At 45.3% G+C, this 143445-nt stretch overlaps 4 protein-coding genes, 1 non-coding gene and 1 pseudogene across 7 annotated transcripts in view; 5 read left to right on the forward strand and 1 right to left on the reverse strand.

The window, feature by feature from the left end:
• Positions 1-2401, forward strand: part of ZCCHC7 (zinc finger CCHC-type containing 7) — a 247885-nt gene extending 245484 nt beyond the window's left edge. Inside the window, exon 9 of the mRNA XM_052645215.1 lies at positions 1910-2401. Coding sequence (XP_052501175.1) covers positions 1910-2349 — 440 coding nt within the window. The 3' untranslated portion in view covers positions 2350-2401. The remainder of the gene's footprint in view (positions 1-1909) is intronic.
• A 20620-nt stretch (positions 2402-23021) lies between these two features.
• LOC128052068 (60S ribosomal protein L23a-like) lies at positions 23022-55523 on the forward strand (annotated as a pseudogene).
• An 11601-nt stretch (positions 55524-67124) lies between these two features.
• GRHPR (glyoxylate and hydroxypyruvate reductase) lies at positions 67125-77087 on the forward strand. 2 transcript variants are annotated; one of them, XM_052644735.1, is made up of 9 exons: positions 67125-67248; positions 69135-69265; positions 69630-69702; positions 70250-70366; positions 71449-71537; positions 72586-72690; positions 73485-73620; positions 74142-74272; positions 75814-77086. In XM_052644735.1, exons 1-9 carry the CDS (start codon positions 67166-67168, stop codon positions 75933-75935), a joined length of 987 nt encoding a protein of 328 aa, XP_052500695.1. In that variant the 5' UTR covers positions 67125-67165; the 3' UTR covers positions 75936-77086. The 2 variants fall into 2 exon arrangements, with proteins under 2 accessions (XP_052500695.1, XP_052500696.1); XM_052644736.1 differs by lacking the exon at positions 67125-67248 and adding an exon at positions 67260-67376 and having other exon boundaries at positions 75814-77087.
• A 1258-nt stretch (positions 77088-78345) lies between these two features.
• ZBTB5 (zinc finger and BTB domain containing 5) lies at positions 78346-108554 on the reverse strand. Of its 2 annotated transcripts, XR_008199814.1 has the most exons (3): positions 108356-108554; positions 79923-82008; positions 78346-79081 (listed from the first exon to the last, which is right to left on the reverse strand). XR_008199814.1 is itself a non-coding variant. In XM_052644734.1 (2 exons), exon 2 carries the CDS (start codon positions 82002-82004, stop codon positions 79977-79979), a length of 2028 nt encoding a protein of 675 aa, XP_052500694.1. In that variant the 5' UTR covers positions 82005-82008; positions 108356-108554; the 3' UTR covers positions 79675-79976. The 2 variants fall into 2 exon arrangements, 1 of the variants encoding a protein (XP_052500694.1); XM_052644734.1 differs by lacking the exon at positions 78346-79081 and having other exon boundaries at positions 79675-82008.
• Positions 94915-95021, forward strand: LOC128052932 (U6 spliceosomal RNA). The gene has a single exon (XR_008199883.1). It is a non-coding gene; the product is annotated as a U6 spliceosomal RNA (small nuclear RNA).
• A 17123-nt stretch (positions 108555-125677) lies between the features above and the next one.
• On the forward strand, positions 125678-142297 carry POLR1E (RNA polymerase I subunit E). Its single transcript, XM_052644966.1, has 12 exons — positions 125678-125810; positions 126406-126509; positions 127908-127984; positions 129273-129358; positions 132090-132148; positions 132964-133108; positions 134563-134670; positions 135259-135355; positions 137292-137425; positions 139775-139856; positions 140604-140735; positions 141846-142297. The coding sequence occupies exons 1-12, from the start codon at positions 125738-125740 to the stop codon at positions 142003-142005; spliced, it is 1257 nt and encodes a 418-aa protein (XP_052500926.1). The 5' UTR covers positions 125678-125737; the 3' UTR covers positions 142006-142297.
• The last annotated feature ends 1148 nt before the right edge of the window (positions 142298-143445 follow it).

Below are 143445 nucleotides of genomic sequence, written 5' to 3' on the forward strand. Positions count from 1 at the left end.
CCTGCTTTATAATCTGTTCACAATGAACATTTTTCTCACACTGTGATTATTTTAGAAAATGTCCAGAAAAACACTTCTGTCCATTTATGCATGCAGAATTTTTAAAGGCTCCTTTGAGATTTTTCTTTTCAACAAGTAATTATGTTTTCCCTCTAGTATTTTTCAAGCAAGGAAAAAGCTTTCTCTGCTCGGTGATTCCTGGAGCTTCCCTGAAGAAGTCATTGGCCACCATTATGAGCAGAGCTCCAGATCCACAGTTACCCTCCATTTCTTATTTGCCATTGCTAACATAATGCTCTTTCTCACCAAATTGTTTTATAATTTACATCTATTCTCTCTACCTCTCTTCTTTCTTGCTATATACTTCAAGATGGTTTACAAAGTTACTTTTTTTACCTTCAGGACCAAATAGTTCTGTATTTTTCATGTTTGCTCATACATTGTTGACCCTTGGCCTTTTCATTATTCTTTTCCTGACTGGCTCTGAGTTCAGATCCTTTCAAAATGAAGACACTAATTCTGGAGAAAAGTAGATGAATCACTTCAACTTCTGCATATTTTGCATATTTTATTTTGTATAAAGTTTATCTCAACTATATGTAGAGAAATTACAGTATAAGAAGATAATGATTAGCAGCTGAATTTTAAAAGATTACAAAGAAATGCACCAAAATGTCATCTCTGAATTAAAGGGTTGTGTGTGCTTTCTCTTTTATTTTCTCTATACTTTTTCTGTATTTCCCATGTTTGAGTTATTGACAACTCTGTGGTACAGATCCACTTTGAGGCTCGCCATAGTGGACTTTGTGTTTTATACTGAAGTCTGTAAGTAATTTGGAGACAGCAATGGTGCCCCACTCCAGTACTATTGCCTGGAAAATCCATGGATGGAGGAGCCTGGTGGGCTGCAGTCCATGGGGTCACTAAGAGTCGGACATGACTTCACTTTCACTTTTCACCTCCATGCATTGGAGAAGGAAATGGCAACCCACTCCAGTGTTCTTGCCTGGAGAATCTCAGGGATGGGGGAGCCTGGTGGGCTGCCATCTGTGGGGTCGCACAGAGTCGGACACGACTGACGTGGTGCAGCAGCAGCAGCTATAAGTAATTACTTATTTTTGCTTTGTATTCTAGAATTCATTTTTGTTCCCTAAATATACTACTTCATACTCTACCTCATTTTTTTTGTTGGTGAATTCTGTAATCTTTCAAGGTTCTGTTGATGTAATTTTTCATCCCTCACTGTACCCTCACCTCCCACTTATCCCTTCAGAATCACTACATCAGATATTTGCAGTAAGAGTGCCAAGTCCTGACAAAACATAACGTCAGATCTGGCACTTAAACCTCTTGGATATACAAGTGCATGCACATGTGCACATTCGGTCTCCAAGCTAGGGATCTTTACTCTGAGGAATAATCTGCTGTCCACTGTGGCATTCACCTGTAAGTACTGTGGCCAGACTTTATCTTCAGAGGATAGTTGAAATGTCATATGAAACTGTCAGAAAGCCATTTTCTACATCTTGCTTCACCTTATCATCAAGGACTCTATCACTGCAGGAACTTGAGTTGGTCAGACATGACTTTTCTTCACAAAGTTAAAATGATTACTTCTCTCACTGATCTCTGTCTCCATTGTTTAACCTAGCTAGTTAAACTGTGTTGAACAAAATAAATATCATTGGCTATCTGGATGTTTTTCATGTTTGGAAATATAGAACTACAACCACAGGGTTTTCAGTGAGTGAGTTTAACCTTAGTAAGGGCTCTTTAGAATATCATATCATTAATGCATTTAAGTATCTGGCTTTCCTCTCTGCTGAGTTTTTTACAGACCAGTGAAAGCTCTGAATATGCTATGCCAGTCTAACTGCTGAATATGCAGAAATACTTTGATGTTTTCCAGAACTCCAGAAAAATGGGGATTTGCCAAGAAAGTTCAAGAGGCCTCATATGGAAGCAGCAGATAAGAGGCCCCGTGATATAAGAACAAGCCATGCCTCATGGAAAAACAACAGGTGGCCTCAAGAAAAGAAAGAAACCCAAAAAGAAACCATGAGCAGGAACATGAGAGAACGTGAGAAGCACAGAAAGGCTGCCAGGTGTCATGAAGACGATGAGGACTTCCCCAGGGGCCCCAAAGTCCACTCTACTCCTGGCACTTCCAAAACCCAGAAGCCTCACAAGCCCTTTCACCACTCGTCACATTACCTCAAGCCGAGAGAAGACAGGCTATCCAAAGAGGGCAAGCGGGGCAAGCATAAGAAAAAGGAGAGCTGCTTGGAGGAGGATAGCAATGATAATTTGTTTCTCATTAAGCAGAGGAAAAAAAAGTCTAAGCTGTGAGTCAGCTTCTGATTGGGCTTCCCAGTGTTTGTCTGTTCTTCATGTCTACAACATCCTGTCCATATTTTTATTATCTGTGATTAAATAAAACGAGATTTTTGTTTCTGTAATCTCAGCCATATCTAGAGCTATTGAACAAACTCCTTGAAGATCTCAGTTCTATGTTCAGCAGGTTCCTAGGTAAGAAAACAGATAAATTTGGACTTCCCCTGTTACCAGACGTCATTTTTATTCACTCAGTATCCTAGGGATAGGAAAACTTAATCTTTTCACAAAAAAGTTTTTGAAATATTTGGAAAAAAATAAAAACTCATTAAATGTAATTCATCTGCAGTGTATGAAAATTAAGTCCTTATAAGGAGAAATTAGCACTAATATGGAAAATCCATCCCTTTTTTTTAGCATTCCTTTTAATATTGGAAAGGATAATAACTATATATCTAAATCTGGCTTTTCTTGCTTCTGAAGCTGGTATCAGAATCTTACTTTGATCAGAGCATCACAGGCTGAAAATGAAGATGTCCTCCTTGAAAGCCCTGGAGAGATGGGGAATTGGATTTTATAACAGAAGTAAGGAATCCATCCAGAATAAATGTTGAGAGACAGATTTCCTGAACCAAGTGAAAAGAGTCATCAAAAATTTTGACATAATTGCAGTGAAATTGTTTTTTACTATTTTTATACCATACCTGAGGAATACTGTCCCTCAGATATTTAAGATGTATGTTACCCAACTTAAAAAATTGTTTTCTTCTCTTGGGTTTTTTAACTACCACAGAGTTATACAGAAGTTTTTGTATTTGTGACCTTTTGTACTTACCAGAGCCTAATGTTAGAATAAGAAAAATAAAATGTCTGAAATGTACATTTGTCTACTATATAAAAAGACAATGAGAGTTTGAGTGACAAAGGGCATACTTGGGTTGGACAAATGACTGAAGTTATAGAATCTCTATAAACTGGGGTCAAATGCCCTTACTTCCTGAGCACTAGGTCTATGCCAGAATAAAATGAGATGGAGAAACATGTTCCTCCATGGTCTCCAACAACTGGAGTCTTAAATTTGTGGTTCCCTCTTGGGAACCATGTGTCTGATAGCATCAGCTCTCTTTTGAGGGGAAGGGGGAGTCCCTGCTCTGGAATCAGACTTAAGTCTTTAGTCCATCACCTCCCCTTTGGCTGCCTAGCTTTCAGCTAAGTGTCAGCCTCTGTTACGTGTTGGTGCTTGGCTTCCTAACATCTACTGGGATTGTTTTACTTGTTTTGACCCTAAGGTAAGTGGACAGTCTTTTTAATAACCCTGCTAAAAGTGGCAGCCATAAAAAACGACTTCATAACATGCTGAGCCTTGAACTAATCGGCATTGTTTCTCAGTAGGACTTGGGACAAGCATGGCTTATTATTGACATGATGTGACTAGCATTCCTGCATATCTGAGGACCTCTAATTTCAGGACAGAAATGGGATTGCCTTTCATACTCAGAAAACTGGAGGCAGGAAGAAAGGAAGCACTTTTCTGTTTGTTTCTGAACATTATCTTACTTTTCCTCCCCAATTTTTTTTTTTTTAACATTTTGTTCAGGCATTTAATTTGCCCTTCAGGTCCATGTTTTTAGATGAAGTTAGGAAACACAGCTGCATTTCTTCACTTTGGGGCAGTAGGGAATGGTAAGGAAAGAGCAGAAACATAAGACGAGCTTTTGCTGTATTTCCTCTTTGTTAGCCTTGTCACCTGGCTCTTATACCAAGTGTTGGGTTAAAGTCAGTAAGTCTACTAACATGCTAAGTTTCCATACAAGAATAAGGAGTTTACCAATCTGACAATGAAGTAAGATTTTAAATGGATAAATGTGATTAAGAGAAAAGCAAATGTCCCGAACAGTAAGGATCTACATAGTTGCTAAGATTTTGTGTGTGTGCGTGTGTTGTGTGTGTGTGTGTGTGTGTGCGCGCGCGCGCTTGTGCGTGCATGTGTCCACGCAGTTGCTCAGTTGTGTCCAACTCTTCATGGCCCCATGGACTTTAGCCTACCAGGCTCCTCTGTCCCTGGAATTTTCCAGTCTAGAATACTGGAGCAGCTTGCCATTTCCTACTCCAGGGGATCTTCCTGACCCAAGAGTTAAACCTTGGTCTCTTGCACTGGCAGGCAGATTCTTTACTACTGCGTCACCTGGGCTTCCTAGTATGTAGTTATACCATACTTTATTTAAATCATTCCTCTGTTGTTGAAGTTTTTGGTTGCTTCTGAATTTCATTATTTTTTTTTTAATTTCTCACGTTGTATCTTCTCCAATTATTCCATCTAAAACCAAATTTATGGGTCAAAGAACATGCATATATTTCATGCAGGTTTTAGTACATGTTGGAAATTATATTCCTAGCAGTATATGAGAATGTTCATCTCCTCATTCCCACAATAACATGGAATATTTTCATTCCTTTTTCTCTTTGCCACTCTGATGGGCAAAGAAACATTATTTGTTAGTGCTGCGGTGAAAAAATTAATGTGGGCTGTGTTTATTGAAGGAGAGACAGGGTTAACAGTGTATCAACAACCTGTTAATAAAAGATACAGAAGCAGCTCCTCATAGGAAACAACTGAAAATTCTCTGACAACAAAAGATTGCATATGAAGTAGTAGAACCTTTCATTCCTTCATTGCTGTCTTGATCCCTTGATCTTATCATTTTTTGTTTTCACGGTTTAGAAGGTGCTGCTGGCATCCAGTGAGTAGAGGCCAGGAATGTTGCTAAAATGCTACAGTGCACAAGACGGTCTCCTGCAACAGAAAGTTGAGCAGCCCAAAATGTCAGTAGTGCTGAGGTTGAGAAACCCTAATTAAACCCCCAACACATTTCTCAAAAGGAATTCTCACCAGAAGGAGTCAGTGTAGGTTGCCTTCCACATCTTATAAAGCTTATATTAATATTATATTAATATTTTCATCAGACTGGTGTTTGAGAGTTTGACGGGACATGTCGTGCTCATCTGAAATAAGGGCCACTAGTTTCATGGCATGAATGTCTATAGACCATGTGGACCCCTTTGAGGAAGGACAAGGCCACTGGCAACTCAGCCAGCTTAGGGGAATTACCAGCATAACCAGAAAACATGGATGCAAATTTTAGAGCACCAGGCTAGGGTGTTAGCTCTGTCAAGAGAACAGTGGTGTGAGAACAAAGGGAGTCAGCTGAGGCAGGGGGCGGTGCAATGAGGAGGGTTGGGCGACTATCTAGCGGGACACTTGATTGGTTAAGAACATCAGTAGGTTGTAGATGCCATCACCAGGACCCTAGTCCAGCACAGGCACTTAGGGTTTGGGCTTATCAGCATGGCAGAGAAGTACCAACCTTTGGAAGACAGGCAGTGCATGCCATGCAAAGAATCGCTTCACATGATGAAACCATTTCAGAGTTGCTCTATCCGGAGGAAAGTCTCTGGTGCATTTAATGTATATCTAACTTACATTCTACTACCATCCTAACAATTGTGAAATAAATGAGTTTTTCAAGTGATTTACTAGGAAGTATTTCCAATAAAACCCAGTGAGAGAGTGGGGAAGTGGGACAGAGAAGAGAACGTATCCAAACTGGATGCCTATCAAGTCAGGGTCCCACAGAAGGCAGCTCTTAGACTCCCAGAGGAGTGCTAGAGAGCATGGGCCACCTCAAAGTCTCCCTGATCAGGGCTAAAGGAGTATGTGTTCCTGTATCATTTTTTGTTTCATGTTAAATAAATCAGTCATTGTTTAAGAGCTGCTTCAGGAGCCTTTTTCAGTCAACTCTGGCTTTCTGTGCACCCAGGCAAAGTGGGTTTGGGCAGTGAGAAGGCAGCCCCCTGACAGTGACACAGGGATATGAAAGAAACACATCACCTGCTACAACCATCAACTCAGAAGTCCTTCCCACTAAATATTTGGCAGTCATACTGCCAAAATGTGGGTGTTTTTTTTTTTAATGCAAAAAAAAACAAACTTCATTTTGATGAACTGTATGTAATCATTTTTTCAGACTTTTATCAGCTTATTGTATTCATATAACAGTGTAACATGAAAGAGTCCAAAATACCAAATTTATTGCAGCATATATCATAGCCATTATCAAAAGTTCCAGGGAGTTCTACTTCCAACCAAGACTGGAGTAACGGACCAGATTTACCATCCCTCCTGACACAGTAAAATATGTGAAGCAGTTTTCAAGACATTAAACATAGACAAAGAAGGACAGTGAACTTTTGAGAGATGACTCCTAACTGCCCCAGCAGACTGCTAAAAGGGTTTTCCAATTGTGGAGGGGAACCTAGGAAGGGCCTCATTAAGGAAACAGCTGGGATCCTAGAAAAGCCAAAGTGTCTAGTCTGCAGATTGGATTACCAGAAAGCAGAGAGCCAAATAGCCCAGAGATCTACCTGCAGAGGGTTCCAGCTAAGTACTGGTTGGTGCATATGTGTGAGGAAGCTGCTGGAAAGGATTAGAGGGAACTGTTTGTGGAGCTCACAGAGGGCCAAGAATAGTGTCTGTCCTCACCAGAGTGGAACACTTCATAGTTCATGCAGCATTGACTACAATACTCAGAAGATTGTTTGCCTTGATAATGGGGGGAAATTAGTCCTGGTCTAAACCTCTCTGGTTCTAACTAGCTCAAAACCAAGACATGAAAGAGCCAAAGTGTTTCCAAATAACCCGTTCTAAGAACAAAACTCAAGATCATTTATAGGAATACAAAAATATGCAGCACCCAATAAGGTCAGGTTGTCAATGGAATACTACCAAAAGTGCAAATTAATCTATAGGAGCAGAAGATCCATGGTGGCTTGCGGGTGGGGATGGTTGGGTAGGGTAGGAAGATTAGGAAGGGGCCGGCACAGGGAGACCTGGGGATGGTGAATACCTTAATTATCTTGATTGTGGGGATGGTTTCACAGATGTGTGTATATGTGTGTGTGTGTGTGTGTGTGTAAAAAGTCAATTTCATTCATAATTTACTGGAAACATTTAGATTTTTTTTCGCTGAGTTGGGAATATTCTGGAAAAAAGAGAGGGCAAGACCAAGGATCAATAGTCCAAGGGCCATCCTCAGAGGTTTTTTGTTTTTTAATTATTTATTTATTTGGCTGTACTGGGTCTTAGTTACAGCACATAGGATCTTCATCACTGCATGCAGGATCTTTAGTTGTAGCATGCAGACTCATAGTTGTGGCATGTGGGACTAGTTCCTTGACCAGGTATTGACCCCAGGCCACCTGCATTGGCAGTGCAGAGTCTTAACCCCTGGATCACCAGGGAAGACACCATCCTCAGTTTTGCTCCCTGCTTTGCCCATGGCAGGCCAAGAAGGAGACTGATCACAAAACAAGTGTCTAAATTTTGGGGTCTGGGGGAGGGCAGTAGCTGACCTCTCGGGCCCAAGTGGTAGGAAATGTGTCTAAGAGGCATGCTGTGAAAATCTGCACCACCACTGGGGGACCTTGGCCCATAGGTTGGTGTCTGACTTCGTGGCCTAACATTCAGAGCTTTCCCAGTTCATCTTCTGCCTCCTTCACCCTTCCAAACCCATTGGATAAATGACTAGTCCCTGAACAAGTCATGTTTTACCTATGCTGTTGCCTCCTTCCAGAATATCCTATTCCACTTTTATGAACACCCCAGACAATGTAAATCCTTCTCTCTTTGGTATTCCTGTTTGAGTTATTTAGTCAACAGATCTTCACCGTGAATCCTTTTGTGCCAGGTAGTAGTATTTGCTTAAGGTTGACTTTACTAAGAAATCTCAAGGCTCAAAGACTTAAGCAATTAAAAAGCAAACACAAAAATGACTGTCATACATGTGAGGAGTGCAAGGACGAATATGGATCACGCTGTCAAAAAGAGTCAAGGAGATGGCAGGACCTCTCTTGCCCAAGACTTCCACTGGGTCTTCATAACAGAATGCAAAATTTCCAGGATAACAATAGGAAAGAGCCCTTCAGGAAGAAGGAATCTGGAGATATGAAACAGCAAGGCTGTTTGCCCACCCTCATTTCCTGGGGCCCAAACTAGATGATATGAAGCTGTAGAATTTGTTCTTTCACAGTTCTGGAGGCCAGAAGTCTAACATCAAAATGTCAACATAAATTTCCTTTTAAAAATTTTTAAAAATTGAAGTATAATTGATTTACAATACTATATTAGTTTCTGGCATACAACATAGTGATTCAAAATTTTTATAGATTGTACTCCATTTAAAGTTACAAAGAAAAGACTATATGCTCAGTCGTGTCCAACTTTTTGCAGCCTTGTGATCTGTAGCCCGCCAAGCTCCTCTGTCCATGAAATTTTCCAGTCAAGAATACTGGAGTGGGTTGCCATTTCCTACTCCAGGGGGCCTTCCTGGCCCAGGGATAGAACTCATGACTCTAGCATCTCCTGCATTGGCAGGCAGATTCTTTACCACTAGCGCTACCTGGGAAGCCCACAGCTGGGCTGTATTCCCTGTGCTGTACAGGATATCCTTGTAACTTCTTTATTTCATGCATAGTAGTTTACACCTCTTAATTCCTCTACCTCTATTTTGCCCCTCCGCCTTCCCTCTCCCCACTGGTAGCCCTAGTTTGTTCTCTCTATCTGTGAGTCTGCTCCTTTTTCATTATATTCACTAGTTTGTTGTATTTTTCAGATTTCACATGTAAGTGATATCATTTGGTATTTGTCTTTCTCTGACTTATTTCGCTTAGCATAGTGCACTCCAGGTTCATCCATGTTGCTGCAAATGGCAAAATTTCATTCTTTTTTAATGACTGAGTACTGTACCACATCTTTATCCATTCAGCTGTTGATGGATACCTAGGTTACTTTCAAATCTTGGCTATTGGGAATAATGCTGCTATGAACTTCAAAGTGCATGTATCTTTTTGAGTTAGCATTTTCATTTTCCTGGATATATACCCAGGAGTAGAACTGCTGGATCATGTGGTAATTCTTTTTTTTTTTTTTTCAGGAACTTCCACAGTGTTTTCCATCATGGCTGCCCTAAGTTACATTCCCAGCAACAGTGTACAAAGGCTCCCTTTTTTCCACATCCTTGCCGAAGTTTTTTTATTTGTAATCTTTTTAAAGATAGCGATTCTGACAGGTGTGAGGTGATATCTCATTGTGGTTTTTAAATTTATATTTCTCTGATGACTAGTAATGTTGAACATCTTTTACTGTGTGTGTTAACTATCTGTAGGTCTTCTTTGGAAAACTGCCTATTGAGGTCTTCTGCCCATTTTTAAATTGGGTTGACTTTTTTATATTGCTTTGTATGAGCTGTTTATATATTTTGGATATTAACCCCTTATTGGTGATGCCACTATATAAGTGCCATGATAGTTGGTTAGACACCACACTCGTGGTCCTTTTTAGGAAAATTTGGGTATCCATCCCTTGATAATGAATGTAAGCCCTCCAGTTTCAGTGTGAGTTGTGTTCCCTCACAGCACCTTTTTGAGCATACAATTTGCATTAAGTGCTTATAACTGGCTATTCTATGGCAGTGTCATGGAGATGGGGCTATATTTTTAGCTTTCACACTATAGTTCAATACCCAAATCCACACATAAGGAGCAGAAGTCGCAAAAGAAAGTAAGACCACAGTTCCCATAGCAAGGCAGATGGGAACCCATGAAGAATTCAGAATTCACACCCCAACCCATGCCCTGGTCAGGCGTGGCCCACACTGGACCTCCACACTGGGTCATCCAGCCAACTCAATAAACACGTCTTGAGTATCTTACCTGAGCCAGGTTCTGTACTGACATCAAGGGCTACCCTACCCTTGAGGAGCTCTCGTTTTCTCTAGTGGATGAGACAGATTCAAACTCCATTCAGTTCTACCACAGGTATTTATAGAATACCTACTCTGAAGTCATGGCACAGTGATGAGCCAGGTAAATAAGATCCATGCCCTCACGGGGCTCATGGCTCATAGGAAAGATAGACTGTGTGCGAGTGAGTTGAGTGCTACAAAAAGTTCCTGGTGTAGAGTAGGGGCTCAAACATATGTTGATAAAAGACTATGTCTTCTTTATCCTCTTTCAGAGGGTCCTGAGAGACGAGGACATAGGTTTCAGTAAATGAATGTACCTCACTGCTCCCTAATACCATCCTGTGCCTGAGAGTACCAAAATAGGGACAACTAAGCTTTAGTCCACTGGACTGGGATGTTGACCTTCCAAATGGAAAGGTCCACAGTGGTTCCTTTGGGAAGGTGGCCTAAGGCTAAAGAGTATGAATCTGGGGCCCATTGTAGGGTTTGAGGGTTACTGAGCTTGCTGGTGTTGCTCTGTCAAGCCTCAGGCAGACCAAACAGGACAAAGCCTTCTAAAATTATCAATGTGAGGTCTGTTGTTCAAATGCAAGAACAAAGAAAATTCAAGTCCACTGACATGATGCCGGAGCAGAAGTAGCCCTCATCTTTCAAAAAACAACCACACAGACACCTTATACTAAGAGAAGTAACTCAAAACTTCCCTGTTTTAGAAAGAAATCCCCTGGGTTTCAGGACTGTCCTCAGTTGTAATCCATCAGACTTGTTTTCCTGCCTTCAGAGAGCTTTCGTTTTGATTGGAGGAGAGAGAAACCCTGAAACAGACAGCAGTAACTCAAGTTGGAAAGAAGCCCAGATGTGAGACTGTGCAGGAAGGAGTCAATTCCAGGATCAATGATGGTAGGGGCCCAGGAAGACTTCACAGAGGAAATGACCTTAGGACTGGCCCTTGGAGCAGAGAGAAGACTTTGACATGTAGGATAAAAGGAAATAACGTTTCAGAAGAATTCTAGGTATAGGCAATAGCTGGTATATAGGAAAATCCAGAGCACACTTAAAAGGGTCTATTTCACTTGCCTTGACCATGGCAGGAGGAGAAGGGGACGACAGAGGATGATGGCTGGATGGCATCACTGACTCGATGGATGTGAGTTTGAGTGAACTCCGGGAGTTGGTGATGGACAGGGAGGCCTGGCGTGCTGCAGTTCATGGGGTCACAGAGTCAGACATGACTGAGCGACTGAACTGAACTGAATGGACAATACGAAAGGGAGTAGAGGGAGGTAATTGGATCAAGGTCACTAAAGGCTCCACATTTCAGGCCAAGAAGTGTGGTCCTCTGTGTTTCATTTTCCTCATCCATAAAAATGGAAAGAATACCCTTTCTATTGTAAGAATTAAAGTATCTAATGGATGGCACCCTCAGACATGGATTTAGATTAACACAGCACCACACAAGTTAGCACTTTTATAATATTAGTCCTTTCAGACATTGCTCTTCTGTGGAGTTAAGTATTCTTTATCTGCCTTTACACAGAAAGGCAATGGGTGGTTGCATCAGGGTTCTTCAGAGAAATAAAACTGATTTTTTTTTCAATGTAAGACCACACAGTTGTTGGGACCAGCAAGTATAAAATATGTAGGGCAGGCCAGCAGGCTGGAAACTCAGGCAGGATTTCTATCTTAGAGTTTGGAAGCAGAATTCCTTCTTCTTCAGGAAACCTCAATTTTTGCCCTTAAGATCTTCAGCTAATTAGATGAGTCCTTCCCACACTGTAGAGAGTCATCTCCTTTACTGAAAGTCCATTTGTTGTAGATGTTAATCACATCTATAGATCACCTTCCCAGCAACATGTAGACTGGTATTTGACCAAATAACTGGCTGCCCCATCTCCTAGCTAAGTGGACATACAGAATTAACCAGCTTAGTGGTCTTGTAAAACCTTTGTCCCTAGAACATGGTACTAGACCTGCCAGATGACTTCTGTACCTTGGTAATAATTTTACATTATTTATTCCTGCTTCTTGCATAAAACTTTCTACGTACCAGAACCAAGCTGAATGTCTATGGAATATATTGTGCCAAATGCTGATCCTGCCAGATATGCAGACTTCGACTTGGTGCCAAGAAACCCTTCCTGACTGGAGTTTCCAACAGTGAGACAGACCACCTGGGATGAAGTGGGCTTGCGAGGTAAGCAACCAGAGGAGATTTAAGCATTTCCTGAGAGTGGGCCCAGGTGCTAGGAGAAAGCCCCCGTGGAGGGTCAACAGATTCTGATAACTCTAGATTCTAAAAATGTTGCTCAGAAAAGTCCCTGCTTCTTCCTCCTCTCTATACCCCTCCCCTACCCCAAAGTGAGGCATCAGAGGCTGGGGCAGAACATGGAACCTCCCCTAAATGGAAACCATCTGCATATCTTTCTCACCCTTCCTCCACCAGCCCCCTCTCCCCAGTCAGCTTCGCCTGGTTGATCTTTCTGGGAGGGGAGCTTGTCAAATTCGCCTCTGCCTCAGCCTCCTCTCACACCCCACCTTATCCTCCACGCCTATCCCCCATGGAGCCTTAAGGGGCCCAGGGGATCCACCTTCATCCTGGACAAGTCATGGGTCACCAACCACCTCTCCTCTGTGCCCACACCCAATTAATCATCACTTCCTGGTGATTTGCATGGCAACCCTCTTGTGCTTAGCTGCTCAGGGGAGTTTTCTGGTTTCATTGCCTCAATTAACATGGCCTCCTGGGTCACTGTGGATTCCCCTGGCCACCACAGACCTGGCCTCTGTAGCCTGCCTGTCTGTGTTCCAGAAGGTCCTTGTGTTCTCAGAAGGCTTCCCTTACCATCAACAAGCCAGGCTGTGTATGCAGCACCATCTTGCAAGGGATGGGGAGGTCTTGGACAGGGCTGGATTCTTGAAGTTCTGCTCAGAGCTTCAAAGGCCTAAAAGATGGTCTAGTCCACTCTGGCCCACTCGATTTCACCCCCACTTTACAGATGGGGAATCCAAGACCAGACAGGGAAGAGGTGTGTCCATGGTCATACCTCAAGTCAGAGGTAGAGCTGAGCCTAGGCTTTGGGACCCTTTCCCTCAGCCTCCCTGTCTTTCTGTGCCACACCTTGTCAACAGAAAACAGAAAACATCTGAAAACATCAGCATATTAGGCATGAGTGAAAAACATGTTTAGTGTTTAAATTTTGAAACTCACTGACCTCCAGGCGCCCTCTGCTCAGATGGCAGCAGTTTGCAAGATGTTCTGGGACGGCCATGGGCTGGGCTGTGGCATGGAGCCGAGGGTGGGTGGGAAAAAAGACCTTCCTCCCAGGCAGGAACTCTTTTAGCACAGTAATCTGGGTATCTCCTAAGAGTCATTATCACAAAGCCATGGAACAAATGAACATGAGGATACAGGAACTAGACCAAAGGACAGGGAGAAAATTATAAAGGAGGGGGAAACAGCAGCAGATCAGGGATTACAAGGGAGACACCGGAAAGACCTCAAGTTCCCAGACCATCACGGGCCAGCAGAAGTCGAGACACTTGCTATAAAAGATCATCTCAGGGTTTCCATGACAAGGATACTGTCAAGATCAAAAAGTCACCATTCTACAAGTTGGATGACCTTCAGAAGTTATTAAGTCTAAAACCTGCTGCAGTACATAAGGGGAAACCCACAGAGTGCTTCATATCCTGCACTGAGTTAGGAGCAGAGCCAGGACTGGAGCCCAGCCCCTGCCTCCCCGTGTGGGACTGTCTCCAGGAGCCAGGATGGGCCACGGGGCCAGGGTTTGGGGGAGGCTTAGAGCAGGGGACCTCAAAGACAATGTAGAGCTTTCTGGAGCCCTGGAGCCTGGTGAGGCAAAAACACCGCACAGAAAAGCTGGAGTGTCTTTGTGACAATAGACTCCTGAGGTGCTGAGGAGAAACCAGTGCGGTTGTCATGAGGAAAGAAGGGCTATGAAAGTGAAATTTGCGATTTGTGAGAGAGGGAAACTGAAAATGTGCTCTCTATCCCATGCAAATTGTCTGTGGCTTTTTGTCCCACACCTGCAGCAGCTCATGGCATGTACAACAGCAGGATCCCTGGGTCTGGTTCCCACGGTCCTGTTCCAGGAAAATGGAAACAGAGATGGCCGCTGTTGTTCAGGGAGGGATGTGCTGGGGTGCCCGGGCTCCACATGGAGGTGTCCACTGGGCTGAGAGCCAGTCTCCTTTGTGCCTGACTGAGGTAAATCTGGTAGGGACTAGCTGCTAGGGACAGCATTCCCAGGGGCCCCTGCCTCCCCTGCCCTCAGCTCCCGGCTCCCTGCCCTGCTCACCTCCTGTCACTCCCCCTTTTGTTCTGCCCCCAGATACCCCCATATTTTCATTCTTGTGAGAATTTGCTCATGCTACATCTCCTGCTGGAAATGCCCACCTTCCTTTACTTCTTTAGTCCTGTCAGCCCTGTCAGAAATTCCACGAGGAAACCTCCCATTTGGCTCGAGGCACTAGCAATGTCCCTCCCAACCGTGGCTCTCAACCTCACGTAGCCCATATCTACTTTCAGTTGTCTATTTATTCTTTCAGTCTCCCTCAGAAGACTGGGAGCCCCAGGAGGACAGTTACTGTGTCAGGTTCATCTTTGTACTCCAAAGCCAAGCCCTTCGCTTGGCGCCATTGGAGGCCAGGGTACAGGCTGCCACCATCCCAGTCAGAGCCAGGGCTGTCATTGCCAATCACTCAGGGTCACCTTTCCCTTGGAGTCTCAAGAGGCTTCAGTCTTCCACATAGGGTTCCAAAACATGGTGCACTCGAGAAGGGAATGCCAAACCACTTCAGCATTCTTGCCTTGAGAACCCCATGAACAGTATGAAAATGACACTGAAAGATGAACTTCCCAGGTTGGTAGGTGCCCAATATGCTACTGGAGAAGAGCAGAGAAATAGCTCCAGAAAGAATGAAGAGGCTGAGCCAAAGTGGAAACAACCAGTTCTGGATGTGTCTGGTGGTGAAAGTATTGTCTGATACTGTTAAGAACAATATTGCATAGGAACCTGGAAAGTTAGGTCCATGAATCAAGGTAAATTGGAAGTGGTCAAACAGGAGATATCAAGAGTGACATTCGACATATTTAGGAATCAGTTCAGTTCAGTTGTTCAGTCGTATCCAACTTTTTGTGACCCCATGGACTGCAGCACGCCAGGCCTCCCTGTCCATCACCAACTCCCAGAGTTTACTCAAACTCATGTCCATTGAGTTGATGATGCTATCCAACCATCTCGTCCTCTGTCATCCCCTTCTCCTCCTGCCTTCAATCTTTCCCAGCATCAGGGTCTTTTCCAATGAGTCAGTTCTTTGCATCAGGGGGCCAAAGTATTGCAGTTGCAGTTTCAACATCAGTCCTTCCAATGAATATTCAGGATTGATTTCCTTTCGGATGGACTGTTTGGATCTCTTTGCTGTCCAAGGGACTCTCAAAAGCATCAATTCTTTGGCACTGAGCCTTCTCTATAGTCCAACTCTCACATCCATATGTGACTACTAGAAAAGCCATAGCTTTGACTAGACAGACCTTTGTTGCAAAGTAATGTCTCTGCTTTTGAATATGCTGTCTAGGTTGGTCATAATTTCTCTTCCAAGGAGCGAGTGTCTTTTAATTTCATGGCTGCAGTCACCATCTGCAGTGATTTTGGAGCCCCAAGAAAATAAAGTCTGTCGCTGTTTCCATTGTTTCCCCATCTATTTGCCATGAAGTGATGGGGCCAGATGCCATGATCTTTGTTTTCTGAATCTTGCGTTTTAAGCCAATTTTTCACTCTTTCAGTTTCATCAAGAGGCTCTTTAGTTCTTCGTTTTCTGCTATAAGGGTGGTGTCATCTGCATATCTGAGGTTATTGATATTTCTCCCAGCAATCTTGATTCCAGCTTGTGCTTCTTCCAGCCCAGCATTTCTCATGATGTACTCTGCATATAAGTTAAATAAGCAGGGTGAAAATATACAGCCTTGACGTACTCCTTTCCCGATCTGGAACCAATCTGTTCCATGTCCAGTTATAACTGTTGCTTCTTGTCCTACATACAGGTTTCTTAGGAGGCAGGTCAGGTGGTCTGGTAACCCCATCACTTGAGGAATTTTCCACAGTTTGTTGTGATCCACACAGTCAAAGGCTTTGGTGTAGTCAATAAAGCAGAAGTAGATGTTTTTCCAGAACTCTCACTTTTTCGATGATCCAGCGGATGTTGGCAATTTGATCTCTGGTTCCTCTGCCTTTTCTAAATCCAGCTTGAACATCTGGAAGTTCACAGTTCATATACTATTGAAGCCTGGCTTGGAGAATTTTGAGCACCACTGTGCTAGCATGTGAGATAAGCGCAACTGTGCGGTAGTTTGAGCATTCTTTATCATTGCCTTTCTTTGGGATTGCAGTGAAAACTGACCTTTTCCAGTCCTGTGGCCACTGCTGAGTTTTCAAATTTTGCTGGCATATTGAGTGCAGCACTTTCACAGCATCATCTTTTATGATTTTTTTTTTTTACTTTCTTTTATTTTACAATACTATATTGGTTTTGCCATACATCAACATGAATCCGCCATGGGTGTACATGAGTTCCCAATCCTGAACCCCCCCTCCCACCTGCCTCCCCATTCCATCTCTCTGGGTCATCCCAGTGCACCAGCCCCAAGCATCCTGTATCCTGCATCAGACTTAGACTGGCGATTCGTTTCTTACATGATATTATACATGTTTCAATGCCATTCTCCCAAATCATCCCACCCTCTCCCTCTCCCATAGAGTCCAAAAGTGTTCTATACATCTGTGTCTCTTTTGCTGTCTCGCATACAATAGCTCAACTGGAATTCCATCACCTCCACTAGCTTTGTTCGTAGTGATGCTTCCTAAGGCCCACTTGACTTTGCACTCTAGGATGCCTGGCTCTAGGTGAGTGATCACACCATCATGATTATCTGGGTCATTAAGATCTCTTTTGCAAAGTTCTGTGTATTCTTGCCACCTCTTCTTAATATCTTCTGCTTCTGTTAGGTCCATACCATTTCTGTCCTTTATTGAACCCATCTTTTCATGAAATATTCCCTTGGTATCTCTAATTTTTTAAAAGAGATCTCTAGTCTTTCCCATTCTATTGTTTTCCTCTATTTCTTTGCACTGATCACTAAGGAAGGTTTTCTTATCTCTCCTTGCTATTCTTTGGAACTCTGGATTCAAATGGATATATCGTTCCTTTTCTCCTTTGCCTTTCGCTTCTCTTCTTTTTCTCAGCTCTTTGTAAGGCCTCCCCAGACAGCCATTTTACCTTTTTCATTTCTTTTTCTTGGGGGTGGTTTTCATTACTGCCTCTTGTATAATGTTATAAACCTCTGTCCATAGTTCTTCAGGTACTCTATCAGATCTAATCCCTTGAATCTATTTGTCATTTCCACTATATAATCATAAGGGATTTGATTTAGGTCATATCTGAATGGCCTAGTGGTTTTCCCTACTTTTTTCAATTTAAGTCTAAATTTGGCAATAAGGAGTTCATGATCTGAGACACAGTCAGCTCCCAGTCTTGGTTTTGCTAACTGTATAGAGCTTCTCCATCTTTGGCTGCAAAGAATATAATCAGTCTGATTTTCTATTGACCATCTGGTGATGTTCATGTGTAGAGTCTTCTCTTGTGTTGTTGGAACAGGGTGTTTGCTATGACCAGTGCATTCTCTTAGCAAAATGCTATTAGCCTTTGCTCTTCTTCAGTCTGTACTCCAAGGCCAAATTTGCCTGTTACTCCAGGTATCTCTTGACTTCCTACTTTTGCATTCCAATATCCTATAATGAAAAGGACATCTTTTGGGGGTGTTAGTTCTAGAAAGTCTTGTAGGTGTTCATAGAACCATTCAACTTCAACTTCTTCAGCATTACTGGTCAGGGGATACACTTGAATTACTGTGATATTGAATGGTTTGCCTTGGAAATGAACAAAGATCATTCTGTCATTTTTGAGATTGCACCCAAGTACTGTATTGTAGACTCTTTTGTTGACTATGATGGCACTTCATTTCTTCTTAGGGAATCAGTGAACTAAAATGGGCCAGAATGGGTGAATTTAATTCAAATGACCATTATATGTACTACTGTGGGCAAGAATCCCTTAGAAGAAATGGAGTAGCCCTCCTAGTCAACGAGAGAGTCCACAATACTTGGGTGCAGTCTCAAAAATGACAGACTGATCTCTGTTTGTTTCCAAGGCAAGGCATTCCAAGTAATCCAAGTCTATGCCCCAACCACCAATACCAAAGAAGCTGAAGTTGAACAGTTCTGTGAAGACCTACATGACGTTATAGAACTAACACCCAAAAAAAGATGTCCTTTTCATCATAGGGGACTGGAATGCAAAAGTAGTAAGTCAAGAGATACCTAGAGTAACAGGCAAATTTGGCCTTGGAGTACAGAATGAAGCAGAGCAAAATCTAATAGAGTTTTGCCAAGAGAACACACTAGTCATAGCAAACACCTCTTCCAACAACATGAGAAGGCTCTACACATGAACATCACCAGATGGTCAATACAAAATCAGATTGATTATATTCTTTGCAGCTGAAGATGGAGAAGCTCTATACAGTCAGCAAAAACAAGACCAGAAGCTGACTGTGGCTCAGATCATGAACTCCTTATTGCCAAATTCAATTCATTCATTCAGTCATGTACAACTCTTTGCAACCCCATGGACTGCAGCATGCCAGACCTCCCTGTCCATCACCAACTCCCAGAGTTTACTGAAACTCATGTCCACTGAGTCGGCGATACCATCCAACCGTCTCATCCTCTGTTGTCCCCTTCTCCTCTCGCCTTCAATCTTTCCCGGCATCAGGTCTTTTCAAATGAGTCAATTCTTCACATCAGGTGGCCAAAGTATTGGACCTTCAGCTTCAGCATCAGTCCTTCCAATGAATATTCAGGACTGATTTCCTTTAGAATGGGCTGTTTGGATCTCCTTGCTATTCAAGGGACTCTTAAGGGTCTTCTCCAACACCACAGTTCAAAAGCATCAATTCTTCAGCGCTTAGCTTTCTTTATAGTCCAACTCTCACATCCATACATGACTACTGGAAAAACCATAGCCTTGGCTAGATGCACCTTTGTTGGCAAAGTAATGTCTCTGCTTTTTAATATGCTGTCTAGGTTGGTCATAATTTTTCTTCCAAGGAGCAAGTGTCTTTTAATGTCATGGCTGCAGTCACCATCTGCAGTGATTTTGGAGCCCAAGAAAATAAAATCTGTCACTGTTTCCATTGTTTCTCCATCTATTTGCCATGGAGTGATGGGGCCAGATGGCATGATCTTTCTTTTTTGAATGCTGAGTTGTAAGCCAGCTTTTTCGCTCTCCTTATTGCCAAATTCAGACTTAAATTGAGAAAGTAGGGAAAGACACCAGGGCATTCAGATATGACCTAAATCAAATCCCTTATGATTATACAGTAGAAGTGACAAATAGATTCAAGGGATTAGATCTGATAGACAGAGTGCCTGAAAAACACAAGGATGGAGGTTCATAACATTGTACAAGAGGCAGTAATGAAAACCATCCCCAAGAAAAAGAAATGCAAAAGGCAAGATGGCTGTCTGGGGAGGCCTTACAAAGAGCTGAGAAAAAGAAGAGAAGTGAAAGGCAAAGGAGAAAAGGAACGATATATCCATTTGAATCCAGAGTTCCAAAGAATAGCAAGGAAAGATAAGAAAGCCTTCCTTAGTGATCAGTGCAAAGAAATAGAGGAAAACAATAGAATGGGAAAGACTAGAGATCTCTTTTAAAAAATTAGAGATACCAAGGGAATATTTCATGAAAAGATGGGTTCAATAAAGGACAGAAATGGTATGGACCTAACAGAAGCAGAAGATATTAAGAAGAGGTGGCAAGAATACACAGAACTTTGCAAAAGAGATCTTAATGACCCAGATAATCATGATGGTGTGATCACTCACCTAGAGCCAGGCATCCTAGAGTGCAAAGTCAAGTGGGCCTTAGGAAGCATCACTACGAACAAAGCTAGTGGAGGTGATGGAATTCCAGTTGAGCTATTTCAAATCCTAAAAGATGATGCTGTGAAAGTGCTGCACTGAATATGCCAGCAAATTTTGAAAACTCAGCACTGCCTACATGACTGGAATTGGTCAATTTTCATTCCAATATGAAAGAAAAGCAATGCCAAAAATGTTCAAACTACCACACAATTGGACTCATCTCATATGCTAGCAAAGTGACGCTCAAAATTCTCCAAGCTAGGCTTCAACAACAGGTGAACCGAGAACCTCCACATGTTCAAGCTGGATTTAGAAAAGGCAGAAGAACCAGGGATCAAATTGCCAACATTCATTGGCTCATAAAAAAAGCAAGAGAATTCCTGTAAAACATCTACTTCTGCTTCATTGACTACGCTAAATAAAGCCTTTGACTGTGTGGATCACAAAAAACTGTGGAAAATTCTTAAAGAGATGGGAATACCAAACCACCTTACCTGCCTCCTGAGAGACCTGTATGCAGGTCAAGAAACAACAGTTAGAACCAGACATGGAGCAATGGGTTCATTCCAAATTGGGAAGGGAGTATGTCAAGGCTGCATATTGTCACCCTGCTTATTTAACTTATATGCAGAGTACATCATGAGAAATGCTGAGCTGGAAGAAGCACAAGCTGGAATCAAGATTGCTGGGAGAAATATCAATAACTTCAGGTATGCAGATGACACTACCCTTATGGCAGAAAGCAAAGAGAAACTAAAAAGCCTTTTGCTGCTGCTGCTGCTGCTAAGTCACTTCAGTTGTGTCCGACTCTGTGCGACCCCATAGATGGCAGCCCACCAGGCTCCTCTGTCCCTGGGATTCTCCAGGCAAGAACACTGGAGTGGGTTGCTATTTCCTTCTCCAATGCAGGAAAGTGAAAAGTAAAAGTGAAGTTGCTCAGTCATGTCCGACTCTTCGCGACCCCATGGACTGCAGCCTACCAGGCTCCTCTGCCCATGGGGTTTCCAGGCAAGAGTACTGGAGTGGGTTGCCATTTCCTTCTCAAAAAAATCCTCTTGATGAAGATGAAAGAGGAGAGTGAAAAAGCTGGCAGAAGCTCAACGTTCTAAAACCTAAGATCATGGCATCTGGTCCCATCATTTCATGGCAAGTTGGGGAAACAATGGAAACAGTGAAAGACTTTATTTTCTTGGGCTCCAAAATCACTGCAGATGGTGACTGCAGCCATGAAATTAAAAGACACTTGCTCCTTAGCAGAAAAGTTATGACCAACCTAGACAACATGTTAAAAGGCAGAGACATTATTTTGCAAACAAAGGTCTGTCTAGTCAAAGCTATGGCTTTTCCAGCTGAGAGTCCCTTGGACTGCAAAGAGATCAAACCAGTCAATCCAAAAGGAAATCAGCCTTGAATATTCATTGGAAGAACTGATGCTGAAGCTGAAGCTCCAGTACTTTGGCCATCTGATGCAAAAAGCTGACTCATTAGAAAAGCCCCTGATACTGGGAAAGATTGAAGGTAGGAGGAGAAGGAGATGACAGAGGACCGGATGGTTGGATGGCATTACTGATTCAATGGACATGAGTTTGAGCAAGCTCCAGGAGATTGTGAAGGCCAGGGGAGCCCATCATGCTGCAGTCATAGGGTTGCAAAGAGTCGGCAAGACTGAGTGACTGAACAACAACAACTGCCCAGGAACCAAGATGAGCTTTCTTGACGGCAACTAGTGACTCATTAAATACTTGACTCAGATCTCTCAGCTGGGGGCTGCTGGCCCCTCAGATATTCGGCTCCAGGGCCATGCTCTGGGCTTATCGTGATTGCTGAGAGATGCAGAGTGGACTTCCTCATGTTGCCTCAGCCTCACTCCCGAAGAAATCCCAGCAGGAAACCCACAGCTCTTCTCAGCACATGCACACACTCCCACATTTTCTCACTCTTGTACATTTACACACGCATTTCCCCTCATGCATGCACACATCCACACATGCTCAGATATGCATACCCCCACACATGCAAGCTGACACACACATGCTCTCACACATATATACATATTCACACATATGCACACACTTGTGTCACATGCACATATTCCCACACTCACAAATACACTCCTATGAAGCATTTCGTTAGTTTGCTTACGAACCCTCAGTGAGGGTTTCAGGGCTGCAGGGAGGTGTCACTTGACACAGTGCATAGTTCCCACTGTCTTGCAGTTCCTTCTCCCCACTTTCACCATCTTTCCCCACCTCTTCCCTCCATTTCTCCAGCAGTACCCCACCCCAACGTCAAATCCTTGTCTCTCTGTTTTGCAGGAGCTTTCTGCCGTGCACCCTGGAGTTGGGGGCAGCTCATACCTCTGTCTGTGGATCTCCACCCCCCAGGTATTGACTTTCCCAGAGTTATTTGAATCATGTTTCTCTACCTGGTTTCAAATATTGTTATGACTAGATGGATGGCTTTATCAAAAGACTTTTGTCTAATACTCTCTGCTTCTCCTTTTAAACTAACACAGTTCAGTGACAAACACTGTTTAAAGCCTCTACTAGTGCCTGGCACCATGCCCAGCATTACCAACAGAGGCAGTACTGCCCCTAAAGGAGTACCCAGTCTAATGGCAAAAACAATTAGTGGCAAGTGAAGGGTGCGATTAATGACATCCCTGGAGGCGGACAAATGACTTCCCTGCTGTGTGATGACCAAATTCCAGGTGAACAGAATCGGGAGGGTCATCTTAGGCAGGAAGGACATACACAAAAGTGGTGGAGGGAAGGAGCCCAGCTGATGACCTGTGAGGGTGGAGCTGAGGGTGCAGGAGCAGAGCGAGCAAGCAGAAGCCAGACTGCACCGGGGTGGGCCTTTTGGCTGTGACTCCGTCCTGCCAACGATGGGCCCCGGTCCACTTGTGAAAACCATGATTCGAAAGGGAGCCGGTATTTCCGATGTCTTCCCCAAAACTGTCTGAGCCATATGCCCATCTGTCCGTCACCAAGGCCTTGGAAAAGTGTTCAGTGTCTGACTGTCCTCCAAGAAACACACACATCAGCAGCAACCCATGTCTGATTCCTGTCACTGTCATCAGTTTCACCTGTACTTGAACCTCATCTAAATGGAATCATCCAATATGGACTCGTTTACCTTTGGCTTCTTTAGCTCACTGTGTCTGTGAGATTCACCCCTGAGTAGAATCCTTTTAAAACCTTTGTTTCCAACATTGAGGGTTGGGGTATGAAACTTGAGGGAGCCCAGACTTAACAGTTTTCTAATCACCCCACCACAGAAGCAGGGCTCTCATGAAAATTAGCTTTTATCCTCTTCTTTTAAAAGCTTACACAGAACATAAGCCTCAAGGACCATGATATATAGTGAGCTGCCCCAGCCATACTGAGCAGCAAGAGTCTCACTACGGTCCACGACTTAAGAGACTCTATTAAATTCAGGGTGGATTTTCTATGCCCAGTGGTTTTCCATTTTTGTCTTTTAATTTTTGCTCTAAGGACTTAATTTTAACAAAAGAGCCAAATTACCACCATGCTTTAAAATGAAGTTGTTTAGGGAAGTTTAAAACAGGCTTTAAGAATATGGAGCTTTAATTAACTCTGGAAGATGGTAATTAAACAGCCCCTGTGCCCTGTCTCATGCTTTGCAAAAGCAAAGAAGAGAGACCAGCAACTGGAGGTTGGCAAAACACTGAGCCACCTAAAGAGCTTTAATGCTTCTCGTATCTCAGCTGTACCCTCAGACCAGCGACGTGGGAATCTGTTAGGTTGGGACCTAGACACCAGAATAGTTTTTTAAGCTCTCAGATTCCCATGTCCACCAGAAGTTGAGAATCTCTACTTTAGGCTGATTGACAGCTGTGGACAGTGATGGGGTGAGAGACAAAAAAGGGGAACGGGTGAGGCTGAGAGACAAGGAGAGGGCGTTGCACAAAAATACATCTCAGCTTAGGAAGGAACCGAGGGAACCTCAGCCAAGCCACAAGTCACCAAAGGACATTTCCAGCCTCTCAGGAAGAATTCTGTTGTGGGGTGAACTGTGTTCCCCAGATATTGAAGCCCTACTCCTAGTACTTCAGAATGTGACTCTGCCTTTAAAAAGGTAATAAGGTTAAAATGAGGCCACTAGGATGGTCCTTATAAAAAGAGGAAATTAGGGCAGGCAAAATACCAGAGCCACATGCATGGAGGGATGACCCTGTGAAGAGGCAGCGAGAGAGCCACCATCTATAAGCTGAGGAAAGAAGCCTCAGGAGAATCCAACCCTACCAGCACCCTGATCTTGGACTTCCATCCTCCAGAACTGTGAAAAAATGAATTTCTGTTGTTTTAAGGCACCCAGTCTGTGCCATTTTGTTATGGCGGCTCAAACAGACTAACACATTCCATGTCAGCTCTTTGGCCATATGTGTAAAGAGTCTTACAAGGGTTATTCTCTGGCCCAGTGTCTCCACTTCTAGGACTCTATCCTATACATTAATCAGGAATGACCTTAAAAAATTATCGGCTAAGATGGCCATAGAATATTCTTTATAGTTGTAGTTATTGGCAATGTTTGATAGTGGGTGAATGAAGGAATAAATGATAGCAATCAGATCAACTGAGCAAGAAGTTATTAAGTTACCGAGATTTTTTAAGTTGCATATTCAGCATGATCTCTCACCTATGTGAAAACTAATTGTTCTTAATCTAGATCAAGGATCTCATCCTGAGATCTCTTAACCCCATCCCAGGATGCTGGCTGTGTGTCTACTTTCTTTGGCCTCCAGCATCTAAGTTACCTACAGGTAGCACCCCCTCCTCACCACACATGGACCCACAGGGAGTCTTCTAGCTTTCTAGCTTGTACCCCTCTATCCCAAACCCATACACAAGTGTGTATATATGAGAAATGTATTGAGCTGTAACTGCACTTTACTGCATATAAATTATGCATCAATTTTTAAAAGTATTTTGTAATGCAAATGGAAAAATGCTGGAATTTAATAGATACCTACACAGGTTGACTGATACAGAGTCTGTGGATCTGGGAAAGGCAGGGACAGGAGGCTCAGTTTCTCTTAAGTTGGCAGTGTGGAATCAGGGAAGGTTCTGCTGAGAGGTGGCTCCTGTACTAAGACTTACAGGCTCAAAGAATGAATAGTGGAGATTGAATGTCTCAGATATTCTCATTCACAGGCTCAGAGGCCAGTGGGGGTGCGTTCAGGTGGGAAGGTGGGGCTGGTAAAGGATGAGGGATGTGACAGGTCACCAGAGGGAGTGGTCTGTTGTGCTGAGTCCAGGAAGGATCCTAGCATGGCAGGTCAAGTGATCTGCTTTGTCAGTGATCTCTGCTGGGGGGTGGAGGTGGGGACTGGGCAGCTGTCCCAGCTGTGGGGCGCAGGGGAGAGTGGGGGGATGTGGAGGTGGAGGAAAGGGTCTACATGATGTGGCTGAGCTCCCAAGTCACTGTACTTTGGGATACAAATGAGTGGGCCCAGGCTGGAGGGCTAGGCTTTGTAGGTCTGTGAGTGTGAAGGGGAGCAGGGAACTGATTGGGAGCTTAAACTTTGGGAACCAAAGAATATAGACAGAAGGATAGGGCGAGAAGATCTCAGGAAAAGGTCTTGGTTGTGGCCTTGAACCCATACTGGGTCAGGCTCTTGGGTGATCTGTTTTCTCCTTGTTTGGGTTTTTTTTTTTTTTAATATTTATTTATTTTTGGCTGCACTGGGTCTTTCTTGCTACACATTGGCTTTTTACTCTTTAGTTGCAGGGCATGGGCTTCTCATTGTGGTGGCTTCTCTTGTTGCAGAGCATGGGCTCTAGGACCAGGTTCAGTAGTTGTGGCTTGTGGGCTCAGTAGTTAAGGCACACAAGCTTAGTCACCCCATGGCATGTAGAATCTTCCTCGACTAGGGATCAAACCCATGTCCCCTGCACTGACAGGCAGATTCTTAACCACTGAATCACCAAAGCAGTCTCTCCTACTCATTTTATTTTGTAATGACCTTTTTGTCCCCTCACCCCTTACCTCAATTTATAGAGGACAACACTAAGGCCCAGGAAAGGGTAGAGAGTTGACAAGGAAGGGGCATGCAGGTGGGTTAAGCAATGTGAAGCAACCATGTAAGGGACCTGCTGGTGTCCTGGCCTTGGCCTGGGGCCAGCAAGCCCACTCAAGCTCACTTCAGAGCAGCCTGGTCCAGGAGGACCTCAGAAGAAACCCTCCCCCTGTCACCTAGTGAAGCCCGAGCCAGTCATTTCAGGAGTGTGAACCAAATATGATGCAGAAATGTGCCTGACCTATCTGTACAAGTTAGCAGCAGTTCCTTCTGAATTTCTGTTGGGTATTTTGCTTGGGTTTTTTGTTTTTGTATTTGTTTTAATTATCTAGATTAGCATTAGGTGAATTCCCATGATTAAAGGGTCCCCATTTTGTAAGACCAGCTGTCAAAGTGGAAGTAAGCACATGCTGGGTTTGCCCACCAGCTGGTGTTTAGTGGACAGAGGACAGTGGGACCTCTCCAAACCCCACTGTCCACCTTGTCATGAATTAATATCTCCTCACCATGTAAACAACACGGACTTTGTAAATGCAACTCTTTCCTTAATGTTTTAGTACAACATTTGCTCTTGTAATGAGTTGAGACCCCAGTATCACTATTCCAATGCAAACTAACCTCTTTTCCCAGCAAGGCCACTCCCTGGTTTCTGGTGCTGGAGGGACTGAAGGGGCAGGTTTGGGATTGCTGGGTTGGGAGTTATGAAAGGAAGACAGAAAAAAGAGATCACCATAAGTGAAGACCTACCTGGGTCTGGGCATATACTCACAATTGTTTGATGAGGGTCTGCACCACAGAGGCGCCACCTCATCTCCCTCTAGGCCTTTACTTCTGCCATTCCTTCCTCCCAGCATCCCTTCCTTCCACCTCTCTGTCCAGCAAAATCCTACCACATCCAGGGCCGGCTTAGTGAAGCTGGGCTGGACAAGCAGGCAGCAGAGAGCTCAGGCTTCAGGGAGGGAAGACCTCTCAGGATGGCTGTGAAGATCTCACGCTCACAGCCACTATCAGGGCCACCTTGCTCTGGCACCAGGAGCTCGTCCTCTGCGATCTCCCAGCCCTTGCACATTTGTAAGCTTTGTTTCTGCCAGTGAAGAAGACGTGGGTTCAGTCCCTGGGTCGGGAAGATCCCCTGGAGGAGGAAATGTCAACCCAGTCCAGTATTCTTGCCTGGGAAAGCCCATGGACAGAGGAGCTTGGCAGGCTGCAAGCCGTGAGGTCACAAAGAGTCAGTCACGACTCAGCAACTGAACGACAACAACAATGCTTTGTTTCAGAAAAATAAGCACTGAACTTGCAGGACTGAATATATTCTAATATCCATTTTTTTGAAAAAAAAAATAAAATAAAATGACTATTTATGTAGACATGAATATAGAACATTTGGGAATGTATGCACATATATAAGAGATATGTCTTTTTAATACACTTTAAAATTTATTTTATTTATTATTTATTTTTTATTTATTTATCTTTGGCTGTGCTGGGTCTTGCTGTGCACGGGTTTTCTCTAGTTGCGGCGACCAGAGGCTACTCTCTAGCTCTGGTGCACGGGCTTCTCATTGCAGTGGCTTATCTTGCTGTGGAGCACGGGCTCTAGAGTGTGCAGGCTTCAGTAGTTGTAGCACAGGGGCTCAGTTGCCCTGAAGCATGTGGGATTTTCCCCAACTAGGGATCAAACCCATGTCTCTTTTCCCCTGGCTGAATTTGCCTCTATCCCCAACATGCCAGCCCAGGCCAGGGCACAGTGCAAAGTGGGCAAGTGTTTGTTAAGCGAATCATGGAGAGTGCAAGGGGAGAGTGCACCCCCCTTGAGACAGGGACATGATGTTATTGCATCACAGTGCTGGAAGGGCACTCAGGAGTCCTCAGAAAATATTTGTTGAATGAGTGAACAAATGAACAAGAATCCAGTCTCAATGACCATAAATTCTGAGTTTATATTTCTGAACCAAACGAGTTTTTCCATATTTTTATTTACTTATTTGGCTGTGCTGCATCTTAGTGGCGGCATCAGGATCTTTAGTTGTGGCATGTGGGATCTAGCTCCCTGACCAGGAATCTAACCAGGCCCCCTGCATTGGGACCATGGGGTCTTAGGCACTAGACCACCAAGGAAGACACTGGGCAAAAGGTTGTAATTAAAAAATTAATACAGTGCTTTAGTAAAAAAGGGACTCTACTTCAATATAACAACAGATGGTTGCCTAAATAAATTATATATGCTCCCTTAATGAAGTCAACTGCATTCATAATAATTTGGGGAATTTCTAACAGGATGAAAAAGGCTGAGAATCTAACAGTAAGTTTTTTTAAAAGCATGACACAAAATGGTGTGACTGGACCACCAAGGAAGGAATTAATGGTTTTGTAATATATTAATATTAGAAACCAAAGACACAATGAAAGAAGGTACCAACCGAAGAGGTCTTAGAAATGTGTATTCAACAGGTGTAAATTTTTTTTCATTATAAAGTAACAGAATTATACTTCAGAAATTTGAAAAAAGAAAGAAGAAAAGGGTATACTCACACCACGCTAACATATCCACTCTCTGTGTTTTCATGCACTTCCTTCAGGTTATGTGAATGTGTGCACATTTACCGAATCTACATGTTACCTAGTAGACTGCTCACACCATTTTGTATCATGCTTTTAAAAAACTACTCAGCTTTTTTCATCCTGTTAGAAATTCCCCAAACTGTGAGTGCAGTTGACTTCATTAAGGGAGCATATATAATTTATTTAGGCAACCATCTGTTGTTATATTAAAGTAGAGTCCCTTTTTTATTACAGCACTGTATTAATTTTTTAATTACTAGCTTTTGCCCAGTGTCTTATAATTTTACTCTGGGGTGCCATTCAAAGACGTTTTAGCACCTCAGATCCTTGTCTCTGGAAGCAAAGAAGAGCTGGGCCATATCAAAGTGAAAGTGAAAGTCACTCAGTCGTGTCTGACTCTTTGCGACCTCACGGACTATACAGTCCATGGAATTCTTCAGCCCAGAATACTGGAGTGGGTAGCCTTTCCCTTCTCTAGGGGATCTTCCCAACCCAGGGATCAAACCCAGGTCTCCCACATTGTAGGCAGATTCTTTACCAGCTAAGCCACAGAGGAAGCCCAAGAATCTCCAGCAGATCTTCCTGACCCAGGAATCAAACGAGGGTCTTCTGCATTACAGGTGGATTCGTTACAACTGAGCTATCAGGTGTCAAAGTGGCCGGGCCACACATTATTAGTTTACCAGTCCACGCTAGATAAGGAGCTTCCGTCAGAGTTAATCACTGCTTCCTTCCTGGAGAAAGTCTTGCTACAAAGAAAAGTCAGCTGAACTAAACAGTGAGCCTGGTGTCACAGTGATGTACATTCTGGTGCAAGCTCCTTACTCCTTCTTGGACATTTAACCAAAAATTCAGACCAGTGCTGGTCTGAGGTCACATCTTGAGTAGTACTTGTCTAGACAGCTTCATTGAGCATGAGTGGATTCAACGGGAAATCCACCCTCTGGGGGGATTTGTGCTTGGGTTTGGAAGGAGAGTAATAACCTCCCTGCCTCCAAGCCGGAGTTGTGTTGTGGCCTTCCTGGGCAGCCACACACAAGGGTACTCCATCCCGCAGCTGCTGCTCCCACGCTCTTGGGAGTCTGCGTTATATTCCTGCAGGGTGCACTGGTACACACAGGTGGTCGGTCACCTGCACGCTGCTGCACACACGTGTGCACAGCCAGGGCTGCCCCTGGAAGAGAGAAGAGCCAGGGAAGCTCAGTCTGAAGGGCCTCCATGACAGTTGTGCTGTTGACGCATTTCATAGGACCCTTAGGCTAGCCTTAAGGACAGAACGTTTTCAACTGAGTTTTAATTATTCTCAGAAAAACAAAAGGAAGGATTTTTAGGATTTTAAGCTGAAAAGTGACGTAGTCAGGTTTGCATTGTAGAAGGAGCAACTGTTCTGTGCAGAATAGACTAGAGGGGGTGAGACCAGAAGTGAGGATTCTAGCAGGAAGGTGAGAACTAGACTGGTAGGTTCCCCCTCCTCCCAGGCTCCAGCCACAGCTTCATCATGGCAGGAGTATACTCTGTTAGTCCTGGACTGTGGGCTTGGTCTGTGACTTATTCTGGTCAATGGATGGAATGGGGCAGGAGTGACTGGATACCAGTTCTGAGACTTGACCTTAATTAAGAGACTTCACATGTTTCTACCTGCTCATCACCAGGAGAAGGATGTGCCCAGCTAGCCTGTGATCCTGGAGGGTAAGAGGCATACATGCCGCACATCCACCCCTCCTGCTTGTGGATTCGCGGGTCAATGCAGCGGAGGTCAGTGAAGGTACAGAGCTGGGAGGGAGAGCTACCTGTTACTGTAGGCCACAGAGGCTCATGGCTGTGTGTTAGGCAGCAGTGCTGCAGCAGCAATAACTGATACAGCGAGGATGGGAGGACGTGAACAAAGCCAGAGAGGGCCTAGGCAAGCAGATGGAGTTGGTGGTCATCAGGGCGGGTGGGTGAGACAGATGGAGCATCTCTGAGGGCTTGGATATTGGGCTCAGGTTTCCGGGCGGCTGGAGGGGCAGTCCCTGTGCTGGAGGGCTTGGGGAAGAAGGACAGAAGTGACCTCCTGCATTAGAGTTACGTCAGCAACTCCCTCTCCTTGCCCCGACTCTGTTTCTTTGATTCTGAAGGAGTCTGGGGCCTGTCTGTGAGGAAAACCCCTTGGGGGCTAAACCACTGAATGGGATCACCTGCATCCCTGCCACCACACTCAGTGATACTCTGGCTCTGTCAGAACCCCTCACCACTACAGACTCATTGGAACAAGTCCTGACTTGGACAGGGGGTGAATTAGTCTTCCCAGGCATGGGAGCCACTCAAGGGAGGTCCTGAGATTTCCTAAGGCTTCCTGCTGAGAATGCAGTCTGTTCTCATTACTTTCATTTTCTTAAAATATCTGCCTTTGCATCAGTGAAACTGGCCAAAATGTTCACTTCTTTATTTCCAGCGAGACAAGTGGAGCTCAGTTTTCATTGGATAATTATTTTCAATTAAGTGATAACAATCCTGTTTTGTGCAAAAATAATCTTGTCCAAAGACCAAACGGTTTATCCCACCCAAGAAACAAGGAGGCAATGGCAGGGAGACCCATCAGCATGTTTTCCATGAGGTGCAGGGCTGTCCCTCCTGGGGCACCTCTCACCTCGTGGGCCACGTGGCACCAGTGGCCTGGTCTGCCTGCTGATTCCCTGCACTGCAGCTGCCTTGTTCTGCCTTGAACCGAGAAGGAAGCACCTCTTGGCAACTGCCAGGTACTGGAAAAGCAACTGGTGCTGAGAAGGGCCCTGAACAGAGGCAGGAGACCTGAGTTCCAGACTAGCTATATATCCCCATGCAAGCCTTCCTGCCTCCCGAGGACACATGTGCCTTGGAGTACTCCTGAATGGTCTGGTCACCCTGCTGACCTCAGCCACTGCCCTGTCAGGCCTTGATATCAGGTTTGAAGAAGCCATAAGGCTGTTCACTTGGCTGTAAAGGCAGCACACCCAGCCAGACCCATCCCTTGCCACACCTTCTGATACCCTATGTTGTGTGTACAAGTTATTTTGAGTCGCTTTACTTGCTCACCACTCTTTGGTCCATCTTACAGAGGTCTTCACAGAGTCACGTGGGCCTGCAAGTCTCATTACTTTATGGTGATGTCATACTCCCACTTCAGACTAGAACTCTTCACTTCCGCTTTCAGTTCTTCTCTACTGTTGTGATTCTGGGTAACACCCCTCTCTACCGATTCAGCTGCCGAGAACATCTCCCACCAATGTCTTCCTTCTTCCTAATGCTATATTTTCATTATGAATCCAAAAGAAGATGAAGTTATAATTGTGCACTGAGAAAGACTCTTAAGTTCATACATTCCTTATTGAACTTGAACATGATCACATTTATCAAGAACAGCCAAATACACAGTCCAGAAACCTTTTCCCCTCACTGAGGCAGATCAGCTGAGCTCCAGCTCTGTGCAGGTGGTGGTAGAGCCCTGTGGCCCCTACTGGCCTCCTAACTTCCACTCCCCACCCCACATCCTCCCTAGGGGACCTCAAGGAGGCCTGGGGAACAATTTGGGAGAAATATGAGGAAGCCACGATAACACGTGCAAGCCTATTTTTAAACAATCAACTCTGCCCTTGAGGAAAGAGATCAGTGTTTGTGTGGGATGGGTAGGGGGTGGATAATGTGGTTGATATATTAAGTAATATGAATTATTTGTTCTATATTTATTTATGTGGAAAGATGTTTATAAATATTTGTGTGAAAAGAGTACATATTGCTAAGTGAAAATGAAATGAAAATGAAAATCTGACAATACATATGATCCCATTATTGGGGGAAAAAAGAAAAACTGCCTTCCTGCTCACCCTCCTATTATTACTTACATAGAAAGAAATGAGGATTAAGGTGATCCAAACAAAAAGCTGATGTGAATTTTTGTGTCCAGTATTTCCAATATTTGATGCTTCAGGAAAGATGCTACCAGAAACCAAGGCGGGGAGGAAAAAACCCTCCAAAGCTCTTGTTGTTCAGTCGCTCAGTTTTGTCCAACTCTTTGCAACCCCACAGACTGCAGCACTCCAGGCTTTCCTGTCCTTCACTGTCTCCTGGAGCTTGCTCAAACTCATGTCCATTGAGTTAGTGATGCTATCCAACTTGCTAACCATCTTGTCCTCTGTCACCCCCTTCTCCTCTTGCCGTCAATCTTTCCCAGCATCAGAGTCTTTTCCAGTGAGTTGGCTCTTTGCATCAGGTGGCTGAAGTATTGGAGCTCTAGGTCTATGAAATTCACCACCCACCCCAAAAGCCTGAAACTCAGGAGGCCTTTGGACATCAACTTCATGCCATCAGCAGTGGATCAAAGGAATACTGATCAGAAAAGCCAGCTTTTCCCTCCTCCATCCTCCCCTAAGATTAGCTAAATTTCCCCCAGGCTGGTGGAGGAAGATGAATGGAGGGTAAGCATGAAAATGTAATGCTGGAGGGCTTTTGAGAAGGGGCCAAGTCCCTAATCTCTTGCTCAGAGGCTTGGCCTGGAGGTGGGGGTGATAATAGCCCCTCATGAGCCAAGGATCTGAGAGCAGAGAGGACTGCAGCCTTGCTGCACTGCTGGGTTTAGACACCTACCTAGAATGGTGTCTGGGTAGGTGGGAGAGTGGGAGAGGCTGACGGGAGAGCCAAAGACTTCCAGGGTGCCTCGGAGGGTACCAGGCTCTTTGCCAGGCCCCACAGCAGGTATTGCTGTCCCTCTGCTTTTCCAGCCCTGGCTGGTGCTCCTCAGAGCTCAGACAGTCCTGCCACTGGGTGGCCAGGTTGGGGACAGCCATCGGGCTCCATACTGGAGTCTCCTGTATATTCACTGGTGTACAGTTCTCCTACCGCCCTGGTCACTGACAGATGAGGAAACAGAGGCTCAGAGTGGTTACATGGTTTGTCCAGGTCACAGAGTGGAACTCAGACCATGGTCTGACTTCTTGTCAGTTTCAACTGACTTCAGCCCCACATTCTCTTCTCAACTAAGTGGAGACAAAAAGATCAAAAGTGACGGTGCCAGGGCCCCGAAACCAGACTGGACAGGAATTGGGAGAGAAGAAACCGTGGAGCCACCATACCTCTCAGGTAGTTTGCTGTATTCAAATTAGATGGTGCAATCTCCGTGAATAAAGTTACCATTCCCAAATGGATCACGCCCAATTTAAATATATAAGAGACCATTAATGGGCCAGGCTGTCTATTAGAATTTTGCACCAGCATCATTTGTGGTGTGGTTTTGCTGATATACAAGGGGCACTATGGATATCACAAGCATGAGGCACCCTTGGCCTCGGGCTGGCTGGGTGCTGAGGGCCAGAGTCATCCAAGAAGTTCTGACCCACTCTCCTGAGGGTTGGAGAGCTCCCCTCTGTCCAAGAACATCAGATACCCTTCCCTGGCCCCAGCCACCCTCCCCATTACCCAGCTGAGTGACCTTGACAAACACTGCTGATGGGTTTCCCTGAGCTAACCCTGAGGAGTTCATCAAGCAGGAAGTTTATGGAGGAGGTTCCTGGATCAACATCTGAGGAAGGACAGGGAGGAAGCAGCCATGGGCAAAGAGAAGATTCTAGCTGCTAGACAGGCTCAGTAAGGAGGGGAGACCCCTGAAGTGGAATGTCAGTGGTGTTCGGAGTTACACAGAGCAAGCCGGCCAGGCCTCAGTGGCCCCACATAGGTCCGTTATAGATAACGGGCTGCCTGGGAAGGGAAGTGACCTTGGGCAGTCAGTGGAAGTGACCTGAGACCAGGCAGCTGGGCCTCTATGGAAGAGGATCTTGGCAGGCAGCAATGACGGACGCTGTCTGGTGTTGCATCCTATCTGTCCAGTGAGGGTAATCCTGACCCTGCCTCAGGGTCCCAGGGCAGAAAGAGATAATGTATGTGAACCTAAGCTCAGGCCTGCATAGAGAGGGCTGCGAACCTAAGCTCAGGCCTGCATAGTGAGGGCTGCGAACCTAAGCTCAGGCCTGCATACAGTGAGGGCTCAGAACATGCTGGCCCGCATGGCTCTGTCCTGACTCAAAGTCCAGGATGACCTGCGCTCTGCTCCCTTGGTTTCGTTCTCCTTCCCCAGCATCCAGAAGGTGTCCAGCCTCTCTTGCACACCTCTACTGACAGACAGATCACTGGTTCCCAAGTCAGCCCAAGTCACTGTGAACACCTTTGTTTATCGTTTATTGTGGTATATACATAACATAAAATATACCATTTTAACCCGTTTTAAGTGCACAGTTTGGTGTCACTGAGTATTAATATATCTATAATGTTGTGTCACCATCACCACTATCCATCTCCAGTACTTTTTTATCTTCCTGAACTGACTCTCTAGACCCATTAACACTAACTCCCAATCTCCCCTCCTCCACTCCTGGCAGCCATCATTCTGCTTTCCATCTCAGTTCATTTGACTACTCTGGATATAGTATATAAGTGGAATCATACCTGCAGTGTTTGTTCTTTTGTGCCTGGCTTATTTCACTCAGCATAATGTCTTCAAGGTTCACCGTGTTGTAACCTGTATCAGCATTGCATTCCTTTTTGTGACTGAATAATATCCCATTATGTGTCTATACTGCATTTTATTTATCCATTTATCTGTTGATAGCCAGTTGGGTTGTCTGCACCTTTTGGCTCTTGTGAATAATGCTGCAGCAAACATGAGTGTGCAAATATCTCTGCAAGTCCTTACTTTCCATTCTTTGGAGGATATACCTAGAAGGGGGATTGCTGGGTTATGTGGTAATTCTATGCTTAAGTGTTTGAGGAAGCACCATAGTGTTTCCCACAGCACCTGCACCTGTTGAGTGGCTCTGACTGAGAAAACCGTCGTGCATGCACTGGGCTCCGCATCCCCATGGCTTCCCTCACTGGCTTTGCCCTCAAGGCCGTGTCCCTCAGCTGCCTGCTGAGCCTTGATGGCAGCCTGAGAGCCTGCTGGGCTCTCTCTGCTCTGGGCAGGTCTCCCTGGGGCCCCATGTCCCCTGAAGTTGGGTCTGCTGGTACACATGCCTCTCAGGGCTCCCCTCCAACCATTCTTTGTAAAGAGCACATTCTCTAGAGAAATTCCCCCAGGCTGGGAACATCCAGGCCGCCCTGTTGTGGGGAGAGGGGGCCTCAGAGTTGGGAATGAGCTTGTGGTGGTATGTGGAATGCACCCCGTACCTCAGCCTACCCCACCCACCAGCTGGTTCTCTGACCCTCACCCGCTCCTTTCCCTCACTCCCCTCCAGCCACATGAGTCTTTCATCTGCCCTCTTCCCAGCTCAGAGCTCCCCTCATTCTTACCACACAGATTTCAACTCAGAAGTCAACTTCTGAAGGAGACCCTCACTGACTACCTGGCATGAAGTCCCCCACTTGCATGCTTTGTATCACCCTTCTGGCTTGGCTTCCTTCACTGAACTCACTGCTGTCTACCAGCAGGTAAGTCCATGGGTCTGGAGCTCCTCTGGTCCCTGGCTCTGTCCTGATGCCCAGAAGGTGCCTGGCATCGAGGAGACACTCAGTGGCCAAGTATGAAGGCCAAGAATCACTGTCTCCCCCACTCTCTCCTCCTGGCTGGGGAGTCTGGGACCTGAGGCCAGGACCCTCCCCCAGGGTCTCACTCTCATTAGCAGTGACCTGGGTACCTGGCCTCAACCATCCCTACAGCCTCTCCCTGCTTTTCCGAGTCTCCTAAGTTCGTTAACCCCACTAACGAAACAAAAATCTCTAAACAAGTATAGATGTAACCTGGGAAATTCTGAAGGCATTTTATACATTTAAAGAGGTAACATAGGTTTAAAATTGTAATTTTACTCTGCTCTGTTTCCTAGATGAAACTGAAAGTTCTTTGATAGTCGTAAGGCTTTAAAATATCTAACCTCAGTTTCTGAAGGAGATGAAGACTGTCTCTTCACCCTTCATTCCTAAAGACTCCTGATTTCCCTGTCCTGAGACATTTTCCGTCCCCCTGTCCTGGACCTATATGAAGTCCACCCAGGGGGAGATTGTGCACGTGTTGCGAGTGTGGAGAGAGGAGTTATGTCATCACCACCATCAGGACTTCCCTGGTGGTCCGATGGTTAAGACTGCACACCCCCAACGCAGTGGGCATGGGTCAGTCCCTAGATGGGGAAGATCCTGACTGCCACATGGTGCAACCAAAACACGATAAACAACAGCAACACAGAAACCGAATCCCCCTTCAGTGGGGAAACGGGTGGTGACCACCGCTCTTCCGGTTGTACTAAACCTCTCTAGGCAGCTCTAGACATTGAACTCTATGAGTTTTTGCTCAGGGCCCTTTCAATGTCTGTGGGGAGGTATCATGGTGGCTCTTCTACTGCCGAGTGGTGAAGCCAGCCCAGATCCAGGGCAGCACCGCAGTCATAGGACACTCTCGGAGGAACTCTACAGCAGGCCAGGCCCACAGGGGCGGGGGGTGTAGAGGTTGAGGAGGGGGCATTGACGGGGCAGGGCGTGCACAGGCCCTGACTCTGCTAGCCAGGAAGTGCAGACAGCCCAGAAGGGAATCCTCACACAGGCTTGCCTCACCCTGGCCCAGCCCAGTCCCCAACCTTGCCGGAGGCTGGGTGACTGGTGGGAAGAACACTGGATGCAGCTCAAGATCTGCGACTCCCAACTCTGTCTCTGCCACCAGATGTGGGCCAGGCACACCTTGACTCTCCCCTTGTACGAACCAAAAGGGTTATACTGGATCATTTCCAAACTTCTCTCTCTGTGATTTCTCCTTTGTTCCTGCCCTTGTTGCAGTCCCTGAGGTAGGGCTGGGTGAAGCCAAGATGCCCAGGGTGACTCTGTCCTCACTGAGCCCAGGTGTGGGCACAGAACTGAAATACGAGTGTGCACTCTGCTCGGTGGGAAGGAGACTTGAGTGTGGTCCAGGGAGGTGTTCTAGAAGCTCCGAATGAAGAGTCTGCAGTGGGGAGACCAGAGCTGCTTCCTGGAGGAGCTGGACTGGAGCTGCACCTGCAGTATTTGGGGATGTGCATACGCTGAGGTGGACGGGGGGCGGGTAAGGGGGGAAGCATCATAGAGGAGGACGGGTGGGAGACTCGGCCAGGCCAGCAGGTGGTCCAGAAGGAGGGGCACGTGAGAAAATTTCTTGGTGTCCCAGTACTGTGGAGCAGGGAAAAAAGGGTTTCGAGGTTTGCTCATTTGTGGGGTCCAAGTCTGAACAAAGGATTTTTTTTTTGCCTGTGACAGTAGCTTGTCTCTGGCCACAAGAGGGTCTTATTCTGGAGACAGCATGAATGATTAGGACTCCTCCAAAGAAGTTCTTGGGTCTGTTGCCACCTCCAGCAGAAGAGTCCCAAGTGAGACCAACCTACACTGTATTTCATAAAAAGGCATTTCTGTAAATGTTACATAAGAGCATCACAGAACCTTTGGAAAAGGGGAAAAGTAAAATTACCCCCAGGCATCTATTAATAATGTCCCTGAGATATTGAGTGTGTTTCCATCCAGTATTTTCCATAAGCGTGGGTGTGCACGGGCTACTGCTATATGTCTTATCTCCATATCACATGTATTTTTATTTTTTTAATTAAAAAAAAAATTGGCCATGCCACTCAGCATGTGGGATCTTAGTTCCCCAACCAGGGGTTGAACCCATGCCCCTATAGTGGAAGTCTAGAGTTTTAATCATCAGGGAGTTTCCCTTACATATATTTTTAAATACATGAGAAATGCACAAGGCACATGTGCGTCGTTCTTCCTGCCCTGCAGTGACCCACCTTTAAGAAACGATGCTGTGTATAAAGCAGAGGAGGCAGTGAGAGAGGTGCCGGATGGCATGCGCCAGAATGATGTTGGATGCGTGTCTCTAGGCCAGGCAGCCATCACAGGGCTGCATGTGATTGCTGGTTTCTGCTCGGTGTCCTGTCTTGTAATCTCAACGTGTATTTGTGACCTTGCTCAGTGCTCATTGTCTGTTAAATGCACTACAAAACTTAATTCCCATGGTTGATGGCTGAGTGAAGGAGCTTTTAAAAGAAAGGTGTTTCCTTTTAACTCAGAAATTCTTGTTATCATTTTTTTGAGACTTAATTTTTTTTAGAGTAGTTCTAGATTCACAGCAAAAGTGAAAGGAAGTCACAGAGGCTTCTCATATGCCTTCTCCTGCACACAGGCTCAGCTTCCCTCATGGTCAGCGTCATGTAGCAGAGTGGCACACTTCTCACCAAGGGTGAACCTACACTGGTGGCAGCGGTAAAGAATCTACGTGCAATGCAGGAGACCCAGGTTCGATCCCTGAGTCGGGAAGACCCCCTGGAGGTGGGCATGGCAACCCACTCCAGTACTCTTGCCTAGAGAATCCCATGGACAGAGGGGCCTGGCAGGCTGCAGTCCTTAAGGTCTCACGGAGTCAGATAGGACTGAAGCGACTAAGCAGCAGCGGCAGCAAACCTGCACTGACACACTGATCGCTCAAAGTCCGTAGTCAGCCGCAGAGGTCACTCCTGGTGTTGTATCTTCTGTGTTAAGTGACATGCATCCATCACCTTAGTACCATCCAGAATATCTTCACAGCCTTGAAAATCCTCTGTGCTCTGCCTGTTCGTTCTTCCCGCCCACCTCCACCCCCACAACCACTTACCTCTTACTGTTTCCATAGTTTTGACTTTTGCAGAATGTCTTATAGTTGGAATCATACAGTATGGAGCTTTTTCAGATTGTCTTCTTTCACTTAGTAACATACCTTTAAGATTCCTCCTAGTCTTATTTATAGCTTTAGAGCTCGTTTCTTTTTAGTTCTGAATAGTATCCCACGGCCTGGAAGTACCACTGTTTATTCATTCACCTACTCAAGGACATCTTGGTTGTTTCTAAGTTTTGGCAGTTATGAATAAAGCTATTATAAATACCCCTGTGCAGGTTTTCACATGGGCGTAAGTTTCAGTTCCTTTGGGTCAATACCAAGGAGCTTGATTGCTGGATCCTATAGTAACAGCATGTTTGGCTTTGTAAGAAACGGATAAACTGTCTTCCAAAGTGATGGGTATGCATTCCCACCAGCAGTGACGGAGGGTTTCTGTGGCTCCTCGTCGTCGTCAGCATTTGATGCTGTCAGTGTTTGGGATTTTGGTCATTCTAATTGGCGTATAATTGTAATTGTTGTTGCTTTTTTAATTAAATATTTATTTGTTTTTGGCTTTATTGGGTCTTAGTTGCGGCAGCTTTCACCGTGGTGTGCAGGCCTCTCGCTAGTTGAGGCCTGCAGGCTCAGGAGTTGCCCTGTGGCCTGTGGGATGTTAGTTCCCTGACCAGAGATTGAGCCCACGTCCCCTGCATTGAGAGGTGGATTCTTAACCACCAGGGAAGACCCTTGTTGTTTTAACATGCATTTCCCTGATGGAATATCATGTGGAGCATCATTTAATGTGCTTATTAGTCTTCTGGTATCTTCAATAGATGAGGTGTCTATTGAGGTCTTTCGCCCGTTTTTTAACCGGGTAGTTTGTTTTCTTGTTGTTGAGTTTTAAGAATTCTTTGTGGGACTTCCCTGGTGGTCCAGTGGTTAAGACTGCACTTCCACTGCACTGGGTACAAATTTGGTCCCGTGAGGGCACCTAAGGTTCCACATGCTATGCAGTATGGCCAAAAACAACAACAAAAAAGAGTTCTTTGTATATTTTGGTATCAGTCCTTTATCAGATACGTCTTTAGTAAATACTGTCTCCCAATCAGTGGGTGATCTTGTTATTTTAAAGAGCTCCACAGATCAAATAAGTGAACTCCAGCCATGCTCTGAGCTCTGACAGCCTCGAGAAGAGGTGGGGAGGGGGATGCTTGCTTTTTCTTCCCCAGCTGGGTTCAGAGGTCAGCAGTCCTCACAGAGTGGAATGGGCAGGGCTGCCCAGTGGTACTTCTTTTTTTAAATTAATTAATTTACTCTAATTGGAGGATAATTACTTTACAATATTGTGATGGCTTTTGCCATACATCGACTTGAATTGGCCGCAGGTGTACGTGTGTTTCCCCTATCCTGAACCCCCGTCCCACCTCCCTTCCCACCCTATCCCTCTGGGTTGTCCCTGAGCACCAGCTTTGGGTGCCCTGCTTCATGTATCGAACTTGCACAGGTCATTTATTTTCCAGTGGTACTTCTTAAGGGTCACTACTCATGATGGCTTTAGGCACGGTGGAGACCCTCAGGATAGAACTGGCAATGTTCTATTTATAGACTTTTTCTGCCTAGTCTGCCGGAAGAGGTCTTTCTGACTGTTTGTGGTGGATCTGCTTTTTTTAATATTTTATTTTTATTTATCTACTTGGCTGTGCTGGGTCTTAGTTGCAGCAGGTGGGATCTAGTTGCCTGATCAGGGCTCAAACCCTGGGCCCCCTGCATTGGGAGCTCAGGGTCCTAGCCACTGGACCACCAGGGATATATGGTTTTGTTTACAAGTTCCCTTGGGGAAACCAGTCCTCCTCAACTTCATGAGGCTATCAATTATGATAGCTTCACCCTCCAACCCTGACCCCTGAAGCAGATAATCTTAAAGACCACTCCACCCTGCCCCTCAGTACAGTGGTTGATTCAGAAATGGGCATCTGACTCAAACAGCCAATCAGAATCCTTTTCTGGTATTGTTGTGTGATCCTTGGGAAAAAGAGAGCCTCCTCTAGATAGCCTTGTTTTGCTATGGAGGTTCTGTATCTGGGCTGCCCACCACCATCTTTCCTAACTCATGGAAAGAAGAAAGCCAAGCAGAGCCAAGAGATGGGCAGAGAGAGGCAAGGCTCTGATTGCCTGAACTCCCACATAAACCATGCCTGGTTGCCCAGAATTCCTTTCAGGAACTGATGAATTCCTTGATTGTCTAGGTTCAAGTGAGTTGGGTACCTCTCACTTGTAACCAAGAGCCCTTCCAGGTCCATTCAACAGAGCTGCCCTGTACAGTTGTGCAGGTATGCACTATGTAACCAGAGGTGGCATCCTAGACTTATACAACCTAATACACATTCTGCTCAGCTGAAACTAGTATGGTGCTCAGGCATCACCCCCTCTCAAAGCCCTCTTTGATTTCCCCAGGCAGTCAGCCCTCCTCAAAGCTTCCAGGAGTTTTGTGAAAAAATACACTGTGGAGCTAATCCCTCTATATTGCAGTTTATATACACACACATCTGCCTGTCTCCCCACAGACTGGCACCTCCCTTGTATGAACTAGATCTGATTTATCTCTTTTTCCTCAGTGACCCAACTGAGAATGTGCTTAGATGTTTATAAAGTGAATTATCATTAAATCTTATGACAACAAACAACCGGAATGTCCCGTCTAGTTTGTTGTAAAGAAAATTCCCCTTATAGTTGCCACAGGTAGATCGGGAATCAACAGACTTGTTCCTGTAAAGAACCAGATAGTAAATATTTTAGGCTTAGCACATCAACTGTGTCATGACTTCCACTCCTCCTGTTGCAGCATAAAAGCACTCCAATAAGCCTGGCTGCATTCCAATAAAACATTATTTACAGACACTGTAATTTCATATAATTTCCATGTCACACAATATTATTCTTCTTTTGAGTTTTCCAAACTACTTCACAATATAAAAGTCATTCATAGCTCTCAAGTCATACAAAAATAGGAACCTGGCAGGATCTGGCCCACAGGCCTCAGTTTGCTAACTCCTGGTGCAGACGGTCGCTGGGCACCTCCATCCACAGGGGGCACTGGAAGGAAGTTGCATCTCCCCCCTGATTCTGGGTCTTGGAGCTAGAACGGCTATCACCTGGTATGGCAGCCTCGGCCTTCGCCTGCCCTCACTACGTGAATCAGAGATTGGGCCAACTTCCGGTGATCCACGGGCTCGCGGCATGTCAGAAGAGCACAACACAGCTGTACCTACTACAGAACCGGGGAGCTGAGACTGCTTAAGCCTACCGACTGGCTCCAGGTCACACACCTTGATGAGTCTGGGTCCCAGGGGACCAGGTGTGCCGTCACCCGAGAGGCTTTCACCCAACCACCCAGCAGTGACCAGAGGAGGTTTTTCCTTTAGCCGCACTCCTCCAGGTGCTGGTTTCATCTTCACACACCCTCACACACTTGGCTGTTGGCTGCACCCACCTCGCCTCACCCCAGATACCACCAAGCAGCGGCGGTCTGACAGTGAACTTCCCCTGTCACCTGCGATGCCTGGTCTCTGCCACATGCTGTGGGCCTCTCCTACCAAGCCCCTCCCAGCCCTGTGCGCCCACCCCATATAGCCAAGAAGGCACCTTTGTAGAAAGGTCTGTTTCAGAGGCCCAGGTGGCCCCAGACCGGTCTTCTCCATCTGCAGGAGATAATGGATGTGCATCTTTAAAAAGGAATACATACATACATAATGATTTAGTTTAAGAAACTGAACAAATATTCATTTTCTCAAACTGTTAATATGTAATTAACTGATAATAAAATTAATTGGGTAAAACAGCCTAAAAATAATGGACTACTCATTACCTGAGGGAATATAACTGCGTTGAAAAGAAGTCTGACTGTTCCAAAGACCGAAAAAGTCCCCAAAAGCAGCGAAAGGAAAAGGCTTGGTCCAGACGCTGGATAAGGGTTCCCGTGTGTGGCTCCCTGACGCCCCTCCTGGAAGGGGTGGAGGTAAAGACTGCCTCTTACAACTCAGCAACTTGACAGTGGATTTAAAGAGCATCCCAATGCCCACCCCAGCCTTGACAGCACCCTTTCATCACCACCAATCCCAAGAAAGAGAAGAAAAAACCAAACCACTATTCACATCATTTTGTTAGGTTATAAAAGAGAAAACTTGCAGAGACCTTAGGAACTCATCCCTTCCACGGTCAGTGCCGGTCCCCAGACTGGACACTGGCAGGGAGGCCGCCTGGCTGAGTCTCCGGTCTGGGGTGTTAGGAAAAGAAAATGCAAATGCGAAATTCCCATGACAGCTGCAGACAGAGGTGAGGTGCAGAAGAGGAGAAGGTGCCGGGATCCAGTTAGAAGGACTGGTGGGCTTCGACAGCACAGAAGAGAGAGGAACAGGAGCAACAGCCCCAGGCAGGGAGGCACATGGAACCACTGGAAACAGCTGGGATTTGGGCTGTAACAAGACCCAGGAATGGCTAGGATGTAAGGTCACAGTTGTGCGAGGGAAGCGCTGGCTCTGACCACCTCGCCGGGGACAGCCTGGCAAGCTCTGGGTCTCACCGTAGACCCTGCCTTTTATTATTCATCTCTTTTGTGAATTCAGGTGGGGAAAGGTCTGCTGAGAGTCATGCCAGAATTCACAGGAGAAAGACTCTGTAATTTCTTTTAGCTCTGTGACTCTGGACAAAGTATTCAGTATTAATGCAGTTGACCATGACGTCTTCTGTGTGCGCGACTGACAGACCAAATTACCTTTCCTTATCTCCTGGGGAGAAAAAAAGGACCATTTATTTGACACATTTCATAATCATTTCACCTGCTTGCCCCCTACGAAGAGCACGGGTGACCTGGCTCCCTCACTCCCGCACGAAGCAGGAAGCATATCCTCTAATAAAGCCCAGTTTCTAAAGAATGCTTTTAATCTTGGAATAACTGAGCGGGATTTTCAATTGTATTTTTAATTCTCTATCTACTTTTAAAAGCCCAGGTTTCCATCCTCTCCAGTTCTCAGCTCATCAGAAGCAGGAGGGACATCACGGGCTCCCATCTCCTGCCTGGCCTCTGCCATGTGGAGAAGGCAGTGGGCAAAGTCTGCTGAGGATTGGGGGTGAGGGCTGCGTGCCACCCACTGGGCACTGTTCTCTAGGTGGGGCCTTGCACATCCCCAGGCTGGGCCACTACAGAGCCCCAAAACATTTTTAAAATTGTAGTAAAAACACATAGCATAAAATTTACCATCTTAACCATTTTTAACTGCGGTTCAGTGGCATGCTCATTCACCATTCATGTCATACAACTGTCACCACCATCCATCTCCAGAACTATTTTCATCTTGCAAAACTGAAACTGTTCAAATAAACAATAACTCCCCACTGCCCCCTCTCCTGTAGAATCCCAGGGATGGGGGAGCCTGGAGGGCTGCCGTCTATGGGGTCGCACAGAGTTGGACACGACTGAAGCGACTTAGCAGCAGCAGCAGCAGCAGCAGCCCCCTCTCCCCAGACCCTGGCAACCTCCACTCTGCTTTCCTTCTCTATGAATCTGACTACTCCAGGTTCTTCATGTAAATGGAAGCATACAGTATTTGCCTTTTTGTGACTGGCTTATTTCACTTGAAATAATGTCCTCAAGGGTCATCCATGTTATATTAATAGTATGTGTCAGGATTTCCTTTCCTTTTAAGGTTAAATAATATTTTATTGTATGTATTAATATATACCAGATTTTGTTTTTCCATCCACCCCCTGAGGGATATTGTTAATTAATTTATTAATGGATTTATTTTTGGCTGCGCTGGGTCTTCATTGCTGCACATGGGCTTTCTCTAGTTGTGGTGCGTGGTCTTCTCACTGTGATGGCTTCTCTTGTGGCAGAGCACAGTTGTCCTGTGGCATGTGGAATCTTCCCGGACCAGGGATCAAACCCGTGTCTCCTGCATTGGCAGGCGGATTCTTTACCACTGGACCACCAGGGAAGTCTGACTGAGGGATGTTTGGGTTGCTTCCATATTTTGGCTATTGTGAATACTGCTTATGAACAGAAATATCTCAAGTCTCTGCTTTTAACTCTTTGGGGTATATATTCAAGAAATAGGATTGCTGGGTCAGATAGTGATTCTATTTTTAATTTTTTGAGCAGAAGCAACTTTTGCTTATCCCTGTTCTGGCCTTCTTCCACTCCTCAGGCTGGAGGCCAAGCCAGGCAACTCATGAGAGTGTGAGAAAGCAGCCTAGGGCTTCTCCAGAAGAGGGGAATTTGCACAGAATCTAGCAGGTGGCCTCTCAGGGCTTCCTCTTGGGATTTCAAGTCAACGTTTCTGAGGACTTCCAAGACCCTCACTCTAGAGTCTGCCCTTGGGAGCTGGCAGGGGACACACTCACATATCAAATAGGATAATAAGCACCTGGGATCTAGGGGGTATGATCTCCCAGGTATGATCATTATCCCATTTTACAGATGAGAGTACTGATGCTCAGAGAGGTTAAATGGGGGTGAGGGGGCCCAGGGTCCCAGCTAGGAAGTGGTAAGGCTCAGACTCAAGCCTAGCTCTGTCTGCATCCTACTACCTTATGCTGCCTCTACTGGCGTTTAAATGCAGTGTGGAGAGGTACAAACCACCTGCTGCAGAAAGAGTGTATGAGGTCAGAGAGAGGGGAAACCAATTCTTTTTATTTTTGGCTGCTCTGAGTCTCTGTTGCTGTGCGTGGGCTTTCTCTAGTTACAGTGAGCAGGGGCTACTCCAATTTCGGTGTGGCTTCTTTTGTAGCACAGCATAGGCTCCAGGGCACGCAGGCTTAATAGCTATGGCACACAGGCTTCAGTAGCTGTGCTGTGAATGGGTTTAGTTGCCCTGAGGCATGTGGAATTTTCCCAGACCAGGGATCAAACCTGTGTCCCCTGCATTGGCAGGCAGATTCCTAACCACTGAACCACCAGGGAAGTCAGTCTAGGGCAAAACTGATTCTGACTTAGGAAGCTGGAAGTTTCCTTGGAGGAGCTGCATTTTAGCAGGACTTTGAAAAACAGGTAGATGGTGGAAGCAACTGGGTAAAAGCCCCTTGAGTGGTTCTGTCTGGTGAAAGGTAATAGATCTTCAATGCGGAAGAGAGAGACTGACCTAAGAAAATATTGGTGTAGTTTATGTCAGAGGATGTTTTGCCTGTGTTCACTACTAAGAATTTTATGGTGTCAAGAACATGAAAGAATCAAGAATCTTAAATGCATATTACTAGGGGAAAGAAGCCAATCTGAAAAGTCTGTATACTATATGATTCCAACCATAAGACATTCTAGGAAAGGCAAAACTATGGTGACAGTAAGAAGATCAGTGGTTTTCAGTGGTTGGTGGGAGGGAGTGGCAGAAAGATAAGTAGGTGGGACACTGAGTATTTTTAGGATGTATATTATTATAATGATGGATAAGTATCATTGTATATTTGTCCAAACCCATGTAATGTATAATACTTACATGAACCCTAAGGTTAACTATAGACTTTGGGTGATAAGAATATGTTAATATAGGTTCATACTTGGTTAAAACTGTACCTTACTATAGTGGAGATGTTGCTAATGGATGTGTAGGGGCAAGGGGTATGTGGGAAATCTCTATATCTTCCTCCCAATTTTATTATAAATCTAAAACTGCTTTTAAAAATAATTTTTAAAAGTTATTTTGAAAAAGAAAAAAAAAGGTAAAGCATATTCAAGTTCTACTCTTGCTACAGGCAGTTCTCAGGATGAATCTTGTCAAAGTTTCACATAATAATTAACTCCTATGCTATTTAACTTTTTCCAGAGTTTAAGAATGTTTAAAATTTTCCAATTAATTTTATATACTTAGAGTAACTCCAATACCAAGACCTGATATATTTTTTAAAAAGTGTCAGATAAAGTACGTTTATCTAAAATCAGGAGCCAACATTATACTCAATGATAAAACACTCAACTCTAATCTAGAGGGATTCACATTTGAGTCAGAATTAAGACAAGGATATCAGTTGGGTATCAGCAGTGTTAGCAGCTATAACAAACAAAATCCCAAATCTCAGGAGCTTAACACAATAACAGTTTATTTCTTATTCACACAAATAACAATGAGGACCCCTGGTCAGCAAGCATCTCCCATTAGGCTTTTCATGGACCTAAACTCCTCTGCCTCCGGTTCTGCCATCACTGAGAACCACTGCTAGATCTTCCAACAGCTGAGAGAGAGAGAGGAGAGGGTGGTATGGAAGGTTTCATGGGCCAAGCAGGAAAGCCCCTACGTCATTTCCACCCACCATCTACAGGCTAGAACTCTGGAGAAAAGGAGACAGGCGGTGATGCAGCATTTTAAGTCTGCTCCACTATTAGGTCACTTTCTGCAAATTTTGATGTAGGGCAGGCAGGCAATGACTGCCACCTGAGCACTGGTGATTATAAACACATCCCAATTTCAGAGATTTAAAATGTGAAAACTTTGACTCGGTGAAATACTGCTGTAAAAACCATAAACGAGCAAGGGTTTTCCAGGCATGATCCCAAGGCAAAAAGCGTAAAAGGCAGACTGAACTACATAAAAATTAAAAACCCCTCACATCAAAAAAAGAAAATTAAGGACTTCCATGGCAGTGCAGTCGTTAAGACTCCACGCTTCCAATGCAAGGGGCTCTGGTTCAATATCCTGGGGTCGGGGGCACTAAGATCTCACATGAAAGTGAGTGTGTCACTTAGTCGTGCCCGACTCTTTGTAACCCCATGCTATGGAATTCTCCAGGCTAGAATACTGGAGTGGGTTGCCATGCCATTCTTCAGGGTATCTTCCCTACCCAGGAGTTGAACCTGAGTTTACTTCATTTCAGGTAGACTCTTTACTGTCTGAGCCACCTGTGGCCAAAAAAAAAAAAAAAAAAAAAAAATTATAAGCAGAAGGACCCATGGGGGGTGGAAATATTTGTAACGTGTGATAGATCAAGAATTAGTAGGCTTACTATTTTAAAAACCCTTATAAACCAATGGTGAAAAACATGAAGACTCCAAGATAAAAATGGACAAAACTGTAACAGGAAATGAATCAAAAAAGAACTAAAAATGGTTAAAAATGTTGACTATGTAAAACTATTTGGAAGTCAAAGAAATGCAAATTAAAACCACAATAAGATATCTTTTTTTTTTTAATCAAACTGGCAGAGATCTGAAAACTGATCATGGTACTGGCAAGGACTAGAAATTAGAGACTAATTCACTTCTGGAAGAGGGTAAAATGGGTGCACTACTTAGCTCTGTGAGTAAGAACTTAAAAATATGCATACCTGTTGACCCAGCCATCCCACTTCTGGAATTTTTAAAATTTAGTTTTTATTTTTATCAAAGTTAAACATGCATATAATTTTGAAAGTTGAAAAATTCTACATGGTTTCTTATGAAAATCAGCAATTCCCTGAAGCCCCTTTCCCTCAACCCCTTACCCTATCACCACCCTACCCCTCTTTCTCAGTTGGAGAAATACAGATTTCAGTCTTTCTGATATTTACCATATTTTCCACAAAGAACATGCTTATATTGCTACTTCTTGAATTTTCAGGTTTGGGCATTATCTAATGATTTCTCATCATGAAGAGAGGATTTAACTGTCTCACCAACCCCTGCCGCTAAACACAACCACTACAAAACACATACCTATACTCACCCACCTACACACCCACATACACCTCCCGGTCATCAGCCTCCCAGTAGTATAGTTGTCACTCTGATTAGATCAATATTCATTATTCCTTATTCCTACTATAATGTGTGTGTGCTCAATCTCTCAGTCGTGTCCAACTCTTTGCCACCCCAGGGACTATAGCCCATCCGGCTCCCCTGTCCATGGAATTTTCCAGGCAAGAATATTGGAGCAGCTTGCCATTTCCTACTCCACGGGATCTTCCCGACCCAGTGATCAAACCCGCCTCTCTTGAACCTCCTGCATTGGCAGGCAGGTTCTTTACCACTGCACCACCTGAGAAGCCCTTTCTGGCTGTAAATCTATTGTCAAATGAGCTGCATAAAATGTTGTTATTTTCTTTTTCTGCACAGCATTTTGTTTTCCCTGGAGTAATAACTGACTTGTTTTAATCATTGGCTCAGCTTGCTCATTTTCTCTAATCTCTAATTTAACCACAAACTCTCTTTCAGAATTTTGAACTTGTTACTCCATTGTGTTCTGGCTTCCACTAATGCTGTTTTTTAAAAATCCAAAGCCATTCTGAGTCGTAGTCCTCTGTATATACCTTCTTTTTCTCTGCAAACATGTAGAATCTTTTCTCTGTTCACATCACCCCATATTGACTCCAATCCTGAGATACTTGATGAACCTGGTTTGAGACCTCTTCATGGTTCTGTGGTATAAATCAGGCTGCTTCTTCATCTCTGGATACTGCCTTCTTGGGCCTGTTTAAGTCCATCTACTTTCTAACTACCAAAATGCTGTTCCTGATGACTCCTCTATTCTCCTCCTCTTTGTGGGTTTGTTCTGTTTTAGTCAATTTGCTATATTAATAGTTTGGAGAGAAAGCAATATTGTACTAAGGTTAGGTATGGAGGGAGTCCTTCTTTCCGGTGGAGAGTCTTGATTAGACTCCTCCCCAGCCCCACCCTGGGATCTGGCTCTCCACATCTGACTCCCTCCTCCCGAAGTCCTCTCAAAACAGCTGTTGCTTAGCTCAGTTCAGCTGGCAGGCAAATACCCTCAGGGCAAATTAATGACCTTAGTGTCAAATGTAAGGAGTTTGAAAAAATTACAGTAAACCCCAAAACAATATAAGGAAAGAGATTTTAAAAAAACAAAATGGAAATCAATGAAATAGAATTTAAAAAATGGAAGGTGAAGACCAATGAAACTAAGAGTTGATTCTTTGAAAAGACAAAAATCTCTGGGAAGATTGATCAAAGAAAAAAAAGAAAATATACAAATAAATGATATTATATATGAAAAGAGTAACAGATAATAAGGTAAAGATAGACAAATATCTGGAGATTTTATCTCTTCATGTGGCTGTATTTGCAATAAAAGATAACTGAGAAAAAATGTAGTAAGAGAATGCTATCAACAACTTTATGCCAACAAATCTGAAGTCTTAGTAGAAATAAATTCCTACCAAAACTGAAAAAAAACCCAGATATTATGAATAGCCTTTAAACAATTAGAGAATTTGAAGGAATAATTGAAAAATATTCCCATAAAGAAAATTCAAGGCCCAGATGGTCTTATAGGTGAATTATACAAACATTTCAAAAATAGACAATCCCAATCTTACATGAATTCTTCTATGGAATATGAAAATAATGAATATTCCCAAATTCATTTTTTGAGGCTGGTATAATCATAATATAAAAATTAAACAAGTATAGCATAAAAAAAGGAAATTACAGGTCCATTTCACTCATACATTTAGATGTAATAATCCTAAGTAACATTATCAAAATAATTCAACTGTATATAAAAAAGATAATGTAAAATAACCAAGTGGACTTTGTTCCAAGAATACAAAGGTGGCTTAATATTAGAAAATCTATAAAGGTAATTTACTACATTAATAGATTAAAGAAGAAAAAGCATATTATTTAAGGAGACACAGAAGAAGGTATTTGATACAAGTATATACTGACCAATGATAAACTTTTAAGCAAATTGGAAATAAAAGGGAAGTTCCTTAACCTGATAAAGAATATCTAGAAAAACATCCAAAGGAACTATTACTTGTGTAAACAATAGAAACATTTCCTTTAAAATCAGGAAAAGATAAGAATGCCCACTCTGACATTTTTTGTTCAGCCTTGTACTTACAAATTTGTTTTTCTTAAATAATTACATTTAGTAGAAGTTTATAAATAAAGAAGAAAATAAATGAATGACATACATTTGAAAAGACAGAGAAACTGTCAGTATTTGCAGATGATATGATTATTTAGAAAACCCAAAGAAGTCTACAGACCAATTATTAGTTTGCAAGATTACTGGGTATAAAATCAACAGACAAAAGTCCATGAAATTCCTAGTCACTAAAGAAGAAAACACAGACAATGAATAAATTTATGAAAGTATGCTCAACCTTTGTAGTTATCTGGGAAATTCAGTTTAAACAAAGATGGTATTTTATGCTTGTCAGATTGGCAGGTATTTTTTTTTAAATCTGATACCATCAAGTGCTGGAGAAGAGGTAGAGTAACTGGGCCCCTCATATGCTGCTTGTGGAAGTCACTGGTACCATCTAAGTTAAGTCAGAGATGCCCTAGGCTCAGCAAATTTATACTAGGACATATGCCCCTCACCAAATCTCTTCTGAGTGTATCCAAAGAGACATTTATAAGAATGCTTATGGCAATATTGTTTATAATGATTAAAAAAACCGCATAAGTGTTCATCACCAAGAAAACAAATAAGATGGTGCATTCATAAAAAAGAAGAAAATAATATGGAGTAAATAAACAGGAAATAGAAGGATATGATCCTACTTAAAATTGCAGCATTCCACCTCCCTGCCCCCCACCTATCTGACTTTATTTTTCTCCTTTGCAACTCTCACATTCTAACATATAATTTATCTATAATTCGTACGTTTTGCTTATTGTTTGGCTCACCCTATGGGAATGTACACAAGAGTAGAGATCTTGTCTGTTTTGTTCACTGATGTTCCCATGATTTGAAAGGGTACCTCATATACAGTAAGCACCCAGTAAATATTGCTGAATGAATGCAAGACAGCATGAAGCCACATATTGAAAATTTAAAGGCGTGCAAAACAATACTACTTAACACTACAGATCAACACCCCTTTGTGGTTTGGGTTACCTGTGTGAGAGAGATAGAGGGCAGTATGAGGATCAGGGCACCCAGGAGCCTCCAGCTGTCCCCTTAAGGTTTTATTTCCTAAGGTGGCCACGGAGGGGGAGCATTTGTTATTACCAGCAATGTTTGCATGACGGAAAAATTTCGCATTACAACTTGTTTTAAATAATAGGAACAATTGCACCTGCAGTATGTATAAAGTTTCTAAGGGTTTTTCCACATGATCTCATGGGTCAAGTGTGCCTATAAGACCAGCTCAGAGCAAGATGGGGCCTGGCACTGGGGTTCTTCCAAATTGCCCAAGAGGGGAAATCCCAGCCTGAGGAGGAAGAAACAGTTGCCTGGGGACACCCCTCCTGGATGAAATGGGAGGGTCTGTGAGAACTGGGGTTTGTCTGACGCTGTCCTCACTCGGGAGCTGGGGGCTTGCTGCTGGGCCCCCAGGCAGGGGCACGCTCCTCTGAGGCAGCACTGGGTTCTGTGTCAGGAGCTGCCCTAGTTCAGAATCTGAGTCCCTGTGGCCTCTCTTTCCTTGCCTGGATTATGAGAGAGTAACTAATGACCTTGTTCTGTCTACCTCAGAGGGCTGTTGGGAGGACCAGACAGCAAGGAAGGAAAATGGCCCCGACAGTATCAGAGACCAGAGTCCCAATGCAGCTTTGCATTTTCCCCTTCGATATGAAACACGTGAATGTAAACATCATCTATGTTGTTACACAATCTTCTTCTTCTCAACTTTTTGGCCACACAGAGAGGCACGGAGGATCTTAGTTCCCCAACCAGGGATCGAACTTGTGCCCCCTGCAGTGGAAGCGCAGCGTCTTAACCACTGGACCACCAGGGAAGTCCCACATGATCTTCAAAATGATAATTTTTATTGGTCAAAGAACCATCAAGGGCCCCAGCATAATTTACAGAATCACTCCCCTCTTGTTGCAGATTGTGTTTACCATTTTCCTCAACTGTAAGCAACACTACAATTGACATCTTCATGTGCTTGCATTTTGCTTTGCTCTTTTGGAATTACTTCACTAGGATAAATTCCAGAGTCACTAAGTAGTCAAAGTATGTAAATGGCTCTTACGTTGAGCTCCCATGCAAGAATGGCTTGCATTTTTGATGGGTTCTATCAAAGTGCTACTTCCAAATGGTTGGCCCTTGTGGTATGTGTAGGACCACTGTACCTTACTCCAGGAGGGGTCTAGTCCTGCTGGGGCATAATTCAAAATTCACCGAATTCAAGACTAATCCTGACAAAAGATGAGAGAAGATGTTTATATTTGTTCACCTGTTTTAAAAAATGCCCTACGTGGCAATATTGTAAATCCAGTTGGCAGCTCACTTAACTACACAGCTTCAGAGTTGCTTGTTTCTTGACATACATTTTAAAAGGTGGGAGAATTCAGACAAAATGAGACTTTATTAATATGTAACATTCATAAAATACTTACCTTGCAGATTTAAGATACTCACAAAATACTGCCACGCTGTGCTAATTTTGTCACACCATTTCCACCATGGGGCACTGTTATTTTAATTGTTATTTTTTCCCCTAAAGAAATAGGTCTTCTAACTACTACCAAGTTTGCAGCTGCAAGCCTGTAAGAGCCACCTATAGGGCAGGGAAGGAGGAGACAACGTAACATAGGCTCCTCTCTTGGAACCAGCTGATAACTATATGCTCCGATTATTAAGAATTTACTTCCTGCCAGGCATTATGCCAGGCTCTTGCGTGTGTTACCTCATTTAATCTTTGATACTATTAAATAGGTACAGTTTTCCCCCTTTACAAAAGAGGAATCCAAGGTCTGGGTCCTAGGGATGTGGCCTTTACAGACATAGCAGGTAGACTCAGAGAGCAAGGTAGAACTGATGTCAAGGGTCATGCTCCCAGTTCTGTCCCTAATTTTTGGCTCATTGCTCAACTCTTCTGGGCCTTGTCTTTGCCACCAGAGTGAGGCTAAGGACCAGGGATGGGCACTGGGCATGGTACAACCTCTTTACCTGCCCCTGCCTGCTATGGGCCCCCGGAAGAGAGAATCACTGTCTTTTCTTTACCTGCACAGAACACCAGGAGAGTCTCCATCTCAATGCTCAGCTGAGCAAGGACGGTCCACACAGACCAGACCAGCAGTGGGTTGGCACACGCTGTGTTTACAGAATCTTCATCACTCACTCAGGAGCCCCAGAACTCGGGCTTGTCATTCCCCAAACACTTTCTAAGCACCTTGCTGAACGCCGGGGAGCTGGCCTCGGGGCCAGGGAGCCCGGCTACACTCCGCCTTGTGACACAGCTGTGGGACTTGGGTAAGTCATGTCTGTGGCCTCTGACCGCAGTTTCCTCCTCTGTAGAATGGGGATGAGAATGTCTGCCTCTGAGGGTTGTTGTGAGGCCTGAGTGAGGAGAAGGTGTGACTTTGGCCTCATGAGAGGCCCTGTAAAGCGTGAACTGAAGCAGGCCCTCCAGGTGTTCTCTGGATATGACTCAGGTGCCCGCCAGGGACCTCAGCCTGACACCAACACCCCAAAGAGACCACAAGAGAGAAAGTGTCAAGCCAGGAGGGGGTAGGACAGACTTTCCCTGAGGGTTGGGAAGGGTTCTCAGAGGGCTCCCTGGAAGAGGTGGTGTTTGCACCAAAGGAAAAATCAGTCCTACTGAGTGATCAGAGCTGCCCCCTGCAGCCAGGACTTCCATTTAGAACCTGGACAGAGGACTGCCTGTAGGAGGTAAGCTCAGACTGATTCCACCCACCCACAGAGGACAGCCCCCCAATGTCTAAGGATCTCTGCCACCTGCTGTCACAATGCAGTTCATTCATTCATTTGGTTAATTTTTATTGAGTATCATGTGCCAGGCACTGCGGTCCGTACTGGAGATACGTCAGTGAACAAAACTAATCCCTTGCTCCTTTCCACAAAATTGGTGCTGAAGGTGCCCCTCCCAAAGCCAAAGACAAAGGGAAGCCCTTGAAGACTGAGAAAGCGGTGTTGAAAGGTGTCCACAGCCGCAGTAAGAGAACCCAGAAGTCACCCACCTTCCACTGGCCCAAAACACTGTGGCTCAGGAGGCAGCCCAGATATTCTCGGAGGAGCGCCCAGGAGAACCAAGCTTGACCACACCGCCATCATCCAGTTTCCCCCACCACAGGGTCAGCCGTGAAGAAGACAGACAACAGCACACTGTTCATCGTGGAAGTCAAGGCCAATAAGCATCACATTAAGCAGGCTGTGAAGAAGCTCTGTGACACTGACGTGGCCAAGGCCAACACCCTGATCAGGCCTGATGGAGAGAAGAAGGCGTGTGTTCAGCTGGCTCCTGGCTGTGAGGCTTTGGACATTGCCAACAAAATTGGGATCATCTAAACCAAGTCCAGCTGGCTAATTCTAAATACAATATTTTTATTATTAAAACAAATCCCTTGCTCTTAGAGCTGACATTCTGATGAAGAATAGAGGGAAGCTAGACAATAAGGAAAAAAATCAGGATATTTCAGGTTGGTGGTGAGTGGTAAGGAGTGACGAGAACAGAGAATGAATGGGGCATGGGTGTGATCAGGGAAGCTGCAAAGAGCCAATTTTTGAATAAGATCATTAGGAAGAACATTTCACGTAGGGGAAACAGCCTGCAGGAGTGCTGGCAGGCAGAGTGTGCAACGTCAAGGGATTCCAGGGAGGTAGGAGAAGGGAGGGAATGAGGATGGAGGGCATTGTGTGGCTCTTAATGGGACTGACAGTATTCCTGAGTTCCCAGCAAGGGTAGCAGGGAGCTCTTGGAGAGCTTCTGAGGAGCCATGGCTTGGCCCTGGTTGCCTGTGAGCAGAGACTGGAGCAGGGTGAGGTGGAAATAGGGAGATGGCCAGGGGACCACTGCAGAGGTGACCGTGTCTTAGGTGGGGTGGAGGCAGCAGAGGAAGAGAAGAAGGCAGATTCTGGCTGTGCTTAAAGGTGGAGCCAAGAGGAACTTTTGATGAGCTAGTCTACCGCCCCCCCAAAAGCCCTCCTGGGGCTGCAGGACTGAAAGGCTCCCTGTGACCTCGCCGAACACCACCTGGAAGCCTCTGCCTTCCAAAATTTATTGGGGAAATTAGACCTTAAATGCTTCATTTTCGTGCTTTTTTCCAGAAATAAAACCAAATGTAATCACTGTAAGAAAAGCTCCACCCCACAAGGTGCTGCTCCCTCCGGTGGAGGCAGGGATTAAATGAGATTTGCAGGACTGTCTTGGCTCCCAATTTAGATGCTTTCCATAAATTAATTACAGAGGCAAAGTCAGGAAGGGAGACGTGGGGAACAGGTCCTGGGGCAGCTCTTCCCTCTTCCCGGAGAGCCAGGCTGCTGCCAGCGCTGCCCTGGCCTGTGGGCTCCAGGAAGATGCTGGAACTCCCAATCTCTGCCTGAAGTTTGCTGCTGTCAGTCCCTGCGGGTACGCATTGTCCTCACGAGAAGAGGTCCTGGGAGAACATCGGGCTTTCTCCTAAGGGCAGTGGGGAGCCAGGGAAGGTGGCAGGCAGGGAGGAGACGGGACCAGATTTGCTTTTTAGAGGGAACCTCTGGCAACTCCAGGAGACTGGCTTGGAGGGGAGGCTAGGGGCCCGGAGGTCAGGTGGATGGAGAGAAGGGAAGTGGGGTCATGTAAAGAGACAGGAGTTCCCACTAATAACACACTGCCCTCCATGGGCTGCCCCTCATCAACATGGCTCTGCGCTCTGGGCCCAGGCCTGATGCCCACCTCACCTGGAGCCTGGAGCTCTTGTTGGCAGGGCCTCTTGGGGCCTAGATCAAGGGCAGTGACTCATTTCTGAACACTTTTGGCTGAATAAGGCAGTTCTACCTAAGCTATTTGTCCCTCCTCGTCACAGTTCAGGGTTTTGGCCACAAACAGTGGCAAATGAGAGAGGGATTTCCGGAGGTGGTTTATGGGACTTCTGCTGAAATAGTTGAGTGTACTTCACCTGCAGCCTGCAGGGAGATGAGCCATCCCTCCAGCTCCACGCTCTTTCTTGTGTTTTAGTCACTTAGTTGTGTTTGACTCTTTTCTACCCCATGGACTGTAGCCCACCAGGCTCCTCTGTCCATGGGATTCTCTAGGCAAGAATACTGGAATGGGTAGCCATTTCCTTCTCCAGGGATTCTTCCCAACCCAGGGATTGAACCCAGGTCTCCCGCATTGCAGGTGGATTCTTTACCGTCTGAGCCACCAGGGATATAGTTAACGCTCTTCCTTGGCTTGTCCTAACCATGGCCACCCTGGCCTTCTGGCAGTATGCCTGAGCTCCTCTCTGGTGTACCCCTCAAGCCCTTTTCCTCAGCAGAAGGAACACCTGGGCAAGGACAGGGTAAGATCCAAGCTTTTTGTGAGACCTCAGGACCCAGCTGGGGGGACACTCAATAAACATCTTCTCAGTGAGGGAACCCCTGCAAGGGTGGACACCATCGCCATTTTTCAAACGGGAATACTGAGGGTCAGTAGGTGACAGTGACCTGCCTGGGCCAGAACCTGCACATCCTGTTCCACATCACAGGGCAAGGCCACACCTTTTCCTCCAGGAAGCTGTACTCAGGTCTCCTTGGATGGTGCAAACTGATGGTTGCAGGGAACATGGAAGCCCAGCTCCCTTGCCTGGGCTTTTGAGAACCCTGACATGTAACTTACACTCCAGGGCCCCCTGGGATCAGACTAAAGTTACCTTCTGCAGGAGGAAACCAGAAATGGCACCATGTATGATGGACAGGGAAGCCTGGTGTGCTGCAGTCTATGGGATCGCAAAGAGTCTGACATGACTGAGTGACTGAACTGAACTGAACTGAACTGATCTCCCTCCTCCCTACCTCCACCCCTCCTGGATCCCAGTCCTTTCCAGGCTCATTCTGGGAGTACTTCCTGGATAAATCACTTGCATTGGAATCCTCAGCCAAGAGCTTGCTTCTGGGGAACCCTATGCTCAGCCCTGCCACGCCCACAGTCCAGTCTGCATGTGGAGTTTTGCTGCCCCTGACCTTGCAGCTGCCCTGGGCCTCCACGGCTCCATCTGTATAAAGGTGGTGCCCGGCTCCAGCCCTGTGTGAGCACTGCTGCTCTTCCGGTCCTGGATCCCTGCCTCCCAACCCTCCCCCACCCCTTGCCACAACTGAACTCAGCCATCAAGGAAAGAGGAGCCCTACCTCATGTAAGAATGAACAGTTCTCAGCTCACAGAACCAAGTATTCAGGCTGTTACAGCTCATTACTAAACCCCAGCCATGCCCTGAGAAAGATTACAGAAACAGCTCTGGTAGAAATCCCCAGCAGAAATAACCTGCTCCTGCCACAGGGAGCCCTGCAAATCTGTGGTCATGCCCCTGCTCACCTCTACCCAAGCACATTCAGGTGTTTGCAAGTCAGTGGGCTTGCAGCATCTGAGGGATGGTGCCCGCTTTTGGGTCCACGTGTAGGATTTTGCGGGCTTCCCTGGTGGTTCAGATGATAAAGAATCCGCCTGCAATGCAGGAGACCCAGGTTCTATCCCTGGGTTGGGAAGATCCCCTGGAGAAGGGAATGGCAACCCACTCCAGTATTCTTGCCCGGAGAATCCCATGGACAGAGGAGCCTGGCGGACTAAGGTCCATGGAGTTGCAAAGAGTCAGACATGACTGAGTGACTGACACACACGCACACACACACGACTTTGTACAGCTGCTGGGGGCCTTCAAGCCAGATTGTCCAATGGAGGGAACCTGAATCTGGGCAGCAAGAGGCCCAGGTTGGTCACCGCTCTGCTTGGAGCCTGCTGATGGCCCAAGCAGGTCACCATCCCCTACTGACCCTCAGTTTGAAAAATGGGGGTGGTGTCCACGCTTCCAGGGGTTCCCTCATTCATGGGGAAGATGTTTACTGAGTGTCCGCCAGGCTGGGTCCTGAAGTCTTACAAGAGGCTTGGATCCCACCCTGTCCTTGCCGTGAAGTTCCTCCTGGTTTGTGGGGACAATGGGCAGGGTAGGAGAATGATGCAGGTCAGAGGGAGAAATGGAGTCTGTTGGGCAGAGTCAAGTTAGCACATGGAGGGGCTGGCTGGTGGCTTGGGTCAGAGGAGTCGTGGATATTGTGGTCAAATGCTGTGGTGTCACTCTGTCTTGGATTTGAGGGCAACTTATGACCTTGGGCGAGTCCTTCTGCCTCTCTGAGCCTCAGTTTTCTTGAGGAATCCTAGCAGGGCCACTGTCAGGCCTGTGTGGTGCTGAAGTTTACATTGTTTCAAATCTGACATAGAGCTGAGCTCAGTGTGGATGGAAGTGACTTCCCTATACCCCAGGCTGGGGTCCTCTACTCCCCAGAAGAGCAGGCCGAGGGACCGAGAAATGGGCAGGAAGATTCCTTTGCTGGGAGCAGAGCTGCAGCAGGGCTGAAAGTCTAGGGACAATCGAGGTTTGCTGAGAGAGCTGGGTCACCCCCATCCCTCCCTGTGCTCTGGTGAGTCCAGTCCCTGGAAAGCCTGTGGGGCAGGTCCTGCTAAGCCTCCTTCCCTTTCCCCCAGCCTGCGGCTCCACACATTCACCTCATCCCCCAGACACACCTCACTGGGAGCTGAAACTCAAACACATTATCCAAGGGCCTGGGCTGGTCAAGGGGGCCCAAATGGGCCCTTTGCTTCCTCTCTGCCCAGGGTTCAGGCCCACATGGCCGTATCAGCTTTCAGCGATCAGATGCGAATCCACACAGAGGCCAAGATAGAAGCCACACTGAGCCTAGCTTGGTGTGTATCATCAGGGGACTTCTTGTCCGTCTCTTGGCCTCAGTTTCCATATCTGTATAATGGGCAAGTAAGAGATCTCTGAGATCCTTTCACCAGTCATTAGAGCCATTGTACCCTCTGGCCCAGAGAGGTAAAGGGAGCCCAGACTAGAACCCAGGCATCCTGCCCCCAGACCAGGGCTCTAGGACCATGAGCGTGAGCAGAGGGAGTCTCCCAGGTTATGGAGCTGTCAGGCCTTGAGATGACTTGGAGGAGCTAACTGCTCAGGCCTCTGGATGTCTGGAACCCCAGCTCCTAGCTTCCTGCATATGCCCCATCACCACACACCCACTTCAAGCACAAATCAGGGGTAGGCACTCCCCTCAGGGAGGAAAGGATCAGATGATCTCAATTCAGTTCTGCCCTTTATCAGCTGTGTGACCTTGGACAAGTCACTTCACCCATCTAGGCCTCAGTTTCCTCGTATGTAAATTGGGCGTACTAAAATCTGCCTCACTGGACTCTGCAGAGATTAAATGATCTCATGCATATGAAATTCCTGGCATGGATCAAACTCCAAGTGGAAATTTCCTTTCCCTGGGCCTCTTCCCTTCCTCCTGTGTCATTATTTGGCTCACTTTCCACTTCCCATCTCAGCTGCTTGTACTTCTCTTCCCCTTGGCACACGCCTAAGCTTTCCAGCCTCTAGGCCCCTCCTCATGCTAATCCTTCGACCAGGAATGCCTTTCCTCCCTCATTCCCACCATTCTCAATCTTATTGCTTTTGTTGTTCAGTTCAAATGCTGCCTCCTCCTCTGTACCAGCAGACAAGAACACAGATACAGCGGCATCGGAAGAGACAGATCTCTGCCTGCAGTGGCTTCGGGTACCTCCTGCTTGGGCCAGTCACACATGTGGAGCATTGTTCTCCCCTGCCCCGCAGTACACAGAAGTGTCCACTAGGTGGTGATGGAATGACAAAGTCGAGCGGAGATGCACAAGAAGGGAGGCCAAGAAGGGAGGCCAACGAGGCACCACCGATGTCATTCATTCACTTCTTCAACAAATGTTTCTGAACACCTGCCATGTGCAAGACTGTAGGATGACAGTGGCAAACAGAGGAACGAAGTCCCTGCTCTCAAGGAGCTTATGTTCTTGTGACAGGAGGTAAGAGAGAAAAAACACAAAAAATAAGGAAATAAAGCAAGAAAAGCCAGGATAGGGGTGAAGGCTGTTCAAAAAACACTGGGACCCACGTGTGTTCAGACTTTTGAATGAGCATTTCTTCAGGAACAGCAGGATCTGTAATCAGTGCATCACTTAGGGTCTCCGCGTGGCTGAGCTGGAGCGTTCCCCATCCCCTTGTTCACAGTGTTCTCTTCAAACCAGCAGCGTCACTTGAATCTCACAGGAAATGCAGCTTGCTAGGTCAACCCTACATCTACTGAATCAGAACCTACATTTTAACAAGATCCCCAGGTAATTCATCTGCACATTACAGTGAGAAGCTCTGCTCCGACCAGAGGTCAGGGAGTGACCTGCGGCCATGGGCCAAATCTGGCCACCTATTTTGGTACGATGCCCAGGCAAGAATGAGTCTTGCTTAAACAAATGAAATCTAGGCATTTTATGACACAAGAAAATTGTATGTACAGTACTTCAAATTTCAGTGTTCATACATAAAGTTGTATTAGCACACAGCCATGCCCATTTGCTGACGCGTTGTCTGTGGTGGCTTTCAGGCTATGATGGCCACAGCTGAGTAATGCAACAGGACTGTATGGCCCACAGAGTCTAAAATATTTACAGTTGGGCCCTTTGCAGAAAAATTTTGCCGATCTCTGCTCTAGTTCATCTCCTTGAAGAATCAGGGCAGTACCTTGTCAGAGCTCACAGGAGCCCAGTTTGTATTTCCATATTCCACATAAGGTCTTGTTGCACAGCCTCTCGTTTGGGCAGTTGAGTTGCCTTTGTCTTTTCTGGATTTGGAGTGATAACCTCACTGGAAAAGATTCATGACTGATTTATGATATAATAAAGACATTTCAATGAAATTTCTATTTCAGATGAAGCTGGTTTGGAGCCCAGAATGGGATGTGGGTACCCATGGAAACTGGGTTCTTTTTAGTAGAGTGTGCATGACTGATACGAGCCTTTTGTTGAGAAGGGAGGGAACCCTGGGCTCCTGAGAAAAGGAGAGGGCTTCATAGGCCAGCACAGGGAGCTGGAAGGAGACCTTCTGGCCATAACCCACCCACAGAGTGAGGGGTCCTGACCCTGCGGGGTGCTCTGAGGCTTTGGGACGGGCCAGCCGTTGAGACTTATCTCAAGTCACCAAGTACTTGCCTGCTGTGTCTCCAGTAGGAGTTTTGGGGTCTTGCAAGGGTGTGGGTACCGAGGGGGCACAGCAGAGAGGACAGCGGTCAAGGTCTGGACTCTGGGTAAGGAAGCAGCTCTCCCCGACTCTGCCGCATCCATGGTCCCCACTGTCCTCGTGCTTGAGGGCAGAGCTCAGCCTGCCGCAGCCCCTCCCTACTCAGACCAGCTGCCCAGAGCGGCTCGCAGCTCCCCTTTGGGGCCCATGCCTCCCACATCAGGACCTTTGCTCCTGCTAGAGCCGGCCAATGACCGCAGTGCCTCCCTCTGTCCCCAGCTGCCTCTCCAAATCCTCCCCATGATTCAGGGCCCCACTCAAAGTCTGCTCCTAGAAAAACTTTCTGGTTTCTCCCAAGTTAGTTTCTCTGCCTCCTTCAGCACCTTGAACCTTTCTCAAAATTCTTCTATCTCTTCTCAGCTGCTGGTTGGGGAACAGAGGGAATAAGAGCACAACCCACAGTCATATATACTTAGATTTAAACATCATCTCATCCACTTATTAGTTGTGAATGCTTGGGCAAGTTTCTTAACATTTCTGAAACTGTTTCCTCATCTGCAAAAAGTGAATAACAGCACCCACCACAGAGGGTTGCTGTGAAAATTGAATGAGATAATACAGATAAAGGACAGCCATGGCCACACAGCTGGCACTCAGTAAATGTTAGCTCTCCTAGCATGTTGGAATAATATTATTACTAGTTGTTTGTTGAATAAACAGCTGAGTGGCATTAATTCTGAATCAGAGATCTGATCAGCACCCAGGGACACCTGTGCTGCACCCAGTACTGGTGGGCACTTTTCTATATGGTGCCTCTTGCAGACTTTCGCTGTGGCCTCTGAAGCAGCCACTCTCCCTGCCTCCCAGCCTGCAGCTGTCCCCGCGCTGTTTGATATTCAGGTGTCTCTGGAAGCATGCTGGGCTGTGTCACTCTGTGCCTGAGTGGGTGTGGGGAGGGCAAGTTTACAAGGTCAGCCCTGGGGTGCTACAACGGGACTCCAGCCCAGAGGACCAAGGCTGGACTCTAACCATGGCTGGGGGGAACAGTGGAGGAGAGAGGGAGACACGCCCCCAGGTCAGCTGGGCAGGGCTCAGGAGGGTTACTGGGTTGGCTCAGGCCCTTAAAGTTCCAGGTTCCAGAAGGCAGGAATAGGGAACAGCCTCAGAAATTGGGCAGAAACCAGATGACCAGAACAGAGGCCCAAGAGCCAAGTAGACCCCTCAGCCAGGCTGACCTGATCCAAGACCCCTGGGCTCTCTGCATCCCCTGACCAAGGGTAGGAGGGGTCCAGGGCTGGAGCAGGGGAAGGCACTGCAGGGGGCGCATGGAGAGTGAAGCCCCTGAGGACAGGGAGGCAGACAGTGGACATGGGAGTGGCTGGGGCCCATTCTCTTCCACTGGCCAAAGAGTGAGGATGAACTTTGGTCCAATTTATCAGCATTTCCTGCGCACCTCCGAGGCCCTGGCCCTGGGTTCAGCACACACCAACCACCATGACAGGGAATGGCTGTCCCTATTCTGTGGTTTTGGAGAAGGCAATGGCACCCCACTCCAGTACTCTTGCCTGGAAAATCCCATGGGCAGAGGAGCCTGGTGGCCTGCAGTCCATGGGGTCGTGAAGAGTCAGACATGACTGAGCGACTTCACTTTCACTTTTCACTTTCATGCATTGGAGAAGAAAATGGCAACCCACTCCAGTGTTCTTGCCTGGAGAATCCCAGGGACGGGGGAGCCTGGTGGGCTGCCGTCTATGGGGTCGCACAGAGTCGGACACGACTGAAGCGACTTAGCAGTAGCAGCATTCTGTGGTTTGGAAACCAAAGCTCAGACAGAAGCGCTTTGCCAGATGCCACCTGGCCAGTACGCGGCCAAGGCAGATCTTGTGAGCCGGCCTAGTTCTCACAGAGCCTCACACACAGTCCTGACCCCCTGCTTCTAGGCCCTCAGGGGTGTCCTCACCCACCTCTGGGTACGAGGCTGCGTAACATGACCACAAACCTAGTGGTTTCCAGCAACAACACCCCTTGACTATCTCACAGATGACCAGTCACATACAACTAGATAGAAAGTTCCACAAAGCAGGAGATCCAATTTAGAAATAGACCCTAAAAGACCCACATTTAGTATATGATAGAAAAAGATGGTTTATTTCATAAAAGGTGTTGAATAATTTGCTATCTGAAAAAATAAATGGATCAAAATTTCAGTAAAAAATTAAACCGCAAAGGTACCAAGCCTAGAAAGCATTATACACACACACATGTATATGTGTGTGTGTATATATATATAAAACTCCATGTGAAAAAGATTTTTTTGTGAAAAGGCAACTTTAAAACATAGCCCCCCCAGCTCTTCCATACTCTTCCCATCAAGAAGTGGGGTCTCTGTCACCTCCTGATTCTGGGCTCAGCAACCATGTGGCCAAGAGAATATGGCAGAAGTGAGGCAGTGCCATTTCCAGGCTCAGGCCTTAAGTGCCTGAGAGCTCCCTGTTCTGTCTCTTGGAACGGCCCAGGCTCCAGGCTGTGAGAACGTGCAGGCCACAGGCCGGGGGCCCTGCAGAGGGCCCAGCTGATGGCCAGCCTCAACAGCTAGGCACTTGAGTGAGGAAACCGTCAGCTCCCTGCGGCCCAGCCACCATCCAACTTCTCAGGAAAATCAGCCTGAACGAGACTCTCTTACTGAGCCCAGCCAACCTCCAAAACCATCAGAGGTAATAAGGGAATGATTGTTGTTGCTTTAAGCCACTGTGTCTTTAGATAATTTATTATGCAGCAATAGATACACTGTGATACACAGTGTGTGACAAAACCTAGAAGCCACAAGAATAAAAATGTCTTCATTAAAAATAATTAACAAAATCATAAGACAAAAAAAAACCTGGGGGAAAGACCATATTTGTAACTCATTATAGACAAAGGACTAATTTCCTAATGTACAAATAGTACCTACAAATCACTAAGGCAAAGATGCCCAGCTCACCTGAGTAGGCAAAGAATATCCATAGATAGTTTATGGAAAAGGAAATGGCTCTTAAATGTATGAAAAGTGCTTAACTTGGCTCAAAAGAGAACTAAATTAAAATTACAATAAGATGCCATCAAGATACAATAGGATACCATAGAGTGACACAGGCCTCCTTCTGGGCCTGTCTCTCCTTCCTGTCTGGGCCTTGAAGAGGCAGATTGGATTCAGATTAACATCCACAGAGAAGAGGCCAACAGGTAGGGCTTTTGCCTTCTAGGAGCTCCCAAGCCTGGGAGCAAGTATGCGAACAGCCTGTGGTAGAGATGAAGCCGGCAGAGCTGAGGGATAAGTCTGGGCCCCTCTCACTTGCTTACTCAGCATGTGCACCTCTGACCAGCTGCTATTGCTGGGGTATGGGTTTCCTTGAATGTGTTACTATTTATTAAGCACTCGTGACATGTGTTATCTTGTGTGGTTAGGCCATTCACGGTGCTAGGCTCTTTTCTCTGTATATCTGCTGCTGTATATCTGGTCCCTGCTTCACAGACTATCCGATCCTCTTAATTAGAGGGCTTAATTAGTCCCTGGTGACTGATGGGCCCACCTGATGCCAATTCCCTCCTGCAAATGGTCGCCTTCTCCCTCGGGTAGTAAAGACTGCTGCAATGTCCTGCCAGCATCTGTTTGGCAAGGTGTGGCTCCAGGACCCTTTGTATATGATCCCTGTCAAATAAACCACTGATGTATCTGTCTCCAGGCTCTTTCTTCAGTTTCGAAGCTAGACAACTACAAGGCTTGTAGGCCTGAGGGGTGCAGCCCAACATACCTGCTGTTTGTAAGTACTGTACATAGGCATCCTCTCAACAAGCCATGAGGCAGGTAAGTACTATTACACCTATTTTACAGATGAGGAAACTGAGGCATGTAGAAGGTTAGGACTTGTCCTTAGTGGGTCACAGAGCTGCGATTTAAATCCAGGCAATCTGGCTCCAGAGCCTGAACTCACCTCTCTCATGGCCTCGGTGCTTGGTGACTATCAAACATGGCCCAGGGCCCATGCAAGTGTTGCCTGCTAAATAATCACAATAACCCTCAAAGGGAAGTGCTCATCACCCCATCTTGAAGCTGAAGAAACACCTTTAGGAAGAGGATGTGAACCGACCAAGACGACATTGCTGGTAAGTGACAGAGCTGGGAGTCAGACCCTGTCCACCTGACTGCAATCCCAGTCTCTGCCCATGACCCCACGGTCCCGCATGGCTCCAGCATCTTGGCCCTGACCCCATGGCCTGACTTGCTTTCGGCCAGTCAGCAGGTGTCCAGCAAACTGGGTGGCTTTCAACTGTGGGCTTCCTATGGGAAATTGCACCAAGTATTAAGGAGGTCATTCTGGGATTCAGCCTGCCCTGGTCCAGGCTCCTGTGTTTGCACAATAGGCCAGGCTCAGAGTCCAGTCTGTGTGGCTAAAGACCACCGCCTGGATCATTGTGACCATGATGGAACAGACCTAGAGAAGATGGTCAAGGCACAGCAGACCCTGGGAATGGGGATGACCCTTGACCACACCCTTCTCCCCCAGCACAGGCAGCATACTCACAGCTGTAGGCACCTTTACAGGCACCCCCGCACGTTCACACAGGACTCTCCCGTGGCTGCCTCTTTACCTATCCCAACCCCTAAGACCGACCGGAGGCTCTGAGGCAGTGAGTACTCAGAGGTAGGCCCTGGTGGTCAAGGGCACGAGCCTGCCACCAGCTCCAGAGCCAGTCTGTTTCATTAAGGCCTGATCACACAAACACAGAAGTGCACAAGGCGCACACTCGGAGCCCGAGTAGCCCCCCGCTCCGGAGCCAATCCACACCCTCGCCCCGCCTGCTCCGGCCCCGCCCCTCCCGAGGCCCCGCCCCTTCCCGGCCCGCCCGCTCTGGGCCCAATATCCGGCGGCTGCGGGGTCAATGAGGCCAGTGAGACTCATGAAGGTGTTCATCACACGCAGGATTCCCCCCGAGGGCAGCGCCGCGCTCGCCCGGGCCGCAGAGTAAGAGCCCGGCGCCCCCGGACCTCTCCGCGCGCCGAGTCCCCTCCCTCCGGGCGCGCGTTCCGCGGGTGGCGTCGCGGGAAGGGGTTGCGGAGCCGGGAGCACCGCTCCTAGACCTCGGGCAGCCTGTACGTGGGGTGACTCAGCGTCTCCGGGCGGGCCGGGGGGCGGCCTCCCGCCACCCACTTCTTTTTGGTGGGGCGGACACGGCGGTCCTTGGGGCCAGAGAGAACTGGGATCCTGCGCTTGGGCCTTCGCCTAACTTTCGAACCCGTGCCTGGCTGGAACGGTCTTGGAGTTTGGGGAACCTTAGAGAAAGTCCTCAGGGGCCAAGCTTTCTCCAGGCCCGTTGCTGTGCCCCTGGGAACCGCAGTTCCCGTGGCACTTGCAGTGGGGGTGGGGTGAAGGCTGGAGCCTTCCCCAGTCGTGGGCGTGGGGAGAGGGGAGACTGCTCATGTCACAAGGTCTGAGCGACCTCTGAGGTCGCTTGGACGGGTCAGGGGCCTTGGCAGTCACTGGTCTGGTCCCTTTGGACGGTTAGCAGGGGGCCTCTGGTAGCACTTCTTAAACTGAACTCTGCACCTTGCCAGGTGCTTCTTATAAGTAAACTCTTAATTTTTCAACACTGTGAAATCAGTGCTGTGATTCCCACTTTACAGAGAAACTGGGAGAGGTCAGGTACCTTCACCAAGCTCTATAGGTGGCACAGCTGGGATTAGAAATCTGCTCTGCGGCAGTCTGAGCACTGCGGTATGCAGGTTTTCACTTCCCATGTCAGGCAAGGAGAAGGTGGACCCAGCCTTAGAAACAAGTGCTAGGGGAAAATGAAATTTGTTTCTTTTGTTGCCTGCAATCAAACTTTTGCTGAAGACTTGCTGTGTGCTAGGCATTGAGGGGGAGAGGGGAAGGCAAAGACAACAAGAACACTAGTAGCGGTGCTCACACTGCTGCAGCGCTGGGCCACTGTCCAGGAAAGGAGGCTGCGAGGAGGCCGGCGCCTGGGCAGGGGGTTTTGGAAAGTGCCAGCAGCTCTGTGTCTTGCACATGTAGATTTTCCATGCGTTTTGGCTGCACTGAATTAAATGTCATGGGCCGGAGGTTGGGCAGCACTGCTGGGAAACATGCCTGGGGCCCACCAGCCGCTCTGGAAGCGCCCCTTGAAACTCCTCCCTGTTGAACAGCTTTGGTCTTGTCCATGGCTCAGATGGTAAAGAATCCACCTGCAATGCGCGAGACCTGGGTTCGATCTCTGGGTTGGGAAGATCCCGTGGAGGAGGGCATGGCAACCCACTCCAGTATTCTTGTGTGGAGAATCCCCATGGACAGAAGAGCCTGGTGGGCTACAGTCCCTGGGGTCACAAAGAGGCGGACACGATTGAGCGACTAAGCAGAGCACAGCACATGTACAAAATCAAGAACAAGGGTCACTCCTTTCACGGACTCACAGGAGAAGATGCACAACCAGACAAGGGATCCAAGCCCGGCTGCTGCCAGGAGCCCCCACCTGGCCTTCTCAATAGGCAGCCTGGCCTGGGAGCTCGCTGCCTGTGAGGCCTCCTGTGGGGGTAAAGAAAGCTCTTCTTGTGTTGAGCTGAGAATGGTCCCCGTGACTTTCTCCTTTCAGCTTAGGCCCTTTTCAGTCCTTACTGGAGAGCTCTGCTCTGTGACAGCCTTCACCCTTCAGCCACCCTCTCAGAACAATTCTGAGGCTGCCCACACCTAATCTTGACTCCCCTCAGCCAGCCCCAGGCAGCTTGAGGCCAGAGCAAGCAGAAAACAATGTTTTCCACTCTGACAGGGTCGGTGGATGTGGCCGGAGAGCTTTGGGGGCCTGTGGGCACCTGTGGGGCTTGCCCACTTCTGAGTGGTCTTCCCTTTGTCTTCAGCTGTGAGGTGGAGCAGTGGGATTCTGATGAGCCCATTCCCAGAGAGGACCTGGAACAGAGAATGGCTGGGGCCCATGGCCTGCTCTGCCTCCTCTCGGACCGCATAGACAAGAAGCTCCTGGACGCTGCAGGTGTGTGTGCTGTGCAGGCCTGGGGAGGGCTCCCGGGGTGTCTTGGCCTGCTGCTGCTGCTTTCCAAGCAGGTCTTCAGTGACTTCAGCGAGCTCTGAGGGCATTCACTGTGGTCCTAGACCACAGCTCCATGTGGCACACACTTTGCCCCTCTTTGCTGGCTGTGAGTCCCCGGAAGGAGACCTTAAGAGGGCAAAGACCATGGTGTGGAGGAGAGCCAGGGCCCTGGGCCCTTTTCCAGCTCTGTTCAGGCTTGGTTTATGACCTTTAGCAGGGCCCTCCCTTTTCCAGACCCGTCTATATATGTGGGAAGGCCTTGAATCCCTTGAGAAAAGATACAAATAATGCTTTTTCTGCCCAGTAGGAGCTAATCTCAAAGTCATTAGCACAATGTCTGTGGGTGTTGACCACTTGGCTCTGGATGAAATCAAGAAGCGGTAAGTGCAACTTGGGCTCTGGAGTAAAGGGTGACTACCAGAGAGGGAAAAAGAGGAGCTGAGTATCTATTTGTTTTTTCTTCATATCTCTTGACCATTTGGTGAAAATGTAAGGTAGCCAATGATGAAATCTGCCCACGTGTGCACAGGTCAGTTAAGATAAGTCTGAGCAGTCAGAAACAGTGGCTAACAATGTCCAGGTAATATCCTTTCTCATTCATTCTTTTTTTTTGACCCTCACGTCAACCCTTTCAAGTAGAAAAGGCAAGAATTATTATTTCCCTCTTTAGATGAGGAAATTCAGAAAAATTAAGTAATCAGTTACTGGAGCTCCACACATTGGAGCTTGTTCTTCCATCTTATATCCTTCTCAAAACGGGAGATGGTCAAGAGGGGACTGAGGGCTGGCCAATCCTGGGGGCCCACTACAGCTCTGAGCTTCCCAACAGGCAGCGCAGAAGGAGCAAAGCCGCATCACAGCAGTGTCCCAGCAGTAGAAACTGGGAAGGTGCTTGAAACCATTGACCACCGGCTCTTTGGTTCATAGTGGGATCCGCGTGGGCTACACTCCGGGTGTCCTGACAGACGCCACAGCCGAGCTCGCCGTCTCCCTGCTGCTTACCACTTGTCGCCGGTTGCCGGAGGCCATCGCGGAGGTGAAGAAGTGAGTGAACGCCCAGCGGGGAAGTTGGCTCTGCTCCGCGCTTGCGCACTCAGTGCTGCCCCTGGCCCAGGGGTGATCCCCAGCTAATGAGGGAGACAGACTCAGGCAAGATACTAAAGTGCACAGCAGAGCTGAAACAAACAGGGCGTGAAGGGAAATTGTGGGGTGCAGTGTGGACCAGGGAAGTCTCTGCAGGAGTAGCTGGTGGCATCCTCAGAGGGCCCTGTCTACCCTTATGTGGATCCAGAAGGCTCTGAAGACTGAAGGCTGTTTCATGTTGCTGCAGATACACTGACGTGTTTGATACAGGTGGCACCCCAGATGTTGTCAAGTGTGTTATGCAGAATACAGCATATATATTTTACCCCCTTTCTAAAATCTGAAAATTTAAAACATTTGACCTGGGAGTTTCAGATTGAGATGGGGGCTGTACATCCCGAATCGGGGAAAGCACTCAAGGTAGGGGGGACTGACCCGAGCAAAGCCCAGGAGGCATGCGGATGCAGGCGCTCAGAGAATGTGGACAGGGAGAGGGGCTTCGTGGTGGGATATGGCAGGGGCGAGGCTGTGTGGGACTGAGTAGACACAGTGCTGAGTGTCCCTCCCACCCTCCAGTCCAGGGAGTTGGCCCCTTCATCGGAGGTGACTCAAGACAGGCTGCGTTCCCCAGTCGGTCCGGGGCAGCAGGGGTGGGCCTGTGTTTCCCCTGGAGCACTGAGAACATTGGTTTTGGAATCCCACGTTCCAGATTTGCAACCTGCTGCTCTGCCCTGGCTGTGTGACCTTATACGTCGCCCTTTCTGATCTCAGCGTCCCTGTCTGCAGAAAGGGAGGAAAACCTCTAAGAAGCTTTCCAGCCCTCAGATTCTGTGTCCCCAATTGCTTTAAAAGAGTCATTCCCACTGCTTATCCGCAGTACCAAGTGGCTGTAGGTGTAACTCGTGGTCCCCTCCATCCTTAACTGAAGGGTGGGGCCTGTCCCTTGGACCAAAGCCCATGCCTGGGAGTGTGGGGTCTGTGCAGCAGCCCTCATCTTTGCCCAAAGCCAGGGCCGCTCACCCACCCCTCCTCCCTCCCTGCAGTGGTGGCTGGACCTCATGGAAACCCCTGTGGATGTGTGGCCACGGCCTCTCACAGAGCACCGTCGGCATCGTTGGTCTGGGGCGCATAGGTGAGGCTCCGTCTACCCATTTGGCTTCCTGGCTCACATGTCTTGGTTAGAATCTCCAGCACCCTGTGTCTGGATGTTGACAGTCCTTCTTTGGGCAGGGTCGCCATACCTGTGTGCAGTAGGGATATCTCCAGCGAGAAGACATACCATTGTAAAAGATAGGCCAAAACATAAAATGAGTTCCTTAAGAAGTCACTAGGTGATAGATGTAAGAGCCTGGGTTCTTTATGATTATAGCTCCGTACAGAGCAGATGAAGCCGTGATGGCTGAGGGGTTGGGGAGCCCTGCTCCCCGAGGCCTGGTTTCTAGAAGGCATTTGACTCCTGAAGCCTTAACACAGAAACCAGAGGGTCCAGTGGACAGAGCTTACCTGTGATTCTGAGGCAGGGCAGAGCTATTTTTCTTCCAGTGGCCCCAGCACTGGAGAAGTCTGGCATCCTGCCTGGAGCAGAGGCGAGGGTGAGGGTAGGAAGTGGGCATAACTTGTCTGGCTAGCTGGCAGCCCTGCCTCCCACACTAGAGAGTTGCTTGGAGGAACCCAGCAGCTTTGGGGCATGTTCTGAGTCAGAAAACCCAGCTGCCCAAGCCCGTCTTGGCAGCAGCATATGTGGAAAGGTGTTTGAGGTGGGGCGAGTTGGCAGTGCCATCAGAGTCATTTGGGGTCTGTGGCTGCATTAACAGAAGCAGAGTGTCCAGAGGAGGCAGGGGACCGTGTGGTCAGGCCTTTCTTGGGCTGCCAGCTCCATCCAGTGCTCGGGGAAGGTTAGAAAGTGGCCCTCAAGATGGCCAGAACCACGTGAGGACAGCCCAGGCCAGTCCCAGCCACACAGGAGCTGTGGTCTCTGAAGGATGGACCCCTGAGCTGAGGGCAGTGTGGGGTGGTGGGGGCTGGGTGCACTGTGGCAGGATTAGTTAACGTAGGAAAGGACTTTGCCCCCCAGCCCTTCCCCCAGGGGCTCCCTCTCCCTGGAGCTGCTGGGCGCTGTTCCCGCCCTCACCCTCCGAGGGCTTGGGAACAAGCGCTGACTCTTGACTCCTTGCCACCAGGCCAGGCCATAGCTCGGCGTCTGAAACCATTTGGTGTCCAGAGATTTCTATACACAGGGCGCCAGCCCAGGCCTCAGGAAGCAGCAGAATTCCAGGCAGAGTTTGGTAAGTAAAAGCTGGATTTCCGCAGGGGCCCCTTCTGCTTGGCCAGGTGGTTCTCTGTGTTTGCTGTAATGGCAGCACTTTGGGGTAGAATGCAGGAGCTCCACAGGCCTGTGATGTCCCCTAGGCTTTATCTGACTTCCCTGCCCTGCATGCAGAGGCCTATTCGGGCAGCGCAGGGACCCAGCCAGGCGACACCGAGTCCCCTCAGTATCAGAGAGATTCGGGTCTCCTGTCCTGCAGGGTCCCTTCTCACTGTTGTCTTTGTACACACACAGCAGTAGGGATGGTGGTAACGTGTAATGAATTGTACATGTAAGGATGATACATGTAAGGAAGTGCTGGGAACTTTCACTCAGTTTCCATCATAAACTGGTGAGCACTGACCCTCAGCCTTGCCTCTGGGTGATTCCAGTCCCCTGGCAGGTGCATATCTTGGTGAGCAGAAGGCAAGCTGGATTTCAGCCACTCCACCCTGTTGGCACATTGGGCCTTGAAAGAGTGAAAGCAGTGTGGCCTAGATCCCCGCTGTGTGACCCCGAATAAGCTTCTGCTCCTCTCTGGCCTCAGTTTCCCCACCTTTAGAGCAGGGGGCTGACTGAAGGATATAGCACACCAGGATCCCGTCAGTGGCCATCGACTGTGCAGTTATCAGAGCTGTCCAGGTGGGGTGCCGCCTTCAGGAAGCATCTTGGGAGTTTCTGTTATGGGAGGTGGGCGGGAGGGGTCAGGTCTCCCACCCTCTTGCTGTCCTTAACCCGGGACACAGCACCTGACGGAGCCCTGCGCTCCCCCAGTGTCCACCCCCGAGCTGGCTGCCGAGTCCGATTTCATCGTTGTGGCCTGCTCCTTAACACCGGCGACCAGGGGGCTGTGCAACAAGGACTTCTTCCAGTGGATGAAGAAAACAGCTGTGTTTGTCAACATCAGCAGGTATCCTGGGTCACCGGGCGAGCCTGGAGAGGGGCTGCCCCTGCTGTTGTGATCCCCATAGGCTGTCGATGAGACTCAGGCTGAGTCTACTGCCCTCCATAAACCAACCAACTGCTCAACTCAGGACAGTAAGGGCCCCAGAGCACGTCCCAGCTGCTCAGAGCAGGGCCTGGTCTGGCTCCCAGCAGTACCTTGACCTTGCTCAGGAAGTGAAGGCACCATGGCAGCAAATTAGGTAACTTTGTTCCTCTAACCACAAACAGTTGGACTTGACAGTCTTTACAGCCTGTTAGAGGCCAGCCTTCATGGCCCTGAGCCTGGGTTTGTGTGAGCCAGTGAGCTTGAACTCACACACTTCTGGAAAGACAGACCCAAAACCCAGGTTGTCTTGGGTCCTCAAAAATGTCCGCAGGGTGCCTCTAGTCCACTGAACATGTTACGGGAGCAGAACTTCCCTCCCAGCCACTCCAACCCCTTCTTAGTTATTACTAGTGCTTCACGACACCCCCCATCATTCCCAGGGGAGAAGTGGTAGACCAGGACGACCTGTACCAGGCCCTGGCCAGCGGTCAGATTGCAGCTGCCGGACTGGACGTGACGACCCCAGAACCACTGCCTACTGACCACCCTCTCCTGACCCTGAAGAACTGTGGTAAGAACCGCCCTTTGTCAGAAACACTTCTCCCGGCGGTGGCTCTTCCCACTGCAGCTGATGAAGCCGAGTGGCAGTTCTCCCAGACACTTGGCTTAGGCACCGTGCCCCTCCGAGCCACAAGCCACAGCTATCAGAGGTAGGAGGCAAGCTCCAGAGGCCCTCCCTCAGTCTGCTGAGTTTTAACCACCCCAAGCTCTCTAGCTCAGTGGGTAACGAATCCACCTGCGATGCAGGAGACCCCGGTTTGATTCCTGGGTTGGGAAGATCCACTGGAGAAAGGGATAGGCTATCCACTCCAGTATTGTTGGGCTTCCCTTTTGGCTCAGCTAGTAAAGAATCCTCCTGCAATGCTGGAGACCTGGGGTGGGAAGACCCCCCAGAGAAGTTAAAGGGTACCCACTCCAGTATTCTGGCCTGGAGAATTCCATGGACTGTATAATCCATGGGGTCGCAAAGAGTCGAGTCGGACACGACTGAATGACTTTCACTTCACTTGACTTCATTCCTCTCCCCCATCCCCTAGCCCCAGGGGAGGTTTGACATCGCTACCCCTGTGATACCTTAGTGCAGTGGTTCTCAACTTTTATGCTATCAGGCCCCTGGAGGGACTGACCAAATGCATGGTGCCAGGCCCCCATGGGCATCCGCCTCAGGACGTCTCGGGTGGGGCCTGACAACGTGTGTCTAACATCTTGCCCGTGGCTGTTACTCAGCCCAGGAGCAGTGAGAACCACTTAAGAGTTCCTCTTTAGCTTCCTCAGTTAGTTAACAATTCTGTGCTGAGTTGACAATTCTGTATATTATGTTCTGTCTATTCAGATAGCTGGTTTGGTTTCCGTCTCCAGACTAATACATAACTGTTAGGGCCGTAGGCCGTCTGGGCCAGTCCTGCCCTTTGCTTACCCTCTGGAATGCAAGAGCACAGAGAAGGCCTGTAGCTGCCTTTCCCCCTTGAATGCTCCTGCTGTCACAGCCCTTGGAGGCACTACCATTCCCACCCTGTGCCTGTGTGAAGGGAGCCCGGGCTGTGACGGCCAGGCTGTTGCCCAGAGCTGGGAAACGCCCATTCCCGAGGCCTGGCACTCAGCGCAGTGCCCTGGGACTGCTTTCAGAAGGCACTCTCTGGGGACCGTTGACCCCAGCCTTGCTCTGCAGTGGGGTCAGAGGGCACTGTGCTGTCCAGCCTCTCATCTGTTATTTCGGGAGAAGTTATTTCAGAGGCCTGGGGCCTTCAGGGGGTGCTCATGGTGTGGACGAGCTGGTAAACTGGCACCTGTCACTGTCTGGTATCTGAAGGGTGGGTCTAGAGAGGCTCTGGGGACCCCTTCTGGCCCTGACCCTCATGCTCAGGATGCATATTTGTCACCCTTGAGTCTGGGTTTGGTGGCCCCGAGGAGAGGAGTGCTTTGAGACAGGAGGGAAGGCAAATCAAGGAGAAGTGAGGGGGGTTCTCCTTATTCTTTTTCCTGGCAAACTCTAGCCCAAGGTAAGGCTCTTGAACCACCCTTCTCATTTCCTGTCCTTCCTCTCCTTTCCAGTGATCCTGCCCCACATTGGCAGTGCCACCCACAGGACCCGAAACATCATGTCTGTCTTGGCAGCTGACAACCTGCTGGCTGGCCTGCGAGGGGAGCCGATGCCCAGTGAACTCAAGCTGTAGCCACACGGGGACTCTGTGGACCAGAAAGCAAGTGGCCCTGGGCTTCTGTCAGATGCGCCCTGGCTTGATTGGACCCACAGGGTGGGAGCCAGAGGAAAAAGTCTGATCTGTACCCATTCTGCAGAGGGAAGACTGGTACTAACAGATGTGCTGCACTTGTGTGGTTGGAAGCATCCGAGCCCCAAGTGTGTAATTCTATTAAATAATTCTCGGAGACGTCTGGGCATGTAACTGGGAGAAACTGACAAAAGCATCTGCTTGGGTTTCCTAAGCCAGGGCCTCTAGTGACTCCAGGTTCTGCTTCCAACCCCCATCCCCAGCCCTGAGCATTTGAATTCCTAGAACCTGTCCAAGCCACCTTCAGTTCAGTTGCTCAGTCATGTCTGACTCTTTGTGACCCCATGAATCGCAGCACACCAGGCCTCCCTGTCCATTACCAACTCCCAGAGTTCACCCAAACTCATGTGCATCAAGTCAGTGATGCCATCCAGCCATCTCATCCTCGGTTGTCCCCTTCTCCTGCCCCCAATCCCTCCCAGCATCAGAGTCTTTTCCAATGAGTCAACACTTTGCATGAGGTGGCCAAAGTATTGGCGTTTCAGCCTCAGCACCAGTCCTTCCAATGAACACCTAGGACTGGTCTCCTTTAGGATGGACTGGTTGGATCTCCTTGCAGTCCAAGGGACTCTGAAGAGTCTTCTCCAACACCACAGTTCAAAACCATCAATTCTTTGGCGCTCAGCTTTCTTCAGTCCAGCTCTCACATCCATACATGACCACTGGAAAAACCACAGCCTTGACTAGAAGGACCTTTGTTGGCAAAGTAATATCTCTGGTTTTGAATATGCTGTCTAGGTTGGTCATAACTTTCCTTCCAAGGAGTAAGTGTCTTTTAATTTCATGGCTGCAGTCACCATCTCCAGTGATTTTGGAGCCCCCCCCAGAATAAAATCTGACTTCAGTTCACTGTGTTCATTGTTTCCCCATCTATCTGACATGAAGTGATGGGACCAGATGCCAAGCCACCTTAGCCTCAGCCAAAAGGCGTCCAAGTTTCCCTCACTGAGGACAGGACAGTCACAGCCCAGTGGTGACCACAGCAATGGGCCCTGCTACCTAGACCATTAGGCAAATTAAATACATGTGGCAAAGACAACTAGGTAAAGTCACAATACTCACTTTTTGGTCAAGAATAATCAGGGTAGGTAGGTTTCTTTCATTTTTATTTTAAACTTAGTTTCAGCACCGTCACACTTTGTTCCTCGTGTCCATTTCCTCCTCCCTTCCCGCTCCCAGGTGAATGCCCTTTACTAAGCACCTCCTCACTCCTCAGGCCTGGCTGCCAGCACTGCCAAAGCCCTGCGCCTGCTAAGGGACTCGGCTCCGGCTCTTCCCCCGCAGCCAAGCCAGACTGAGGAGTGGGGTTCCTCCCCTGGGAGGCAGGTAAGGGAGCAGCAGGAAGTACACAATTTGGCAGGCCCTCTAGGAGGGCCGGTGGACTGAGGACACCGCCTCAGCCCCATCCACAGCGCAGAGGGGAAAAGCGCAAGGGACTAATGGCCAACACTTGTTACTGACAGCATCAGAGTATTTTCTAAGATGCCTGGTTTAAAACAGAGTACTGGTAACATGGTAACAGCAGGGTTAGCAGAAAAAGCAATACTATTTCACTCTCTTGTTTCAACCTTAACCTAAGGTGAAGAAAAAGAACACATAATTAGTTAGAGGCATTAATATGACAAAGCTTTTATTTCAAAGTCTCAAATTTTGACCAGCATAGCACCACTGACCCAGGTGCCCTGATAGAACTTTATGATTTGGTCACCAGAAATGATTATGCCAAGCTATAATTAAGGCTAACCAATCGAAATCCAGGTACCCAATACCAGTTAAAATTCAGGTAGAAACTACCAGTTGTAGGAACCCTGGGCCTGGTCTTCCAGGGAACCTCTGAATTATTTAAGTGCTACAGCATGTACAAGGACACTGGCCCACAGGCTTGCTTCTCACACATAGAAACTGACTGACTAAGAGGTAGATGAGAGATTCCAGATTCCACTGGGCAGTGGAGAGGCGGGGCTCCAGCCACTGTGTCAGTCCCCGAGGCAAGTCCACTGAAGCCTGAGCTCAGGTAGGGGGCCACCTCCTGGCACCTCTTCCTCGAGGTGGGAGGGGAGGAGGGCGACCGCTGTTCTGTGCCGCCAACTCCTCTTCCCAGGCCAGGCAGGGCCTCTCCTCCTCCACGCTGACCCACCTGCCTCCCAGGGTTGATCTCACAAGCCACTGGTTCCACAGAGGGGTGGATGTAGAGCCTCATCACATCGTCAGAACATGACTTGCTAACAATTTTCCACACACACACCGAACTTCACAGGTGATCCCACGGCCTCCACCCGCCTCCCCACCTCTCCCCTCCCCTTTTAGGAGACGGACCAGAGGCTTCCCTTTTGGTTTTCCTCCCTGGGGAATCAGTTCATAGGAGATGCTAAATCTGACAGTGAGCATTATGAGTTTATCCACAGACAGACGTGTAACTGCATATGCTAGATTAAGAGAAGACACATGCTGACTACTTCTCAAAACATAAGAACTGAAGGATTTTGCTCAATGATGCACAGTGGTTTGGGGTGTCTCAAATAAACTGTATAAAAAAATGAAATCATGTTCATGTATGAATTAAGCTGACTTCGTGAGCTCTACAGAGACACATTAACCTGTGCTGTTCTCCTGGAAGCTCTCAAGCCAAGGCTCAGCCTAACAGATGCTGCCCAAAGGGTTGGAAGGCCACAGGGTCAGCCCAGAGAAGGCCAGGTCAGTCACCCAGAGGTCTCCTCAGACTGTCTCAGATGCTACCCTGGTGGCTTCTATGCTCTGGGCTGCCCAATCCTCTTATAGAGATGGGAAAATATTTACCAACCTTCAGTATTAGGTTGGGGCAACAACAGAAGCTCAGGGTCTGTACTTTAAAACCATAGAACAGTAATAAAGCCCACGATGGAGCGGGGTTGACTTCACTTTTGTTTACCTGAAAACAGTAATCTAGGCCCAGGAAAGATGCTGTAAGTGGCATGAAAGTGTGAAGAAGCGAAGCAGAAAACGGGCTTGTCGTTGGGTGAGATGTGTCAGGCTGGACCGGCCCCCGAAATCTGCACAGAACAAAGGGTAAATGCGCCGTAAAAGATCCCACTAAACAGGACTCCACATCATCAGAACAAAGACGAACACTAGCTCTTCTGACTTCCAAACTGTAACGTGTAATACAAGTTGGTTAAAATACCGCTAAAACAGCACATACAGAAACACCTTACTTGTCGCTCCCTATTCATAAGTACATACTCCTTTTACAACTTTGCCTTTAAAACTGGGAAAAATTGTTAAAACGTCTATCTAACGATGATGTTTTCAAAAGTATATACACGCCTGTTAGTCCAGAGAATGCTCGCTCTGGACCCAGTGTCAGCACCATCAAAGTGCAGCATCTGTGACTGCAAATCAGACAAAAAAATACAGTACTTTCTGAAGCCTAGAGCCAGCTCATGATAGACTTTAAAGCATTTCTGGCAGGCAGGCGTGTCCTCAAGGGTGTTCCTTTTAGACAGGCACAAAGTTGCCACTGGTTACACGTAGTGCATTTTGCATCACTGTATACAAGTATATAATATTCTCATCAGAAGGTATATAGGAAATTTAATTAAATGCTTCGGTTTTACAAAAATTGCTAAAAAATGTTTTTGCACTTCAATGTTTAATTTTTCAATGTGCCACTTCTAACATCAATTACAGACTACTTTCCGACTGCATTACTCAACCCTAAGGAAGAACGTGGTTTCAGGGACTGGATCCCTTCTCTGAATGTGTGCACTGCACTCAGAAATGCGGCGGCACAAGCACGACACCTGTGAACTCTCCACTTGTTAGTCTTCGAAATCTGCATGAGCCACTCACAGCCTGAAGTCTTAAACCCCATGGCATTAGCCACCAACCAACCAGAGATTTTAGTTCCGGTTCTACAACTGGCATCGGCGTTATCTCGAGGTCAGGCTAGAGCAAAGTGCTGGGGAGGTTGCTGCTCTGCCAGCGCAGGCAGGTGGTCTTCGAGTGTTTGTACAGGTGGCTGGACTGACTGAACCTCTTGCCGCACTTCAGGCAGGCATAGGGTTTTTCACCTGTGTGAACACGGATGTGCTTCTTGCAATCTGTCAAGGTCAAGAAAGTCTTGCAGCAGATTTTGCAGGCGTACTTGCGAGCCCCCTCTACAACCAAGACATTGTGCTCCGATAAGGCCTTCTTGCACTTCGACAAGACATCAGCAGATGCCCTTGTCAGCTGCGGGGGGCCGGGCTGCGAAGGGTGGCCGTTTTCAAATGAGGACGTGGCTGCATTCATCATTAGCTGGGAACTGGCAGAATTCTCTGGGATCTGTGAGCTCCTGACAGAAGTTACCACTGGCATTTTGGGAGCTATGCGGCGGTAGTATGGAAAGTTACTGGCTCCTCCTCGAGGGGAACCCATCATTACCCTGGAAAAGGAGGAGTGCAATCCCAAACCGGACCTGGAAAAATCCATCCCAAACTGTTCTCCTTGGTAGCCTGAGGTCTGCACACACGGTAGGCCCATCACATCCTGCATGGGCCTAACAAAGTGGGAGTCCGCGGGCTCGCTGAATGGGTTCTCCACATGAGCACCAGGGGCCGAGGAGGGCCCGCTTGCAGGCCCAGCCTCCGGACTCAACAAATAAGGGGCCTCCCCCTCCAGCCTGCAGTCACTGGTTGTGTTTGGGAGATTATCGTCATTGTTCTGACTGGTACTAAAGTTACTTCCTCTGCTCTTGTTAAGAAAATTTGAAATACTAAAGGTGGATTTATGTTCGAGGTTATTGGTGACTTCCAAAATGTGGATGTCGCCTACCCGGTCAGTGCTAGACTGGGGATCTGAAAAACTCCGGTCGCTGCTCTCTGGGCTGAGGTCTATCTTCTCGGCACTGACCACCACCCCCTCCACCTCCACCGACTCGCTGCCTTCCGCTTGGGAGGTCACGTCACTCACTTCGTCCTGAGGCTCAGGAGAGCTCAGGGGCTCAGATTTCACCACCACTCTCATGTGCTCCTTCTCACCAAGGCCCACCTCCGGGTTTTCACACTGAAAAGCACTCTTCTCAGCTGTGGCTTCCTGCTCAAAACTAGTCTCGACCTGAGTGGCACGGGAGGCCATGGAGAGCTGGGCCATATTGCTGGCGCTGTTGTCAGACTGGCTGGGCACCTGGGCATCTTCTTGAGCGCCGAAGGACTGGTCAAACATGATGGTGTTGTCGTCTGGGTTGTCGGCCATCCCATCGGCCTTAGGGTTGTCCACGATTTTCAGAGAATCTGGAGAAAAGAACTCCTCCCGGGGATGAACCCCCGGCCCGTTCTCTGGCGTCACATCGGAGATGGCAGACTCATCCAGGGTGGGTCGGAGGCGCTGTCTGGCCCGCTCCTCTGCAGACTGCTTGCGCTTGTGCAGGCGGCGCATGGGGAAGGGCGTCCGCTGGTCCAGGTTACCACGCATCGAGGAGCTCATGGGGGCTGGCTGCTCCTCGCCGCTCTGGCTGGAACTGAGGGCGGAGCTCACAATGCTCAGTCCCAGCTGCTGCAGCATAAAGGAGCGCTGCATGCGGGCGCTCTGCTCCTGAACACGCTCGCTGGGGGGAGACATGGGCAGCGTCCGTGTCGTCAGGTAATGTTTACATGCCTTAACAACAGAGTTCAGGTGCAGGTGAGAGGCTGCCAATAAGACATCCATGACATTGCTCTCCCCTAGCATGAGAGTGGAGGTGTACATCATGTCAATCAGTGCGGCGAAGGCCTCTGCTGTCACCACTTCGCTATCCAGCTGGATCATGTTCATGGTCTGATCTCCCTCTGCCACTGAGAACAGGGCTCGGAAATGCGTGCTGCACGCTGCTAGTACCGAGCGGTGGGCTTTGAAATGTCTGTTCCCCACTACAATGACACAGTCACAGAGCTGCCCATGAAGTCTCTGATAGTTCAGCTGCTGGAAGATCTGTTCAAAGTGACCAGGAAAATCCATGATCCTACAATACAAAGAAAGAAAGAATTAACATGCAGAACAGCTTAAGTCAAAGTCAGAGCACAGAGCGGGCACTGACCAGAGAGGCATGAATGGCCAAGCGTGGACCTTTCAAAGCTTGTGGTGTTCCTGCTGGGGACACACAGACGAAACACCTGTCCAATAAGGAACAAATGCTGACTCAGCTAACAGCCTCGGAAATCTAGATGGACACGCGCAGATCAGCACCTGGCTGTTTACAGGCTTCCTTTTACTCTTAAATAACCCACTTTTAACACTTGGGGCCATTGTTAGAAAAGACCAACATGTGGGTGATGGAACAACAATACCTGACAAGTCCAGAGTTCTGCATTCCTGAGAAAAACAAACTCCAAGAAACTCTAAACTGAGACTTTTGGCAACCTTAAACGATGAAAAGTGCAAATCAACATTAGTGGGAAGATGCCCAGTTCTAGATGGCAGTAAACTGCACACATGCATTTACCCTTCTCCACCCCATACATACTCCCGAAACCCCATTAAAAAGACACCAATGTGTTTTGGTTTGTTGTTGTTTTAAAGGTAAAAACCCACAAGGAAAAAAAGAATCGGAAAGAGGTGTTAATGGCATTTTGGAAACTGGTGAGCAGGTAAACAAATGTGTGCTGACTTAGCACACCTAGAAAACTGAACCCTAAGTTACAGTCCATGGAGTCACAAGAGTCGGACATGACTTAGAGACTAAACGACAATTAAAACCGGCAGTGGTTAAAACAATCTGACTTATACATGAGTCCCCATCCACCCAGAGGCTCAGAACTGGCTGCCACGGTGCCAGAGGAAGTGGAGCAAAGATGAGGCCAAGACAAAAGGATTGCCTCGAAGTCTACTCAATTAAAAAAACCCCAAAAAACATGGAGGTTCCACACTTGTGGCACAGAAAAGGTAAACCTATAGAGACCGAGAACAGATTAATGGCTCTCTGGGGCTGGGCTCAGGGCAGGACTGCAATAAGGGACTTTCAGGGACATGATGGAAATGTTCTAATATGATGATTACGCATCAAATTTTCTAAAAATACTTGATCTGTACACTTAAAATGGGGAATGTTATGGTATGTACATTATACCACAGAAAAACTCAATTAATTAAACTTCAAAAAAAAAAAAAAACGGGGAAAGAAAAACAGGAGACAAGCAAGCTGTAAAACCACGATTTCAGACTACATTTTGAACTTCAGGGCTTCTATAAAGCCAATCAGGGGCTTCCTTGGTGGTCCAGGTGGTCCGTGCTTCCAATACAGGGGGCCTGGGTTCACTCTCAGGTTAGGGAACTCGATCCCACATGCCACAACTAAGACCCAGTGCAGCCAAATAAATAAATAAATATATTTTTTTAAAAGACAAAAATAAAACCAAACAGACCGCTTAGAACATCACATATATCTTTGATAATACTACGGAATTACTTTTTTTTTTTACCCCTTACGTGTGATAATGGCATTCTGATTTTTCCCCCCAAAGGAATAGTTTTTAAAGAGAAAACACTAGAATGTTTACAGATGAAATGACATGATATCTGGCATTTGTTTCAAAGTTTATTTTTCGTACATTGGAAAATTTTCATAAACGTTAAAAAAGGAGAAAAAGAGAGCACATCACTAAGTAGAAAAATTTCCGAAGCTCAGTTTGGAATCAAATATCTGGACATTTTCATCTCCTGGACTCATTAGAAACAAAAATTTGTTTATTCTCTGCTAAGAAATTGCTTTACTTCCCAGGAACTACATGTCTGCTGATTCAAAGTCTGTGTCCCCGACCAGTGCTCAGCACACACACTCATTGTGTGGTTAGAAAACAGGGTCAATATACCCAAAGAGGTGCGGCTCTGTGCCCTCTGCCCACAGACTCTGTAGAAGCTGAAGGAGCCACAAAGTTTAAAACCCTGTTTCATCCTCTCCAAAGAAGGACCCTCTGGTCTCCTGGGAGAGGGTGAAGCAGAATGTAGTGATTAAACTCCAGAATACAAACACAGGCAGACAGAGCATCTAGTGTGCCTGGTACTAGAGATAAAATGATCAACAAAACAGATCAGATCTCTATCCTCAGGGGGAACAGACCAATCAACGTTCAAATACAAGAGTACTGCAAGTGCTAAGGTGGAAAGGGTGAAGAGGCCCCTGCCTCTGCCAGGGGGTGTGGAAAGGCGTCTGCAGGGAAGAAGCTGCAGACCCCTGCTGGGCTTGCGTGGCTGAACCAGAGAAACTGTACTCAAGACAACATGTGCTCGCGAGGCTGGGACAAGCTGCTACATCCACAAGCGGGCATGAAGTTAAAGTCGGCATCAGAAGGCCAGACGCTTTCCCGCACCCCTCTCCCCACCAACAGAAGACTAGCAGCTGGGTTCATATGCCCGGGAAGTGCCTCCAAGAGAAGAACACTTGGGACCCCATCAGACTTCCCCACGGTGAAGCCTCCAGTCCTCAAGGCCTATTAACTCAGCTTCCAGTTACTCAGGAACACCACAAACTGGAGGGGAGGAACTTCTAACATAAAAAGTTCTAAACAAACAGAAACACATCTGGAAGAAACACAACTAAGAAAGAAAAGCACCTATAATTAACATCCTCAGAGAACTAAGATACCATATCCACAAAACAAGAAGAGAAAGTTTTTAATTTTTTAAAAAACATTTATTTAGCTGTGCTGGGTCTTAGTTGTGGGATCTTTAATTGTGGCATGTGGGATCTAGTTTCCTGACCAGGGATCAAAATCGGCGCCTCTGCATGGGAATATGGAGTCCTAACCACTGGACCACCAGGGAAGCCCCTGTTTTTAATTTTTTTTAAAGAGATATTCTAGAAGCAAAATTATTGGAAATTTAAAGTTGCAAAAAAATTTTGTTGTTGTTGTCACTAGAAGGGCTGGAAGATTATATGGCTGGAGAAATGCGGCAGACAAGGCAAAGGAGAAATAAAAGTGAATGAACAAGGGAAAAAAGAATGAAGTCCAATGTCTGAATACAAAAAGAGAAAAGACAGAAAGTGACAAGAATGATAATTAGCAAAGAATAATTTCCAGAACTGAAGAAGTTATTCAAACTAGAAAGTTCCACCAGGTACTCAGCAACATGAGTACAATGGACAAATCCCCACATTTGGTGCATCACAGTGACATTTTAAAACACTTAGGATAAAGATCTGGAAAGTTTGGAGTGGGGGAGTTAACAAAGAATCAGGAATAAAATTGGCATTAGACTTTTCAAAAGCAATATTGGAAAGTAAAAGGTGATAGTTCCATTAAAATTTTCCAAGAAAATTATTTCCAACTTAGACCATACCCAGTCAAGTTCAGTTCAGTTGCTCAGTCGTGTCCGACTCTGCGACCCCATGAATCGCAGCACGCCAGGCCTCCCTGTCCATCACCAACTCCCGGAGTTCACTCAAACTCATGTCCATTGAGTCAGTGATGCCATCCAGCCATCTCATCCTCTGTCATCCCCTTCTCATCCTGCCCCCAATCTCTCTCAGCATCAGTCTTTTCCAGTGAGTCAACTCTTGGCATGAGGTGGCCAAAGTACTAGAGTTTCAGCTTTAGCATCATTCCTTCCAAAGAAATCCCAGGGCTGATCTCCTTCAGAATGGACTGGTTGGATCTCCTTGCAGTACAAGGGACTCTCAAGAGTCTTCTCCAACACCACAGTTCAAAAGCATCAATTCTTCGGCGTTCAGCCTTCTTCACAGTCCAACTCTCACATCCATACATGACCACAGGAATAACCATAGCCTTGACTAGACGGACCTTAGTCGGCAAAGTAATATCTCTGCTTAGGTTGGTCATAACTTTTCTCCCAAGGAGTAAGTGTCTTTTAATTTCATGGCTGCAGTCACCATCTGCAGTGATTTTGGAGCCCCCCCCAAAAATAAAGTCTGACGCTGTTTCCACTGTTTCCCCATTTATTTCCCATGAAGTGATGGGACCGGATGCCATGATCTTCGTTTTCTGAATGTTGAGCTTTAAGCCAACTTTTTCACTCTCCTCTTTCACTTTCATCAGGAAGCTTTTTAGTTCCTCTTCACTTTCTGCCATAAGGGTGGTGTCATCTGCATATCTGAGGTTATTCATATTTCTCCCAGCAATCTTGATTCCAGCTTGTGTTTCTTCCAGCCCAGCGTTTCTCATGATGTACTCTGCATACAAGTTGAATAAGCAGGGTGACAATATACAGCCTTGATGTACTCCTTTCCCTATTTGGAACCAGTCTGTTGTTCCATGTCCAGTTCTAACTGTTGCTTCCTGATCTGCATACAGATTTCTCAAGAGACAGGTCAGGTGGTCTGGTATTCCCATCTCTTGAAGAATTTTCCACAGTTTATTGTGACCCACAGAGTCAAAGGCTTTGGCATAGTCAATAAAGCAGAAATAGATGTTTTTCTGGAACTCTCTTGCTTTTTCCATGATCCAGCAGATGTTGGCAATTTGATCTCTGGTTCCTCTGCCTTTTCTAAAACCAGCTTGAACATCAGGGAGTTCATGGTTCACGTATTGCTGAAGCCTGGCTTGGAGAATTTTGAGCTTTACTTTACTAGCATGTGAGATGAGTGCAATTGTGCGGTAGTCTGAGCATTCTTTGGCATTGCCTTTCTTTGGAATTGGAATGAAAACGGACCTTTTCCAGTCCTGTGGCCACTGCTGAGTTTTCCAAATTTGCTGGCATATTGAGTATAGCACTTTCACAGCATCATCTTTCAGGATTTGAAATAGCTCAACTGGAATTCCATCACCTCCAATAGCTTTGTTCGTAGTGATGCTTTCTAAGGCCCACTTGACTTCACATATCCAGGATATCACACCATCATGATTATCTGGGTCGTGAAGATCTCTTTTGTACAGTTCTTCTGTGTATTCTTGCCACCTCTTCTTAATATCTTCTGCTTCTGTTAGGTCCCTACCATTTCTGTCCTTTATGGAGCCCATCTTTGCATGAAATGTTCCCTTGGTATCTCTAATTTTCTTGAAGAGATCTCTAGTCTTTCCCATTCTGTTGTTTTCCTCTATTTCTTTGCATTGATTGCTGAAGAAGGCTTTCTTACCTTTTCTTGCTGTCAAACTATCAATCAATTATGAGGGTAGGCTAAGGCATATTCAAACAAACAGGAACCCAAAAGTTTACCTCCCACATACCTTTTCTCTGGAAGCTATTAAAGGTTGTGCTTAAGGAAGCTGAGAATAAACCAAGAAAAGGAAGACAATACGGAAAGTTGAAACCCATCCTAGAAAATAGGCAAAGAGAATTTTTAAGGATGATGCTGAAGCCCAAGGTGACAGCTAGGCAGCAGGGCAGGGGAACAGACTGGAGCAGGAAGCTGAGAGACCAGAGTCCCCCGCAAGGGAAAAGGGAACAGGCAGACCACATGACATGGCTGAGGGTGCTAACAAGTTAACAGCTCTGTAAAAATGTAAAGACATCATATAAAACAAGAATTTTAAATGGGACAGCTTAAAAACTTAATGGGTGTTTAGTTGCAATATCCTGTGTAGTTTGTTTACAGAGTCCTAATGATGTGAACACAGAGCCACATTTGAGATACTGGAAGCATGAGAGAAGGCCGGTGTGCATTGTGGGGCAGGGCAGAGGAAAGAAAGTTAAACTGCCACCTTCCCTGTTAGTCAAGAAATAATATCTGAAATACTACCTCAAGAAACAGTAATATAAGAATGTTGTTTGGAAATACTTAAGTCGGTAGTGGAAAAACAAACTAAAACAAGTGAAAGTGGTTGCCTTTGCTGCTAAGTCGCTTCAGTCATGTCCAACTCTGTGCGACCCCATAGACGGCAGCCCACCAGGCTCCCCCGTCCCTGGGATTCTCCAGGCAAGAACACTGGAGTGGGTTGCCATTTCCTTCACCAATGCATGAAAGTGAAAAGTGAAAGTGAAGCCGCTCAGTCGTGCCGACTCTTAGCGACCCCATGGACTGCAGCCTACCAGGCTCCTCTGTCCATGGGATTTTCCAGGCAAGAGTACTGGAGTGGGGGTTGCCTTTGAGGAGGGGGAATTTGGAGGGAAAAGGAAGGGATGGAAGACTGCTATTTTTAGCTCAAAACTTTATGGAACTATGTGCCTTTTAAAATATAAATACATACACACACATTAACTTTTATAAAATGCGTCCTTTTTTTTGGTCAACCAAGGATTGAACCTGGGCCCCTGGCAGCAAAAGTGTGGAGTCCTGACTACTGGGCCACCCAGGAATTCCCAATATAAAATGAAATTTTAAAAAACATGGTAGATCCTTGACATTCTAAAGGCACACACCCTGAGATCTTTGCACATCTCCAAATTCACAGATACTGTTATGGCACTTTGCAAGGATTACTGCAAGCAGAATGCAACACGGATGCCAAGCTGCACGCCACGCTTGCCCACTTGCTCTAGTGGCCCAGCAGCACAGAGCAGGCCAAGTCTTGATTGAGCAAAATGACAAGTAACCAGAGAACACACACCTTAAGATCCTTGGGAAGTAACAAAAATGACAAACTCTAAATCCATCAAAACCAAGGGTCTACAGTGCCATGAGAGTATTAAGCCACAGGCCTTTGCTGTAACTTGAAAGTTGCAGATGGTAAAATGCCTCAAAGCAGTGGCCGTGAGTTGGCCATATCCATTGTTGAGTGAAGGGTCAACAATGGTCAGCAGCAGCACACGTGCCCGGACCTCTACTCAATCAATCAGGGATCAAAGAGCTCAAGGCTTTGGGGAGATTAATTAGACAAAAAGCAATCACTGCTCACAAGTCGACAGCCTTGTGAAAGGAAACACATACACTAATAAGTGTCAAGTTCCAAGGAGGTGATTATTTTATAGCAGTAACAGGGAAGAAACATTCTGGTTCAAGTTTATTCAAAAGAAATAAAACAGGGAGTTGTCTTCGGAAGCTGCACCGGCCCCAGAGTCACTCTGAGAACTGAGAGGCCATGTCGACTGGGGCCCTGTTAGGTGAGAGCAGGCAGCAGCAGACGCCGAGCTTACTGCTTCTCTCCTAATGTGGAGACCAGAACCAATGCTGCAGTAACTGCTGAAGCGCCATCTTAAGTGCTTCTCACTTACTTTATCTCTCATCTTCAAAACACCCCTGCGAGGTGCGCCTTATTAACCTGACTTAACAGATGAGGGGAACATAAAAGACTAACTCCCCAAGTAAGCGGTATTTAGATGCAGCATATCAGTTTGAAAGAATAATGATATTCTGTCCAATGCCTTTCTTTTCAACAAGCAGCAGAAATATGACTATCTGAGGAAAAACAGCCTCCTTATTTTTTGAAATGTCAGTTACCTTGAGTATAAGAAGAAACCACCACTCTTTTCCACAAAAGGTCATTCACTAAAATGTCAGACACTTAATGTTCAATCCCCTTTCTATAGAAATGGCATAAGTAGGAAGGAAACTGTAGTCTCAAAAGTACCATTCTAAGGAAATTCCCAGGGCTCAGAAACCTATGTGAAGAGACTATTGAGGTGGCTAAAGATGCCCTGGGAAAAAACCCAGAGATTAAATAATGTTGGAAAAAAGGTAAACAGTCCATATAACTTGATATCACTTAGAGATTGTCAGCCCTACACTAGATGCCCCAACAAACAGTCCTTGAAATCAACTTGAGTACTCCAGGCTCTTCTGAAAGCACCTTAGGGACAGAACTATGATGTTCTGTGTGCCTTATTGTCAGGGCAGTGCAGGATTCCTTACTTCCTCCTCCTCTTCTTTAAATTAAGATTTTTTTTTATATGAACCATTTTTGAAGTCTTTATTGAATTTGTTACAATATTGCTTCTGTTTCATCTTTTGGTAAAGAGGCATGTGGAATCTTAGCTCCCCAGCCAAGGATCGAACCTGCAACCCCTGCATTGGGAGGCAGAGTCTTAACCACTAGACCACCAGGGAAGTCCCAGGGCTCCTATCTTAAGGGGCTCTAGAAGTCGTGAAACTAAATCATGGCATTAGAGATGATCAAAACCTGGAGAAACACTTATTCTCCATAAATTAATAACTGCGTTGAATTACCGATTTAGAGATAACTCCAAACTAATTTCTCTTTAATGATAATATTCTTTTATCTCAATATCATGTAATCAGTCAATTTATGATCATTTAGATTAGCAATAGAAATCAAATCCACTATGATAAAAGCTAATTTTAGCCATAAAACTGGCCAATTAGATTATTCAACTGTTCTTTCCAATATCTAGAGTGTCAGAAAGCACTTCAGGATAACTCAGAGCTCTTAACTGAATGCAGTAAGTTCATTCAACTGATTTAAGGACAAGGGGATTTATGATTAAAGGATGTCGGGAAGCTCACAAAATCTCCAGCAGGGTGCGAGAGCAGTACTGGAATGAAGCAGAGCATCCAACCACGATATGAAAATCATTATTGCCACGGCCACTCAAACTTTGCATGGACCCTGCTCTGGATTAGTTGCTCAGAAGAGTAGCTGTCACTGCACCTTCTAGACTAGCACTATCCAATGAAACTTTCTACAGTGATGGAAATCACTGGCATAGCTGCTGTGCTGTCCACTAGTCTCTGGCAGCTACAGAGCACCTGAAATGTGGCTAGTGTGACTGAGGAAATGAGCTTTTAATTTTATTTAACTAATCAAATGTCTACTGGACTGGCCAGAGTAATTCTAAATGCTCAAATCGTTCCATATTGCTCACACCTGCATCCAGACCCCACTCAGGTACCTATGACCAAGGGAACCTAGTTCTCCTATCTGCTCTGAAAAATTCTACCTCGGAAAATGGGACTCACAATTTACAGCCTATCCAGATGTAAAGGTTGGGGTGGTCAGAAGACTCTGGACAGCTGCTACTGTATCATTCCTCTGACAATCTGAGCCCCTATCTATGTGTTATGTGCAGATGACTTTGTAATACATTGCTCTACATGCAGTGGGGTGTCAGGTGATCAACATGAAAACGAGAGAGAAGAAAAACAACAGAAAGTCAAAGAGCTGGTGTCACAGCACACGGGCACAGACAGCGCAGACATCTTTAACTAGTATTATCTTTTTATATTTTTTGCTGCCCTGGGTCTTAGTTGCAGCATTCGGGATCTAGATCCCCAACTAGGGGTCAAACCCACTGAGAGCACAGAGACCCAAACACTGGACCACCAGGGTAGTCCAACTAGCATTTACTGAGCCGTTCCATAGGCCACAATAAGGAAATAGAGCTCTAGGGAATTTAAAAACTGAGGCCACTTAAAAACACGTATTTCTAAATTAATTTAAAAATAACAGTATATAATTACATACTAATTTATGAAAAATAGTATCTCCCACCAAAAAAAAATGAGAGGAATTGTTTTACATTTTTGCATTAACAGAAGACAGCTAGATTCTCATATTTGCTTTTGCATTCAGACCTTTGCAATATCACACACACGTGTACACTCATGAAACATGTTATATTGCAGCCTGGATGAGAGGGGGGTTTGGGGAGACTGGATACAAGAATATGTACGGCTGAGTTCCTTTGCCGTTCACCTGAAGCTATCACAATATTGTTAATCAGCTATACCCCAATACCAAATAAAAAGTTTTAAAAGATAAAATACATAGTAAATTAAATGAGGAAAGAGGCATTGTTTTACATTTTTGCATTAACTGAAGACAGCTGGATGCTGATATTGCTTCTGCAATCAGGCTTTTGCAATATCACACACACGTGTACACTCATGAAAGAATGAGAGTGAAAAAAGTAAGTTGTTGTATCATTATGAAAATAGTTTAACCTCACAGACTCCTTGAAAGACTCTCAGGGGCCCCTACTGGTCCTTGGACTATACTTTGAGAACTGCTGATTTAATGAAAATTCTAAGTATAGTGGGGGGTGGAGGAATGGGGAGTGAGCACTGAAATGCAGAGGGCAAAACTAGTAGGAGAAATTATAAGGAGAAATCAACAGACTCATAAAAAGACAAATTCTTATCTCTAACCAGGGGAAGTCAATAAACTATGTTTAAACTGAAAAATTGAGTAGATCCAAGCATAGCTTTTCATACATGTATGTAAATATCAAAAGAATTAGCTAAGAGTTGAAAGTGGGAGTCTTGGGGAAGAGGAAATGGGATGCAGGGGGGTTAAGGCCGAGTACTTAACAAATCTTGTTGGATTATCTGACTTAAGTGTGTGTACTTAGCAAATTACTGAGACATATATATATCTTTGGTAAAATTTATTTTTAAAACTATAAAAAGAGCCTGAAGAGACCATAATCACCCCCACCCTAACACACACAATTAGAAAAAGTTGCGAAAGAATTCAGTTCAGTCGCTCAGTTGAGTTCAACTCTTTGCGACCCCATGGACTGCAGCATGCCAGGCCTCCCTGTCCATCACCAACTCCTGGAGCTTACTCAAACTCATGTTCATCAAGTCAGTGATGCCAACCAACCATCTCATCCTCTGTTGTCTCCTTCTCCTCCCGCCTTCAATCTTTCCTAGTATCAGGGTCTTTTCAAATAAGTCAATTCTTCATATCAGGTGGCCAAAGTATTGGAGTTTCAGCTTCAACATCAATCCTTCCAATGAACACCCAGGACTGATCTCCTTTAGGACTGACTGGCTGAATCTCCTTGCAGTCCCACGGGACTCTCATGAGTCTTCACCAACACCACAGTTCATAAGCACCAATTCTTCGGCACTCAGCTTTCTTGATAGTCCAACTCTCACATCCATACATGATAGCCTGGAAAAACCATAGCCTTGACTATGGACCTTTGCTGGCAAAGTAATGTCTCTGCTTTTTAATATGCTGTCTAGGTTGGTCATAACTTTCCTTCCAAGGAGCAAGTGTCTTTTAATTTCATGGCTGCAATCACCATCTGCAGTGATTTTGGAGCCCCCCAAAATAAAGTCAGCCACTGTTTCCACTCTTTCCCCACTTATTTGCCATGAAGTGATGGGACTGGATGCCATGATCTTAGTTTTCTGAATGCTGAGCTTTAAGCCAACTTTTTCACTCTCCTCTTTCATCAAGTTCAGTTCAGTTGCTCAGTCGTGTCCGACTCTTCGCGACCCCATGAATCGCAGCATGCCAGGCCTCCCTGTCCATCACCAACTCCCAGAGTTTACTCAAACTCACGTCCATCGAGTCGGTGATGCCACCCAGCCATCTCATCCTCTGTCGTCCCCTTCTCCTCCTGCCCCCAATCCCTCCCAGCATCAGAGTCTTTTCCAATGAGTCACTCTTCTCATGAGGTAGCCAAAGTACTGGAGTTTCAGCTTTAGCATCATTCCTTCCAAAGAGCACCCAGGACTGATCTCCTTTAGAATGGACTGGTTGGATCTCCTTGCAGTCCAAGGGACTCTCAAGAGTCTTTTTCATCAAGAGGCTCTTTAGTTCTTCACTTTCTGCCATAAGGGTGGTGTCATCTGCATATCTGAGGTTATTGATGTTTCTCCTGGCAATCTTGATTACAGCTTGTGCCTCATCCAGCCCAGCATTTCTCACGATGCACTCTGCATACAAGTTAAATAAGCAGGGTGACAATATACAGCCTTGACGTACTCCTTTCCTGATTTGGAACCAGTCCGTTGTTCCATGTCCAGTTCTAACTGTTGCTTCCTGACCTGTATACAGGTTTCTCAAGAGGCAGCTCAGGTGGTCTGGTATTCCCATCTCTTGAAGAATTTTCCACAGTTTGTGGTGATCCACACAGTCAAAGGCTTTGGCATAGTCAATAAAGCAGAAATAGATGTTTTTCTGGAACTCTCTTGCTTTTTCGGTGATCCAGCAGATGTTGGCAATTTGATCTGTTTCCTCTGCCTTTTCTAAATCCAGCTTGAACATCTGGAAGTTCACGGTTCACGTACTGTTGAAGCCTGGCTTGGAGGATTTTGAGCATTACTTTACTAGCATGTGAGATGAGTGCAATTATGCAGTAGTTTGAGCATTCTTTGGCATTGGAATGAAAACTGACCTTTTCCAGTCTTGTGGCCACTGCTGGGTTTTCCAAACTTGCTGGCATATTGAGTGCAGCACTTTCACAGCATCATCTTCTAGCATCCAAAACAGCTCAACTAGAATTCCATCACCTCCACTAGCTTTGTTCATAGTGATGCTTCCTAAGGCCCACTTCACATTCCAGGATGTCTGGCTCTAGGTGAGTGATCACACCATCATGATTATTTGTGTCATGAATATCTTTTTTGTACAGTTATTCTGTGTATTCTTGCCACCTCTTCTTAGTATCTTCTGCTTCTGTCAGGTACATACCATTTCTGTCCTTTACTAAGCCCATCTTTGCATGAAATGTTCCCTTGATATCTTTAAATTTCTTGAAGAGATCTCTAGTCTTTCCCATTCTATTGTTTACCTCTATTTCTTTGAATTGATAGCTGAGGAAGGCTTTCTATTCCTCCTTGCTATTCTTTGGAACTCTGCATTCAAATGGATGTATCTTTCCTTTTCTCCTTTGCTTTTTGCTTCTCTTCTTTTCACAGCTATTTGTAAGGCCTCCTCAGACAGCCATTTTACTTTTTGCATTTCTTTTTCTTGGGGATGGTCTTTGATTTGTTACACAGCAATAAATAACTGAAACAATGTGAAACTCTGCATCTCCCAACAAATAAATATTCAAATACAATCCCCAAGGGACACTTTTGTTTTTTATTAATATTTGGCGGGGGAAGGGTGTCTATTAATGTCTTTGGGGAAAATCACTTTTAAACCATCGTTAGTCCACATGGAACAGATGAATGCCCCCAAACCTCTGAGTTCCAGAAGATCCAGGGATGCCTGGCTACTTTGGTAACCACTTCTCTTGATTACAGTGATTGTTTCAGAGATGGATATGTGACCCAAGCCATACCAGAATTAGAGTCTGCCCTGGGGACTTCTGCTGGTACCATTAAAAAAAAGATATTCTTGTGCTTGCTTTGGCAGCACACATACTAAAATTGGAACCATACAGAGAAGATTAGCATGTGCCCTGTGCAAGGATGACACACAAATTCATTAAGCGTTTCATATTTTTCACTGACTGGGATCCTTTTTTGGGGGGGCTATGCCGCATGGCATTATGGATCTTAGTTCTCAAACAAGGGATCAAACCCATATTCCCTGCACTCAAGAGTGGGTTAACCACTGGATCTCCAGGGAACTCCCTCACTGAGATCCTTATCAATGCCAATGTTAGAGAAGGGAAAAAGGAAGGCCTGACTATCTCAAAAGAAAAAAAAAAGTGAGAAAGAGAGAGGAAAAGAAAGAGATATTCTCTTCACTCAGACTGCAAGCTGTGAGGGGGATGTAACTCTAACACTGACGGTGTCGATTTTTGCCTATTTGAGAATGAAGCCAACACAGAAGGAAGCAATTCCAAAGACAATGTACTGATGATATCAAGACCCTGGGATCCAGCCATGACTGTAGTTGGCATGATCCTAGGACTTCCTATCTCATGAGCCAACAAACTCCCCTTTTACCTTAACCAGGTTCATGTTGGATCTCTGTCACACAGTAAAGCTCAAATCATAATCTTAATAAAAAATATAAATAACATGGCTATATTGAAACATTTTTGGATCTAAAAAGAGTATTTTAAAACTTCAGTCAGTTTGGGAGGTATGAAATGTGATGGAAGGGAGTCATGAATCAAGATCATGCTTATTCAAAACTCACAAGCATCTCTAGCAAACTCAGAGATCCAGTCTGAAAGCTATAAAAGAGCTCATGCTAAGAAGATAAGTGTTCTATGAAAAGCTGCCTGTCTGAAGCCTTCAAACCAAGGAAAAAAGCTTCATGTCTTTTTAAAAGATTTCAAAATGTGACTGCATCCATATGGCAGAAGATAGCACAAATAATTTACCAATTTCTAAGACTAAAGGAGGGAGGAGAAGGGGACAACAGAGGATGAGATGGTTGGATGGCATCACCGACTTGATGGACATGAGTTTGAGTAAACCCCAGGAGTTGGTGATGGACAGGGAAACCTGGCGTGCTGCAGTCCACGGGGTCGCAAGGAGTCGGACATGACTGAGCGACTGAACTGAACTGTATTTGACCCGAAGCAAGTGTACACTACAATATTTATCTGTAGGAACAGATTGTTAGTAACCTCCAAACTAAATATAATTAAGAAAGTACACTTATACCACTGCTTATTACATTAACATGATCAAGAGCTAACTGTTTTCTCAATAGATTCACTTTCCTAATAGTGCTTTACTTCAGTTCAGTCGCTCAGTCATGTCCGACTCTTTGCGACCCCATGAATCGCAGCACGCCAGGCCTCCCTGTCCATCACCAACTCCCGGAGTTCACTCAGACTCATGTCGATCGAGTCAGTGATGCCATCCAGCGATCTCATCCTCTGTCGTCCCCTTCTCCTCCTGCCCCCAATCCCTCCCAGCATCAGAGTCTTTTCCAATGAGTCAACTCTTCACATGAGGTGGCCAAAGTACTGGAGTTTCAGCTTTAGCATCATTCCTTCCAAAGAAATCCCAGGGCTGATCTCCTAACTCCTTATTGCCAAATTGAGACTTAAATTGAAGAAACTAGGGAAAACCACTAGACCATTCAGGTATGACCTAAATCAAATCCCTTATGATTATACAATAGAAGTGAGAAATAGATTTAAGGGACTAGATCTGATAGACAGAGTGCTTTACTTAGACTAATAAAAAAAGTTCATTTGTGTTCCAGGAGAACAAGCCAGTTAATAGCACATTTTAAACTATCTGATTTATATACTGACCTACCCATAAGCTTTTCAACAATATACTTAGTTTGTAAAGAAAAGTACACCCATACTCAAACATCATCTACCACATAGCAAGCGATCTGCTGCCCATCTGCCAGGGAGGACCTGCAAGGCTATACCACTAAGAAGCATCTTAACATTCTAAGAACTCTTATGTTCAATATCCCTAATCTAGATAAAACCCTAGCAGAAATATAAACAGAACTTTCCCTCTACTTGTAGAGATGACAAAAGTGAAAATAAATATGTAAGAGTACAAAACAGACAAGGTCCCAGTCAAGCAGGCTAGGATTTTGATGGGGTTCCAAGTCCTGGAATCCTAAAATCTCATCCATATTCTGATCTGACCAACTAAGTGAGACTAGCTAGGCACGCAGGTGCCCAGGGTTAGCTTCAGATACCACATCCATCAGCCTAATTTCTTTCTTTCAGTTTGGCTGTGCTGGGTCTTTGTTGCTGGGCATGGGTTTTCCTAGTTGCAGCAAGCAAATTTCTCACTGTGGTGTCTTCTCTTGTTGGAGAGCATGAGCTCTAGGTATGCAGGCTTCAGGCACGCAGCCCAGCATGTGGGCTCAGCAGTCATGTTGCAAGGGCTCAGTTGTGCCACAGCATGTGGGATCTCCCTGGATCAGGGATCAAACCCACGTCCCCTGCATTAGCAGGCTGATTCTTAACCACTGGATATGACTAATTTCATCATCTCTGGTTCTGTTGTGTCAGGGCTGGTTCAGAAATTGGACTTGTGTGCTAAGACTTTTCAGTCTTGTCTGACTCTTTGTGACTCTATGGATTGTAGCCTGCCAGGCTCCTCTGTCCATGGGATACTCTAAGCAAGAATATTGGAATGGGTTGCCATGTCCTCCACCAGGGTATCTTTCCAACCCAGGGATCTTTCCAACACGAACCCGTGTCTCTTATGTGTCCTGCATTGGCAGGTGGATTCTTTACCACTAGCACCACCTGGGAAGCCGAAATTGGACAGATTAAGTCCATTAAAAAGAAGTCCATCAATGACTGAACATGAGCATGACTGGGGATGTCAAGCTAATGCCAGAAGCCCTTACCATCTCACCCTACTCTTCAGTGCTCCCACGTCACCACCTTGTTTTCCAGTGAAAAATCCTTAGGAATTAGCTGACGTAGAACTTTATAATTCAGTCTGAATAAGTTATTAGCACCCTACTTATACTCCAGTGCAAAGTCAAAATGCTTCTACTAAAACCGCCTGTTGAGGCCAGGGACTATATATCCTCTCTCTCTCCGAAAGTGCCTGATATAAACTCAATGAACTATTTGTCAAGTAATTTTAGATATTTTACTGGCCCCTCATGCAGCATGTAGGATCTTACTTTCCCAACTAGGGATCAAACCTGTGCCCCCTGCATTGGACGTAAGGCATTTTAACCACTGGAATTTTGTATATAAATGAAATATAACACCGTATTACCCAACAAGTCATTTTCCTGAGAATCACAACTATCCCTAAAATCAGCCAGAAGTCAGAAAGAAGAAATCTCAGAAATCTAAAACAAAGATCAAAGCCTACACATATATGAAAGATTTCCTCATAGGAAAGTCCCTGAAGCCCTCACAACAGTCTTTCGTTTGAAACAAACAAAATTCAAGTTTTTCTAGTTTTCTAACTAACTGAAGACAGGCACAAAAAATTCTAGAATGAGGACCAGAGGCGGCTGCATGCTGACAGCTGCAAAAAGGGACAGCTGACCCACTAAAGGGGAAAAAGGGCCCAACAGCATGTACTGGAGGGGTTATTAAACCTAAAGATCTTAAAAGCCAAGGAAGGTGCTTGTGAATTTGATTTACAAATTCATTCATCTAACATTTTAAAGCTCCTACTTTGTTTAAGATTAAGCACTGTGGAACAGAGAATTTCTACGGCAGTCTTTACTGTCATAGGGGCTCAGTGGCAACAAGACATACGCAGATAACCATAGCTCAAAGAGAAAAGCATTAAGTGCCGCCTAAGAGATGATGGTGCTCAGAGAAATGAGCCTGTCATTTCAATGAAAACAATCTACAGTATTTGCTGCCTATGATAAAATTTGAGCTTTCAGGTGAAAACAAACCTTTTGGAAAATTTGTGTTTGCCACCATAGGCTTCAAAGCATCCCAAAACTCAAAGTCTTCTGACAAGACCATTGGTAATGTTAATGTCATGTGATTTTTAAAATACTGTATAATAAGTGGGTCGACAATTGAAAGATCTGCAAACTCGGTGAAACAATATTTTCCAAACATCCAATGTTGTAATCATATTACAAAATAACGTATGAGTAAAAAAATTCAAAGTGCAAGATATAAACTAATATATTTTAACGCAACAATATGATATGGCTTCACATCCTACAGCAACTAACCACTTAAGAAAATTACATCTGTCAAGTTTGTTACAGTAGCAGAAGAGAATACCCAAATTCATCTGAAAAAGCTACTAAAATACTCTTCCTTCCAACTACACATTTGTGAGATGCTGGATTTTTCTTTCAGGCTTTAATCAGGAGTATAACACAAGGGACTTCCTTGATAGTCCAGTGGTGAAGACTCTGCACTCCCAAGGCAGGGGGCACAGGTTTGATCCCTGACTGGGGAACTAAGATCCTGAATGCCACACAGTGCAGCCAAAAATAAAAATAAAAAAGACTATATCACAACAAATAGAACATTAGAAGCAAGTATGAGAATCCACCTGTCTTCTATTAGACATTAAAGAGATTTGCAAAAATGTAAAATACTGCCATTCCAAGCATTCTTGGTGCCTAGAACTTGGTTTCAAATACAATTCTCTAAAATAAGAAACCAGGGCTCCTTGAAGAAGTGGATAGTTCTAGGACTGGGGCAGGAAATATCAGCCTGCATATATAAGCCTTATATAATATATAAGCCTGCAGCATCTCACAGTACTAAAGTGTAACGAACTGCTTCAAACAAACATGATAATGGAAGTAGGGGAAAGCTCTTACCCAACAGGAGTAAGAGCTCTCAAAGACCAAAGTTGGAACAATTGAACAAAAAGATAAACAGTACAGGATTATAACCCAAAATACAAATATCCATAGGTCAATATCGATATAAATGATTAAACAAATGAGAGAGAAGAGACAGATCTGCTGTGCAGACAAATTCCAAATAATTTATGTAGCTACTCTGCCCTTAAAGCGGCTAGAACATAACTCTCCACTCCTTAGTGTGAGCTGGTCACAGTGACTTCCTCCCAGGGTAAGGGATGGAAAGGGACGGGAGGAGAGCGAAGGGATGTAACAGTGGAGAAATCTGACCAACACTGTCTTGGCCAGGTGACCAAAGGCAACATCAACGGTGATAAATCATATTGATAGTCTGAATCTTGGTATGTACCATATGTTCCTGTCATGAGGATGGTCTTCTCCGAAGACACCCATAACCTCCGTCTAATTGTGGGAAAAATCAGACAAATCCCAACTGAGGGATATCCCACAAAGTATCTGACTGGTACTCCTCAAAATTATGAGTCACTGAAAACAAAGAAAGTATGAGAAACTGTCACAGCCAGAAGCTTAAGGTGACAAAATGACTAAATGTAATGTCATCATATTTAGCAATGAGATCTTGCAACAGAAAATTGACAGGAGGTAAACAACTAAGAAAGCTTGAATGAAGAATGGACTTTAATAATAAAGTATTGATAATGGTTCATTAATTATAACCAGTGTACCATACTAATGTCAGATGTTAATAATAGGGAAGCAGGGTGGGGGTTTATATTTATGGGAACTCTGTACTATCTTCACATTCTTTACATCAAAAACTGTTCTAAAACATAATATTTATTTTTTTTTTAATGCCACTCTTTTCACTAGATATTTGTTTTGGAAAACAGTTTTCATAAAGATATGTTATTTAAGTTAACATGTAACAGGTTAATTATTTTTAATGAATACTTAAAATTTTCCCTCAATATTAATTTCTAATATGCTAAATATCATAGCTATAACTCACAAACTCTTTGGAGTCATCAACAATTTTTAAATGTGTAGAGGAATTCTAAGGAATTCAAAAAGTTTGAAATAGCACTGAAATAGGTTAAGTTTCACATATATGGAAAATGCATGTATGTGGAATCTCACTTTAAAAAATAGGATAAATGGAACTTTTGTGTAAAGGTAGCCTTCAATTTATACATATATTGTGCTACTCAAATTTACAAAACAAATTACTTAGCATTTTCTCAGCAATATTACCTTCCAAGATCACTCATGAAGTATGCCTTTTAACCTGTTACGATGGTAGCAAACAGTCAAAGCACCTGTGCAATTTAAGTAACACTGCACTATACTTACCACTATACTTCAATTAGTTGGATGAAAGGGTGGAATGCCTACTAAGAGCCAGGCCCTGTAGGTACCTTACATGTATTCTCTCTTATGGATGGATGGTCAAGCAGTGACTGTCATCCCCATGTCTAGGGCCAACATCACCTGACTAGTACAGTAAGTGAAGGAGAAGAGGTATGAACCTAGGTCCAACCACAAAACTTCAGCCACCAGGAAGACACAGGCCCAGTGGCTGATAAGAGAATATTCAGAGGAGACGCAATTATTATTACTAGTGTGACACGCTAGGAAGTAATGCTCAAAATTTTCCAAGCCAGGCTTCAACAGTACATGAACCGTTAAATTCCAGATGTTCAAGCTGGATTTAGAAAAGGCAGAGGAAACAGAGATCAAATTGCCAACATTCGCTGGATCACCGAAAAAGCAAGAGAGTTCCAAAAAAACATCTATTTCTGCTTTATTGACTATGCCAAAGCCTTTGACTGTGTGGATCACCACAAACTGTGGAAAATTCTTCAAGAGATGGGAATACCAGACCACCTGAGCTGCCTCTTGAGAAATCTGTATACAGGTCAGGAAGCAACAGTTAGAACTGGACATGGAACAACGGACTGGTTCCAAATCAGGAAAGGAGTACGTCAAGGCTGTATATTTTTACCCTGCTTATTTAACTTATATGCAGAGTACACCATGAGAAACACTGGACTGGAAAAGTGCAAGCTGGAATCAAGGTTGCCGGGAGAAATATCAATAACTTCAGATACACAGATGACACCACCCTTAGAGCAGAAGGCAAAGAAGAACTAAAGAGCTTCTTGATGAAAGTGAAAGAGGCAAGGGAAAAAGGTGGCTTAAAGCTCAACGTTCAGAAAACTAAGATCACAGCATCTGGTCCCATCACTTCATGGCAAATAGATGGGGAAACAGAGGAAACAGTGTCAGACTTTATTGTTTTGGGCTCCAAAATCACTGCAGATGGTTGTCGGGAGCCAGCGTGAGGAATCCCACCCGTGACAAGGTCATGCGGAAGGAAGCCTGACAAAACCCAAGGCCGTGTTCGGCTTCAGGGATTCCCCCTGGAAATTCCTGAGCATCCACCCCCCAAGACCAGAATCTGCCTGCTGTACTATGTTATGCTTTCCACCTACTCTTCTGTCATAAACAGGGGACTGTCCCCCCACTACCTTCTTCTGGAAAAAAATTAGAGCTTTTAGATAATCAATCTCCTGGGCATAATACGAGTGTTTCAATCCAAAAACCCCTCTGATGGCTTTCTAGCCTGCCTGCAGGACTCGTACAGCTGCGCACGTGATTGTTTGAGGCCTCCTGACCGCAGGAGGCACAGGAAGCTTAAAACATCCTAGGAATGTCGAGGCTTCCGAGGAGTCAAAATCATTAGAATAGGAATAGATTAGAATCATTAGACCGATTAAAGGTTTCATTTGTTGAGCCAATACTTGCTGCCAAATTTTCATATCTTTTATTTTTAGGTATAGTTGGTATATAGGAAAACAGGCAGTAGACCTGGTATTAGCAACACTAGATCTTTGAGTTAAGTAGTTTCTTTGTTATAACCCACTGCACATTTGTTCTATAGGAACGTAACTTTTTTGTACTTTGAGGGTGATACAGAGTAAAGAAAAAACACTTCTAGGGAAGAGGAGTTTTCTGGACAATTATCCAGGAAGAGAGCCATAAAAATGTTAACAAGCCTCTTGGCCAGAAGATAATGTAAACCACCTGAGACCTTTTGTATACGGGAGGGTATGCAAAAAGAAAGCCTTGTCTCAATGAGGGTCAGGACTGCTGCCCCTGCATAACTCTATTTCTTTATGTACAACTTGGGGTATATAAGCTGATTTTGAAAAATAGTTTTTGGAGTCTTGCACCAATGCTGGGCTTCCCCATGTCGTTCTTTTCTTTTTCCGGCTGAATTCCCATCTGGAGCAGGGAGGCTCATCATGTCTACTTATTTGTCCCGGCTTCTAAGATCCGTAAGAGAGAGAGCCCAAGGCGGGGCACTCTCCGATATTCAAACGGACACTGGTGGCCTAACGTAGATGGTGCAAGCTCCTTGTCTGGAACTTTATTGGTCTTCCACATAATCCAAGTTATTCAGCCCTCTTTCTCTACTTAATTTTCCTACTATACTATTGTTTCTTAATCTAATCTTATATTAATAAACAAATAAGTTTTTCTCACGCCAACGCCATCCCCGCTTCGAATTCCCTGGATCCACCGGGGCTGGATCCCGGCAGATGGTGACTGCAGCCATGAAATAAGAAGATGCTTACTCCTTGGAAGGAAAGTTATGACCAACCTAGACAGCATATTAAAAAGCAGAGACATTACTTCGCCAACAAAGGTCCGTCTAGTCAAGGCTATGGTTTTTCCAGTAGTCATGTATGGATGTGAGAGTTGGACTGTAAAGAAAGCTAAGCAGTTAAGAATTGGTGCTTTTGAATTGTAGTGTTGGAAAAGACTCTTGAGAGTCCCTTGGACTGCAAGGAGATCCAAACAGTCCATCCTAAAGGAAATCAGTCCTGAATACTCATTGGAAGGATTGATGTTGAAGCTAAAACTCCAATACTTCGGCCACCTGATGCGGAGAACTGACTTATTTGAAAAAACTCTGATGCTGGGAAAGACTGAAGGTGGGAGAAGGGGACAACAGAGGATGAGATGGTTGGATGGCATCACTGACTCGATGGACATGAGTTTGAGTAAACTCATCCGGGTTGGTGACAGACAGGGAGGCCTGGCATGCTGCAGTCCATGGGGTGGCAAAGAGTTGGATGCGACTGAGCAACTGAACTGAATTGAACTGACGGTGAGCAAAGGTTAGGAATAAGGATTAGGAGATTGGAGGGATGAAGCTGAAAAGCAAGGTCAGAGACAAGAATTGGAAGTTGAGTGAAAAGAAAGGTGTGTAAAATAACAGCTAAGGGGTGGAAATTAGAGTAAGGGTTCTGAAAGAGCTGGGAGCATGGGCCGCTGTTCTCTTCCTCAAATCCTCCTTTACTGCCAATACTACACGCTGCCAGCACCAAAGACCACACTGCCAAGCCTTCGCCATTGCCAACAGACCCTAATTTGGAAGGTCAGCAGGATGCAAGATAAGCTTTTTCTTCTGCTTCCACTGCTCCTTGCCTCTTGGCTCCTCCCAACCATGCCCTCCAAGAGGCTGGTGCCAAACAAGAATCAGAGAGCACAGCTTTGGGGAGAAGAGGGGCTGAGTGATAGAATGCATTCCTCGTGGCAGGATCACCTGCTAAAAGGGGAAGATCTTGATCTGCCTAAACTTGTCAGGGAGATGGTCAGCCAAGATGGTGGCCCACCAGTAGGATGCTGTCTGAAAGACCAGCATGCCCAAGTCAGTCAGTTACAGGACAGAATCTGATAGTACTGCACTTCAACTTCAAAATAATTTACAACAAACTTCGCTGCTTTATCCTGTTCAGAACTTTACACCTGCACTGTATTGTCCCAGAATTGTTCCTTTCTCAGGTGCTACATTTTCCCAAAACTTACAATGACTAGCTAGCCAACTGATCATCCAGATAAAAGAACATCTGTAGCCACTTTACACTCAGACGATGGTAAAAACTTCACAAAGGTATGCAAAAATCTATAGAAACCATTCATAAATGGCTTCTTTTAGCTGATTGTTTATTTGAGACTATATTTTAACATTTTTAAGAAGTCTAAATGTATTTTCTGTTATTTAGAAAATGTTGCCTGACACCCATTTGAGTTGCCCTTGCCACACACAACCTTTTCAGCAATTTTTAAAACAGTCTTTATTGCCTTTTACCCCTGACAGATCAAGACACATATTTCTTAAGAAAAAAACTAAACTTTTATCAAGAAGAAAGCCATTTTGAAGCACTGGAGACACTATTATTGATGGTGCCTTTTCAGGAAGAAAATGAAAAATGGATTTAATTCATTTCTTATACCAAGTTTACTTTCAAAGCAGTATATCCCTTCACTTCTGAATTATTTATCAAATCAAGAGTATTCAGCAAGCAACTGATACTTCACCTGCTGAGCTGCTTTTAACATTCTATTCAAAATAAAATACAATGTATGTTACTAAATGTGCTTAGATTTTTGTATTATCTGTGATTCTTCTCAAAACTGAACCCCCAAACGGTGGGTTTTCTTCTCCCTGTACTCCTTTCGCAGATCCTCTCTGCAGTAGAGACGAAAACGGAAGGACTACAAAATTGAAGGTCTTGCATTTTTAAAGAAAGACAGCTGAGTGGATTTTAAATTATAACTCACTAATTAAGATGTATTGAAAAATCAATTACATCCAGTTAACAACATCTTATACAGAAGAAAGGGGGAGTGTTTCACCCTGATTATTTTAAACTTTTAAGAATCAGGAAATAAAGCATTGGTAAACTGTTATCAAGTACACAAAGCAACAAAGCACCAAGCATAGTCTGCAAAAAGCAGACCCAGCACTCAATCATCCTTTAAAAATATGTCAAAGAAACAAATCAGTTTGCTAATTTCCATCTATATAAGGAAAAAAATTACTTCCAATGGGATTCTTTTCAGTAACAAACTTTCTTCTAAGTGCAAAGGCAGATTTGGAAAATTAATTGATTTACAATTAACATGGAATTAATTGGATACAAGTCTTTTAATAGTACCATGTTTCATTAAATCTAGGATGCCAGTGCTTATAAAGTGCAATCCCATTCCATGTAACATTAGGGGGGGAAAGCGCTGCCAATTAAACTACAGCATAATGCTCACTTAGGGCATCCCACCCCTACCCCCTGGGTCGTCAATATTAAAAATGTGAACAGAATGCGGTTTAGAATCAAGGAAATACTGGAACCTTAAACATATCATTCAGATATGTTAGAATATCACAAGGAAAATTATCTACAGATAAAATAATCTTAGATACTAAAACCATAATCTATCTATATTACACTAAAGTGTCAGTACTCTAACACAATTCCTAATCTGTTTGAGCTGTCAGAAAGGTAACTCAAAGCTTTTAATAGATGTATAATTAGTGAAATGCAAGGCACCTCCTAAAATTGAAATCTGGAGATTAAAAGCCACTATTCAGTGATGGAAATGATGAAAACAACTGTAAGAGCAATAGTTCACTCAGAAACAGCTGGTCTTTTAGCCTCAGTTCACTTTATATTTAGACAAAAGGTGCCTTGTAGAGTTACATTCCATCCCACCTGCTACACTCATAAAATCTGGCTCTACTGGACAGCATCCATATTTGAGAAATGTTAAATACAGTTAAAAAAAAAAGGAACTCATGTTCTTAAAACTGACAGGAAAATTATTTGTTTACAATAGACTTATATTAAAAAAAAACAAAACCTTTAGACTAACATGGAATCAATAAGTTGGGCTTTTCTTTCTCCTTTCTAGAGAATTTGAGGCAGATTCAAGATTCTGTACAGCAGTAGAGCAAATTTTGTCATTTCTCACCGTACATAAGATATTTTTAAGTCTTGCCCATACTAAACAACTCCAATTCAACATAATTCACACTAAGTACTTTAAATACTAAACATTTACATGCATTCTGTACCCAAGTATTTTTTTGACTTCAACTTCTCATGATAGTCTTGAGACAAAGCCTCTTTTGAGAGCACTGACCCCCTAAGTTTAGCAAAACACCCCTCTCTAAAATGCTTTTCTTCCAAATCTGATCACCTTCAGAATTTTGCTAGATACTTCAAACAGCCAGAATACAGCCTGACAGTATCCCTTGCTAACCATGTTTTAGGAAAATTTTAGGAAAGAAAAGAGAAAGCAAGAAAACATGTTGATTTCAGGACTTTAAAAGTCCTGGTTCGTTTTATTTAGCAAAACACAAGAGCCCAGAACAAGCCCTCAACCAGTTAAGTCTTACCTGGCAGGTCACCAAACCAACAGTGGTGGCAAAGCCAGTCTTCCCAAATTTCCTGGGATTTCCAGACCAGACTAAAGCAGTAGGAGGAGGCCTTCCCTCGGTTTAGGGGCTTTTTTAAAAAATCCTCTCTCTCTGCTCTCTCCACCTGGTCTCTTTCTCTCTGCTAATCTTTTAGCTTACCACGCTCACCACGGAAACCACAAAAACAGAATGTAGTTTCTCCAGAAAACAATGAGACACCTAACCCACCTTCTTTAAATTAATTTAAATCACAACAGCCAGTACAAGGATAACAAATCATCAGTGATGTCTAAGGCACAGCATTCTCCTCAGCCTCTAAAGAAAGATCCCAATGTACGTAATATCGTCAACCTACTACAACTGAAAGGTATATGAACATATTTTGGAAATATTTTTGCTTCAATTCTTGAAGGTGAAGGATTTCTTACTTCCATTCATTAAAATTAACCAGAACCCACGCATACTACTTAGTATTCAAGACTTTGCTGCGCCTTTTTTTCCTCCAAATTATTTAGAATTTGGGTCCTATTCAGAAATTAGCTTCCACAGTACCTTCCACGATGCTAGAAGGCAGACTGACTTAACGACAAAGGACTTTCTTTAGAAGAAAAAAACCTAACCCTCGACACCCCCTTTCCTTTACTGCCTAATGTTAATATCTAAGTAGTATAAATCTTTATGTCCTCCAAACGAGGGGAGGAGGGGGTAAGGCTGTTCTTCCCACTGCATTCCCCACAGCTCCTAGCACGAAGCCTGGAAGCAGAGGCCGTCCAATAAATGCCTATAAACACTTTAGTCCTCTGATAAGTTGGGGCATTCCAAAACACTAACTCCATCCGTGCAGGGTCAGCCTCCGGTTCCCGATTCCAGACCGCCTTGGCCTTGCTCTGATGAAATGAAATCTCGTCGCTCAAACAGACCCAGGATGGGGGCAAGGGAGCCACCCGACCCCATCCCGCAGATCTTCTATTCACCTCGCCAGGCTGTTGGTCGCAAGCCGTTCCCACCCGAGCCCCGTAACCAACGTCGCCCGCCGGCAGATGCAAGTGGGCAAGAACCCCCGCCCCACCCTGCGGACAGACAGCCTGGCGTCGGGACACGGGGGACGCCTGCGCAGAACACGCCACCCACTAGCCTGGCCCCTCCGTTCCGAGGGTTAACAATACTCCCTCAGAAAGACAGACAGGGTAGGCGGGGTTGGGGTGTGGAGGGAAACCAGTACGCGTCTGCGCGCGTCTGGACGCCAGGACGAGACCCCGCTCGCGCCGCCCACCCAGCACCCCTAGAGCTCAACCGTCTCCACGTGAGCGCGCCCGCGCGCGCCACCACAGCTCGCGTTGACAGGGTCGCCTCACCTGAGCCGGGCTCCGCCCCCCTTCTCGAAGGAGGAGGCGGTGACCCTTCTCCGATCCCACCCGACAGTGTCGGAGGAGGTGGAAACGTCCAGGCTGGCGGCTCCGTGATGGGATTCCTCCCTTTTCCTCCCACCCCGCCTCTAGTCCCTCAGCTCCTTCAGCCAGTTCGCCACCGCACTCTGAGAATACCGCGGCGGCTGCCCACAGCAAACGGAAGTGACGCAACACGACTCACTTACTCCGCGGCTTTCCTCCTCCTCTCCCATCCCGAGCTGCAACCAATCAGAAGGCGAGAGGGCGGGGCAGCGGCAGAAGTGCAGCCAGTCGATGCTCGGAATCCGGAGGAATTTACTCTGTTCCCGGAACGCTGACCAATCCAGGGTCCCAGGAGCCTCGCTGTGTTTACTACCGACTGAATCCGTGAGCCCTGCGACCAATAACCGTTTGCCTTACAACACGTAAAACTGTTATCAAACGCCTTTTAAGGCGGTATTTATCACCAAGCAGCTCTAGGTTTGGACTACAGAAAAGCGACTGTGTGCCGAAGCCAATCGAGAACCGTTGTGGTGGAGGCCAGCAGGTTTTCCGCCGAATCCCACCAATCACAACCACTACTGCCTGGTATCTGAGCCAGGTGTGACCAGAGCCCTCAAGGTAGTTGGTCCCACCGCTGCCTGGACCCGAAGGATTCCTCCATCCTCACGGGGCCCGGCTCCCTCTTTGGTGATCCCGGGCTCCCTCGACTACGAATTCCCTTTGCGGGGCTCACACAGTCACCTGGTCCGAGGTTGAGATCCCACCTCGTAGATTTTGTAATAAAATAAAGTTCCAAGAAGATGTTTAGGTTGAACTAAGCCAAAATCCAGGCTAAAGATGTTGAACTGAAAATGGGATGGATCCATCTGACCGCAGTTGAGTCCGACACTGTCCCACCGGCAATCCCGGTGGCGACGTCGCGAAGCGCTGGCGCCTAGGTAGTCTGGCACTTAGCGCCGCATTCCGTGTGTTGTGTGTGTCGCTCAGTCGTGTCGGACTCTGCGACCCCATGGACTGTAGCCCGCCAGGCTCCTCTGTCTATGAGATTCTCCAAGCAAGAATGCTGGAGTGGGTTGCCATTTCCTTCTCCAGGGGGTCTTCCCGACCCAGGGATCGAACCCGGGTCTCCCGCATTGCAGATTCTTTACTGTGCAGGTCAAATAATCCTGCAGTTTCCAGAACCAAGCCAACGTGAAACGGTTGCGGACTCTGGTGGGATTTTGTCAGAAAAGAGCTAGCTCTGGGTGGCTTGATGGAGAGCCCGGGCCCAGACGGACACCGGCCGGGGCGCTTCCGACGGCGCGGGGCCCTGGGGCAGGAAGAAGCCTTACCTCGTCAGGAGCGGTACGTGGCTCCCGAGACAAAGGCAGGCTGGGGAAGGCCGTTCTTTTTATGGGGTGGGGTGGGAGGCATGGGTGTATTATTAAGAAGGAACATCCCACTTAAGCACTCAACATCCAGTTATCATTACATCTGATCCATCCCTTCAGACCATATGCGTTGTTAATGTTGCTTTTGGTTTTCTTTCTTTTTTTTTCCTTTGAGGCCTCAAATGAAGTCTGATGGTAAATTGTATTCGTTAAGATTCTCTGACATTTTATAGCCCTTGCATGTATTTTACTGCCAGATTGGGCAGCTTCAGGGGGAAAAAAGGGGGGGGGGGGAGGGATGCTGACAATAAGCCAGTCGTTTACATGTGTGATCCTTAGAGACATACTATGAGCTAGATGTTGTTTCAAACTTACAGACTGGCAAAAAATTTAAAAGATTTGTATGTTCAGTTCTCAGAGGAGTGTGAGAAAAAAGTTCCATCCTATATTGCAGTTGGGAATATCATTGCTACTTCCTGAAGATAACTTGGTATCTTCAAATTTTAAATTATATGTTCATTCCCTTCTAGCTGACAATTCCTTTCTAGAAATTCTCCTTAAATAAACAATGTGGAAAAGTATGTACGAGATTGTTGAGCACAGCTTTATTAGTGGCAGACAAAAGAAAATGTGAACGTGCATCTACAGAAGATTACAATACATGGATATACACTGTATATGTATTCTGACTCCTTTATCACTAATGATCTCATAAACATACAAAACAAAACCAGTAAAAACCTGTGTGTGGACGTACACATAAAAGCTGATAAATATATGGCGGAGTATGAAAGGATACCATCAAACTGTTCATAAAAATTACCTCAAGGTAATGAAAAGGAATGAAAGGAAGTTGGGAAGGTGATAAGGAAATATTTTAAGAAGGCCTTATTAATTTTTTGCCTTTACATACATCTGTATCAATTTAATTTTTTAGTGAGCTTTATTATTTTAATAGTACTTATGAAAACCAGGAATTTTAGATTGAGTTTTCAACTCATTGACAAAATTATTCCTGAATTAAGCTATAAATTTCCTAAGAAAAAATATAATTAAGATACTTTTGGAAGCTAGACATTGATTCTAAATTCATAAGAGACGCTAATACTACAAGAATAGCCAAGAAAAATCTGGGGGAAATTAACAAGGCAGCCATTGTTGTTGTTTAGGCACTTAGTCTGTCCAACTCATGGAAACCCCATGGACTGCAGCACACCAGGCTTCCTTCACTATCTCCGGGAGTTTCCTCAAACTCATATCCATTGAGTCGATGATGCCATCCAACCACTGTCTCCCCCTTCTTCTCTGTCTCCCCTGCTGTCCCCTCTTCTCCTGCCCTCAATCTTTCCCAGCATCAGGGTCTTTTCCAGTGAGTCAGCTCTTTGAATCAGGTGGCCAAAGGATTGGAGCTTCAGCATCAGTCCTTCCAATAAATAGTCAGAGTTGGTTTCCTTTAGGACTGACCAGTTTGATCTCTTTGCTATCCAAAGGACTTTTAGAAGTCTTCTCCAGCACCACAGTTCGAAAACATTAATTCTTTGGCACTCGGCCTTTATCTGTACATCTATACACATCTGTACATAACTACTGGAAAAACCATAGTTTTGACTATCCGGACCGTGGTCAGCAAAGTGATGTCTCTGCTTTTTAATAAGCTATCTAGGTTTGTCGTAGCTTTTCTTCCAAGGAGCAAGTATCTTTTAATTTTGTGGCTGCAGTCACTCTCCACAGTGATTTTTGAGCCCAAAAAATAAGGTATGCCACTGTTTCCAGTTTTTCCCCATCTGTTTGCCATGAAGTGATGGGACTGGATGTCATGATCTTAGTTCTTTGAATGCTGAGCTTTAAGCCAGCTTTCTCACTCTCCCCTTTCACCCTCATCAAGAGGTTTTTCAGTTCCTCTTTGCTTTCTGCCATTAGAGTGGTGTATCATCAGCATATCTGAGGTTGTTGGTATTTCTCCCAGCAATCTTGATTCCAGCTTGTGATTCATCCAGTCAAGCATTTCATGTGATATAGTTTACATATAAGTTAAATAAACAGGATGACAATATACAGCCTTGACATACTCCTTTCCCAATTTTGAACCAGTTGGTTGTTCCATGTCTGGTTCTAACAGTTGCTTCTTGACCTGCATACAGGTTTCTCAGGGGACAGGTAAGGTGGTCTGGTATTCCCACAGTTACAAGTGTATTTCATAATTCTTTAGTATGTATTTTTTAAAAAAAGATGGGAGATGGAGATTCTGGGAAGATGGGAGAGTAGAAAGCACCAAGAATCTGTCTTTCCACCCAGATAATAACTATACTGGCAGAATCTGTTTGTTGTAACTATTTTGGAACTCTGAAGTCTATTGAAGGTCTGTGACTTTGAGGAGAAGGCTTGGATAGCAAATTGTAGTTGATTTTGGCCAAGTCAGCTCTTTGTTCCGTAGGAGCTACTGATCCCCTGCCTCTCAGTAGTATGGCAGGCACCTGTGCACAGGTTCCTGCAGAAACCTGCATCAGCTTATAGAGCCAGGATGGGCAAAAAGGACCCCGTCCTCCAAATATTAGGGCTCACTGATTGCTGCTTTTGATCTTAGAGGTACAGATGAAGAGGTAGACGTCTATTATCCACCTTATCCACTATTGTTTCAAACTCCCCTAGTCATCACCACCCGAAGTGACTTCTGGGGATTTTCAAGCAAAAACAGAATTGAAGTGAGAAATAGAGAATTCTATAATAATAGTTGGAGGTTTCAATATTGCATTCTCAATAATGGTTAGAACAACAAGACAGAAGAAAAGTAAGGAAATAGAGGACTTAACACAATTAACCAACTAGACCTAAGAGACATATATAAAACACTCTATCAAATAAAAACCGTATACATATACTTTTTAAGTGCACCTAGTACATTTTCCAGGATAGACCACACCTTAGGCCACAAATTAAGTCTAAACAGATTTTAAAAGATATTGTACAAGTTAAAAAGCAGTAACAGAAGTGAAAGTGGAAAATTCACAAAGTTGTATAAATTAAACAATAGGCCCTTAAAACACCAACAGATCAAATTACAAATTACAGAGGCAATCAGAGAATACTTAGAGATTATTGAAAATGAAAACACAGAAGACCAAAATTTATGGGACACAGCAAAGCGTGCTACGAGGGAAATTTACAGCTATAAAAGCTTACATTAAAAAATAAGAAAGATCTCAAATCAACAAAACTACCCTTACAATTTAAATACTAGGGAAAAACTAAATTAGACTCAAAGCTGCAGAAGAAAAAAAAATAGTAAAAGTCAGAGCAGATATAGGTAAAAGAGAGAATAGAGAAACAATAAAGTTAATGAACTGAAAGTTGGCTTTTTGAAAAGATAAACAAAATTGACCATCCATCAGATAGATGGACTAATAAAAAAACAGAAGATGCAAATTACTAAAATCAGAAATGAAAATGAGAACTACCAGTTCTGTAGAAATAAAAATAATTATGAGAATATTCTGAACAAGTATGTCAACACAAAAAAATTAGTTACATTTCTATATACAAACAGTGAACAATCTCAAAAGGAAATTATGAAAATTCCACTTACAGTGGCATCTGAAAGAATAAAGTACTTTGGGATTAACCAAAAGTGAAAGATTTGTACAAAGAAAATTATAAAATATAACTGAAAGAAATTGAAGAATTCATGGAAACACATTCCATGTTCATGGATTGGAAGACTTAATTTAATTTTATTAGGATGTCAATGGTATCCAAAGCAATCTATAGATTCAATGCAATCACTATGAAGAATCTCAATGATGTTTTGCCAAAATAGAAAACCCATCCTAATATTTGTATGAAATCTTTCCCAAACAGACAAAACTATCTTGAAAAAGAAAAAAGCTACAGGACTCACATTGCCTGATTTCAAAATTTACTAAAAAGCCACAGTAATCAAAACTGTGGTACTGACATAAACATATAGACCAGTGAGATGAAACAGGGAGCCCAGAAAGAAACCTTTGCATATACCTGGTCCTTTGCATATACAATGAGTTTTGAAAAGGGTGCCAAGACCATTCAATGGGAAAAGAACAGTCTGTTCAACAATTGGTGCTGGGAAAACTGGATATCCTCAAGCAAAATAATGAAACTGGACCCTTATATAACATCTCATACAAAAATTAACTCAAAATGGATCAAATACTTGAATATGAGATCTAAAACTATAAAATTCTTAGAAGAAAACATAGGACAAAAGCTTTGTAACAATTGGCAATAATTTCTTGGCTATGACACCAAAGGCAGAGATAGCAAAAGAAAAAATAGACAAATTGGACTTGAAAATTTTAAAGACAAAATCAACTGAGTGAAAAGTCAACCCATAGGATGGGAGAAAATATCTACAAATCATATATCTGATAAAAGATTAATATCTAAAATATATAGAGAGCTAAAACTCAATCAAAAACCAAAAGACATAACTCTGTAGTGGGCAAAGAAAAGTCCTCCAAGGATGATATACGAACTGCCAATAAACACATGAAAAGATGATCAAAACCTCTGATCATTAGGAAAATGCAAAGCAAAACTTTGAGATACCACTTCACACCCATTAGGATGGCTATTGTCAATAAAATTAAACATAACAAGTGTTGCAAGAATATGGAGAAATTGGAATGCTTGTGCACTTTTGGTAGTAATATAATATGGTACAGCTGCTATGGAAAAAACAGTACAGTGGTTCCTCAAAAAAATTAAAAATGGAATTACCATATGATCCAGCAAGTCCACATCTGGATATGTACTAAAGTGATGGAAGTGGTGTCTCAAAAAGAGATTTGTATACCGAACAATAGCACCGTTGTTCATAATGGCTAAAACATGATTAACCCAAGTGTCTATCAATGGATGAATGACTAAGTAAAATGTGGTTATATTCACATTGAAATATCATTCAGTCCTTTTTTTTCAGCCTTTAAAAGGAAGGTAATGCTGATATATGTTACAACCTGGATGAACCTCGAAAACATTATGCCAAGTGAAAAAAGCCAGTCACAAGAAGACAAATACATATAATTCCACCTATATGAGGTGCTTGCTGCTGCTGCTGCTGCTAAGTTACTTCAGTCGTGTCCGACTCTGTGCGACTCCATAGATGGCAGCCCACCAGGCTCTCTCGTCCCTGGGATTCTCCAGGCAAGAACACTGGAGTGGGTTGCCATTTCCTTCTCCAATGCATGAAAGTGAAAAGTGAAAGTGAAGTTGCTCAGTCATGTCCGACCCTCAGCAACCCCATGGACTACAGCCTTCCAGGCTCCTCCGTCCATGGCATTTTCCAGGGAAAAGTACTGGAGTGGGGTGCCATTGTCTTCTCTGATATGAAGTGCTTAGAGTAGTCAAATTCATCTGAGACAGAAAATAGAATGGTGATTGCTGAGGCTTGGGTGAGGTGGGAATGGAGTTATAATTCAGTAGGTACAGAGTGTCAGTTTTACAAGATGAAAAGGACTATGGAGATGGATGGTGGGGATGGTTGCACATTATGAATGTATTTAATGCCACTGAACCTGTACACTTAAAAACAGTTTAAATGATAAATTTTTATATAATGTGTATTTTCAGTTCAGTTCATTTCAGTCGCTCAGTCGTGTCCGACTCTTTGCGACCCCATGAATCGCAGCATACCAGGCCTCCCTGTCCATCACCAACTCCCGGAGTTCACTCAGACTCACAACCATCGAGTTAGTGATGCCATCCAGCCACCTCATCCTCTGTCGTCCCCTTCTCATCCTCTGTCGTCCCCTTCTCCTCCTGCCCCCAATCCCTCCCAGCATCAGAGTCTTTTCCAATGAGTCAACTCTTCACATGAGGTGGCCAAAGTACTAGAGTTTCAGCTTCAGCATCATTCCCTCCAAAGAAATCCCAGGGCTGATCTCCTTCAGAATGGACTGGTTGGATCTCCTTGCAGTCCAAGGGACTCTCAATAGTCTTCTCCAACACCACAGTTCAAAAGCATCAATTCTTTGGCGCTCAGCTTTCTTCATAGTCCAACTCTCAAATCCATACATGACTACTGGAAAAACCATAACCTTGACTAGACGGATCTTAGTCGGCAAAGTAATGTCTCTGCTTTTAAATATGCTGTCTAGGTTGGTCATAACTTTTCTTCCAAGGAGTAAGCGTCTTTTAATTTCACGGCTGTAGTCACCATCTCCAGTGATTTTGGAGCCCCCCAAAAATAAAGTCTGACACTATTTCCACTGTTTCCCCATCTATTTCCCATGAAGTGATGGGACCAGATGCCATGATCTTCGTTTTCTGAATCTTGGGCTTTAAGCCAACTTTTTCACTCTCCTCTTTCACTTTCATCAAGAGGCATTTTAGTTCCTCTTCACTTTCTGCCATAAGGGTGGTGTCATCTGCATATCTGAGGTTATTGAACTTTCTCCCACCAATCTTGATTCCAGCTTGTGCTTCTTCCAGCCCAGCATTTCTCATGATGCACTCTGCATATAAGTTAAATAAGCAAGGTGACAATATACAGCCTTGATGTACTCCTTTTCCTATTTGGAACCAGTCTGTTGTTCCATGTCCAGTTGTGACTGTTGCTTCCTTACCTGCATATAGGTTTCTCAAGAGACAGGTCAGGTGGTCTGGTATTCCCATCTCTTGAAGAATTTTCCACAGTTTATTGTGATCCACACAGTCAAAGGCTTTGGCATAGTCAATAAAGCAGAAATAGATGTTTTTTCTGGAACTCTTGCTTTTTCCACGATCCAGCGGATGTTGGCAATTTGATCTCTGGTTCCTCTGCCTTGTCTAAATCCAGCTTGAACATCTGGAAGTTCACGGTTCACGTATTGCTGAAGCCTGGCTTGGAGAATTTTGAGCGTTACTTTACTAGCATGTGAGATGAGTGCAATTGTGCGGTAGTTGGAGCATTCTTTGGCATTGCCTTTCTTTGGGATTGGAATGAAAACTGACCTTTTCCAGTCCTGTGGCCACTGCTGAGTTTTCCAAATTTGCTGGCATATTAAGTGTAGCACTTTCACAGCATCATCTTTCAGGGTTTGAAATAACTGGAATTCCATCACCTCCACTAGCTTTGTTCGTAGTGATGCTTTCTAAGGCCCACTTGACTTCACATTCCAGGATGTCTGGCTCTAGGTGAGTGATCACACCATCGTGATTATCTTGGTCCTGAAGATCTTTCTTGTATAGTTCTTCTGTGTACTCTTGCCACCTTTTCTTAATATCTTCTGCTTCTGTTAGGTCCATACCATTTCTGTCCTTTATCGAGCCCATCTTTGCATGAAATGTTCCCTTGGTATCTCTAATTTTCTTGAAGGGCTCTCTAGTCTTTCTTATTCTGTTGTTTGCCTCTATTTCTTTGCATTGACTGCTGAGGAAGGCTTTGTTATCTCTTCTTGCCATTCTTTGGAACTCTACATTCAGATGCTTATATCTTTCCTTTTCTCCTTTGCTTTCCACTTCTCTTCTTTTCACAGCTATTTGTAAGGCCTCCCCAGACAGCCATTTTGCTTTTTTGCATTTCTTTTCCATGGGGATGGTCTTGATCCCTGTCTCCTGTACAATGTCACAAACCTCCGTCCATAGTTCATCAGGGACTCTATCTATCAGATCTAGTCCCTTAAATCTATTTCTCACTTCCACTGTATAATCATAAGGGATTTTATTTAGGTATACCTGAATGATCTAGTGGTTTTCCCTACTTTCTTCAATTTAAGTCTGAGTTTGGCAATAAGGAGTTCATGATCTGAGCCACAGTCAGCTCTTGGTCTTGTTTTTGTTGACTGTATAGAGCTTCTCCATCTTTGGCTGCAAAGAATAGAATCAATCTGATTTCAGTGTTGACCATCTGGTGATGTCCACGTGTAGAGTCTTCTCTTGTGTTGTTGGAAGAGGGTGTTTGCTATGACCAGTGCATTTTCTTGGCAAAACTCTATTAGTCTTTGCCCTGCTTCATTCCGTATTACAAGGCCAAATTTGCCTGTGTATTTTACCATGATTAAAAAAAAACTCTTTGGTACTGGTTGACAGACCAATCAGTGGTTCAAAACAGAGGGTCCAGAATAGACCAAATATAAAAGAATTTAAAGTATGAAGAAATTGTTATTTTAAATCAATGGAAGAAGTATAATTTTGGTGTTTTTTTTTGTAAGAGATTGTGAAACTAGGAAGACTTTTGGGAAAAATATTATGTTGAATACCTTCCTAACTTCTTACCACAAATAAGTAAGTCAAATAACATATTGTAAAAACTAAGCTATAAAAGAAGAAAACATAGGACAGGCTATCCATTAGAAACCTATTTAAGTATAAAGACACAAATAGGTTAAGAGTGAAAAATGTAGACACTTGCTTCTTGGAAGGAAAGCTGCGACAAATCTAAACAGCATATTAAAAACCAGAGACATCACTTTGCCAACAACGGTCTGTATAGTCAAAGCTAGGTTTTTTTAGTAGTCATGTATTGATGTGAGAGTTGGACCATAAAGAAGACTGAGCAGCGAAGAATTGATGCTTTCGAACTGTGGCGCTGGAGAAGACTCTTGAGAGTCCCTTGACTGCAAGGAGATCAAACCAGTTAATCCTAAAGGACATCAACCCTGAATATTCATTGAAAGGCCTGATGCTGAAGCTGTAGCTCCAATACTTTGGCTACCTGACTCAAAGAGCTGACTCATTCGGAAAAGACCCTGATGCTGGGAAAGATTGAAGGTGGGAGAAGAAGGGGACGACAGAGGATGAGATGGTTGGATAGCATCACCAACTCAATGGACATGAGTTTGAGCAAACTCTGGAAGATAGTTAAGGACAGGGGAGCCTTGTGTGCTACAGTTCATAGGGTCGCAAGGAGTTGGACATGACTGAGCAAATGAATAAGAACAATAAATACAGAAAAAGATGTATCATGCAATACCAATCAATAGAAAGCCAGAGTGACTATCAGCTAAGGTGGGCTTCACGACAAGTTCTATTATAAGAGATAGAGGGCAAAAAAAAAAAGAGAGAGAGAGAGAGATAGAGGGCAATTCTAACGATAAAAGAGTTAATCCATCAAGAAGAAATGACAACCCTGAATAGCATGATCCTAGTAACAAACCTTCAAAAGAAAGAGAAGAAAACTGACAAGTGAAAAGAGAAACTGTAGAGACTTAACAGTACCCTTGAGTGTGCTTGTTTCCATTTTTGTGTTCCTTCTAGGAAGTTAATTTCTAGGATAGGTTAAATTCTGGTCTAGCATATTTTCATTCTTATTTCTTCCAAAGTGCCTTGGATAGTGTCAGACGACAGAGACAGGATTTTTAAAACATCTGAAAATCCTTTAGAGAAAAATTTGTGTATTAACAATCTTTATTATTTATTTTTTATAGGGAAAAACAATCATATAATTTAATGTTGAATTAAGCAGTAAGCTGAATGTCTGGGTCTCCAAATTGGCTTTGAACCCAAGAAATCTTTTTTTAAATGTTCATATTCTTTGATTCATTAATGCAAGTCTTAAAACTCCATCCAAAGGAATCCATCCAAAAAAGGAGTTTTATGCTTTAGAATTCACTGAAATGTTCTACATAAGAGTGAAAAGCGGGGTGGGGGGGGAGGTTCCCTGGGAGTCCAGTGGTTAAAAATCCACCTGCCAGTGCAGGGGACATGGGTTTGATCCCTGCTGCAGGAAGATCCCACATGCTGAAGGGCAACGAAGCCCATGCACCACAACTACTGAACCCCTGTGCCTGGAGCCTGGGCTCTGCAGCGAGAGAAGCCACTGCAATGAGAGGCCCTCCCACCGCAAGGGAAAGGAGCCCCCACTTGCTGCAGCTAGAGAAAGCTCACATGCAGCAATGAGGATCCAGTGCAGCCGAAAAAAAAAAAAAAGCAAAGTTAAAAAAAAAAGTGAAAAATTGGGAGCAGCCCAAGTGTTCACCTAGAGGATTGTATACTCTGTGAGAACACTGAATGTAGTATCATGAGAGATTTGAGAAAATGCTTACAAGATAATGTTAAATTTTCTAAAAGGAGGATACAAAATTGGATATAATATTATATCAGTTATAGAAATATACATATGCACAGAGAAAATGTAGAAAAAAATAAAACAATGCTAACAATATTGCCTTAGGTGGGCAAGGGACCATGGGTCACTATAATTGTATTCTTTATATTTTTCTGTGTTTTCCTCAACACTGGACATCAAATATGTATTGGTTTGATAAATTTTTTTTAATCTCACAGATGTTATGGGGAAAATTACTTCTCGGGTGGCTGGCTCAATGGTGAAGAATCGCCTGCCAAGCAGATGTGGGCTCAATCCCTGGGTCAAGAAGGTCCCCTGGAGAAGGAAATGGCAACTCACTCCAGTATTCTTGCCTGGGAAATTCCATGGACAGAGGAGACTGGTGGGCTACAGTCCATGGGGTTGCAAGGAGTTGGACACGACTTAGCGACTAAACAATAAAAATATATCAACAGACTGAATCTAACACAATTAAATTTAACAGTCCTTCATTCAAGGTCTGAATCTTTGTTTTTAAAAAATTGCAAGGATGATGGGACTTAGCAGAAGCAAAGTCAAGAATTTTTGTTTATTGTTAACCCTAAATAAGTTAATTGAATAGTACAGATGCTTTGAACAAAAACACATATTGGTTTCATTAGGAGAGGCATGGTAAGTAGCACAAAGGAAGTGATGGGTCCTTTCTGTTCTGTGTTACCCAGCCCAGAGCTAAAGTATTGATCTGTGTGGGGCCCCACAATGTGATCGATACAGAGATATTGGTGTGTGTCCAGCAGTGGTGACCAGGATGAGGAGAGAAACTCTGGTATGGGAAATATCTGAGGGGCTGGAAGGAGTTGCTGAGAAGTAGAGTGGCATCACTGATGCAATGAACATGAATTTGGGCAAACTCCAAGAGATGATGAGGGACAGGGAGGCCTGGTTTGCTGCAGTCCACAGGGTCACAAGAGTCAGATGCAACTGGGTGACTGAACAACAGCAACAACAACAAGAGGGGCAGATAAGCAGAAAGCATGATCAGAGTATTCAGGCTTTGGAAGAGTCCAGGGCAGAGGAGTTGGTGATGTTCTATGTGGCCCTGGAGAGCAGAAACAAACTACAGGAGAAGCTAGAAAAGATTCAGCTCTGTGTAAGGAAAAGTCTATCCCAGATGAGTCTTCTTTATAAGCAATGAGTCGTCTGTGTCTATAGGTATACAAGTAGTCTGCATCAGGAATATTAAGGAAAGGAAAGAAAGAACAGGAGAAGGAGACAAACACACAGAAAGGAAGGCTGAGAGGCAGAAGATACAGCGTTGAGAGCTCAAAGCAAGTTGCAACAAGTGATCTGACTTGCCCTGTTCTCGTCTTGCTAGTGATATCCTGAATCGCCAGCAGATGGAGATATTACCCTAGGAAACGAGGTCTCTGCCTGCCCCCTCCCCCAATCCTCCAATTTCTTACTTGGAAAGAATCAGATTTTCCTTTTCTGAAAAATAATGCTAAGAGAATTCCAGAAGTCTCTGAATTTCCAAACTAACTTTATAAACAAACATATTGTGGTAAATCTTGCCTGTGATTACCCCTGACTCTAATTTAGAAGAGGTAACTATAGCTTTTGGCTTTTTGGTCACTGACTGAGTAGGTCAGTGAAAAAGAGGAGAGTGGAAAAGTTGGCTTAAAACTCAACGTTCCGAAAACTAAGATCATGGCATCTTGTTCCATCACTTCATGGCAAATAGATGGGGAAACAGTGGAAACAGTGACAGACTTTATTTTGGGGGGCTCCAAAGTCACTGCAGATGGTGATTGCAGCCATGAAATGAAAAGACGCTTGCTCCTTGGGAGAAGAGTTAGACAGCATATTAAAAAGCAGAGACATTACTTTGCCAGCAAAGGTCCGTCTAGTCAAAGCTATGGTTTTTCCAGGAGTCATGTATGCATGTGAGAGTTGGACTGTAAAGAAAGTTGAGCGCTGAAGAATTGATGCTTTGGAACTGTGGTGTTGGAGAAGATGCTTGAGAGTCCCTTGGACTGCAAGGAGATCCAACAAGTCCATCCTAAAGGAAATCAGTCCTGAATACTCATTGGAAGGACAGATGCTGAAGCTGAAACTCTAATACTTTGGCCACCTGATGTGAAGAAATGACTCATTTGAAAAGACTCTGATGCTGGGAAAGATTGAAAGTGGGAGAAAGGGATGACAGATGGTTTGATGGCATCACTGACTCGATGGACATGAGTTTGAACAAGCTCCAGGAGTTGGTGATGGACAGGGAGGACTGGCGTGCTGCCGTCCACGGGTCTCAAAGAGTCGGACACAGCGAAGCATCTGAGCTGAACTGAGTAGGTCATCTTGCCCCATTCCAGTTCCATATGTATGTATGTATATATATATGGGATCTGCGTGTTTAGAATCATTATTAAATAATTAAACAATATAGGTGTATACTACAGTCCCCTTCCCATTAATATTTTCCTTTTGATAGAATCTCTGTCACTTTGAACTCTTGCCTGTGGGAATCCTGGGAGTCTTTGCTCTCAAGCAATGTGTCATATTCTTCACTCTTCCACTCAGCTATAAAGCAGCCAATTCTTAGGGCTTTCACAGACATTGACTGGTAAAGATGTACCTTAACAGGGAAAGTCTTGGACTTTCCTGGTGGTCCAATGGTTAAGACTCCCAACTTCCACTGCAGAGGGTCATGGGTTTGATCCCTGGATCCCTGGTTGGGGAAATTCCACATGCCTTGCAGTGGGGGGAAAAAAAGGAAAATACTCTTGTACAACAGTGCTCCACAAACTTGAAGGGCAAATGAGTTACCTAGTGATCCTGTTAAAGTGCAGATTCGAGTTCTCAGGTGATGTTGATGCTCTTGGCCCAAAGATCACACACTTTGGTTTTTTTTTGTTTGTTTTTTGTTTTTTATAGTTTTTAATTTTTTTAATTTTAAAATCTTTAATTTTTACATGTCTTCCCAAACATGAACCCCCCTCCCACCTCCCTCCCCATAACATCTCTGTGGGTCATCCCCATGCACCAGCCCCAAGCATGCTGTATCCTGCGTCAGACATAGACTGGCGATTCAATTCTTACATGATAGTATACATGATAGAATGCCATTTCCCCAAATCATCCCACCCTCTCCCTCTCCCTCTGAGAGGATCACACACTTTGAGTAGCAAGGCCATATAATAAGTCCCTATATGCAGAGGGGCAAGACACTTCTCTCAAGAACTATAATTGATTCCTTGTATCTACTGCTGTCTTCTTTGTCACTTGTTAACCATGATTTAACTCTTCCTGTTTTATTTAACCCTCCCACATTTACAGAGAATCTGCTATTTGTAAACTGAATGCCAGTTAAATTTAAGCAACTTTACTGTTTTTAAGCTCCAGTCCCTATGCTAGGCTCCTAGGATTTGTGATGATTCAGACTTATTCCTTGGCTTGTCACTCATTTCATTCAACCTTTATTGAGGGTCTACTATGTTCCAGGCACTGCTCCAGGAGCTAAAGATTCAGCAGTGAACAAAACAAACAAATCTGTTTATTTTCAAATCTGGGAATATTTGAAAGAAAAACTAAATGATGATAGTAGCAGATTCTAATCTGTTGAATAAAACAGGAATCCACAAGTCCACACTGATTGATGTAAATAAATAAATAGGAAGTGTGATGAACAGGATATTTACTTAGTCTATACGTACCTGCCCGCAAAATACCTATTAATTACAAAGGGAAAACAATACTGTGGAGAAGCCTGGTTGATACCACTTCAGTTAAGCGATCAAAGTTACTATCAGCAGTAATGGAACAAATTGAAATTGTGTACCAGCTCACATGATATAATGAGAATAGCATCATATCTGTAATATGCATGAACTGAGATTCATAAGTTGGAAACATTACACAAACCCAGATTGAGAGACATTCTACAAAATAAGTGCCCTATAACTGGCTTTTTAAATTTAAAATTCAAAGTCAAAATAAGAGTGAAGAATGTTCTGGGCTGAAGGATACTACAGAGCTATGATAGCTAAATGCAACATGTGGTCCTGGGTAAGAACTTTTGCTATAAAACATTACTGGGACAGTAAATGAACTTAAATGGGGCATGATGATTATATGGTAGTAATGCAGCAATGTTAGTTTCCTGATTTTGACATCTGGGTTGTAGTTATTTCTGGTGGCTCAGAGGTAAAGAAACTGCCTGCCAATGCAGGTGGTGTGGGTTTGATTCCTGGGCTGAGAAGATCCCCTGGAAAAGAAAATGGCAACTCACTCCACTATTCTTGCCTGGGAAATCCTGTGAACAGAGGAGGCTGCTGGGCTACTGACTCCGGGGGTCGCAAAAGAGTCAGATGCAACTTAGCAACTAAACAATTGTAGTTACTTAGGGATCATTGTGGTCTGTAGGAAATATTACATGGTCTTCAGGGTGATGGACATCAGGTTGATAACTTGGTCTGAAAAGATCAGGGCAAAAACAAGATTCTTTGCACTATGCCTGCAGTGCTTCGGAAAGTGTGATTGGGTAATTAGAAGAGTGACATGTGCTCAGGCAAAGGGAAGCTAGGGTGTTAAATGTGATTTGGATCATCTTGGAGTTATGTGTCGGGGGGGAAAGAGGATGAGTCTAGGAAGAAGGCAATTTGGAAAACAGATAATCTGGTTCTTTCCTTTCAATAGTATTTCCCTTTGGGCAAAAGGGGCCTTGGCCCGGGTCATGCTCAAAGCTCCGTAGGCCATGCTTTGACTCTCATTTTATTCTAATAACTCCCGATAAAGGATGGAGGGAAAGTTGAATCCATAAGAACAAAGGGACATGCCTGTAAGATTGGGTTCTTCCTTCCAGTCCACCCCAGAATCCTTGAGCCTTCTGGGCTTCTCCCTTGGTCCATCCTCACAGGGTTGATTGAGCCACAGGTGTATGCACGCCTAGGCCCAAGAACTGATCATAGCTGTTTACAGGCTTGTGGACCAAGCTTAGGGGTTTAAGGACTGATGTCCAGGTGTGTGGATGGAGGACTTGGAGAAATACTGCTCTCTGTCAGTCACCACATTTTAGCTGGAGCTGAAGGATAGCCTATTAGTGAATTCTAAATTTGAACTTGGGCTTTCAGATCTTAGTATTAGTAAGACATATTTACACAGTAGTAGAGATAGACACTGGAGAAGGAAATGGCAACCCACTCCAGTGTTCTTGCCTGGAGAATCCCAGGGACAGGGGAGCCTGGTGGGCTGCCGTCTCTGGGGTCACACAGAGTCGGACACGACTGAAGCGACTTAGCAGCAGCAGCAGCAGCAGAGATAGACACGGAGAAGGCAATGGCACCCCCCTCCAGTACTCTTGCCTGGAAAATCCCACGGACGGAGAAGCCTGGTGGGCTGCAGTCCATGGGGTCGCTAAGAGTCGGACACAAGTGAGCGACTTCACTTTCACTTTTTCACTTTCACGCATTGGAGAAGGAAATGGCAACCCACTCCAGTGTTCTTGCCTGGAGAATCCCAGGGACGGGGGAGCCTGGTGGGCTGCCGTCTATGGGGTCGCATAGAGTCGGACACGACTGAAGCGACTTAGCAGAGATAGACAATACCCTACTTAGATTGTGCAGAGGAAGAAATCCCACACAACGCAAGGCTTGTAGACGCGAGCACCCTAGCAGCACACAAGGTGTAATGCGCTTTCTGAGTGCTGGGCCAATCAGGTACTGCACCTTGGAGAAGCTGGCAGGGCAAGGTGAGGACGGAGGCCACGCCTCTTGGAGAGGTGGGCGAGGGTGGGCGGGGCAGGCGCGCCTAAGAGCTCCGGAAAAGGGCGCTTAGGGGGCGATGTCCTGTGGGGCGGAGCCACGCGTCTTTGCATGCGCGGGGCGGTGCCCGGAGGGACCACGCCTCTTCCGGTCCGCGGCACTTCCTCCGCGTGTGGCTGCCGCTGTTTTACCTCCGGTGATTGGCGGCTGGCGAGGCGAGATGGCGGAGGTGTTTCCGAGCGCGAGGTGGCAGTACTGTAGGGAGCCCGAAGACAGCCAGAGCGCTCTACTGGGTAAATACTGCGAAGCTGGAGCAGGTTTTCCTGTAACTTCCTCCGCTTCCGTTCCGGTAGCGCTACAGCCCTCCACTTCTCACGTCCGTCCAGCCGCATTCCCAGCTGGGTCAGGGCCCTGATAGGCTCCATGACTCCTTGGGGCTCGGCCAGTGCTCTCCTGTCATCTTGTCTCTCTGTTACTACCTCCCAGGTGGATGAGGGCATCCCAGTTACGTCCTCCCCAGGGCTGGGGCTGTATGTATCCAGGACCCCGTCATCCCCTCACCCACCAGGTTTCACACCTGCTCCATTTCCTTCTCCCCACTGGCCAGGGATTCCCTCAGCCTTTCTAGGTTTGGCCGAGGTCTCAGTCAGCCCCACTCCCCTAGTTATTCCTTCCCATGGAGGCCCGTCCCCAGGGATTCCCTCATGGCTCCAACCCCTCACCACCCCAGGACCACCTGGACCAGGACAGCTTTGGGTTAGGACCCGGGCTTCCTTGCCATCCCCATTCTCCAAGTCGGTCACTCCCTCCCCATTGACGATTAATTTCCTCCCCACCATACTCTGGATATTTCTGCTCTTATTTCATTCTTATGCTGTAATCTTACAGTCCAGTTCTCCAATGGGAGGCTACAGAATCCAGGCAGCATGCGCTTTACCTTGTACAAAAACAACGACTCCACAAATCCCAGAAAGAGGAGTCAGCGGATCCTGGTAAGTGCTGCTGTGGCCAGTCACCTCCACTCTGCAGACCTCAGGAGGCCCTTTGGGTGTGGGTTGATGTAGGAAGGAGAGGAGAAAAGAGGGGGATTAGCAGGTGAACCTTTGAAGAATATTGTGCCCCAGCAGGCTGGGGTGTGGAGACAGGCCCCATTCAGTTTCACACTGGTGGTGAAGTGATGGCTTTTTATTAATTTGTTCAATCAACAAGCATTTATTGAGTCCCCAGTGTGGCCCTGGACTGTAAGCTGCTGGGGAAATAGCTAAGTCAGACCTGGACCCACTCTGAGGGAGCTCATACTATAGAGCAGTGTTTTTCAACCTCGGCACTATTGACATTCTGACCCAGATATGTCATTCTTTGTTGTGCAGGCTGTCTTGTGCATCATTGGATATTTAGTAGCTTCCCTGGCTTCTGCCCACTAGTAGCGCTTTCTAGTTGTGGCCAACAGAATGTCAGACATTCCCAGATATCTGCATTCCCTGCTCTAGAGAGGTGAGAACTGAATGTGAGGAACTCATACATAAGTAAACAAAGCTCGGGGTCCCAGGGAGACAGAGTACAGAGCAGGGCAGAGTGAGCTGAGTCAGTGAAGGCTCTGCTTGCCAGAATGTCTTCCTGGGGGAGGGTGTATGGGAGCTGAACCCTGACGGATGGAGGAGGGTTTAACAGCTGAAGTTAGTATTGCAGGTGAAGAGGACAAACATGGGGAGAGGGCAGGGAAGCTTGGCTGTGATTAAGGAATGAATTCACCACCTCCATGGCGCTGAGGGGCTTCCTTGGTGACTGGCTCAGTGGTAAAGAATCCACCTGCCAATGCAGGAGACGTGGGTTCGATCCCTGGGTCAGGAAGATCTCCTGGAGAAGGAAATGGCAACCCAATCCAATATTCTTGCCTAGAAAATTCCATGGACAGATGAGCCTAGTGGGCTATAGTCCATGGGGTTGTAAAAGAGTTGGACACAACTTAGTGACTAAACAACAATAGCAGTGATCCTGAGAGCAAATAAGGAGCAGTCATGATAGAGGTGGGCAGAGAGGTTCAAGAAAGTGGGCTTTATGTTGCCTGCAGAATCATTTTGTTGCATGCCTCTAAGCTGTGGAAGCCTAGGGCCCGTCTCCGAGTCCTGAGGTGCAGCTCCACCAAGAACTTTCAGACTAGCTAGAAGCCAGCACTACCTGGAACTTTGCAGAAGTCCTCTTGCCTTTCCACCAGGGACACCCCAGACTCACTTAGAGATAGTGGAGCTGGATCATCTCAAAGAGGTTCTCTTGTCTCATCCACTGCAGTTTGGATTCTAAAGCTTCTGCAAACTTGGGAAAGGGCATCAAGATGTTTACTGTCTTTCAACGTCGGTTGTAATGGATCCCTTCCCTCCTCTACATTTTAGGCAGCTGAAACAGACAGACTTTCCTACGTGGGAAACAATTTTGGAACTGGAGCCCTCAAGTGCAATACTCTGTGCAGGTAGAGATGGGGAAAGTGACTGTGGGAAGTGGGAGTGGCGGCGGCGGCGGCGGCCCTGGCGCCGCTCTTCTCTGACTTCGTTTTAGCTGCAGCGGGGGAAATCCAGAGGGGTTTACCAGATTCCTGTGTTCCCAGACCCAGGGACCTTCACATCAGCATGTAGACATTCTCAAAATTGAAAAGTGACTTACATTTATTTAATTTCCTAAAAACCTCATTCATTTGTAATTTTTTTTAAAGTTGAGATGTAATTGACATATAGCATTAGTTTCAAGTGTATGATAAAATGATTCAATGTATGTAATGCTGCAAAATGGTCACAACAATGTCTAGTTAACATCCGTACAGATACAGTATTTTTTTCCTGGGATGAGAACTTTAGAGGCTTACTCTCTTAACAATCTTTCAAATATATAATGCAGTATTATAGTCACTGTGCTGAACATTATACCTCCAGGATTTATTTATTTTATAACTGGAAGTTTGTGCCTTTTGACCTTGATTAGTTTTGACCACATCATTAACTTGAAATATTCTTTGTTTATAGCTATCTTGTTCCTAAAAGGCAGCCGTCTCCATTATTTTTGGATGTGTGATTAACACACCAAAGTTTGCCAGAAGTCTGCCTTGGAAGTAACTACAAGAAAAGGGTTTAGTAGTGTCCAAGGCTCCAGAATTTCTGTCTAGTTCTGGAAAGATTACTGACTTGGGCAACTCCGCCATTTACTGATCTCTGGTTTTCCTCTTGGTACAATGAAGATTGTTCAGCGTGTTCAGTCTCACTGTCAGGCATTGCATAATGCAGTGTCCCTATGAAGATATCCATCCATGAACCACAACCAAGGCCCTTTTAGAGTCATCTCCCCCTTCATCCACCCCAGCAGCTGATAGAACTCCGATGAATGTGTTTGTCCTTGAAACTTTTATCATCTCTTTACAAAGCTTTTCTAGTTTAAACTAGTCTTCTCGTAATTACCGAAGTTTTGTCTTTGCCTCCGTAGAATTTACACATGGAGTAAATTCTAGTGTAGTTCTAGATTGTTATATCCCAAAAGGTTTTACCACTACATCAGTGACCCCAAATGTGATTGGCTGTAAGAATCACCTGGTGACTTCCCTGCTACCCTTCCCGTTTCCCCCCTCATTACCCTCTGCTTGCAGAGAATATCTGCTGTGGGGGATTATTGTTACTCATGTGTAAGTGGTGCCTTTTAAGCAGAAACAAGGAGATTGCATAAACAATACCTTTTGAATGATCCATTGTCACTGATATTCCTTTTTTATTCAGGCACTTCGTGGGAATTTTGAATAAGACCTCTGGCCAGATGGAAGTATATGATGCTGAGTTGTTCAACATGCAGCCACTGTTTTCAGGTAGGTTCTAGTTATGAAAGCTCAAGGAAAGGCTGAATATTTTAGGTTTGCTGGATGCATCAGTTAGACTTGTAAACTACATTTTGTAGCTGTTTTTTTAAAGGTTATTTTTTTCACTTGACAGAGTTTTAAAAGTGCTTTTACTCAACAAATATTTATTGATGACCTACTATGCCCCAGGCACAAGTTAGGGCCTGTGAATATACCAAAACAGACACAGATTCTGTCCCTACAATGTTTACAGATTGAAGATCAAAATCTAATCTTAGTTTAAGCAAGTTGAGCAATGATCAGAGCAGAGTAATGGAGGGCATCTCTGATACTCTTTTTCATCGAGGGCCTGTCTTAATTCTTAATGGTTCTAGTTGGGGTAGAGGTTTCAGAGTCTCTGGTAGGTTGTAGAAGTTGCTTATAGGTTGGACAAAGGTTGATGCAAAGTCTCTACACTTTGTAATTTGGGAAGAGATCTATTTTTTCTCTAACCCACTGGGAGAAGTTGCAATACCTCTCTTCTCTGGCATTTTAGAATGTATTGGGCTAGAGTGGGATCTTTGAAAATGATAGATAAGATGGTCAAACTCAAGGGGCTCCTGTTTCTAAATCTTAAATACTGAGAACCATGGTTGGGGAGGGAATTAGATAAGGATTATTAGGATCATTGTGAATCTGCTTGATACCTTCAGAGGCATTAGTTCTATTCTGGCAAAGCAGTGGTCTCAGCGTTTCTTGTAAAGAACCAGAAGTACTTCTGAGAAACATACATAATATACAAAAAATATGAGATTTTGCATATAATTTTAAAGGGCTCTTACATCCCAAAGGTCATCTGTGAATTTCCTAGGGGTCCATAGTCTTCTAGGTGAAGAATTTCCTCTTTGCAAACAAATAAAACAACATATAAATTATCCATCAAATGCTCTTCTGACTTCCAGTGAACAAAGAAAATTGTTCATTAATTTGTTATTTAAACACATTTGTAAATATTGGTTAATTCTAACCAGCATATATAAAAAATACACATTTATTGGGTCCTTACTATGCTCTGGGCACTGTTGTAAGCACTGTCAATGCATTATATCGCTTACTTCACTTTTTAATCAGTGATGAACCTGAAACAGAAGTTAAATGACTTTGGCAGGAACATACTGCTGTTCTAAGTAAGAGACCTGGGATTTAAATGCAGGCAAGGTCACTTCAAAGCTTATGCTCCTGTCCACTAGATTATTGTCCCTTATATGAATACTCTGGGAGATCAGAGAGCTTCATGTAAAATAATACATACCTCATGTTTATGCCTACTTTTAGGTCTTAAAATTTTTAAAAAAATTTTTTATTGAAGCATAGTTGATTTCTAGTATTTTGTTAGTTTCAGGTGTATGGCATATGATATATATATATTGTTTTTTTGGCAGGTGATATTCCAGTATAGCTTATTACAAGCTATTGGGTAAAATTCCCTGTGCTATACAGTAGATTCATGTCACTTATCTATTTTATGTATAGTAGTTTATATCCCGGAGAAGGCAGTGGCAACCCACTCCAGTACTCTTGCCTGTAAAATCCCATGGACGGAGGAGCCTGGTAGGCTCCAGTCCATGGTGTTGCGAAGAGTTGGACACGACTGAGCGACTTCACTTTCACTTTTCACTTTCATGCATTGGAGAAGGCAATGGCAACCCACTCCAGTGTTCTTGCCTGGAGAATCCCAGGGACGACGGAGCCTGGTGGACTGCTGTCTATGGGGTTGCACAGAGTCAGACATGACTGAAGCAACTTAGCAGCTGTAGCAGCAGCAGTTTATATCTATTTTTAATCCCATACTCCTAATTTGTACCTCCCCTACATCCAGAGGCTAGTTGGCTCAGATCATGTGCCAGGCTGTGGTGTGGAGAGCCCATGCAAACCTTCCTTTCCTTTCACATCCCTTTGAAGGGGCAGTGGTGGGGGTCCCAACCCTACTACCTGGTTACCTGGAAATCTTTCTTCTGCCAATTTTCAGTTAGTTTTCCACGAGAACTGTTCCACATATAGATGTATTTTTGATGTATTTGTCAATGGGAGGTGATCCCCGTGTCGTCCTCCTCCTCCTCGGCCTTCCTGATCACTCCTCCTCATCCCTTTTACAAGAAGGGCAAAGCTGTATACTGGAAAGAGCATAGGACTTAGTTTCTAATCTCATCTCTGCATTGCCTAGGGCAAGTCATTTCACCTGGAGGCCTCATGTTTCCTTGGATCCCTTCACTTGATTCCATAGTTTATTCTCCAGATCCTCTATCTGTATACTGAAGCTTCATATTGATGTTCATAGTACACATGCATGTTAAGCTCTGGGAAGTCCTGTAGTAGAGAAATCTGGTTTTCTTAGATTAACTGTTAACCAAATATTAAACACTCTTACTGTCTGCAGGCAATGGAGAAGGCAATGGCAACCCACTCCAGTACTGTTGCCTGGAAAATCCCATGGACGGAGGAGCCTGGTGAGCTACAGTCCATAGGGTTGCTAAGAATCGGACACGACTGAGCGACTTCACTTTCACTTTTCACTTTCATGCATTGGAGAAGGAAATGGCAACCCACTCCAGTGTTCTTGCCTAGAGAATCCCAGGGACGGGGAGCCTGGTGGCCTGCCGTCTCTGGGGTCGCACAGAGTCGGATGCAACTGAAGCGACTTAGCAGCTGTCAACAGGCAAACTTAACAGTTTGCTTTTTTTCTTTGTTTTATGTTTTGTAGATGAATCAGTTGAGAGTGAATCAACACTGGATAGTCAAGCCAAATCTTTCAGAGAAAAGGTAAGTGTGACAGAGCTAAGATGTGAAGCCCAGAGTGAGTTCCTTCCAGGCCTTGAGTTTCTCCATCAGTAATATAAAAACGCACAGTTCTCCCTGGGTGCTCCCAGTTCATTCAGTCTGTGGCTCTCTGGACAGTTCCTACCTGCAGAGGCCTCTGTGGCCTCACAGAGAGCAGATGCCGTATCTGGGGCAGCTGTGCACAGGTGTGTGCCAGCATCTGGAACTGGTTCTCTGCTGGGCTGTTGCTACAGGTGTAGCATAGCACTTATTTTCAGGATTTAATCCAAGTTTCAGAAAATACTGGTGATAGCCTGGAAACTTCACATCAAGACAAAGTAAACTTTAGGATTGTTAATGTAGTAGCTTCCTATAGGCTCATCTCATCCTAGGATGGCAGACTGATTGGATCTTCAGGACTGCCTGGAGCACTGTATTGAGAAGGGTGTGAGGCTGTCTGCAGGCTCAGAGGGGGAATGAGTGATCTGTTAGCAGTGTCTGTTGTGGGTATAGGACTGGAAAACGGTGAGCCGTGTGCCCCAGATTTACTGACCCTAATTCTAGTCAAGTCTTCATTTTACAGATGGAAACACTGTTGATTTATAAATAGTTCATTATAGTTTATAAAACAAGCACTTCAGATCTCTTAATATCTTTTCGTTCTTACAATAAGCCTATGAGGTAGTTAGGTATGAGTCAGCCCAGTTTACAGGTGTGATATTGATGGCTCAGAGAAGCTGAGAGTTTCCCCGTAGTCACACAGCTAGGAGTAGCAGTGCTCAGCCTGTCTCCAGTGACCAAATTTGTCTTTTGCACAGATGGATTCTTGCATTGAAGCCTTTGGTACCACCAAACAGAAGCGAGCTCTGAACTCCAGGAGAATGAACAAAGTTGGCAGTGAATCTTTGAATCGTGCAGTGGCTAAAGCTGCGGAGAATATAATTGATACAAAGGGTGTGACTGGTAAGCAGCTGAAACTTGGGGTTAGAGGTTGCTCCTAGAGATAGCTGTCCCTTCTCTTGAAATCCTTTACCTGCCTCACAGATGGACACGATGGGAATTAGGGCTGTATTCCTTCCTGCTTCTCCCTGAAGGCCTTCTTTGAAATGGACTCTGGGAATTATAAGAAACAACTGACATGGCCCGCCCTCAGTGAGCTCAGTCAAGTAGTTTTCCTATTAAAATGGAATTTTAGGAAATTTTAGAAAACCTTTCCATACCCTGCTAATTCACTTCAGTCGTGTCCGACTCTGTGCGACCCCATGGACGGCAGCCCACCAGTCTCCCCCGTCCCTGGGATTCTCCAGGCAAGAACACTGGAGTGGGTTGCCATTTCCTTCTCCAATGCATGAAAGTGAAAAGTGAAAGTGAATTCGCTCAGTCGTGTCTGACTCTCAGCGACCCCATGAACTGCAGCCTACGAGGCTCCTCCGCCCATGGATTTTCCAGGCAAGAGTACTGGAGTGGGGTGCCATTGCCTTCTCCTTCCATACCCTATGATTGTATAAATACTTTCCTATATTTTCTTTTACTACTTTTACAGTTTTACTTTTAACATTTACATCTTTCTTTTTTTTTTTACTTTTTTTAAACATTTACATCTTAATGACCTTTTTTTTTTTGGTCTATGGTACAAACCTCATTTTACCTTTTCCAAATGATTAGTGAGTTGTCCCCAACTTCATCTTTTCCTTGTGTAAAAAAACGGTTTAAGAAGTCATCTTTATCGTTTTACCACATTCTTAATTGGATTCTGTCTCAGCATTCTGACTGCCTATTCGTGTAGCAGCATATGATCCTTCTAATTATAGTAGCTTCACCATCCAGTTTATTGTCTGATGGGGCAACTTCATCCTTATTGTTCACAAATGTACGCTGTTGTAACATACTTTTTCTTCCAGATGATCTTAAGAATTATTTTGTCAAATTCCCTCAAAATCCATTTGGGATTAATATGGGGAAAATCAGCATCTTTATAATACTATATTTTCCCATTTAGAAACATAGAAATATGTCTCCATATGGTCAAAGATACAGTTTAATGTCTTAAGTAAATTTTTCAGTTTTTTTAATTCAGTTTATTCTCAGTTGTTAACAGTAGACTTAATAGCTGAAGACATTTAAAAAGAAAAAAAATTCACCCATCTTCCTGTCGTTCTACAGGACCGGCTGTTACAGTTTTCCTGTTTTCCTCTCTCTTCTTGTCTGTGTGCATACTTAATTCAGATGTGGTTATTCCTGTATGATAGTTGCAGTTTTATAATTTGATCTTTCTCTTTCACTGATAATACGTGAAGAAGTTCAGATGAGGGGGTTCTGGGCCGATGATAATCTCAAGTGCACAGGTTGCAGAGAGCATTGGGGGACCCAAAGCTGAGCAGGGTGACCCTGACGCTGACTCTTGCTTTACTTAAAAGCCCTGGTCAGTGACGCCATCCACAATGAGTCTCCAGGTGACTCTGTCTATCTCCCTCCCTGCCGCCCCGATGCAGACAAGCCTGAAGACGTGTATAAGTTTGAAGACCGTATCCTTCTTGCAGCAGAAGCGCCACCTCATTTCCCAAGTAGAGATGTGCGGATGGCAGTGCCATGGCCAGGCTCTCTAAGGATGTTGGTCCTGTGATGCTCACAAAAGCTTGCCCCAGACGCTTGCTGTTGCCCCGGCACTGTTGCTGGGAAGTCAGCGAGGCTTCCCCAGTAGCTGAGGACAAACCCATCCCTCAGCAAGGTGCCCACAGCTCGGCTCGGTGGGTGGGGCTCACTCTCCACAAAGAGTCAAAATACGACTTTTAAGTTGGCCAGTGCCCAGAGTCTAGGGCAGGCTGATTTTATAAAAGGAAAGGTTAGAATGTAGAGTTTCCATACTTGTGATTCTACTCAGATGGAAGATGCCTGCAGCAGCTTTGTGATAAGAGAAGACAGAAAAGTCCAGGCAGACCATGAGCTCTGGGCTGGGAGTCGGGAGAACTGAGTCCCAAAAGCTCTGCCCAAACATACTGTGTTATCACCCCCTCTCAGCCTCCGTTTTCCCATTTCTAAGATGAGGCTGTCACAGCATGATCCAGCTAGTTGATGTTTCCACTTCGGTTGGGTTTTTCTTGACCTGTAACTAGTTCTTTCCCCTGTGGAGTATGACGCTCTTCAGAGCCCATCTGAAGCTTTCAGGAATGTCACCTCAGAAGAAATACTGAAGATGATTGAAGAGAACAGGTATCCCACTTGGGTGGATGGAGAGTCTGGGTTGTGGTGTTGGGACACACACTTAATGTAGTCAGACATGAAGGAGACCTCGGGTGTCAGTCAGGGAGGACATCTGTCTCCAGCATTTGGACATGAGTGAGCTAGTGTTTGCTCCAGTGCTTGGGCTCCTAGGCCTGTTGCCCCAAGCCTGTGGGTGGCATTCAAGGGAGAGCATTGGCCTCTGAGTGCAGGGATCGTATGGCTGGGCAGAGGGTGGTGAGGCCTTGTAGACGGGCTGAGAACTGGAGCTGACCTGTGTTCCCCCCACAGTGTTACGCCAGGTCCAAGGGCTGGCCTGGGAGTAGGTCCCTGCTGAAGTGATAGTTTATCTGTGGTGATATGTTGAGGGGGCTTTTCTAAAGTTAAATTATAGATATAATTTGTTTATTGGTCTTTTAATGTTTATTATTTTTGGCTGTGCTGGGTCTTGCGCAGGCTTTCTCTAGATGTGGTGAGCAGCGGCTAATCTAGTTGCGGTGCTCAGATTTCTTATTGCGGTGACTTTTGTTGCAGAGCAGGGCTCTAGGGTGCCCAGGATTCAGAAGTTGCTGCAAGGTAGTTGGGATGCACGGGCTTAGTTGCCCCAGGGCATGTGGGATCTTCCCAGACCAGGGATCAAACCAGTGTCCCTTGTATAGCAAGATGGATTCTTCTTTTTTTTTTTTTTTCCCGTTTCTTCCTGCTCTTTCATTTTTTTTTAGTTATTTATTTTTTTGTTGCACTGGGTATTCATTGTGGCATATGGGATCTCATTCCCTGACCAGGGATTGAACCTGAACTCCCTGCATTAGGGAGTCTTAGCCACTGGACCACCAGGGAAGTCCCGCAAGATGGATTCTTAACCAGTGGACAATCAGGGAAGCCCTGAATTATGTTCTTTAAATATGGTATGTTTTATATAATTCAGAGATGATTGCCTCTACTCCCCTCCCCCTTTTTTTGCCTTTTAAAACAGCTTTTCTTATATGATGATAGTGGGGGATTTTTTTGCTTTTGAGTTTTTCTTTTAATAATTTTATCTTAAAAAAATGTTGTCAACCCTAGGTTGGTTCCCTAGATATTTGTTTGGAAATTTTACTGGTCAGTGAAATCCAAAGTCTTAGAAAATACATTTTTTCCCCCCTCTCTAAAGATCCATTTCCAAAAAAAGCTTCATTGCTGGTTCTTCATTGTCTTAATGTGATGTGGCTCAGGGCCAGGTACTGGAAGGAGCTCTGGGCTGGGAGTCTGGAGAACTGAGTCCCCATCTGCCTGATGGACTGTGTGGTCTTCCCCTCACTGAGCCTTAGTTCTCCCATCTGTACAAGGAGGCTGCCACGAGATGACACCGAAGAGCCTTTTATGGTGCGATTCCATGATCGTGATAGTGGTAGAACAACAGTATGTAACAATAACAACCAGCACTGATGGGACTCTTCCCTGTGCCAAGCGCCACTTTAATTGCATTGTCTCATTTACTCCACAAAAATCCATAGGGTGAGGGTATTTAATTTAGGGGCAAAGAAACCAAAACAGAGATGTTCAGAAACTTGCTCAAGCCACTGCATGGCAGAGAGAGGATTCAGACCCAGGTAGGTGAGAGCCCGTGCTCCAGACCACCACATCAGGATTGGGCAGAGTGCTGAGTCTTGGACACTGCCTGTGAATAAAGTTTTATTGGAACATAGCTTCAGTCATTCATTCCTGTGTTAATCAGTGGCTGCCTTTGCACTGCAGTGGCAGTGACCATTTGCTCACGAAATGTTTATTTACTGTCTAGACCTTTACTCCCCCTGCACTAAATTCATGCTCCTCCTCTTGTAAGGAGCTGGTGGGATGGCCCTTCCTCAGCTGTGGACTGTATACCAGGTGTGGGGTGCCTACTGGCCGGTCTTACACATTTCCCCTTTTCCCTCCCCTGTTGTAGTCACTGCTCCTTTGTCATAGAAGCGTTGAAGTCTTTGCCATCCAATGAGGAGAGCCGAGACCGCCAGGCACGGTGCATATGGTACCTGGACACCCTCATCAAATTTCGAGCACAGAAAGTGATTAAGCGGAAAAGTAAGTCCATGATAGACTTTTTTTTTTTTAATTGAAATACAGTCGATTTACATTGTGTTTGTTTAAAGTATACAGCAAAGTGATTCAGTTACATGTATATTTATACATGTATATATTCTTTTTCAGATTTTTTTCCATTATAGATTATTAAAGGATACTGTATATAGTTCCTTGTGCTATACTGTGGGTCCTTGTTATTTTATGTATAGCAGCGTGTATCTGTTAGTCCCAAACTCCTAATTTATCCCTCCTTCCCTTGCTTTTCCCCTTTGGTAACCATACGTTTATTTTCTATGTCTATGAGTCTGATTTGTATCATTTTCTTTAGATTCCACATAAAAGTGATACTGTATTTGTCTCTCTGTCTGGCTTTACTCATTATGATAATCTCTAGGTCCACCCATGTTGCTGCAAAGGGCATCATTTCATACTTTCTTATGGCTAGGTAATATCCATAGAGATATATATACTACATCTTTATCCATTCATCTGTTGTTGGACATTTAGGTTGCTTCTGTGTCTTGGCTATTGTAAGCAGGGCTACAATGAACATTGGGGTTTATATATCAGGGTAGGCATTTTATTCTAGTTATTTCCAGTCTGTTATCTGTCTATAACTATTAGACTAGTTCTAGTGATGAAAGCTGAGCGCTGAAGAATGGATGCTTTTGAACTGTGGAGAAAACTCTTGAGAGTCCCTTGGACTGCAAGGAGATCCAGCCAGTCCATTCTAAAGGAGATAGTCCTGGGATTTCTTTGGAAGGACTGATGCTGAAGCTGAAGCTCTAATACTTTGGCCACCTCATGAGAAGAGTTGACTCATTGGAAAAGACTCTGATGCTGGGAGGGATTGGGGGCAGGAGGAGAAGGGGACAACAGAGGATGAGATGGCTGGATGGCATCACCGACTTGATGGACGTTGAGTCTGAGTGAACTCCGGGAGTTGGTGATGGACAGGGAGGCCTGGCGTGCTGCGATTCATGGGGTCGCAAAGAGTCGGACACGACTGAGTGACTGAACTGAACTGAGAGAAGAAATGGGCATGTCTTTCCAGGTCTTCATTTATAACTGTGTAACAGAGTGGGTACTGCTGATGTGCTGAGAGGACTTGCCAAGCTCTTTCCTGTGAAAATAGGGTCAAGTTGGATTATATGATTGCTCAGAGCTAACATTCACTACTTCTGTTCTATGTTAGGTAAAGTATAACATCCAGTCCAATCAAGTGAATATTCTAGGGGATGGTTAGAACTAGTTATATGGGGAGAAAAGTTGGCCTTGCTCGTGAAGGCCTGTGGCACAATGTTGTGTCAGCTCTTTCTGGCTCGGAGGGAAGTCACTTTCTGCTGGTAACCCATGTCACCTGTCACCAGGGCATGGGTGTCTGCTACACATGCACGGCCACCCAGAGTTGGAAATCCAGAGAGAGACACCTGTGATTTGAGGCCTAGGTGTATACAGTTGTGTTACTGCGACTGGGCACCTGGGGTTTATACAGGAACACCTCGTTCTGCCGTTCTTCACAGATACCATGGTTTTTACAAATTGAAGGTTTGCAGCAACCCTGGGTTAACCAAGTCAGCACCATTTTTCCAACAGAGTCTGCTTACTTTGTGTCTATGTGTCACATTTCACTGTTAGTGAATATTTTCAACTTTTACATTGTTATATTATGATGGTCTATGATCAGTGATCTTTGATGTCACTGCTACAACACACTGAAGGCTAAGATGATGGCTAGCAATTTTTTAGCAGTAAGGTATCTTTTAATTGAGGTATGGACACTGGTTTTTTGATTTTTAATTAATTATTGGACACTTTTAAAAACACGTGATATGACTGCACGCTTAGGAGACTCCAGTGTACTGTAAACCTAATTTACACACATTGGGAAACCAGGCAGTTCATGTGACTTGCTTTATTGTGGTGGTCTCAAACCGAACGTGCGGTAACTCTGACCTGTGCCTGTACTCATGTTTCTCAGTATCTGCTGAATTCTTGTTTTCACATTCCAATCTCCCCTCCTTTCCCTCTCCCTGAGCTTTCTCCACAATCTGTTTCTCTTTCTAACATCTTTGAATCATGTGTCTTTCAGCCCCATTGGAGTCCGGTTTTCTTTCTCGTCACTGCCCTGTCATGAACATCTCATGCACACGTATGGTCTGCAGGTGAAACACACCTGAGCCTGTGTTCATTTGAAGGTGGCTGTTCTGTTTCACGGGCCCCTTTTTGTCTTCCTACATGCCTCTGTTTAGTCCAAGGGTCCACTGTTATCCTTGTCTCCCAGCTCATAGGTGAGGCATGGCCTGAGAGTTTTGAAAGAAAATGATCAAACTCCATTTTGTCTTGTAGGTGCCCTGGGACCCGGAGTCCCCCACATCATCAACACCAAACTACTAAAGCAGTTCACCTGCCTGACCTACAACAACGGCAGGTCAGGGGGCTTGACTTCTTGGCTTTTGCCTATAAAGGAGAGAGCAGGATCAGGGGGGAGGGGGCTTGGATTGCAGTCCATATTCTCAGAGTCACTGTGCTGAAGTGGGCACTGCTGCTTGGCAGGGTCTTGGGTAAGTGAGTTTAGGCAGCACTGTAGTGCACTCTGTCCCTCTGGGAGAAGTTCACATTAAGGCTCTGGGAAGTCCTGCAATAAAGACTACACCAAACACTTTTTCCAGGGACGCCTTCCCAGTGTCCCCAGAACCAGTGTGGTGTGGAGAGGTGGTGATGCAGGCAGGGGCAGGTCAGGGGATGACTTTGGGGAAGCCCCCTAAGCAGCACAGCTGGGCTTCCTTTCTGATATTTGCTTGCTGTGTCCTGCTCTGACTGCTTGAAGAATCATGGGCAGCCAAGTGTGGAATGACTGTTTTCCCAGCAGTCCGGCTGAGCAGGCTGGGAAGATGGGGATGGTCTGCATCAGTGCAGGCTCCAACTGTGCCTGGGGAAGGTGGAGATACAGCCTTTTTTGTCCTCCCTGGAGGGACACTGGGATCGGCTCCACTGTGTGTGAAGGCTCGGGCAGCGTGACAGGATGAGGGATGTTGCTCAGATTCCTTTTCCTTTCCCCAAGATGAGAAGACAGTTGAATGCATATGGGAATAGGCTTGGATGTTTTTCCTTTCCTTTTGCAGAAATCATCTTGGAGTTTAATTTTGTCTCTTTTTTTCCTACCACTGATTTGCAGTTTGCGGAACTTAATTTCAGACTCTATGAAGGCAAAGATCACCGCCTACGTGATCGTACTGGCCTTGCACATAAATGGCTTCCAGATTGACCTGACAATGTTACAGAGGGACTTGAAGCTCAGTGAGAAAAGGTGAGCATGACAGAAGAAAAAGCTCTCTTAGGGAGCCTTGATGTAGTTCTGGTACTGCTGGAAAGCGTGAGACACTATTGGGGACAATCTTTAGATGAATGAATGATTGAATGGACGGGCAACCAGACATTACTGTGTGTCTTAACCATGCTAGGCACAGTGTCAAATCTGTCATAATCTCCCAGTGATTTCTCTTAAGAATCAGTGGAAGAATCTTTGGTTCAGAGAAAGCAGTGACTTTCCCAGGGTCACTCAGACAAGAAGGGGAGTAGTTGGGCTTCAGAAATGAGCCTTCCATTCCCGTGTAACAGAGCAGCCTCCAGTCTCTGAGTTGCTGTCACTGGAAAGAGGGATTCTGTGTGATTCTGATGGACTAACCTGGGGGTGGAGGTTGTATAAGAGAACCCCAGTTTCAGCTTAGCAGAAAGCACTCTCAGGTGGAAGGAGCTGCCAGGGGAGGTGTCTAAGGCAAGGCAGAGCAGGAGTTTGGCAGGGCTCTCACATTCACACTTCTCTGAGCAGGCTGGAAAGGTTGGCAGAAGTGGCGACCCTTTCAGGCCCTTCTAGCCTTGGTAGAAGGGATTCAGGCTGAGTAGGGAGCATAACCTCCAGGGTACTGAATCGCAGGGTGTGTTGGCCTTTGTCAGTGATGAAGGAGTATCTGACACCCAAGGACCCTGGTGGTGGTCCAAGAGTGCCTAGGAAAACAGCTTCATCTGGACTCTTCAGCAGTCTGGAGCAGGATTACTCTGAGGGCTGTCCACACATGGCCTTCTCACAGATAGTGAGGTTGAACATTAAAGAGAAATAGATTTTTGGAGTCTGTAAAATTCTGGTAAGTGCTTGATCCTTGTCATAGGAAGTAAACAGTTATCAATAGGAGCCGGATAACCTGGTTTTCTATCACTTGTATAGGCGTTTTCTAACCGCTACACATTGACACAGGAATCTGTTGGTCTTTTTGCTGCTGGAAGCTTTGCTCCTGTGTCCACCTTTGGGATTCTGTCTTTGAGGCATGGAGCACAAATGTGCTACCCCCTCCTGCCTGCCAAGCTTCTCTGAGCATTGCATTGAGGAGACTCTCTCTTGTTTTATGTGTTTGTTCCTTAGGATGATGGAGATAGCGAAAGCCATGAGGCTGAAGATCTCCAAAAGAAAGGTTTCTCTGGCAGTGGGTGGGGAGGAGGAGCACAGACTGGGCACTCTCTCCATCCCGTTGCCTCCAGCCCAGTCCTTGGACCATCAGTCAAAGCGAAGAAAAATGACCTAGAGGTGTGCTTTCCCAGACACAACATTTTTGCCATTCCTTCTGTTCATTTGCGTTTTTATTTTTAAAGAAAGAGGGTTAAAGAAGAAGCCTTGCTTTGGCATGGGCATGGAGCCAGATGCCACCACCTGGCAGAAGCAGAAACATAAAGCAAGGCCCTGTTGGACTCTATCTCTCTGCTTTGGTGTCACTGTGACTATAAATGGCAGATGGTTCATGTGTGGGATATGGGAGGGTCGGAGGCAAAAGATCTCTCAGGCTGAACCTTGAACCACATCTAATGGATAAACGTTAACATTAAGAGAAATGTGAAATGCTGTGCTTAGGTCTGAAAGGACCAGCGGCGTCCATGGTGAGGACAATGCCCAGCAGGGCTGGGAGAGGAGGCTTCGGGTCACCAGTGTGATGGGGTTGCCCAAACAAGCTAATTTAGTTCGGGGCTACTGAAACAAAGCAGAACCAAATCAGAAGAAGTGATTAAATCAGTTGTTCAGCTTGGCTCAGGCCACACACAGGGCAGGGGTGAGCTCTGAAAGCCAGTGAATTGGTCAGAGCTCAGTACAGAAAACAAATGGTCCTAGATGTTCTTAAGGAGAAAGGAGTTTAACACATGGATAAAATGGTACAAAATTGTTAAAAAGTTGCAGGAGCTGGTGTCAAGGAAGTTGCTGCTAGAACTGCTGAGTTCAAGAACACAGCTTAGGTGGCCAGGCAGGCATGAAGAAGCCACTTGAATTCATGAAGCTTCTTGAATTCAGCTGCTTCCAGAATTCATGAAGCTGGTAACTTGACACTGGAATACTGGTTCAGCCACCCATACTTTCACTATCCAGGCTTCCACCTCCTGGCTTGTCAGCATGGACAGCCCAAAGATCAAGAGGTTGGCCTCCCATCTTGCTTCCTTCCTCTGTGAGTACACATGTAGGGATCTCATTTTGTCCAGAATCCTAGCAGTGAGGGTGTCTTAGAAATAGGTTTCAGCTCTCCAGCCTCTAGTTACAGGAAGCCATACCAGAAGCAGATGGGAAGGGGTGCTTACTGCCACCCATCTTATCTACCAGGGGAATATGGAGAAGTGGTGTCCAGAGGGTTGCTGTGAGGAACGGGGCTGTGACACAGACTCAGGTATATGGCTGATGCTCAGACTCAGCTCTTCAAAGGTTCTCCTGAGGCAGTGGGAGCAGTGCAGTGTGTGGGGCTCGTGCTGGGGGCCGGGGGCAGTGGAAGAAGGAAGAGAGAACCCAGCTCTCTCTGAAAATGAGAAAGGAAGACGTTTACACAGCAGCTGGGCCATCTGTTAGGGAAGACGTGGTAGAAATGGGCCTTGGATGATTCATTCAGGGCGTGTGATCCTTGTATTTCTTCGAGTACTGGGGTGCGGTTGTCAGAGACACTTCTAACGCCAGGCCTGAAATGCCCATTTTCCATGTTCTTCTTGTCTGG

This window comes from Budorcas taxicolor, chromosome 8 (genome assembly GCF_023091745.1).
Source record: "Budorcas taxicolor isolate Tak-1 chromosome 8, Takin1.1, whole genome shotgun sequence".
In the NCBI taxonomy this organism is placed as follows: Eukaryota; Metazoa; Chordata; class Mammalia; order Artiodactyla; family Bovidae; genus Budorcas; species Budorcas taxicolor.

Coding starts and splice junctions, on each gene's coding strand:
- ZBTB5 (XM_052644734.1), bottom strand. CDS start 82,004: ATGGATTTTCCTGGTCACTTTGAACAGATCTTCCAGCAGCTGAACTAT.
- POLR1E (XM_052644966.1), top strand. CDS start 125,738: ATGGCGGAGGTGTTTCCGAGCGCGAGGTGGCAGTACTGTAGGGAGCCC. Junction 125,811..126,405: donor CAGCCAGAGCGCTCTACTGG/GTAAATACTGCG, acceptor GTAATCTTACAG/TCCAGTTCTCCAATGGGAGG. Junction 134,671..135,258: donor CGTGTATAAGTTTGAAGACC/GTATCCTTCTTG, acceptor ACCTGTAACTAG/TTCTTTCCCCTGTGGAGTAT.
- GRHPR (XM_052644735.1), top strand. CDS start 67,166: ATGAGGCCAGTGAGACTCATGAAGGTGTTCATCACACGCAGGATTCCC. Junction 69,703..70,249: donor CTGGATGAAATCAAGAAGCG/GTAAGTGCAACT, acceptor TTTGGTTCATAG/TGGGATCCGCGTGGGCTACA. Junction 71,538..72,585: donor CGTTGGTCTGGGGCGCATAG/GTGAGGCTCCGT, acceptor CCTTGCCACCAG/GCCAGGCCATAGCTCGGCGT.